Here is a 126882-nt window from a genome sequence, read left to right as displayed (position 1 = left end):
AGTTCCTTTACATGTTTGACCCAGCAAAACACCATCCAGCTGACTTTCCAAAGAACCCTTACGTTTCCACTTCACCCATGTTTCACCATGACCAGCTACCTCTTTGGCTTTTGAAACAGGGTTTTAAATAGCCTAAGCTGGCTTCTCTATACTGCCAAAGATGACTTTAAAATTCTGACTCCCCTGCCTCCACCTCTCAAGTTCTGGGATTATAGGTGTGTATCACTATGTTTGACCTAAAACTTTTATTTTCATAGTGCTGAGACTTGCACCTAGGACCTCGAAAATGCTAAGCAAATGCTCTACCATGGAACTATATACCCACCCCTGCCCTCACATTTTTTTTGAGGGGGGATGAGGATTGAATTTAGGGTCCCATGCTTGCTAGGCAGGTGCTCTTTCAACTGAGCTACATTTCCAACCCTCTTTTTCTTTTGAGACAAGGTCTCACTAAGTTGCCCACAATGGCCTTGAAACTCACTTTAAAACCCAGGTTGGTCTTGAGCTTATAGTCCTCCTGGCTAATCTTTCCAAGTGTTGGAGTTATAGTCACGAGTCACCATTTTTGGCTGTTTTGCTTGCTCTCACCATGTGCATGTTACTCTCTGTTACTTATTTAGGCTGAATAGCTACGTTTAAGATTATTATTTTTATGTGTGTATGTGTACACGTGTGTATGGAGGGCACTGGAGTCTCTGGAGCTACAGCAATTGCGAGCTGCCTGATGTGGTGCTGGAATGAATTTGAGTCCTCTGGAAGAACAGCAAGTGCTCTTAACCACTGAGCCATCTCCTCTCTAGTCTCACCTCCCCCACCTATTTTATGTGAGTTCTGGGGATTTAACTCAAGTCCTTATGCCTGGCAAGCATATAATCCATTGAGGTATCTCTCTCCAGCCCCCAGAGTACATATAATTTAACTTAAAAATTAGCATTTTAATAACTACATATATCTACCCTTAGTGCATATTCAATGTGTGATGATTTGTGATGTTAAATGTTGAGACAGCATATATACACATTTCTCTGTTTTACTATTGATATATAGGTCTCATTTCCCAGTCATTTAGAAAATCAATCACCCTGCTTAGGTATATGTTAATTTATTTATTCCACAACACCACACACCAATATTGGAGCAACTAAAAAGAAAACCATTCAAAGTAAAAGTTCACAATATATGAATGGGAACAGAAATTTAAACATAAATTCCAAAGGAAACAACCATGATAATACTTTATATTAAAAATGCCATTTCCTGTAACTAGTTAGAATTCATGAGGCCCTCTATGTATTTCTGTAATGCTTTTGTACTTTATGTGCACCAAACTCAAAAATTCTTAGCCATGGTTATGACTTCCATAGCAGCTTTCATATTCAAAGGTTATTTCCCTTATGCGGGGTTAACTGGAAGTCCAAAAATGGCTGGATTCATCACAGGACAGATACTGAGGACTTGTTCTTCATCATCTGGATGGGTATTTGCTGGCGAAAAGAATGGGCGAAATGGATCCGTGTCAGGAATGTCAAGGAATGTATAGATATGGGAGCCATCGCCAAGGTCCCAGAAAGAAACACTCTTCTCTAGCAGGTCAAGGAAAATACCCACTCTATGCAGCCGAGGGTTCACAATTAGCGGAGTTAAGGGATCAGTGCTGGCAGCATAGACCTCACTATCTCTCACACCCACGGTCCAGTAGCCATTTTTTTCTGACAAATAAGTAGCCTCCTTTCGATTAATGGTCTCTTTGCAAATGCCTATATCCCATTCTTTGCTGGTTCCCACCACTACCTCCCAGTAATGGCAGCCTGAAGTGAACCGGGAAGAGCCCAGGACGCAAGGAGAGGTTTGGAATCTTTCTGCACATCTCTTTCGCTTTTGCTTCTTAGGTGTATAGTAGACACTCATCAGGTCATCAGAGATAATGAGGTGGTTTTGGGCTGTGTCCACATCCAAGGTCATGTTCACTGTGTGAAGAAAATCCAATAGTTCAGCAAAGATAAGAAGCCAACATATTTACTGTTAAGGCTATTTATACCTCACTTTTATTTAATTCTACTCTTTTTTTAAAGTTACACTTTGTGGAAAATCTCAAGACCTTCCTAGTTCAGTAACATTTTATATAGAATAAAAGTGGTTGCCAAAAAATTGTTTCTCCAAACCACAGTAGAAAATTTCAACACCGTTGAGTATTTGTCATATGTGATGCTTAAGTTAATATCTGAAGGGCAGAGAAGATAACAGTACTTATTGTAGAGTAGCAAAATATTATTTTTTTTTGCAGTCACCTATTTTATCTCGTTGACCAGGTAATTGGATTCTTTAAAAAGTGATTTACATTGTTTATACATGTGTGTGTATATCACAATTATGTATATGGGGATCAGAAGACAGCTGGAAGGTTGATTCTCTCTTTCTACCATGTCCCGGGGAATCAAATTTGGGTTGTCAGGCTTGATACAAGACCTATTGACTGAGATACCTTGCCAGTCCTGGGAGTTGCATTCTAAGACATATTTATTTATTTATTCATTTATTTATTATTTATTTATTTTTTCTATTGGATATTTTATTTACATTTCTGTTGCGGTAAATTTTATATTAAAAAATTATCTGGTCTGGAGCCCTCAATTCACTGTTTCTACCTGAAAACTACCTCACAGGCAGTTGTGTTCTAGGATCAGCAGTCCCTCATTACAATTCGTTACTATAACCTATTTATCTGTTTGGCTCTCTTGACTCAGAGCAGCCTGCAATTTACTCCTCGCAACCTTAAAACCTTTTACATCTATTTATCTGTGTCTATTCACTTTTTTTTAATTTAATTTTTTTAATTTTTTAATTTAAATGACCTACTGGTCTGGCTACAATAACTTTTGTTTCACTGTTGAATTTTCGGAAGACCCTTCTTGGGCAGGAGTTTTACCGCAACACATTTCAGATGTTATCCCCTTTCTCCATTTCTCCCCCATCCAGGAACCCCCTATCCCATCCCCCCTCCTCCTGCTTCTATGAGGATGTGCCTCCACCCACCCACCCACCCACTCCCACCTCCCCGCCCTTGAATTCCCCCACACTAGGGCATCCAGCCTTCACAGGACCAAGGATCTCCACTCCTTCCTATGCCCAACAATGCCATTCTCCCATACATATACAGCTGGAGCCATGGGTCCCTCCCTATGTGCTCCCAGGCTGGTGGTTTAGACCCTGGGAGCTCTGATTGGTTGGTATTGTTGCTCTCCTCATGGGTCTGAAAATCCTTTCAGCTTCTTCAGTCTTCTCTCTAACTCCTCCATTGGGAACCCCATGGTCAGTTCAATGGTTAGCTGTGAGCATCTGCCTGTATATGTCAGGCTCTGGCAGATCTCTAAGGAGACAGCTATATCAGGCTCCTGTCAGCATGCACTTCCTGACATCCACATCAGCGTCTGCCTGAGTTGCGTTCTAAGACATGTTTATTTTTTAATACAGTTATAAAAAATAAAGTTGACTGGCACTTGAATTCAAGTGTCAGAACTCATACAGAAATGTTAGGTGTGGTGCTGAGTACACACTTGTAATCTAAGTGTTAGATAGATGGAGACAGGTAGATGTCTGTGCTTGCTGGCCAATTAACCAAGCCTAGCCAACCCCACAACCCCCCAACCCCCGCGCAAAAAAAAAAAACAAACAAAAAACAAAAAAACAAAAAACCCCAAAAAACCCACAGGGTGCATGGCAGCTAAGGAGTGCCAGCTGAGGTTGCCCTCTGGCCTCCACATGCATATTAACACATACAAACATACACATAGAAAACAAAGAGTTATTGCTTGGAGTCCTGAGTAGGGGCAGGTTACTTTTGGAGAAGTCAGGATACAGGAAAGAATTCCCACGCTCATGGATACGTATGGTGGAAGCTGGCTTGGAACTCATTATATAGTTCGGGGTAGCTGTGAATACACAGAGGTCCATCTGGTTCTGCCTCCAAAGTGCTGGGATTAAAAATATACATTTGGTGTATATGTTGGGTTCCTGGCAACAGATCAGATCGGAAATTGCATGGTGTCATGGTTTAAATCTTGAGTGTGTCCTCTAAGGAAACACATGGGTTCAGAGGGTCAGATAAACTTGGAAAGGAATAACTTGGTGGCCTTCAAAGTAGTCCTTAAATACCAGGACCTAGGAGAAGTACTGCTTGTCCCAACGAAGTGAGAGCGGAGCCAACATAAACCTCAGACCCTTTGACTAAAATCCAGTGTTCCACCTGGCTCTTGTCCTAGTTTTCATTATCTGCCAACTTGACATAATTGATGTAGGCTGGCCTCTATGTGGGCAGATGGTCCTGGGGTATATGAGGGAGCTGGTTAAACATGAGAAAGATCACTGTGCCAGAAAACACGTTAGCAAGCAGTGTTCTTCCTCCTCGATTTCTTTCCTTGACTTCTGTCAATGATGGGACTGTGACCTGGAAGTGTAAGCCAAACAAAGCCCTTCCTTCCCTAAGTTGCTTCTGGTTAGTGTTTTAACATAGCAGTAGACTGTTATGTTACTAGGAGAGCTTCCTAATTTACTTGGCTCAGTGGGGGAAACTGTACTGTTCACTAATTGGAGAAGGAGTTATTGAAAACAAAGAATATTCTGCAATGCATTTCAGTATCATAAATATAAGTTTGTATGGAGCAAGAACTAAATAATTGGGCAGGGATGTTGCCATATGTCTTTAATTCCAGCACTCAGAGGCAGAAGTGGGTAGATTTATTTGAGTTCCTGGGCAGCTAGGCCTACACTGTGAGACCCTGTCTCAACAACAAACCAAAACAAAGTTAATGACAGAAAGATAAGTTCCTTTCTTGCCCCCATAGCTGGTATTTTAGATGGAGCTAGGCAAAAAGGCACACCCATTGTATCAACACTTCATGCAGCTGCCAAGAACAAAGAGAATGAGAAAGGACTGTGGACATTCCAATAAGCCTGGGGTTCAGGACTCCTGTAAGTCTAGACTGGCCTTTTGACCTTAGCTCATTTTATATACCACTCATTTATCATTCATTTTATCAATTCATTCATATATCAATTCATTTTAGTTGCATACCTTTCTCTTAAGACATAACAGCAGTGTAGAATGAATGTGATATAGGAGACGGTGAGATGGCTCAGTAGGTAAAGGCCCTTTCCTTGAAAGCCTGGGTTTGATTCCCAGAACATACATACATACATACACACATAAAGATGGAAGGAGAGAACAGATGTCACAAAGTTATTCTCTTGAGTCCTCTGACCTCTACATGACCTTGAACGAACACACGCGCGCGCGCACACACACACACACACACACACACACACACACACACACACAACCAGACATTATTTTCTGCAGTACTGAAGTAGAAAGCACATGGTGTAGTCATTAGGTCCTGAGTCTGTCTGTAACTAGACCTAACTCTGTATGATCATCAGATGACTTCCACCACTCTACCTGGGGGCCCTGAGCATCTGGATGATTTAATTCATTACAGTGGTTGCCTATGCTCGCTGTATATCAGAATCACCTGGGAACTTTTGAGCACTTCAGATCCTGGGTCTCACTGTCAGACACAGGCCATATTCACCAGTGCTAACCAGCATGTGCACTGTGAATCAACAGTATCAGCCCTGCCTGGATTGTGTCGGGAAAACCTTGCACTACAGAATCAAAACCTGCCTCAAAGCAGGCTGTCAGGCAATTGCAACATTATCAAATTCGAAAAGTTATTTCCTGGGGTCATCAAAATAAAGTCAACGTGGATCCACAGTTTAGATTTTCTCATAAATATATCAAAAGCAATATGAGGGCTAGCTACATGGCTTAGTGAGTAAAAGCTTGCTCTGTAAGCTGCATGATCTGAGTTCGAGCCCACAGACCTTCAAGGAGGAATGAGAGAATTGACCCTTGCGAGTTGTCCTCTAACCTCCACATGCATATGCTGTGGCATGTGTGCACTCACACACACGAAAAACAAATGTAATTTAAAAAATTAAAAAAAAACAATATAAACAATTAGTGTTATGACAGTATATTTTACTTAAGATTATTCAAAGTATTATACTTTAATAATATAATATGTATTATATAATTATGTTATTTATAATTTATTTGTAATTATTATGTATACTATATAATATAATCAATCATTTTATATAATAACATATTATTATTTCAAGTGTTCAGTAGCTACCGGTAGCTACCATACTGGATAGTAGAGGACTCCGGCATGACCTAAATATTGTATGCCCTTAAAATTTTCAAGGAGGATGGGGCTGGAGAGATAGCTCAGTGGTAAGAACCACTTGCTGCTGTTGTGGAGGACCCAGATTTAGTTCTGACCACTCACACGGCAGCTCACAACCACCTGTAACTCCAGTTCCAGGGGATCCGACCCAGGTGTGCATGTGGTGAACACACAAACATATGTACATGCAGGCAAACGCTTATACACACAAAATAAACAAATAAAAACGCTCAAGGTTGGTGTAGTGTGATGGTGTATACCTAATCTCAGCACTGGGGAGGCAGTTTTCCCAGATATTCCTAATCTACACTTGGGGAATTGAGAGCCGCTGTGCTTTGGGAAGAATGGAATGTTGGGTTCCTGATTTTAGCTAATGTTCAGAATTTAACAGGGAGATGTTGGAAAGTTGGTTTCTCCAGAGCAGCTTATGGATTTGGAGATGTCTGAAGACTTCTTACCTTGAAATATCTTTATAGCTGGGTTCATTCTCAGAATAAAATTCAGTGCTGGTTCTAGTTTTTTGATATTGGTAACCACGATCTCTAACTGTTGAGCATGTGTGATGTCTTCTTTTAGCATGACATCAGAGCAAATGGGGCACAGTACACCATCCCCTTCAGGACTTTTCTCTAGTGAGTCAAGGCATCGGTGGCAGCAGGTGTATCCACAGGTCAAGTACACAGGTTTTTCCAGATAGCGAAAGCAGACAGAACAGGTAGTATTCTCTTTAAAGAGATGAGCCATGCTCAGTGCCTGAGGGGAAAAACATACACGACACTGGAATTGTCTTGAGCTGAATGACTGTTAGATCTTGGGAAATTGTCATCTTTGCATGAGATTACACAGGACTATCACAGTCATTAGTAACAGGTTATAAAAACAAGAACAAAACACTGATCTGACTTATAACCTTGAACTTCTGATAATTGAAAAGCTAGCTGAACAGATACGATTCTTCCCTGACCTTTCAGTTGAGGGGGTGAGAGGGTCTTTACCTCGATTGTGGCAGTCATTAACCCACGTGGGACTGTGGAGTACCTGAAAAGGGGTGTATCTGTCTTTATTTAATATCTTAATATTTATTTTTGTGTGTGTATGTGTGGGGAGGTGTGTGGGCCATGGTGCATGTATGGTGGTCAAATGACAGCTTCTAGAGTCAGCTCTCTCTCTCTCCCATGTGGGGCCTGGAGATTGAACTCAGGTTGTTAGACTCGGTGGCAAGCGCCTTTACTCACTGAACCATCTCACTGGTCCAGTGGGGCTTTTCTGAATTGCAATGTGCCGTGAGTATAAAATACGTACTCAGTTTGAAGGATGAGGAAAAAGAACACAAACTGTTTTCATTAACATTGTCTTACTAATTACATGGTGTGGAATATAGATTAAGATCTATTTTTATTAATTTTAGTTATGTATACTTATAGGTGTCTACATGTGGGTATGTGCACATGAATGCTGCTGGTGCCCAGGGAGGCCAGAGGTGTTGGAGCTCCTGGAGCTGCAGTTACAAATAGTTGCAAGTTGCCATGTAGGTGGGTGTCGAATGTGGTGCCTCTGTATGAGAGAGCTCGTGCTCTTAACCCTGAGCCATCTCCGTCTCTCCAGCTCCTTAATTTTTAATATTGAAATAAATTGAGGTAAATTATTTCATTTTACTCTCCTTACCTTGATAATTAGAAAGTTTCTCATTACATATGTGGGCCATGATCTATTTCTATTGGACATTGCTGACCTTGTCCCAGGAACGTATCAACTCCCTCATCCCACATCATGGATACTGAATGAGCCCATGGGAATAATACGTCTTCTACCTCATTTAGTTGGTCAAGCCTTGGTTGGACTCAAGAGAATGAAGACCATTACTTCTCCAGGCTGGGTGTTGAAAATCTCTGTTCCACCTTGTACTGCTTAAGCGAGGAGCCCTGTGTCCCTATACTGGCTGGCATGGGCTAACTTCAGACAATACTTGCAGAGTAATAAGTCTTTCCTCTGTCCCTAGCAGAGGGCTGAGAAGTGAAGAAGATACTGCCCAATTGTGCTCACCTCTCGTCTGCTGGTCTCTCTTCTGGCCCCCAGCTGAATTCTAGAGTGGTACCCACCTCCATGAGGTATTTATTGGTGATACCACTTCCTATCTTACTCCCCTCCTGTCTCTTCTTAATCCAATCAGATTTAAAGTTTGGCTTAAGTAAGATTATTATACAGTGCAATCCATTTTACTTAAAAATGGTCAGGCATGTTCTCTCATCAGTTATATGGCTGATGGGTGATTGGGATTTGAGGACAAGAATACAAAAACTGGGAGATGGAGGGGCCTGATGGGTGGAAAAGGTTTAGATTACATTCAGTTGGCCATTTAATCATTTCCACAATAATCACTTGCTGGTGTGTGCTGAGCACTTAAAAAAAAAAAAAAACCCAATACAATCACATCCATTTTAAATAATGTTTTTCCATCTGTTTGTTTGTTTATCGAGTATGAATGTGTGTCACTGCATGCGCGTGGAGTTTGGAGGACGGTGTTTGGGAAGTGGTCCTTTCTATCGTGTGAAGCTCAGCTTCAGGCTTGATGGCAGTCTTGGTTGTATAGCTCAGTCTGCTTCTCAACTTCAGATCCTCTTGTGTCAGCCTCCCCAGTGTTGCCATTTCAGGTATTTGCCACCAAGCCCAGCCTGAAGCATAATTTCTTGTTCTTAGTGCTGGTGACAAACACCAGGTCTCGTGCACGTGAGACAAGTGTTCTACTACTGAGCTACACCTTTGACTTTTGACCTTTTGTCTGGGACTGAGCTGATGGTTAGGAGGCTGTAGGCAGCTTCAGGATCCAGGGTGTTCATGAAAGAGCAATACAGGCTTAGTGGATTGGGTCTTTTTAGCTCCATGATTCAATCTGGTACAGGAGGGCAAGACTGGATTACAAATGTCTGCTTTACTCCATAATTCCTGTGTCACTAAGTCACAAGCAGAGCCAACAGAAAGCGTTCTATTGGGAACCGTTTTGGTGGCATATGCCCAAGATTCGAGATCCCACCCAGCACTTGGGAGGTGAGGGCTAGAGGATCAGGAGTTCAAGGTTATCCTTGGTTATGTAGGGAGTTTGAGGCCATCCTGGGCTACATGAGACCCTACTTCAGAAAAATAAAGCCAACCAACTCACTAGTCAATTGACTAGCCAAACAAAACACAATGACAGGGGCCAGTAAGTTTCTGAATAGTTAGGGTTTCCGAGGAGTGGGGTGTCTGAAGACAGTAAGGGCACTCTTCTGCTCTTCTGTAAGATTGCTTTATACATGTTTGTCTGAATCCTCTTTTCCATTTTTTTTCTAATAAACCAACAAATAGTTATCCCCCCAAAGTTATATGAATCACCTGAGAAAAGTTTTTTTTTCAACTGTAGGGAGAGATTGCAGGATCCTCGAGTTTTAGCACGGCCCAAATAGCCTCCAGCTTGAGGTGCAGTGGGGGCAGGCAGCTGGAGGCTGCAGGGTGTGTTCAAGGTCACCTTGAAGTCTGAGGAGCTTGACTCCTTAACACAAGGCAGCTGTGTCCCATGGTAAATAGAGACAGAATGGTTTGGTTTTTTTTTTCCCCAGGTGATTTCTTTCCCCCTCAACAGTGTAGAGAGGGCATGGCTGTAATGATTCGTCCTCTGCACAGTCAATCATTGCAGATCTAGCCTGGTGCTACTCAGCTGAACCTTGATACTGGGAACTCTCGGCGTAGCTGCGGAATGGGCCTGATGTGTGGATGTTTTCCCGGGATATTAAAGACAATAATAATAAAGGGCACAGAGAATCCTTCTCATGGGGTCCCATTCTGCAGTGAACTCTTGGCATTAAAGGCAGAAAGATTTACCCCCATTTCAGGTACAGGGCTTTCTCAAGATAGGCTGAGCAGATGGGATAGCTGAGTTGAGCGCCCTCAATGTCAGGGTGACTCATTTCCCAAGATGAAGCCCTAAGAACCGGATGAAAACCGACAACTTGAACCTCCACAGAGTAATTGTGTCCAAGCTGTCCCCAGAACAAGGTGCTAAGAGCAGAACAGATAAGTGGGTGGGTGGTTCTCTTTGGAGATTTGGAATCAACAAAAGACGCAACTTCTTGGGCTCTCCCAGGTCCTTCAGCTTTGGAGAAAGGGCTTCTATACATTGGCCAGGCTGATCTTGACTTTCTGTGCCCAAGTCATCCTTTGCCCCGGCTCTCGAGGTAGGGCTACCTCCGTGCACCTTGCACCCTGCTTACGAGTAAACTTTGATGGGAGGAAGGTGCGGGGTCCACCCATGGGGATATTTCATCTCTGGTAGTGGACTTAGCCTGGGACTGACCTCTGCTGTGGGCAAGTGTCTTAGGGTCAATATGAAGGAGAAATGGGGCCCGGATGAATCTGAACCTTTCTTCCAGGTTAGCTAGAACTTCCGAGCTGTTCTCTGTCCTTCCCGTTACTGTGAGATTTGACAGAGTCATGTAGCTTAGACTTGACTCGGATATGTAGCTGAGAATGACTTTGAATTTCTCATCCCCCTGCCTGTGTCTCCCGAGTGCTGGGATTATTGGCATGCAGTTAAAAAAAAGTTACTTTGAGATTTTATTTACTTTTATTTTATGTCTATGAGTGTTTTGCTTGCATGAATGCCTGGGCAGCATCTGCACATAGTGCCTGCTGAGGCCTGCAGAGGGCTTCAGATCTCCTGGTTCTGGACCTACAGACTGTTATGAATTGCCATGTGGGTGCTGGGAATGACACTTAGGTCTGGAAGTGAAGTCGCTTTTTTTGTTTGTTTGTTTGTTTGTCTTTTTAAAGATAGGGTTTCTCTGTGTAGCCCTGGCTATCCAGGCAGTCATTCTTTAGACCAGGCTGGCCTCCAACTCAGCTATCTGCCTGGCTCTGCCTTCTGAGTGCTGGGATTAAAGGTGTGCCCCACCATTGCTCAGCACTCTTGACCACTGAACATTTATTTTTCCAGTCCCCACACATAGGTTTGTTGTTTTGTTTTACTGTAGGTCTCTGAGCTACCCAGTCTCTGATTCTTGGGCATCCAGGTAGCGTAGAGCTTTGTCTCCCTCTCATGGAGTGGGCTTCAAGTTAAACCAGGCGCGGCCTGGCCACTCCCACAGGTTCTGCTCCTCCATTGCCCTAGCGCATCTTTTGGGCAGGACCGATTATAGGTTGAAGGTTTTGTGACTGAGTTGCTGTCCAGGTTTCTCTTTTCATAGTTTGTAGAGTATCTTCTCCAGTCAAAGAGGCCATAAGATAGAGATGAAGGCTCCAGCTTGACCTCTATGTTTGAATGAGCTGTGTGGACGTTGTCCTTGGCAATAGTGCCCCAGTATCAGTTTTCAGAGAGTCACCTTCTGCTCTAGCATCAGCCTGGGTTGTTTAGGGATCTTCATTGGATCCCTCCCCCCCCCCCCACATGCTCTCCCCCACCTCCAACAGCTCAACCTAGTGGACCCAGTCCCACTACTAGAAGCCTTGTCTGGCCACAGAACATGGCAAGTTAAGACTGTGTCCTCCATTACCCTGAGTCCTTACTAGGTCATCCTCAGAGATTCCAGGAAGTTTCCACTGCACTAGGTCAGCTCCCATACTTCCTAGTTCTGTCTCTCCCCACTCTCTCTCCCAATACCCCCATCTTATCCTTCTCACTCCCATCCCCCATGCCCCAGGCCACCCACAAAATTTATTCTATTTCTCCTTCCCAGAATGATCCATGTATCCCCAGAATCCTCCTCTGTATCAAACCTCTCTGGATCTGTGGATTGTAGCTTGATTACCATTTATTTAACAGCTTAATATCCATTTATAAGTGAGTGCATGCCATGTCTGTCTTTCTGAGTTAGTACCTCATTCAAGATGATTTTTTTCTAGTTGCATCCATTTGTCTGAAAGTTTTGTGATGTCATTTTGTGTTATTACAGCTGAGTAATACTCCATTATATAAACACAACACATTTTATCTTTACCTCATTTGTCTTCAGTTGATAGACATCTAGAATGTTTCCAGTTTCTGGATATTATAAGTAAAGCTGTAATGGACATGGTTAATAAGCAAGTGTCTCTGTGGTAGGATGGAGTGTCCTTTGGGTGTATGCCTAAGATGATGTAAGAGGGTCTTGAGGTGAATTGATTCCTAACCTTCTGAGGAACCGCCATATTGACTTACAGTGGCTGTGCAGGCTTGTATTCCAACCAGCAGTGGAAGAGTGCTCCCTATCCCCTTACTCTACATCCTCCCCAGAATGAGCTGCCACTTGCGTTTTGGACCTTAGCCATTCTGAGAGGTGTAAGATGGAATCTCAGAGTTGTTTTGATTACTATTTCCCTGATAGCTAAGATGTTGAACATTTGTTAAGTGTTTCTCGGCCACTGGAGCGTCCCCTATTGAGAACTCTCTGTTTAGATCTGTACTACTGCTTTTTCATTAGATTCTTAGTTTTTTATTGTATCTAGTTTCTTGAGTTCTTTATATATTTTGGATATTAGACCTCTATCAGATGTGGCATTGGTAAAAGTCTTTTCCTATTCTGTAGGCCGTCTCTTTGTCCATATACGCGGTGTCCTTTACGACGCTTTTCAGTTTCATGAGGTCCCATTGTACTGTCAGCCTTAGTGCTTGTGCTATTGATGTTTGGTTAAAGAAGTTGTCTCTTGTGCCGATGTGTGCACAAGATCCCCTACTTTCTCTTGTATAAGGTTCAGTATGTCTGGCTTTATGTTGAGATCTTTCATCTACTTGGACTTGAGCTTTGTGCAGGGTGACAAATATGAATCTATTTGCATTCTTCTACATGTGGACACACAGTATGACCAGTATCATTTGCTAAAGATGATTTATGTTTTTTCACTCTGTATTTCTAGCTTCTTTATTAAAAAAAAAATCAGATAGCCATAGGTGTGTGGATTTATAACTGGGTCTTCAGTTTGATTCCATTGATTACTGTGTCTGTTTTTATGCCAATACCATATAGTTTTTATTACTACAGCTCTGTAGCACAGGGATGGTGATACCTCTAGCAGGTTTGTTTGTTTGTTTGTTTGTTTGTTTGTTTGTTTTTACTGTTCAGGATAACAATATCCTGATAAAACACGGTATCCTGTGTTTTTTGTTTTTCCACATGAAGTTGAGAATTGTCCCTTAAAGGTCTATAAAGAATTGTGTTGGAATTTTAATGAGGATTGCATTGAATCTGCAGATTGCTTTTGGTAGGATGTTTTTACTATGTTAATCCTACTGACCCATGATCATAGGAGATCTTTCCATTTTCTGATATCTTCTTCAATTTCTTTCTCCAAAGACTTGAAGTTTTTGTCATACAGGTCTTTCCCTGGCTTAGTTAGAGTTACTCTAAGATATTTTACATTATCTGAGGCTATTGTAAAAGGTGTTTTCCCCCCCTAATTTCTTTCTCAGTCTATTTGCTCTTTGTAGCGGCTGGTGACTTTTAAAAGTTAATCTTGTATCTAGTTGCTTTGTTCCAAGGATGTATCAGCTGTAGGACTTCCCTTGTGGAATTTTAAGGTCACTTATATATATATTATCATATCATCTGCAAATATCAACTCTTTAACTTTTTAAAAAATAATTTATTATCCCCTTGATTTCGTTTTGTTGTCTTATTGCTCTAGCTAAAACTTCAAGTACAACATTGAATAGATATGGAGAGAGTGGGCAGCTTGTCTCGCTCCTTATTTTAATGGAATTACTTTGAATTTATCTCCTTTTAATTTGATGTTTACTATCAGCTTGCTCTATATTGCCTTTGTTATGTTTAGGTATGTCTCTTGTATCCCTAGTCTCTCAAGGACTTTTATGAAGAGGTGTTGGATTTTGTCAGAGGTCTTTTCTGCATCTAAAGAGATGATCATGGGTTTTCCCCCCTTTTAGCTTGTTATTCGGTAAATTACATTTACTGATTTTCTTTTCTTTTTAAAAGATTATTTGAAATACAACTTTATTGTAATTCCAAATGAAAAGAATGGGAATGACAGTTACAAACAAGATTTCACCACTGAATACTGTGATGCGACTGCAGCAGTCTTATCTTTGAAATCCAGGAAGGAAACAACTCTGTTTCAAAGGGCTAAATACGCAAGTCCAAAAAAAAAAAAAAAAAAAAATGAAGGTGTGTTTTAACTGCCACATTCACTCCGAAGCCCATTCATCTCCTTCAGCATCCCAATGAAGTACACGATCTCCTTTAGCTAATAAGGTGGCACACGCGCTGCACCGCTGACATCACAGGACAGTTGCCTATAAAAATAGACTTCTGACGCAGGGCTCCAGTTTCACTTTCTCACAGGTCATCTTCCTCATCTGGGAGAGCAGTCGTCTGCGCAACCTCTAAATCATGCTCATACTGTGCTGCCAAAGCTGGGTCCATGACCACCTCAGGTGGGGCAAGAGCAGGCATGGCGACAAACTCCAAGTTAGGATCTCCAATGAGCTTTCTGGCAAGCCAGAAGAAAGGCTTTTCAAAGTTGTAGTTACTTTTGGCAGAAATGTCATAGTATTGAAGATTCTTCTTTCGGTGGAAAAGAATAGGTTTTGCCTTCACTTTCATGTCTTTAATATCCACTTTGTTGCCACACAATACAATGGGGATGTTTTCACACACGCGCACCAGATCTTTATGCCAGCTAGGCACGTTCTTGTAAGTAACTCTTGATGTTACATCAAACATTATAATGGCACACTGGGCTTGGATGTAGTAGCCATCGCGCAGGCCCCCGAACTTCTCCTGGCCCGCTGTGTCCCACACATTGAACTTGATGGGTCCTCTGTTGGTATGGAAGACTAGTGTGTGCACCTCCACCCCCAGGGTGGCTACATACTCCTTCTCAAATTCTCCGGTCAAATGGCGCTTCATGAACGTCGTCTTTCCGGTGCCGCCGTCGCCCACCAGGACGAGCTTGAACTGGACCTGAGGCTCTCCCTGGGCGGCCATCGCGGCCATCCTGCGGGAGGGAGCGGCTGCTGCACGTGCGCCCCACAAAGGCAGCGGCCAGGAAGAGCGCGTGGGAAGGCATGAGACCGTGGGGGATGGGAAGCCACTGCTGCCCCGTGCCTACCTGAAGGACAACTAACCCTTGTGTCGTGTCCCGCGCTCGGCGGGGGCCTCTCAGCTACCTTCCAGGACTGATTTTTATTTACTGAACCATCCCTGTATTTCTTGGATGAAGCTTACTTAATCATGGGTGGATGATCTTTTTAATGAGCTCTTGGATCCAGTTTGCAAGTATTTCTGTATCTATGTTCAAAAGGGAAATTGCTCTGAAATCTTTCTTTGTGGAGATTAGGCATCAGGGTTTGTGGTTTAGGTATTAGTGTAACTATGGCTAAATAAAATGAATTGGGTTTCCTCTGTTTCTATTTTGCGCAATAATTTGAGGAATATTAGCATTAACTCTTCTTTGAAATCTGGTAGAATTCTTTGCTAAAACTGTCTAGCCCTGAGTGGTTTTGGTTGGGAGACTTTTTTTTTTTTTTTTTTTTTCTTCTTCTTCCGAGACAGGGTTTCTCTGTGTAGCCCTGGCTGTCCTCGAACTCACTCTGTAGACCAGGCTGGCCTCAAACTCAGAAATCCGCCTGCCTCTGCCTCCCAAGTGCTGGGATTAAAGGCGTGCGCCACCACCGCCCGGCCAGTTGGGAGACTTTTAATGGCTGCTTCTATTTCACTATTAGTTATAGGTCTATTTAAAAAATTTTTTTATCTGATCTTGATTTATCTTTGGTAAGTACTACCTATTGAGAAAATTATCTATTTCTTTTAGATTTTCCAATTTGGTGTTTTTAAAAGTATTTTTGTATGACTCCCTGGATTCCCTCAGTATCTGATGTTATGTCCCCCCTTTTTATTTCTGATTTTATTAATTTGGATATATTCTCTTTGGCAATGCCAAACATCCTGAAGGTTCTGGTTGACAAAGCTCCAGTGCTTGGACAACCTGGACTGACCCACCACTGCTCTTGGTGGAAATTTACTACATAACTTTTGTTATACTTATGTTTCTTACTGTTAGAGGCCGCTCTCCAAAAGCTAGAGCTGGCATAACAAAGACCTAGCTAGTATAAACAAGAATGAAATGAAAGTTCTCCAGAAAAAAAAAAACAGTTATGAAGAAAATTGAGTCTTTGCTAAGAACTTATTACTTAAATAAACATTTAGGTCATTAGAGAGTGTTGTTAGTAAGCATGAGACAGAGGGCTTAAGAAGAGTTATTAAAGAAGAAAAACTTAAGGAAATTCTAGAAGCTGACAAACTGCAATTTTATGCCCAACTTTGGAAACAAGGAACTTGTATGTATAGGAAGAGATTTTGATCATACAGTTAATGACAAGCCTTGGTACCTTCCTGATTGCAAAAATGAGCAGTTCTGGAAACCCTGATGTTCTTCTGTAATAGAGATAGGAATCATACTGAATCAAGGATTCATGACAGAGACACGGAGGAAGGCATCCTGGCTCAGTGAGTTGTCCTGAACAGCAGATTTGTTAGATCAGAACTTTTCTGGTAAACTCCCTTTGCTTAAGCAAGGGGCTACACATTTTTTTTTTTAGAATCAAAAAAAGAATGGTGGTCTTATGCTAAATATGAAAGAAATATGGAGGTAGGAAAGGAAGAATTAAATAATAGCCAGAGACTGAACTCTTGTAGAAAGCCAAGTGGCTAGATAGTAGGAAATAACTTTTGATCTATTAATCTTTTGCCAAACTGAAATAGAATCAAATTCAAATAGAGTCATCCTGTCTCACATTTCTGTAACCAACCACTGTAGGAAGCTGACCTGACAGACCTGACGGCTGGAAGGCACCGCAGGTCTGTCATGTCAGCTTGAAAAGCGGGCCGATTCAAAGCTGCTAAAAGCGGCGGAACTGCCGCCACTTCAAAGCAGCTACCTGTTTTTTCTTACGGTGCAGCCGCCGACTCAAGGTGGCTGCCCGTTTTTTCTCTCGGCGCCACAGACTAAAAGCGGCTGTGGCTGCCAGCCGAGAGAAGCAGCGCCGCAGCCTCAAAAGTGGCTGACGGGCTGACGTTCGCCCGTCAGCCGCTGAGGCGACTATCCAAGATGGCGGCTAACTCAAGGCTTTCAGGGAAAACCATCAGTGCACTGCGCATGCGCAGTGCATTTAGGAACTTGACTCCAGCCCCTCCCAAACGGGGCATGCAAATAAGGTACAACTAGGGTACCACGAACCTGGCCAATCACCCCGCCCGGGCGGGGTATGCTAATGAGTATGCTAATGAGTCATTGCAAATTGACCAATCGGACACCTCCATGTGCTTTGCCACGCCCAGGGCTGGGGGTATATAAGTAGCCCATTCTGAGCATTCCAGTTAGTCTCTCCCAGAAACGTAAAAGAGCGCTTCCAATAAAGGCTGTTGAGAAGAATCCGGTTTGTCGCGTCTTCCTTGCTGGACAAGCGGGGCGCGACAAACCACAAGGCTTTACAATACCAATCTTAAGGAAAAAGATATTGAGTTTAAAGAAAATTGACTTATCATGATATTAATTTTTAGCTCTCATAAAATTGGTATTTGCTTGCTTTGTTTCTCTTTCAATATTCTTATGTAATCAAGGAAGACTTTAGTAGTAAATGTATTTTAAAAAGCTGTGTAATAAATGAATAAAATTTCTGAAGAAATGATTTTTATGTATAAATAAAGAGTGAAAGAAATATAGCTGTCAGGGATGGTGATTCCCCCAGAAGTTCTTTTATTGTTGAGAATTGTTTTTGTTTTCTTGAGTTTTTTGTTATTCCAGATGAAGTTGAGAATTGCTCTTTCTATTTCTTTGAAGAATTGAGATGAAATTTTGTGGGAATTGTATTGAATCTGTAGACTGCATTTGGTAAGATGGCCATTTTTACTATCTTAATTCTGCCAATCCAGGACCAAGTTATCATTGAGGAGAGCATTGATGAGTTATGAAGTGTCATCTCCATCTCATTTGCTTTTTGATTAAGAGTCTATTATTATTAGATATTAAAATGGCTTGGCTACTCCATCTTGTTTCTTGGGTCCATTTTCTTGGAAATCCTCCTTCCAGACCTTTACTTTTAGGTAGTGTCTGGCTTTGTTGCTGGGGTGTGTTTCTTGTGTATAGCAGAATGATGGATCCTGTTTAGGTATCCATTCTGTTAGACTAAGTCTTTTTATTGGGGAATTGAGTCATTTGATGTTGAGAGAGATTAGTGAGCATGATTGTTAATTTATCTTTTTTGATGTTGGAGGTGAAAGTGTCATTTAAAATACCAAACACTGAAGACAGCTTAGTAACACCATTAAATATTCTATTCAGTAAATATGTGTTGAACATGGTATTTATGTACCATGTGGTGGATCACTGCTGTTCTCCTACTGCTGGGCAAGCTGAGGAGGAAGATTGCTATATAATCACTGGTAGCTCTGACGCTATAGAGTGAGCTTCAGTACAAATTGTGATACAGCCAGGCGGTGGTGGCGCACGCCTTTAATCCCAGTACTTGGGAGGCAGAGGCAGGCAGATTTCTGAGTTTGAGGCCAGCCTGGTCTACAGAGTGAGTTCCAGGACAGCCAGGGCTACACAGAGAAACCCTGTCTCGAAAAAACAAAAACAAACAAACAAACAAAAAACAAATTGTGATCTTGTCTTAACCCTCTCCTCTAACACCAGGCAAAGAATATCCATAATCATCTTAGAAAGTCAATTGTCTTACTGTTGAAATATGAGAGGTTTTTAGTCTACAGAGAAAATATGCACAAAGGGTTCTTCTTTCCTCATAACCTCTATCCACTACCATTTGAGATGTCTAAAAAACCCCAACCTTATTATGTGAGTTGTTTCTACATATTTTATCTTTTATAAATAAGGCTAATAACTCAATTGTATTAGCACATAATTGTCTTTTGGAAGACCTAAATTATATTGTATAAAACTCAGATGTATACTTCTCCTAGACCTGTATGTGGTTTCTTTGTTAAAGAGACCATGTTTTCACCTCTTCATTGCTCCACCTCTATTTTCCCTAAATCCTGGCATGTTGGCTAAGGAAAAATATTGTTCAATGTATTGTTTCTCATTCATAATGGTGAACTTCTTTTTTTTTTTTTTTTTTTTTAAATCAGCCAAAGAAATTTTTTTCTGATGAATGTTTATTTGTAAATGTTTGTAGATTAATAGGCAGCCTACAGGATGAGAAAATATTTTCACAAACTCCACATCCAACTGAGGGCCCATATCCAAAATATGTAAAGAACTCAAGAAACTAGATATTTAAAAATCAAATAATCCAATTTAAAATGAGGTACAGATTCAAAAAGAGAATTCTCAATACGGGAAATCTCAACTGGAGGAGAAACACTTGAGAAATGTTCAATATCCTTAGCCATCTGAAAAATACAAATTAAAATTACTTAAATTCCATTTTGTACCTCTCACCATAGCTAAGATCAATATCAAAAGTGATATTTCATGCTGGCAAGGATGTGGAACAAGAATACTCATTCCTCCACTGATGGTGGGAATTCAAACTTGTAAAGCCACAGTAGAAAGCAAGATGATGTTGCTACAGAAAACTGGGAATCAATCTACCTCAAAACCCACCTATACCACTCCTGGGAATATACCCAAAGCTCTATGCTATCACATGATAAACTACGTTCATACTACTCAGAAGTTGGAAAAAACTAGATGTTACTCAACTGAAGAGTGGATAAAAAAATGTGGTACATTTATACAATGGAGTGTGAATTAGATGTTTAAAAAAAAAGAAAGTTTCAGGTAAGTGGATGGAACTAGAAAAAAATTCATCCTAAGTCAGGCTATCCCAACCCAGAAAAATAAGCATGGAATGTTATCTCATATGAGTAAATATTAGCTGCTCAATAAAAGAGAATCACACTAGAATCCATAGAACTTAAGAGGTTAGGAAAAGGGGGATGCATGGATCTTCCTGGGAAGGGGAAATAGAACAGATTTTTGTAGTTGAATTACAGGCAAGTCTGGATGCAAACATGGGGAATCAAATGGGGGAAAGATGAGTGGAAAGGGGGGGGGGAAATATGGGAGAGAAGTGGAACTGGGACAGTTGGGGAGTGATGTGGAAACCTAGTACAATGGAAAGTTCCTGGAATCTATGAGAGTGACTCTAGTGAGGACTTCAGGTAATGCACGGCTCAGAGTGTTCTGACAATATTCTGTAACCAGACAAGGCTTCCAGTGGTGAAACAGGGGCACCTGCCCAGCCACAAAACCTTCCACTTACACCCTGCCTGTCTTCAAGTTTTGCTGCAGCAATGGTGGCTCAGAGCTTATGGATGTGGGCAACCAATGACTGATCTATCTTGAGGCCCACACTATAAAAAGTAGCCCATGTCTGATACAGCCTGAATGCCCAGAAAATGGAAGCTGGATAGCCTGTACTGTACATTACTGGCAGAAACGTCTAATGAAAACATTACTAATGATATTCTGTTGTACTTATAAATCAGTGCCCAGTCCAGATATTCTCAGACAGTTTTTCTCCAGCATCTGCTGGGAGCAGAGGCAGAGGCAGAGGCAGAGGCAGAGGCAGAGGCAGAGGCAGAGGCAGAGGCAGAGGCAGAGGCAGAGGCAGAGGCAGAGGCAGAGGCAGAGGCAGAGGCAGAGGCAGAGGCAGAGGCAGAGGCAGAGGCAGAGGCAGAGGCAGAGGCAGAGGCAGAGGCAGAGGCAGAGGCAGAGGCAGAGGCAGAGGCAGAGGCAGAGGCAGAGGCAGAGGCAGAGGCAGAGGCAGAGGCAGAGGCAGAGGCAGAGGCAGAGGCAGAGGCAGAGGCAGAGGCAGAGGCAGAGGCAGAGGCAGAGGCAGAGGCAGAGGCAGAGGCAGAGGCAGAGGCAGAGGCAGAGGCAGAGGCAGAGGCAGAGGCAGAGGCAGAGGCAGAGGCAGAGGCAGAGGCAGAGGCAGAGGCAGAGGCAGAGGCAGAGGCAGAGGCAGAGGCAGAGGCAGAGGCAGAGGCAGAGGCAGAGGCAGAGGCAGAGGCAGAGGCAGAGGCAGAGGCAGAGGCAGAGGCAGAGGCAGAGGCAGAGGCAGAGGCAGAGGCAGAGGCAGAGGCAGAGGCAGAGGCAGAGGCAGAGGCAGAGGCAGAGGCAGAGGCAGAGGCAGAGGCAGAGGCAGAGGCAGAGGCAGAGGCAGAGGCAGAGGCAGAGGCAGAGGCAGAGGCAGAGGCAGAGGCAGAGGCAGAGGCAGAGGCAGAGGCAGAGGCAGAGGCAGAGGCAGAGGCAGAGGCAGAGGCAGAGGCAGAGGCAGAGGCAGAGGCAGAGGCAGAGGCAGAGGCAGAGGCAGAGGCAGAGGCAGAGGCAGAGGCAGAGGCAGAGGCAGAGGCAGAGGCAGAGGCAGAGGCAGAGGCAGAGGCAGAGGCAGAGGCAGAGGCAGAGGCAGAGGCAGAGGCAGAGGCAGAGGCAGAGGCAGAGGCAGAGGCAGAGGCAGAGGCAGAGGCAGAGGCAGAGGCAGAGGCAGAGGCAGAGGCAGAGGCAGAGGCAGAGGCAGAGGCAGAGGCAGAGGCAGAGGCAGAGGCAGAGGCAGAGGCAGAGGCAGAGGCAGAGGCAGAGGCAGAGGCAGAGGCAGAGGCAGAGGCAGAGGCAGAGGCAGAGGCAGAGGCAGAGGCAGAGGCAGAGGCAGAGGCAGAGGCAGAGGCAGAGGCAGAGGCAGAGGCAGAGGCAGAGGCAGAGGCAGAGGCAGAGGCAGAGGCAGAGGCAGAGGCAGAGGCAGAGGCAGAGGCAGAGGCAGAGGCAGAGGCAGAGGCAGAGGCAGAGGCAGAGGCAGAGGCAGAGGCAGAGGCAGAGGCAGAGGCAGAGGCAGAGGCAGAGGCAGAGGCAGAGGCAGAGGCAGAGGCAGAGGCAGAGGCAGAGGCAGAGGCATAGAGCCTGACATTAGATGGAGCTTGAGGAACCCTGAGGAAGAGTGGGAGGAAGAACCATAGAAACCAAAATGGTTAACAACACCAAGAGAATATGGCCCATAAAATCAACTAAGCAAGGCTTATAGGGGCTCACAGATGAAGTGGCGATTTTGGAGCCTGCATGGGATGACCTAGGCCTTCTGCATATATGTTATTGATGTTTAGCTTAGGATTTTTGTGGAGCTCCTAACATAGGAAGTGAGGCTGTCTCCGATTCCTTTGACTCTTCTGGGGACCATTTTTCTCCTATTGGACTACCTCATCCAGTCTTGATATGAATAACTTGTGAAATAGTTCAGTAGCTAAGATCAGTTTCTATTTTTGTACAAGAACCAAATTCTATTCCCAGCACCCACTTGGCAGCTAACAATTATCTATAACTACAGATTCAGAGGGCCTGATGCCCTTTTATGGCTTCCATGGGCACTGCACACATGTGGTACACTGACACACAGCGTGTCACACATACACATAAATAAAAATAAATAGGCACAGGTTTCTTCTGGTCTGAGCCAGTTCCCTGAGCATACCATGGGTGCTACCTCCTCACCCAGTTCTACAACACCCAGAGGAAGCTCGATTCCCAGGTGCTCTAACATGCCCAGGATCATAGGATCTCAGGCGCTTGGTCACACCAGGATTTCAAGATTTCAGAGGCAGCTTGACTCCCAGGAGCTCTGACACACACAGAATCTCAGGACCACAGGATCCCAGAATCACAGGATCACAGAGACAGCTAGACTCTGAGGAGTTCTAACACAACCAGAAAAATTCCAACAAAAGAAAAAAAAAGAAAAATAATGAAATTAACAATAATTATGATTCAAACGAACCTAACAGATACCCACAGAACAATTCATCCAAACACAAAATAATGTCCCTTTAGCACCTTACAGGACTTTCTCCAAAACTGACCAGGTACTGGGTCACAAAGCAAGCCTCAAGGGATAAAAGAAAATTGAAATAACCCCATGCATCAGATCTCCATGTATTAAACTTGGACACGAACAACAGCAGAAACAACAGAAAGCCTGGAAACTAACGGAAATGGAACAATTTCCATTCTTCCCACTGGCCACTGGGACAACAACAACAACAGCAAAAGAAATTAAAAAGTTTCTAGAATTCAATGAAAAGGCACAACATACCCAAATTTGACACAACGAAAGCAGTGCTAAGAGGAAAGTTCATAGCACTAAGCACCTTCATAAAGAAACTGGAGGGGCTCAGTGGTTAGAGCACTGACTGCTCTTCCAGATGTTCTGAGTTCAATTCCCAGCAATCACATGGTGGCTCACAACCATCTGTGATGGGATCTAACGCCCTCTTCTGGTGTCTGAAGTGAGCAACAGTGTATTCACATACCTAAAGAAACTGGAGAGATTTCATACGAGCAGCTTAACAGCACACCTGAAAGCTTTAGAAAAAAAAAGATACAAACACACCCAAGAGCAGGAAATGGCAGGAAATAAATGAATTAGAAACAAAGAGAATGAGTGAGAGAATCAACAAAACCCAGAGCTGGTGCTTTGAGGAAATCAACAAGATAGACAAGCCCTTAGTCAAACTAAGTAAAAGGCAGAAAGACAATGTCCAAACGAGCAAAATCAGAAATGAAAAGGGAGACATAACAACAGACACTGAGAAAAATCCAAAGAATCATTTGGTTTTTCTTCAAAAGTCTGTACTCCACAAAGTTGGAAAATTTAAGTGAAATGAGTTGTATTCTCGATATATTCCACTTATCAAAGTTAAGTGAAGATCAGGTAACAAACTAAGCTGTCCTATAACCCCTAAAGAAATAGAAGCAGTTACTACGATTCTCTCCCCCCGCCAAACGCCTAGAGCCAGATGATTTTAGTGCAGAATTATATTAGTCTTTCTTTCTTTTTTTTACTATTTATTTTTATATTAGTCTTTCAAAGAAGAGTTAGTAACAATACTCCTCAAAATATCCCACAAAAAGAAACAGAAGGAACATTTCCAAACTCATTATACAAGGCCACAGTTACTCTGATACCTAAAGTACACAAAGACTCAAAAAGATATAGGATTTCAGACTAATTTCTCTTGGGAACATTGATGCAAGAATACCCAATAAAATATTCCTAAGTTAAGTCCAAAAAGTCATCAAAGAAATCATCCACTATGATTAAGTAGGCTTCATCTTGGAGATACAGGGATGGCTCAATATTTGAAAATCCATCAATGTAATCCACCATACAAACAAACTGAAAGAAAAAAAAAACCACAGGATCATCTCATTAAATGCCGAGAAAGCCATTTACGAAATCACACCTTTATGTTAAAAATTTTCGAGAGTTAGGAATCCAAGGAACATACCGAATAAAAGAAACACACAGCCAGCCAATAATCAACATCAAATAAACGAGAAATGAAAGCAATAACACTAAAATCGGGGAAAAATAAGGCTGCCCCTTCTTTCCCCTTCTATTCAATGTAGTACTTGAAGTTCTAGCTGGAGCAATAAGAGAACAAAAGGAAATCAAGAGGATACAAATTGGATAGGAAGAAGTCAAAGTATCACCATTCACAGATGATATGAATATATATATATATATATATCTCCCCAGAAATTATATCAGAGAACTCCTATAGCTGATAAACAGCTTCAGCCAAGTGGCTGAATACAAAAGTATCTCAAAGAAATAAATGTATCTCCTTTATACAACTGATAAACAGGCTTGTTCATGCAGGCACGTTAGCAGAATCTTGGCCAGTGTGAGTCCAGGAGAAGGAGCCTTCTCTGGAGATGGTTTTCAGCGAAACAGGCATCTTTATTGGGAGTGGTGTGGTCTACATAACCCTTGGGACATTGGTAGGGTTTTTTTTTTTGGGGGGGGGGGTGAGTGTACATCATTGGCAGAGGCTGAGTTTCTGGGAATGCTTCATTTGCATGAAGAGAATTCCTGGTGTTAGCTGGATATATTCTTATGTGGAGATATGAAGTTTAACATGAATCCTGGCTACCAGGCTACATGACTACCTCAAGGGTAGCAGAGCTGGGGAGATGTGCTATGTGTGTGGGTAGATTCTGTCCTAGAGCAAGGCAGGTGTCGGGTTGAGATGTTTCAGGGTTTGGACATATTTTGACTTTACTCTGTAAATGGCTCCCACATTCACATGGATACCCAGACCATCAATGAAGAGCAGAGAACAAGAACCCTTAGATCCCTAAAGATCAACAGTAAGGGAGAAATGGTGGGGAAGCTTAGAGCCAGAAGTTCTTTGACATGCCTCAACCAGAGATGAGAGTCTACGAAAGAAATGTGAAAGAAAGAACAAATACAATCCAGGATATATAAGCTCACAAATGTGACCACCAGCATCAGGATGGTGTGGGCTGCTCTGGTCTCAGCATGGCCTCTGTCGTTCTGATTACTGTTATGTATGTAGTGCATTTTCTGGTGGTGTCTGTTTAGGTGAATCACCATGGAGACACTGGTCCAGACCATGATGCCAATGAACATGATGTCATGGGAAAACCGCAAGAATCTGATGCCTACACTGAACCCAGAGGTGGAGCAGACCCACATGCCTTTAGAATCAGTGTCATTATGTGATTTCTGTGGACCGCTGACCTTTATTGGTATGTAAGCACTGTTTAAGACACTGAACAACCAGCAACTGTAACAAGAATAACTTAGAACCTTGGGGGATCTTTCCCTGAACAGGACCCTAGCCCAGTTACCAGAAACAAGAGTGACAAACTGGTAGGTGCTCAGGGCACAGGTGGAACACATGTTTGTGCCTCGAGCCACCTCATGAAAGAAGTATCCAAGTTTACATGTGAGGTCAGTTGCCGGTTTCCTTGGAGCAAAACCCATCATATTGTATAAAAATGGCAAGGGAAGAAGAATGAAGGCGTTGGCCACAGCCAAGTTGGTTAAAATGACTTGTATAGGCCTCAGTTGGGAGTCAGTCAAGATTGGAGAGAAATTATGGAGAAACAGAAGGATGTTGCCCACAGTCCCTACCACAATCTGGCAAAGCAAAACAGTCTGAAGAGCAACTTCTTCTGTGGTTTTCAGGGTTTTATTTTGAGACAACATGGAGATGGCTTCACTGGACAATGGTGTAAGAATCAGGTTGGTTGAACAGTGTTTCTTCAAGAGTCTCCTCAATCATCTGAGATTTTCAACTGAGTTGGAACATTTTTTTTTCTTTTTTTTTTTGAGACAAGGTCTCTCTGTGTAAGCCAGGCTGTCCTGGAACTCACTCTGTAGACCAGGCTGGCCTCGAACTCAGAGATCCGCCTGTCTCTGCCTCCCAAGCGCTGGGATTAAAGGCGTGCGCCACCACCGCCCGGCAAGAACATTTTTTTCTTGAAAAAAATTTGCACTGCTTTGCCACACTAAAGGAGGTTTTTCTGGGAAACACAGAATGGACATTGATCCAGGATATCAACTTAACATGTTCCCTTCACTCATGATGGACCTGAGTGTGAGATGCAACTCTACCTCTCTTGTCCAACACTGTGACACTCATTTTAACATAGCATGGGCTCTGCATATGTGTACAGGAACATTTGTAGACAGGAGTGCATTTTCGCTTCATGAGAGTTAAACATCATTCCTCATGTTATAACAATGGGTTAAGAAACACAAATTTGTTGTTGGAGAGGTGATTCTGGATTTAACAATCTCCTCTCAGCTTTGTGGTACTTTATTCATGTATTTCCAGTCATACTCGCAAGCAAAACAGTAAGATGCATACCATAAATTAAGTATATCTTTAAAAATATAATAATTGGATGGAGAGACGGCTCTGAAGTTACGAGCAATGTCTTGTTCTTCCAGAGGGTGAGGTTCGTTACCACCACTCTTACGGTTGCTCAAAGCTGTAACTCCGATTCCAGAGCGCTGGGACCTTCACAGCCGTACAAGCAGGCAAAACGCCAGTGAACATAAAATATAAGTAAAGAGATTTTTAAAATTGTAAAACAAAATTAAGATCCATGCTTTATAAAAGAACATTTATGAGGAACTGGAAAGATGGTTCAGTGGTTAAGGGCACTGACTGCTTTTCCAGAGGTTCTGAGTTCAGTTCACAACCTCCACATTGTGGCTCACAACGGTCTGAAACGGGATCACATGCTCTCTTATGTTGTGTCACATACATTAAATAAATAAATAAATAAATTAATTAATATATCTTCATATAAAGCAGAGCGAATGAAATATGTCCTCCAAATGAATCCACACAGTGTTCATGTATTTTCACACACTAATCATCATAATGTTAGAATACAAATGTTATTTTAAAAATGTGCTTGTTTTCTGTTCCCACAGAAGAACCTTAATTTTACACATGTATCATGTATGTGGGAAAAATTCTGAGGGATGCTAGCATATCATTGATTCATAACTGCCTGAGTTTTATTTGTTTTTCTAAGGGCTCGGGTGCTGGACACAGAGCTGAGTGAACCACAATAAAAACCATTACCACCATCACCATTAAATACTTTGCACACACGAACTATTTGAATCTTTGTTTTATAAAGCTCATGTTTCATCTGCAATTTACTTTGTTTTTTTTTCCCACATAGGAACAATAAGACTCCATCCAAAAACTAAAAACCTGCCATCTCATGTATGGATGTCACATTAAAGAACATTTTGAAGTAAGTGCTGAACCATAAAATAGGCATTTTCTTTAGATTAATGAAATCATTGACATAGTTAGGTCATCCATAGAAAAAAAGACAAAATTATTCTAATAACTAATGTTCACTTCATAAGACCCATGGATTGTAGGAGGGACAAGAGAACTTTAAGCAGAAATCTAAACTTGTAGCTATCTCACCTGCTCAGTCCCAGCAAAGATGGGGTAGTTCACAGAGACATGGGCCAACTCCTGACAGTTACTGAAGAAACAGCTCCTACTTCCTCTCCCTTTGAAGAAAACCTCTGTGTATCCATTTCCTAAGACAAATTCAAAGAAATGCCTACCTCTCCCATGTTTTCCATGACGTTCCATGTACATCACTGAATGAGGCCAGATATCAGAGCTCATAAAGGTGTCTGGTCCTCACATCCCTCAGAGAGTCCATTCCTGTGTCACATGTGCTGTTATCGAACATGACTGTATGGGGATATTGGAATACTTTTAATGAAAGAAAAATTATTTATCCCAAGAGCAAATCACCATTTTCACTTTTTGTTAATTAATGATGATACCCAAGAGTTTGTTATATTGTAATGAGTAGTAAAGCAGAAGTGAGAAGAAGAAGTTTTCCTTGTTTCCTTAGGGAGGATTTAAGTTGTAAAGTGGTGTTCGAATCAGGTGTGGAGAGGTGCTCTTCAGGGTATATCAAGGGATATGTTAGGCAATATCTAGGGGGTGCATTACACCATATGCTTTCATCTTGCAAAATCCGGCTGACATCAAGTCCTTCCAGACAGACCATCACCATGCAATCTGGAATCCTTTATTTTCCCTTGTGTGGACAAGGGCACTTTAGTTTTACAAGAAAACAACTGAAGCCTGTGTTACCCCCCTGACCTCTTGGGTTATTCCAAGGTCGATTTGTTTCGAGGTAGATCATAATTTATTTTCTGAGTCCTTCATGGAGACTTATTAGTATATTAGACTGTACCACTTTTTTTTTTTTTTTTTGGTTTTTCGAGACAAGGTTTCTCTGTGTAACCCTGGCTGTCCTGGAACTCACTTTGTAGACAAGGCTGGCCTCAAACTCAGAAATCCACCTGCCTCTGCCTCCCAAATGCTGGGATTAAAGGCATGCGCCACCACTGCCCAGAGGTTGTATCACTTTTTATAGAAATTTACATGGAATGATTCAATTCTGTAAGTACATGCTAGGAAATGGGTTGAGGAATCATTTACTAATTTAGTGAATCACCCATATTCACTGCTGCTGTAGTTATAATAGCCAAGATAAAGAAACAGCTTAAATGTCCATATCCCATGTACAGGCAACATATTTTGGGATAGTCCCTGCTTCAGTTGCTCATGACCACATGAAGATTAAGCTGTATGTCTGCTACATTTGTGTAAGGCCCATCCTGTGTTTGTTCTTTGGTTGGTGGTTCAGTCTCTGATAGCAATAAGGGTCGAGGTTAGTTGACTCTGCTGGTCTTCCTGTGGAGTTCCTATTCTCTTAGAGGCTACAATTCTTCCTCCTCTTCTTCCATAAGAGTCCCCAAGCTCCATCCACTGTTTGGCTGTGGGTGCCTACATCTGTCTGAGTCAGCAGCTGGTTGGAGCCTCTCAGAGGCAGCCATGTTAGAATCCTTTCTGTAGACATAACAGAGTATCATTAATAGTTTCAGGGATTAGTGTTTGCCCATGGGATGAGTCTCAAGTTGGCCAGTTACTGGTTGGCCGTTCCCTCAGTCGCTGCTCTATCTCCCATCTCTGTATTTCTTGTAGACAGATTTTGGTACAAAAGTTTTGTCATTGGGTTGGTGATCCTATTATTCCACTGGGGTTCCTGCCTGTTTACAGAAGGTGGCCACTTTAGATTCCATATCCCCAATGCTGTAGGTCAAAGCTAAGGATCCCCATTGATTTTATGTCGCCTCCCTTATCTGTAATCGCTCTCGTCCTGGTGATGTCCCTGACCTCTACACCCTCATCAGTTGCAGAATTCCATTTATTTGTATGGCCATCTGGCTATCCCTCCTGTCCCTCTCCACATGTGGTCCTGAACCCCTCCCATTTCCCTCCACATTCCGTCTTGCACCCGGTTCCTTCCTTCCTCGGCTTCTTATGACTATTTTATTCCCTTTTGTAAATGAGATTCAAACATACTCGCACTGCCTTTCTTTCTGTATAGTTTCTTTGGGTCTGTGGAGTGTAGCATGGTATTTTATGGCTAATAGCCACCTTTTTCTTGGATATTTTATTTACTTACATTTCAAATGTTATCCCATTTTCCAGTTCCCTTCCAGAAACCCCCTACCCTATACCCACCTTTGCTTCAATTAGGGTGCTCCCCCACCGACCCACCCACTCCTGTCTTCCAGCCCTGGCATTCCCCTACACTGGGGCATCGGCCACTGTCAGGCCCAGGGGCTGCTCCTCCCACTGATGTCCAACAAGGCCATCTTCTGCCACATATGTGGCCGGAGCCATGGATCCCTACATGTGTACTATTTGGCAGGTGATCCAGACTCTTGAACGGTCTGGTCATTGACACTGTTGCTCTACCCACGGGGCTGCAAATTTCCTCAGCTCCTCCAGTTCCTTCTCCAACTCCTCCATTGTGGACTCTGTGCTCAGTCCAATGGTTGGCTGTGTGCATCTGAGCATCCACCTCTGTATTTGTCAGGCTCTGACAGAGCCTCTCAGGAGGCAGCTATATCAGGCTCCCAACAGCAAGCATTTCTCAGCATCTGCAATTGGGTCCAGTTTTGGAGTCTGGGTTATGGGATGAATTCTTAGGTGGGGCAGTCTCTGGATGGCCTTTCCTTCAGTCTCTGTTCCACATTTTGTCTCCATATGTCCTCCTGTGAGTATTTTGTGCCCCCTCCTAAGAAGCACTGAAACACCAACACTTTGGTCTTTCTTCTTCTTGAGCTTCATATGGTCTGTGAATTTTTATCTTGGGTATTCTGAGCTTTGGGGCTAATATCCACTTATCAGTGAGTAAATACCATGTGTGTTCTTTTGTGATTGGGTTACTGCACTCAGGATGATATTTTCAAGTTCCATCCATTTGCCTGTGGATTTCATGAAGTCATAGTTTTTAATAGCTGAGTAGTATTCTAGTGTGTGTGTGTGTGTGTGTGTGTGTATATATATATATATATATATATATATATATATATATATATATATATATATACATATATATATATTATCTGTATCCATTCTTCTGTTAAAGGACACCTGGGTTTTTCATCTTCTGGCTATTATAAATATGGCTGCTATGAACATAGTGGAGCATGTGTCCTTATTACATATTGGAGCATCTTCTGGGTATATGCCCAGGAGCGGTATAGCTGGGTCTTCAGGTAGTACTATATCCAATTTTCTGAGGAACCACCAGACTGATTTCCAGAGTGGTTGTACCAGCTTGCAATCCCACCAACAATGGAGAAGTGTTCCTTTTTTTCCACATCCTGGCCAGCATCTGCTATCACCTGAGTTTTTAAACTTAGCCATTCTGACTTGTGTGAGGTGGAATCTGAGAGTTGTTTTGATTTGCATTTCTCTGATGACAAAGGATGTTGAACATTTCTTAGGTGCTTCTCGGCCTTTCGAGTTTCCTTAGTTGAGAATTCACTGTTTAGCTCTGTACCCAGTTTTTAATCTTTTTTTTTTTTTTTGCTTTGTTTTTGTGTACCCAGTTTTTAATACGGTTATTTGGTTCTTTCAAGTCTAACTTCTTGAGTTCTTTGTATATAGTTGATATTAGCCCTCTATCAGGTGTAGGATAGGTAAAGATCTTTTCCAAATATGTTGTTGGACATTTTGTCCTATTGACAGTGTCCTTTGCCTTACAGAAGCTTTGTAATTTATGAGGTCCCATTTTTTAATTGTTGATCTTAGAGCATAAGCCATTGGTGTTCTGTTCAGGAAATTTTCCTCTGTGTTCATGTGTTCGAGGCTCTTCCCCACTTTCTTTTATATTAGATTCAGTGTATCTGGATTTTTTTGGAGGTCCTTGATCCACATGGACTTGAGCTTTGTACAGGGAGATAAGAATGTTTCAATTTGCATTCTTCTACATGTTGACCACCAATTGAAATAGTGGCATTTGTTGAAAATGCTGTCTTTTTTCTACTGGATGGTTTTAACTTCTTTGTCAAAGTCCAAGTGACCATAGGTGTCTGGCTTCATTTCTGGGTCTTCAATTCTATTTCATTGATTCACCTGCATGTCACTGTGCCAATACCATGCAGTTTTTAATCACTATTGCTCTGTAACACAGCTCAAGGTCAGGAATGGTTATTCCCCCAGAAGTTCTTTATTATTGAGAAAAATTTTTACTATCTTTGTTTTTTTTTTTTTTTTTTGTTATTTCAAATGAATTTGAGAATTTCTGTTACTAACTCTATGAAGAATTGAGTTGAAATTTTGATGTGGATTGCACTGAATCTGTAGATTGCTTTTGGCAAGATAACCACTTTTACTATATTAATCCTGCCAATCCATGAGCATGGGAGATCTTTCCATCTTCTGAGATCTTCTTCGATTTCTTTCTTCAGAGACTTGAAGTTCTTGTCATACAGACCTTTCTCTTGTTTGGTTAGAGTCACACCAAGATATTTTATATTGTTTGTGACTGTTGTGAAGGGTGTTGTTTCCCTAATTTCTTTCTCAGTCCATTTATTTTTTGAGTATAGGAAGCCTACTAATTTGTTTGAGTTGATTTATATTCAGCCACTTTGCAATTTTTAGGTTACTTAAGTATGCTATCATATCATTTTTAAATAGTGATGTTTTGATTTCTTCTTTTCCATTTGCATCCTTTTGAATTCCTTTTTTTTTGTTAAATTTCTCTAGCTAGAACTTAAAGTACTATATTGACTACATAGGGAGAGAGTGGGCAGCCTTGTTTAGTCCCTGATTTTAGTGAGATTTCTTCAAGTTTCTCTCCATTCTGTTTGATGTTGGCTACTTGTTTGCTTTATATTGTTTTTACTATGTTTAGATATGGGCCTTGAAATTCTGATCTTTCCAAGACTTTTAACATGATGGGATGTTGAATTTTGTCAAATGCTTTCTCAGCATCTAGTGAGATGCTCGTGTGGTTTTTTCTTTGAGTTTGTTTATATAGTGGATTACGTTGATGGATTTCCATATATTGAACCATCCCTGTATCTCTGGGCTGAAGCCTACTTGATCGTGAATGATCATCTTGTTATGTTCTTGGATTCGGTTTGTGAGAATTTTATTGAGTAGTTTTGCATCAATGTTCATAGCAGAAATTGGTCTGAAGTTCTCTTTCTTGTTGAGTCTTTTTATGGTTTAGGTATAAGCATAATTGTGGCTTCATAAAACAAATTGGGTATTATTCTTTTTTATTTTGTGGATAAATTTGATGAGTATTGGTGTTATGTTTTTGAAGGACTGATAGAATTCTGCACTAAAAGCATCTGACCCTGATCGTTTTTTTGCTTGGGAGGCTTTTAGTGACTGCTTCTATTTCTTTAGGCATAATGGGACTGTTTAGATGGCTCATCTGATCCTGATTTAACTTTGGTACCTGTTATCTGTGTATAAAATTGTCCATTTCATCTATATTTTCCAGTTTTGCTGAGTATAGGTTTTTGTAGTAGGATCTGATGATTTTTTTGTATTTCCCCAGTTTCTGTTGTTATGTCTCCCTTTTCAGTTCTGATTCTGTTAATTTGGATACTGTCTCTGTGCCCTTTGGTTAGTCTAACTAAGGGGTTATGTATATTATTGATTTTCTCAAGAAACTGGATCCTGGTTTTGTGGATTCTTTGTATAGTTCTTTTTGTTTCTACTTGGTTGATTTCAGCCCTGCATTTGATTATTTCATTCCGTCTACTACTCTTGTCTGTATTTTCTTCTTTTTGTTCTAGAGCATTCAGATGAGCTGTCAAGCTGCTAGTGTATGCTCTCTCCAGTTTCCTTATGGAGGCACTCAAAGCTATGAGTTTTCCTCTTTTTTTCCTTCATGTCTTTCTCTTGTATTAGGACCCAAACTAAGATTTTGAGCACTATATTTGAATAACAGTAGGAGAGTAGGCACTATTGTCTTGCTTGCTCCAGAGTCTGCAGATATGTTCTCAATGCATATCCTCAAAACTACCCATTAAGCTCTGTCTGTGTATTTGTTGTGTTTACCCTGTATTGTGCCAAAAGATATTCTTTCTATTTCTAATTTCTTCAAAATTTATTCTTTATATAAAAGGATATTAAATCTTGATTAAAAGTTCTGCTTTTATTGAAATGGTCATGGTATTTCTGCTACTAGATCTATTTATGGAGTGTATTTTAGAGATCTGAGTGTGTTTAGTTAACATGGTCATGATGCATATTCTTAATATGTTGTTAAAATTTTTTGTATCTATACTTGGCCTGGAAATTGGTCTACCATTTTGTTGTTGCTGCTGCTGTTGTTGTGTCTGTATCTGCATTGAGTATCAGGATAATGATGGCTTTACAGATTGAGTTGGGAATATTCTTTTCTTTCAATTTTTGTGGAACAGTTTAATTATTAGTGTTAGCTCTTCTGTAAAATTTTGGTAGAATTTAGCAAACTCAGCATGTCATTGAAGGCATATTTTAAATTACTGCTTTAGTCACATTGTTTCTTGGAAACTGCTTAAGTTGCATGTATCTTCTTGGATTAATTTTGGTACACCATATGTGTTTATGGATTTTTAAAATTCTTTTATTTTTAAAAATTTTTTAAATCTATTTTTATATTTTATTTACATTTCAGATGCCAACCCCTTCCCCCATTTCCCCTCCCTAGAAAGCCCCTATCCCATGCCCCCTTTTCCTTTTTGCTTTTATACATTTTTTTAATTAATCAAAGGCTTTATACGTTTGGTAATGCTCAATCAGAAGTGTAACCCAATACCCAACCTAGATATATAAACTATCTTTGACTGGTGGAGACACATGAACATCTGCCTCCATGCCCCCCTCTCTTTCTCTCTCTTTCTCTCTCTCATCACCTAGCTTCACCCTTCCTGTTAAAATAAATTTTTTTCTCTCAAAATGCAATTAGAGCATAATTATTCCTAATTGTACCAGTGAGGTACAAGGTAGTCCTAATACCCAGTCCATCATTTTGTTGACTAACCAGAACCTCTGTCATCTCTCCTAACTAAAACACTTAGTTTTGAACCTGGCTTTTTTCTTGGCTTTAGAATGAATGTCAGCTGAAAACCATCCACTCAGATCTTTTCTCTCAAAGTAAATAGCCAGGATTGGCTATGAGACTATAGGTCTTCAACCCCGTCAGAAATCCAGAATGACTGAGTTAACTGAAATTATGGGAAGCACTAAGCATAGCTTCTAAAACTTAGCCAATTTATAGAGACCGCCGAACACCTGGAAAGTCCCTATACTACTGAACGTTGGAGCATCAAATCTTCAGCCTTCTGGCCCAGAATCATCTGACAGACCTTAGTGACGCAGAATTATTAAGGGCTGATTACTCTGTCTTAGCAGATATAATCAGTCGATTATTCTGCAAGTGTGTCCTTTTCTGGACAGTAATTTATCTGTAGATAGAAAGAGACAATACTTGCCTAGTGGCTGTCACTGCACAACTAGAGTAACTCCAAGGATGCTCAATTTCTTCTTAGAATCCACGACAGGAAACTGTCAGGAGCAGACAGGTCTCTAATCAAAATGAACATTAATATAGAAATATTTGTAACATCAATTCTATGGATTTTTGACGTTTTGAAAACCAACTATCCATGTAAGGTAACCTGGACTGTTGTCTGTTAACTCCTCTCAGCTATTTCTAAATAAAATATAGAAAACACCCTAACAATAAACTCAAAGCCCTGAATTTGCTATAGTCCCTTAACTCATAGGCTAACCGTCTCAAATCAGTTAAAAAAGTTAAAGATGGATTGGGTCTAAACCTTGTATTCCTAAATGTGTTATATAGGCACAATGCCCATGAGAGTATCAATATTCATCTCACTTTTATATCAATAAGAAGCTCATACCAATGAAAACCTTAAATTTGAAATCAAAGTAAATTTTGTACCATTTAAGAAATTATAACTTCATCTTGATATTAATTATACAGATTTCTACCAATAGGTTATGGCTATGCAATAAGTCCTAGCTAATTCTCCCTGTTCCAACAAAACCAATACTTGTCCCTAGAAAGACAGACCCATATTAACCACCTTAGTCCCCAAGCCCAGGGAATTGGGGCATTGACTCTTCTTTAACTTCTTCAAGCTGATTACGGGCGTTGAGATATTAGAAGAAAGAGGGGTGGGGGGGAAGAGTAAATTGATAAGCCTCTGATGCTGTGTCTTCACTGCATCCAGATGGAATTCCAGGACATTGGAGGTTTGGACAGGTCTGCTCAGTATGCTTGATGAGTAGATACACCAAGGCTGTGTATTCTGCAATATACAATTCTCAGAACAAGTTTTAGTATCAAGAAAAAAAATTTTCCCCTCTAGGGGGCTGACATTTTTTTTTAAGATGTTGGTTCTAACAACTTTTCTTCCCCCCCCTTTTAAAATTGGTTGTAATATTTACATTTCAAATTTTATCCCCTTATCCCATTCCCCCCACCACCCAGGAACCCCTTATCCAATCCCCCCACCTTGTGCTTCTATGAGGGTGTGATTTTCCAGTTTCTATGATGCTGTTTCCATTAATGTAAATTGCCTCCTAAATTTCTAAATCCTTCCCTTTGTGTTGTTAAATCTCCTATTTTTCTTTCTTTTCTTTCTTTTTTCTTTTTTCTCCTTTTCCCCCTTTTTCATCTTTTTTTTTAAAATTGGGTATTATATTTACCTTTCAGATTTTATCCCCTTACTCTACTTCCTCCCACTACCCAGAAACCTCCTATACCATCCCCCCCCTCATGCTTCTATGAGGCAGTGCCCGCACCTACCCCCAACTACCCCCTCCCCACCCTCACATGCCCCCCCCACTCTGTGTTCGTTTTTCATGGGACCAAGAAACTCCTCTCCCACCTATGCCCGACAAGGCCATCCTCCCCTACATATGCTGCTGGAATCATGGGTCCCTCCCTATGTGCTCCCAGGCTGGTGGTTTAGACCCTGGGGGGGGGGGCTCTGGTTGTTTGGTATTGTTGCTTTCCTCCTGGGGTCACAAACCCTTTCTGCTCCTTCAGTCTTCTCTCTAAGTTCTCCATTGGGAAACCCCTGATCATATCAGTGGTTAACTGTGAGCATCGTCCTCTGAGTGTGTTAGTCTTTGGCAGACCTCTAAGTAGACAGCTATATCATGTTCTTGATGGCATGCACTTCCAGCCATCCACATCAGTGTCTAGCTTAGGTGACTGTACATGGGATGAATACCCAGGTGGAATGGTCTCCTGATGGCCCCTCCTTCAGTTTCTGTCCCATATTTTGTTTCCATATTTGCTCCCTTGAGCATTTTTGTTACTCGTTCTAAGTAGAACTGAGGCATTCCCTCTTGGTCTTCCTTCTTCATGAGCTTCATGTGGTCTTCGGGTTGAGTCTTCACTATTCCAAGCTTTTGGGCTAACATCCACTTAACAGTGAGTAAATACCATGTGTGTTCTTTTGTGATTGGGTTAACTCACTCAAGATGATAATTTCTAGATCCATCCATTTACCTAAAAATTTCTCGAATTCATTATTTTTAATAGCTGAGTAATACTCCATTGTGTAAATGTACCACATTTTCTGTATTCATTCCTCTGTTGAGGGACATCTTGGTTCTTTCCAGCTTCTGGCTATTATAAATAAGGCTGCTATGAACATAGTGGAGCCTATGTCCTTATTATATGTTGGAACATCTTCTGGGTATATGCCCAGGAGTGCTATAGATGGATCCTCAGGTAAGGCTATGTCCAGTTTTCTGAGGAACCACCAGACTGATTTCCAGAGTGGTTGTACCAGTTTGCAATCCCACCAACAATGGAGGAGTGTTCCTCTTTCTCCGCATATGGATTCTTTTTATTTTCTTCTAGATTTTTCCAGTTTTTTAGGTTGTAAGTATTCTCTAATGACCTTTCAGATTTTACTGGAGTCTGTTGCAACAGCCCTCTAATTTTATTAGGTTGGTATTTTTTTTTTGTTAGTGTGATTAGGAAGGTTGCTGATCTTGATCATAGTTACAAAGAATCTACCCTTTGATTCTATATACTGGTTTTTAGTATCCATTTAATTAATTTAAAAAAATTTTATTGGATATTTTATTTACATTTCAGATGTTATCCCCTGTCCCCATTTCCCCACACCCCACCCAGGAACCCCCCTATCTCATCCCCCCTCCTTCTGCTTCTATGAAGACATGTCCCCACTCCCACCTCCTCACCCACGTATTCCCCCACACTAGGGATCCAGCCTTCATGGGACCAAGGACCTTCTCTCCCACTTATGCCTGACAAGGCCATCCTCCCTTACATATACAGCTGGAGCCATGGGTCCCTCCCTATGTGCTCCCAGGCTGGTGGTTTAGACACTAGGAGCTCTGGTTGGTTGGTATTGTTGCTCTCCCCATGGGTCTGTAAACCCTTTCAGCTCCTTCAGTCTTCTCTCTAACTTCTCCATTGGGAACCCCATGATCAGTTCAATGGTTAGCTGTGAGCATCCACCTCTGTATATTTCAGGCTCTGGCAGACCTCTAAGGAGATAGCTATAGCAGGCTCCTGTCAGCATGCACTTCCTGACATTCACATCAGCGTCTACCTTTGGTGACTGCACATGAGATGGATACCCAGGTTGAATAATTTCTGGACAGCCCCTCCTTCAGTTTCTGTCCCATGCTTTGTTTCCATATTTGCTCCCATGAGTATTTTGTTACTCCTTTTAAGAAGGACCAGAGCACCCACACTTTTGTCTTCCTTCTTCATGAGATTCATGTGGTCTGTGAGTTGCATCTTGGGTGTTTCAAGCTTTTGGGCTAAACTACAATTATCAGTGAGAGCATACCTTGTGTATTCTTTTGTGATTGGGTTACCTCACTCAGGATAATATTTTCTAGTTCCATCCATTTACCTAAGAATTTCTCAAATTCATTGTTTTTAATAGCTGAGTATATTCCATTGTGTACTTGCACTACATTTTCTGTATCCATTCCTCTGTTGAAGGACATCTGGGTTCTTACCAGCTTCTGGCTATTATAAATAAGGCTGCTATGAACATAGTGGAGCATATGTCCTTGTTATATGTTGAAGCATCAGGTGCTTTAGAGATGGCTCAGCAGTTAAGAGCACTGACTGCTCTTCCAGAGGTCCTGAGTTCAGTTCCCAGCAACCACATGGTGGCTCACAACCATTTGCAACGGGATCTGATACCCTCTCCTGGTGTGTCTGAAGACAGTGACAGTGTACTCATTGTATATATAAAATAAATAAACAAAATATGTTGAAGCATCTTCTGGGTATATGCCCAGGAGTGGTATAGCTGGGTCCTCAGATAATGCTATGTCCAGTTTTCTGAGGAACTGCAAGACTAATTTCCAGAGTAGTTGTACCAGTTTGCAATCTCATCAACAATGGAGGAGTGTTTCTCTTTCTCCACATCCTCACTAGGATCTGCTATCACCTGTTTTTGATCTTAGCCATTCTGACTGGTGTGAGGTGGTATCTCAGGGTTGTTTTGATTTGCATTTCCCCGATGACTAAGGATATTGAACATTTCTTAAGGTGCTTTTCAACCAGTCCAGTTTCTTCAGTTGAGAATTCTTTGTTTAGCTCTGTACCCCATTTTTTATTAGGATTATTTGGTTGTCTGGAGTCTAACTTCTTAAGTTCTTTGTATATATTGGATATTAGCCCTCTATCAGATGTAGGATTGGTAATGATCTTTCCCCAATCTGTTGGTTGCTGTTTTGTCCTATTGACAGTGTCCTTTGTCTTACAGAAGCTTTGCAATTTTATGAGGTCCCATTTGTCAATTCTTGATCTTAGAACATAAGCCATTGGTGTTCTGTTCAGGAACTTTTCCCCTGTGCCTAGGTATTCGAGGGTCTTCTCCACCTTCTCTTGTATTAGTTTCAGTGTATCTGGTTTTAGGTAGAGGTCTTTGATCCACTTGCACTTGAGCTTTGTACAAGGGGATAAGAATGGATTGATTTGCATTCTTCTACATGTTGACCTCCAGTTGAACCAGCACCATTTGTTGAAAATGCTGTCCTTTTTCCACTGGACAGTTTTAGCTCCTTTGTCAAAGATCAAGTGACCATAGGTGTGTGAGTTCATTTCTGGATCTTCAATTCTATTTCATTGATCTTCCTGCCTGTCTCTGTACCAATACCATGCAGGGTTTTTTTTTTTTTTTTTTTTTTTTTTTTTTTTTTTTTTTTTTTTCCACTATTGCTCTGTAGTACAGCTTGAGGTCAGGGATGGTGATTCCCCCAGAAGTTCTTTTATTGTTGAGAATAGTTCTCACTATCCTGGGTTTTTTGTTATTCCAAATGAATTTGCAAATTGCTCTTTCTATCTCTATGAAGAATTGATTTGTAATTTTGATGGGGATTGCATTGAATCTATAGATTGCCATTTTTACTATATCAATCTTGCCAATCCATGAGCATGGGAAACCTTTTCATCTTCCAAGATTTTCTTTAATTTCTTTCTTCAGAGACTTGAAGTTCTTGTCATACAGATCTTTCACTTGCTTCATTAGATTCACACTGTTTCATATGCCTTTGTTTTTTTAAATAGCTACATAGTATTCCATTGCGTAGATGTACCACCTTTTTTTTTTGTTTTTTTTATTAGATATTTTATTTACACTTCAGATGCCATCCCCTTTCCCCATTCCCCCCCTTAGAAAACCCCTATCCCATGCCCCCTTATCCTTTTTGCATTTATACATTTTTTAAAAATAATGTTAATCATAAGCGTTATAAGTTTGGAATTGTTCAATCAGAGGTGTAACCCACTGACGAACCTAGATATAACAACTATCTTTGACTGGTGGAGATACATGAATATCTGCCTCCCTGTCTCCCCCCTCTTTCTCTCTTTCATCACCTAGCTTCTCCTCTCCTTCTTCTTCTCCTCTTCTTACTCCTTTTCTTCCTCTCAGTACTCCTCCTACCTTAGCTCCTCCTACACATCACCCTTCCTGTTAAAATGAAACTTTTCTTTCAAAATACAATTAGAGCATAATTATGCCAATTTGTACCAGTGAGGTACAAGATAGTCCTAATACCCTGTCCATCCTTTTGTTGACTAACCAGCACCTCTGTCATCTATCCTAACTAAAACATTTAGTTCTGAACCTGGCTTTAGGATGAATGTCAGATGACGACCATCCACTCAAATCTTTTCTGTTATGGTAAATAGCTATAAGTTTTCAACCCCATCAGAAATCCAGAATGACTGAGTTAATTATAATTGTGGGAAGCACTAAGCATAGCTTCTAAAACTTAGCCAATTTATAGAGACCTCTGAACACCTGAAAAGCCCCTATACTACCGAACGTTGGAGTATCAAATCTTCAGCCTTCTGGCCCAGAATCATCTGACAGACTTTGGTGATGCAGGATTATTAAAGACTGATTACTCTGTCTAGGCAGATATAATCAGTCGACTATTCTGCATGTGTGTCCTTTTCTGGACAGTAATTTGTCTGTAGATGGAGAGAGGCAATTCTTGCCTAGTGGCTGTTACTGCACAACTGGAGTAACTCCAAGGATGCTCAATTTCTTCTTAGAATCCACGACAGGAAACTGTCAGGAGCAGACAGGTCTCTAATCAATATGAACATTAATATATAAATATTTGTAGCATCAGTTCTATGGACTTCTGATGTTTTGAAAACCAACTATCCATGTAAGGTAACCTGGACTGTTGTCTGTTCACTCCTCTCAGCTATTTCTAAATAAAATATGGAAAACACCCTAACAATAAACTCAAAAATATGAATTTGCTATAGTCCCTTAACTCATAGGTTAACCGTCCCAAATCAGTTAAAAAGGTTAAAAAAGGGCTGGGTCTAGGCATTGTATTCCTAAATGTGTTATACAGGCACAATGCCCATGAGCGTATCAATATTCATCTCATTTTTATATTAATAAGAGGCTCGTACCAATGAAAACCTTAAATTTGAAATCAAAGTAAATTTTGTACCATTTAAGAAATTATAACTTTATCTTGATATTAATTATACAGATTTCTACCAATAGGTTATGGCTATGCAATAAGTCCTAGCTAATCCACCCTGTTCCAACAAAACCACTACTTGTCCCTAGAAAGACAGACCCATATTAACCACCTTAGTCCCCAAGCCCAGGGAATAGGGGCGTTGACTCTTCTTTAACTTCTTCAAGCTGATTAAGGGCATTGAGATTTTAGAAGAGGGGTGGGGGGAAGAGTAAGTTGGTAAGCCTCTGATGCTGTGTCTTCACTGAATCCAGATGGAATTCCAGGACATCAGAGGTTTGGGCAGGTCTGCTCAGCATGCTTGATGAGTAGATACACCAAGGCTGTGTATTCTGCAATATACAATTCTCAGGACAAGTTTTAGTATCAAGAAAAAAAATTTTTCCACCCCCAGGGGGCTGACATTTTTTTTTAAAGATGTTGGTTCTGAAGACTTTTTTTTTCCTGCTTGTTAAAATTGGTTGTAGTATTTACGTTTCAGATTTTATCCCCTTAGCCTACTTCCTCCCACCACCCAGAAACCTCCTATCCCATCCCCCTCCTCATGCTTCTATGAGGCAGTGACCACACCTACCCCCCTCACTATCCCCTCCCCGCCCTCACATTCCCCCCCCCACTGTGTGTTCATTTTTTTTTTTATGGGACCAAGAAACTCCTCTCCCACCTATGTCCGACAAGGCCATCCTCCCCTACATATACCTCTGGAGTCTTGGGTCCCTCCCTATGTGTTCCCAGGCTGGTGGTTTAGACCCTGGGGGGCTCTGGTTGTTTGGTATTGTTGCTTTCCACCTGGGGTCAATAACCCTTTCTGCTCCTTCAGTCCTCTCACTAAGTTCTCCATTGGGAAACCCCTGATCATATCAGTGGTTAATTGTGAACATTGTCCTCTGAGTGTGCTAGTCTTTGGCTGACCTCTAAGGAGACAGCTATATCATGTTCCTCACATTATGCACTTCCAGCCATCCACAACAGTGTTTAGATTAGGTGGCTGTACATGGGGTGAATACCCAGGTGTAATGGTCTCCTGATGGCCCCTCCTTCAGTTTCTGTTCCATGTTTTGTTTCCCTATTTGCTCCCTTGAGCATTTTTGTTTCTCGTTCTAAGTAGAACTGAGGCATCCCCTCTTGGTCTTCCTTCTTCATGAGCTTCATGTGGTCTGTGGGTTGAGTCTTCGCTAATCCAAGCTTTTGGGCTAACATCCATGGAGATATGTTTGTGTAACTATCGTCTTTTGGGGTTTTTGGAAGATTACTTTCTTGCTTTTTCTAGGTTGTAGTTTCCCTCCTTGTGTTGGAGTTTTCCACCAATTATTCTTTGAAATGCTGGATTTGTGTTGAGATACTGTGTAAATTTGGATTTGTCATGGAATATTTTGGTTTCTCCATCAATAATGATTGACAGTTTTGCTGGGTATAGTAGTCTGGGCTGGCATTTGTGTTCTCTTAGGGTCTGTATGATATCTGTCCAGTATCTTCTGGCTTTTATAGTCTCTGGTGAGAAGTCTGGTGTAATTCTTATAGGTCTGCCTTTATATGTTAATTTGCCTTTTTCCCTTACTGCTTTTAGTATTTTTTCTTTGTTTTGTACATTTGATGTTTTGACTATTATATGGCAGGAAGTATTTCTTTTCTGGTCTAAACTATTTGGAGTTCTGTAAGCTTCTTGTATATTTATGGACATCTCTTTCTTTAGGTTAGGGAAGTTTTCCTCTATAATTTTGTTGAGGATATTTACTGGTCCTTTTAGTTGGGAGTCTTCCCCCTCATCTATACCTATTATCCTTAGGTTTGGCCTTCTCATTGTGTCTTGGATTTCTTGTATATTTTGGGTTAGTAGCTTTTTGTATTTTGCATTTTCTTTGACAGTTGTGTCAATGTTTTCCGTGGTATCTTCTGCACATGAGATTCTCTCTTCCATCTCTTGTATTCTGTTGGTGATACTTGTGTCTATGACTCCTGATCTTTTTTTAGGTTTTCTATCTCCAGGGTATTGTCCCTTTGTGATTTCTTTATTGTTTCTACTTCCACTTTTAGATCCTGCATGGTTCTGTTTAATTCCTTTTCCAGTTTGGTTGCATTTTCTTGCAATTCCTTAAGGGATTTTTGTGTTTCCTCTTTAAGGGTTTCTATCTGTCTACCAGTGCTCTCCTTAAGTTCTTTGAGAGTGTTATTTATGTCTTTCTTAAAGCCCTCTATCATCATCATGAGAAGTGATTTTAATTCTGAATCCTGCTTTTCTGGTGTGATGGGGTGTTCAGGGCTTGCTCTGATGGGGGAGCTGGGTTCTGATGATGCCATGTAACCTTGGTTTCTGTTGCTTACGTTCTTGCTCTTGCCTTTTGCCATCTGGTTAACTCTAGTGTTGCCTGTACTTGCTCTCCCTGACTGAAGCCTGTCTTTCTAGTTATCTAGCTTGTGTCTGATCTCCTAGGGGTCCAGATGTCTCTGTGATCTTTTCCAGCTGCACTGATTACAGTGGTATCTCTAAGATGCCTCAGGATATGGTGCCTCCAAGGTAGTAGTCCAGCTAGGTGTCTGCTGTTCTGGGTGCAGTGTCTCCTCTAGAATATCTCAGGATATGTTGTCTGAAGCTCTGAGTTCATTTGTTCTTCTGTGGCTCTGGATTGAGTGGACCTTCCAGTATGTCTCAGGTGGAATCCGGGGTCCACACAACAGCAGACCTGGCAGAGGTCTGATCCAGGCCTCAGATCTGAGAACTAGTTTCTAAGACACTGTCCAAGTTCGATTGCCTGGGATCCCTGCTTCCACTGGGTTCTTGGATGTTGGGGCCAGAGCTGCCACCCAAGATCTGCTCAGTGCTCTGGCCCAGACCAGAAGGAACCAGTGTTCCGGGCCGGGAGTGACTTCCTGGGTCCTTTTGGTTCCCAGTTACTCCCTGTTTAGGGCGGGCCCTGCTGTCTGCTTACCTAAGATACTGCCTGAGTTCGAGTGCCTGGGATCCCTGCTTCTTCTGGGTTCTTGGAGGTTGGGGACAGAGCTGCCACCCAAGATCTGCTCAGTGCTCTGGCCCAGACTGGAAGGAACCAGTGTTCCGGGCCGGGAGTGACTTGATGTACCATCTTTTAAAAATTCATTCTTCTAGGTTGTTTCTGGTTTCTGGCCATTAAGAAAAAACTGCTATGAACATAGTTGTGCAAGTTTCTTTGTGGCATGGTGGATTATATTTTAGGAATATGCCCAGAAGTGGTAAAGTTGGGTCTTGAGGAAGAACTATTCCCTATGTTTTGAGAAACTGCCTAAATTTATTTCCCAATTTGTTATATAAGGTTGCCCTTCAACCAGCTATGGACAAGCATTTTCTGTGCTTCAGATCTCGGACAGAATGTGTGAAAAAAAAATTTGAAAGCAGCATTGAAACAATAACAAAAAATTCATGGTCAGCAAAGACCACCAACAATTTGTTAAATTTAGTCATAATAAAATATTAAGTCCCTGCAGGGGCAGGGTGACCAAAAATAAAGGCATGCAAGGGCGTGCCCAGACAAGTCCAAACAAGCCCAAGTGGGTAATGGGCTATCTGGTGTTTACTTCTCTCTCCCTCCCTTTCTTGGAGGTCCGAGGTTCTGCAAGTTCTGCCAGTTCTGCAAGTTGCTGATATTTGAAATATCCAATCATTTGTAACCATGCCAAATTTTCCCGCTCTCCCCAACCCCTACCCATAAATATCCCAAGTTTCCTGGGTTCTGGGTCGGAACCTCTATCTCCTTTTTTTTTATTTTTGTTATTCCAAATGAATTTGCAAATTGCTCTTTCCATCTCTATGAAGAATTGATTTGGAATTTTGATGCGGATTGTGTTGAATCTGTAGATTGCTTTTGGCAAGATGGCCATTTTTACTAAGTTAATCCTGCTAATCTGGGAGCATGGGAGATCTTTCCATCTTCTGAGATCTTCTTCGATTCCTTTCTTCAGAGACTTGAAGTTCTTGTCATACAGATCTTTCACTTGCTTGGTTAGATTCACTCCAAGATATTTTATATTATTTGTGGCTATTGTGAACGGTGTCATTTCCTTAATTTCTTTCTCAGCCTGTTTATCCTTTGAATAGAGGAAGGCTACTGATTTGTTTGAGTTGTTTATATATTCAGCCACTTTGCTAATGGCATTTATCAGGTTTAGGAGTTCTCTGGTGGAAATTTTAGGGTCACTTAAGTATACTATCATATCATCTGCAAATAGTGAAATGTTGACTTTTTCCTTTCCTATTTGTATCCCTTTGACTTCCATTTGTTGTCTAATTGCTCTAGCTAGGACTTCCAGTACTATATTAAATAGGTAAGGTGAGAGTGGGCAGCCTTGCCTAGTCCCTGATCTTAGTGGGATTGCTTCAAGTTTCTCTCCATTTAGTTAGAAGTTGGCTACTGGCTTGCTGTATATTGCTTTTACTATGTTTAGGTATGTGCCTTGAATTCCTGATCTTTCCAAGACTTTTAACATGAAGGGATGTTGAATTTTGTCAAATGCTTTCTCAGCATCTAGTGAGATGACCATGTGGTTTTTTTGAGTTTATTTATGTAGTGGATTACATTGATGGATTTTTGAATATTGAACCATCCCTGCATTCCTGGGATAAAGCCTACTTGATCATGATGGATAATTGTTTTGATGTTTGTTGGATTCGGTTTTCGAGAATTTTATTGAGCATTTTTGCATCAATGTTCGTAAGAGAGATTGGTCTGTAGTTCTCTTTCTTTCTTGGGTCTTTCTGTGGTTTGGGTATGAGCATAATGGTAGCTTCATAGAATGAATTGGGTAGTGTTCCTTCTGTTTCTATTCGATGGAATAGCTTGAAGAGAATTGGTATTAGGTCTTCCTTGAAGGTCTGATCGAATTCTTCACTAAAACCATCTGGTCCTGGACTTTTTTTTGGTGGGGAGACTTTTAATGACTTCTATTTCTTTAGGGTTTATAGGACTGTTTAGATGGTTTATCTGCTCCTGATTTAAGTTTGTTATCTGGTACCTGTCTAGAAAATTGTCCATTTCACCCAGATTTTCCAATTTTGTTGAGTGTAAGCCTTTGTAGTAGGATCTGATGATTTTTAAAAATTTTCTCAATTTCTGTTGTTATGTCTCCCTTTTCAGTTCTGATTTTATTAATTTGGATACTGTCTTTGTGCCCTTTGGTTAGTTTGGCTAAGGGTTTATCTATCTTGTTGAATTTCTCAAAGAACCAGTTCCTTGTTTTGTTGATATTTCCTATAGTTCTTTCTGTTTCTACTTGGTTGATTTCAGCTCTGAGTTTGATTATTTCCTGCTGTCTACTCCTCTTGGGTATATTAGCTTCTTTTTGTTCTAACGCTTTCAGGTGTGTTAATGTATGCTCTCTCCAGTTTCTTTTTGTAGGCACTTAGAGCTATGAGTTTTCTTCTTATTACTGCTTTCATGGAGTCCCACAGGTTTTGTTATGATGTGTCCTCCTTTTCATTAAATTCTAAAAAGTCTTTAATTTCTTTCTTTACTTCTTCCTTGACTAAGTCATCATTGAGTAGAGCATTGTTCAGTTTCCACAAGTATGTGGGCTTTCCATTGTTTTTGTTGTTATTAAAGACCAGCCTTAGTCCATGGTAGTCTGATAAGGTACAAGGGATTATTTCAATCTTTTTGTATCTGTTGAGGCCTGTTTTGTGAACAATTATATGGTCTATTTTGGAGAAGGTACCATGAGGTGCTGAGAAGAAGGTATATTCTTTTGTTTTAGGATAAAATGTTCTATAGATGTCAGTTAAATCCATTTGGTTCATAACTTCTATTAGTTTCATTGTGTCTTGGTTTAGTTTCTGTTTCCATGATCTGTCCATTGCTGAGAGTGGGGTGTTGAAATCTCCCACTATTATTGTGTGAGGTGCAATGTATGCTTTAAGCTTTAGTAAGGTTTCTTTCGTGGGTTCCCTTGCATTTGGGGCATAGATGTTCAGAATTGAGAGTTCTTCTTGGTACACTTTTCCTTTGATGAGTATGTAGTGTCCTTCCTTATCTTTTTTGATTACTTCTAGTTGAAAATCAATTTTATTTGCTATTAGAATGGCTACTCCAGCTTGTTTTTTGGGGCCATTTGCTTGGAAGATTGTTTTCCATCCTTTTACTCTGAGATAGTGTCTGTCTTTGTCACAGAGGTGTGTTTCCTGTATGCAGCAAAATTCTGGGTCCTGTTTATGTATCCAGTCTGATAGTCTGAGTCTTTTTATTGGAGAATTGATTCCATTGATATTAAGAGATATTAAGAAAAAATGATTGTTGCTTCCTGTTATTTTTGTTATTAGAGGTGGAATTATGTTTGTGTAACTATCTTCTTTTGGGGTTGTTGGAAGACTACTTTCTTGCTTTTTCTTGGTTGTAGTTTACCTCCTTGTGTTGGAGTTTTCCATCCATTATTCTTTGAAGTCCTGGATTTATGGGAAGATATTGTGTAAATTTGGTTATGTCATGGAATATCTTGATTTCTCCATCAATAGTGATTGAGAATTTTGCTGGGTATAGTAGTCTGGGCTGGCATTTGTGATCTCTTAGGGTCTGAATGATATCAGTCCAGGATCTTCTGGCTTTTATAGTCTCTGGTGAGAAGTCTGGTGTAATTCTTATAGGTCTGCCTTTATATGTTAATTTGCCTTTTCCCCTTACTGCTTTTAGTATCTTCTCTTTGTTTTGTATATTTGATGTTTTGATTATTATATGGCAGGAAGTATTTCTTTTCTGGTCTAAACTATTTGGAGTTCTGTAAGCTTCTTGTATATTTATGGACATCTCTTTCTTTAGGTTAGGGAAGTTTTCCTCTATAATTTTGTTGAAGATATTTACTGGCCCTTTAAGTTGGGAGTCTTCACCCTCATCTATACCTATTATCCTTAGGTTTGGTCTTCTCATTGTGTCCTGGATTTCCTGGATGTTTTGGGTCAGGAGCTTTTTGCATTTCGCATTTTCTTTGACAGTTGTGTCAATGTTTTCCATGATATCTTCTGCACATGAGATTCTCTCTTCTATCTCTTGTATTCTGTTGGTGATGCTTTCGTCTATGACTCCTGATCTTTTTCCTAGGTTTTCTATCTCCAGGATAGTCTCCCTTTGAGATTTCTTTATTGTTTCTACTTCCAATTTTAGATTCTGGAAGGTTTTGTGTAATTCCTTCACCTGTTTGGTTGTGTTTTCTTGCATTTCTTTAAGGTCTTCTACCTGTTTACCTGTGTTCTCCTCAAATTCTTTGAAAGTGTTGTTTATGTCCTTTTTAAAGTCCTCTATTATCATCATGAGAAGTGATTTTAATTTTGAGTCCTGCCTTTCCGGTGTGATGTGGTGTTCAGGACTTGCTATAGTGGGAGAACTGGGTTCTGGTGATGCCAAGTAACTTTGGTTTCTGTTTTTTACATTCTTATGCTTGCCTTTTGCAATTTGGTTAGCTGTAATGCTACTTGCACTCACTGGTTCTGACTGGAATCTGCCTTTCCAGTTATCTTGGCTGTGTCAGAACTCCTCGGGGTCCAGATGTCTCTGTGATCCTGAACTCCAGCTGTTCTGGGTACAGTGGCTCCTCTAGGATATTTCAGGATATGGTGTCTCCACAGTGGTAGACTAGCTAGGTGTTTGCTGCTCTGAGTGTAGTCAGTCCTCTAGGATGCCTCAGGCTACGGTGTCCCCTGCTCTGCAGCTCTGCAGCTCTGCAGTCCGTGTCCTCTCTAAGATGCCTCCGGACTCAGTTTCCACAGGGGAGCAGATCATCTGGGTGACTGCTCCAGCCACCAGGATCTGGGTAAGGGGCGGAAGGGCCAGAAAATTCTTAAATTTCAGTCTACATGAGGGCTCCCCTAAAGCGCTCTTGGGCGCCGGACTGGGTGAGGCCGAGCTGCCCGAGGGGCGCTGTCTGGGCCCAAGGCGTCTTAGAGCCAGGGCGCGTGTGCCTGCTCCAGCAGCCGGCGGCCCAGGCGGCAGCGCAGTAGCTCCCGGTAGCACGGTGCGTATTCGTCCCAGCGCGGATCCCAGTAGCGCTTTATATACTCGCTCTTCACCCCACTGCCCGGGGACAAGGTGCAGCGCGCTGCCGACTGCCTGCTCGGCGCTGCCGCCTACCGGTCTGACCAGACTCAGAGGCACGGCCAGCCTCGCTGTTCAAACCCGGAGCCCCGCCCGGACGGAGGGCGGAGGCTGGCACTTGTTTTCTGTTGTCAGAGCAGAACATTAGTTTAAACTTGTATCATCTATGTGGGAAAAGTTCTGAGGAATCCTAGCATTTTCATTGATTCTTTAAAATTCGAAGTTCTTCTGTTTTCTAATTAATAGGGTGCTGGACACATATCTATTTTATCTCTAAGTTTTGTGAATCACAATAAAAAGATGAACGCAATCAGCATTAAGTGCTTCGTACACACAAATTAGTTGAATCTATTTTATAAAGCTCCTGTTTTGTCTGCAACTTACTTCATTTATTTTTTTTGTCCCATAGGAACAATGAGCCTCTGTATAACACAACTAAAGGTCTGTCAGTTCATATATAGCCACATATAGTCTCACATTAAAGTATATTTTCAGATGAGTTCTGAGTCATCAAATAGACATTAATCAAATAGGTGATGTAATTATGTAAGCCATGGGGAAAATTCTAATGACTAATATTTACTTTGGCAGACACTGTGGCTTATAGGAGGGAGAAGAGAACTTTAAGCAGAAATCTAAACTTGTAGACATCTCATCTGCTCAGTCCCAGCAAAGATGGGGTAGCTCACAGAGACATGGGCCAGCTCCTGAACAGTTATTGAAGAAACGGTTCTAACTTCCTCCCCCTTTGAAGAACACCTCTGTGTATCCATTTCCTAAGACAAAAAATGGACCACCTCTCTCATGTTTTCCATGAAGTGCCGTGTACATCACAGAATGAGGCAAGATATCAGAGCTCATAAAGGGACAGTGTCTGGCCCTGACATCCCTCAGAGTCCATTTCTGTGTCACCTGTGTTATTATTCAACATGGCTGTATGGGGATATTCAAATACTTTTAATGAAAGAAAAAGTATTTATTCCAAGAGCAAATCACCATTTTTACTTTCTGTGTACACTCCCTCACTTGTCCTTGTCCTGATGAAAGTTAGGGTTTCTTCACCAAGCTATCCTGTGCCCTTCCCCCAGGCCTGAGAAGGCCTGCAAGTCATTTACCACAATAGACCAAGCAACAGTAGGACCTAGGAGATGCATTGCATTACCAACCTTGGCGCCTTGGAGCCTGCTACCTGAGCTAAGAATAATGGACTGCCTGCTGAGCTAGCCTTGACAACCTTCCGGACTGCTAGCTCCTTGCCTGGTCCCTGGGCTGAACCGAGAAGAGACTCTGAGGGGTGGGGCTTCCCCTTTATATGTGAAAGCAAATTATTAAACTTGGAGCCTTGATCAGAGAACTTTGTCTTGGCTTCATCTCTTCCCACCCGTTTCTCTATTCTCAGCCTCTCTTACAGGTGAACCCGGTTCAATTGTTGCTGCTGGCAGCAACAGAATGGCGACTTGAACAGTGACCTGAGGACAAGAGATCAGCTGAGTTGTCTTGTGTAGAGCTCTACGGAAAATGGAAGAAGACGAGTATCCCACACACTTAGTAAGTAGCAAACGATTTTGATACTAGCGTTAGTTATAGTTAATTGTCAAAGGCCGTGTTTGCAGGAAGTGTGTTTGTCAGGGATAGGGTCTAGGAAATAGGCGTTGGCCCAGCATCGAATTTACCTAGGTGTTGACAACGAATTATGGGTCAGGAGAATTCAAAACGGGCATTTGCCCGCAGCTTACAAGAATTGCTCCAGGCAGGAGGATCAGGGTTTTCAAATAGTATGTTAGAAAAATTTTTGGCAGAAATAAATTCATACTGCCCATGGTTCCCACAGGAAGGAACCTTGAATAAGAAAACCTGGGAAACAGTTGGACAGGTTTCAGGAACTACGAAGGCAGATCCTAACACCCTTTGCCTTTGGGAGCTTGTAAAAGATGCTATTGATAATTGAATAGGGGGTGACAGTGAGTTGGGGAAAGGAGAGTATTTATAGGCCCAAGAGAGGCAGCCTTAGACGAGAGGAACTGGGTTTAAAAGAATTTGAAAAACAAAAAAGGGCAGAGCACTGAGCAGTATCCATAATTCTGCTTTCTTTGTTTGTCCCTTGGTGCACAAATGTTCACGTGTCTCATTGTGTTTTTGTCCACGTGTCTCATTGTGTGAATGATTGGTGGTCTGTCTATGTCTTGTGGTGTTCTATGTTTAATGTTCAAAAGATCGTTAAAATTGCTTGATTCAACACTTGGTCTAGTTTAACTTGGTTTTCAAAGGCAGTTTTAATATGCAGAGCAGCAGCTGATAAGTTTGCTTAACACCTGTAGCTAAGAGTCCAGCTGAGCTAGAAAAGCTGTTTTTAAAGGGACCAGCAGGTTTTTTGGATTCAATAAGGAAGCTAAGAGTTGTTTGTCGTGGAAAAATCTCTGTGACAAGGTGCTTTTATCTTGAAATTACAGCTAGAGAAAGCAAGAAATTTTGTTTGGTTTAAATATATAAGATGTGTTGTCACTTCTTTTTTGTTTCTGAATGGTTTTAAGGTATAAATATGGTCTATATGTCTTAGTTATAAATTATTGGCCTAAAGTTATTGGATATGATAAAAAAAAGTTTACAACCTTGGTAACAAAGGTTGGCTTAAGATTGGTAACTCAGGGTTAGAGTCATTCAGAAACCAGATGTATAAAGATTTAAGAACAATGTCTCTTTAGTGAGATATTAAAAGCTGCACTATCATGCATTCATATATAAGAATTGGCAGCAAAACTTTATAGCATAAAGGTAATCTACTTGGTGTTGATTTTAGAAAAAATAGATTGTTACATCGTTAAAGATTGGTTTTGTTTCTCAAAAATATGGTTATACTCTAATGTTGCAAAAGAGGCGTAAAAACAGTTTAACTGCCAATATTCCATTGGCTACAGTTGGTAGTTCTGCAGCTCAGGTGCCAAGCATTCCTTTTGTCCTGGGTCTTCATGACCGGATCCTAGAAATGGGTGAGGAATTTGTCTTTTGCCTTCCCTGTTTCTTGGAGGAAGGGTAAACTTTACAAGTCTGTGGGCCGAGAGTTATAATTATGCTGGAGACATTAAAATTATGCCTACTTCCTTCCATGAGTTATAACTGTACCTGCTGATAAAATATTGTTCAATTTGTTTTTATTCCTTTATATCCAAAGTTGTTAAAAATGAGATGTTTTTGATTCCTCTAATATATGTAACAATTATTAGAGGATAAGGTTGGCTTTTATCTGATATTCTCACTCAGCTAAAAAAGATTGGTTATTAAATTAATCCAAAATAAAGTTCAAATTTAAGATTTATACAGCCTAACTTGCCTACTCCAGCTGCCATTCCAGTAAATGCTTATAGAATTATTATATATATAAAAGATGTTTTTAATATCATTCCTTGACATTTCTGGTAAAGGTGGGAGGTTTGCAGTCAGTAAATTTATTCGTAATTTTTAAGAGCCCATGAAGTGATATCATTAGAAATGTTTGCTTCAAAAAATGGTTAATTGTATATATATATATATATATATATATATATATATATATATATATATATATTTTTTTTGATGCTAGAAATTAAGAGGTTAAATCTTTTACTGTATATTATTCATTATGTGATACTTTATTAGCAGATTTCTCTAAAGAAGTTTTTCCGCAAGCCTTTGCTCCAATATAACGAGCTTTAAAAATTTTTTGGAATACTTGTTGCTCCAAAAAGGATTCAAAGGCAGTATTTTTCAATATTTGAGACCTCAGTTATATCCTAAGCAGATTGTGGCACAGAAAATTCTAATAAAAATAGATAGTTGGGGCTAGAGAGATGGCTCAGTCATTAAAGGCTAGACTTATAGTTAAAAGTGTAAAAATTGAATTCCCAGCAACCACATGGTGGCTCACAACCATTTGTGGTGGGATCTAGAGCCATCTTCTGGCTTGTAAGTGTACATGCAAAAAGAAAATGGTTTCCTTTTAATCTTGATTTGTGTTTAGTGATTTTTAAAAGTTGTTAACAGATATTAATTGGCTAAAACCTCATCTTAAGCTTTCCATAGGAGGATATAAACCTCTGTTTGATATTTTCAAAAAAATACAAATCCTAGTTCCCCTTGACAATTAACTAATAAAGGAGAGATAGCTTTGCTGAAAATAGAGTAAGCTGTTAGTTATCAACAGATAGATTATATAGACTGATAAATTGTTGGCTGTTTGTGTTATTACTACTCATGTGTCCACAGCAGCCCTTTGACAAAAGAAACCATTAAGGTGGATTTATCTTTCTTCATCTACAAATAGAGTTTAAACATCCTATTATAAAATTATAATTGTGTTAATACAAGATTATATGATAAAATCCTAAAAACATTTTGGATAAAAGGTTTATTCCTTTATTCCAAATAGCAATTAAATTGGTTATTGAAAAATAATGATATTTGGCCTATTACATGACAAACATTTTAGACAAATTTGATAATCATATGTTACAGTTTTTCTCTATGCATGCTTTTATATTTCCTAAAATTTACTATTCATGCAGCCCATAGAAAAAAATGTTTGCTATATTTACTATATTTACAGATGCCTCATCTATTGAGAAGACAGTATATGTAATTAAATCATATGTGTATTTTCTTGAGTTTCCCCTGCTTCAATACAAATAATTAAATTGTGTGTTGTAGCCACTGTTTGAAATGCTAAAAAATCAAGCTTTCAATTTATATACTCATAGCCAGTATATGGCTCATGATTTATAATTGCTTAAAATTGTTTCTTTTTTAGATATAGCTAATTCTCAAATTTTATTTATAAAAATACAGCTTAATTTATGAAACATGTACTGTTTCTTAACTTTATAAGACATTCAAAAGCTCATTGGATTGTCTGAACCACAGGACAATGCCAGAGCAGATTTATATACTAGACATATTCTAGGCCTTTCAAAAATAATTGGCCATACAATCTTATTCTTTACAACATCAGAAGAGTAATAGCTTAAGACACAATTTGACATTTCTAGAAAGTGTGCAAGTTAAATTGCAAAAACTTGTCCTCAATATCTTCAATTTTTTCATAATGGTCTTAAGTCTTGAGGACTTATATATAATCAATTTTGACAAATAGATGTTACTCATTTTTGATTAAAAAATTAAAATATGTACATGTGACTTGACACCTTTTAGACCTTTTAGTTGCAACTACTTTAACAAGAGAGCAACTAAAAATAAAATTAGTTATTGCCTATATTATTTTCCTGTGCTTGGTGTTCCATATCAGACTAAGATAGATAATAGAACTGGCTATTACAGTTATTTGGCTACAGTCAAACATTTGAGATGTTTGTTGACAATTCAATATTACTGATATTTCCTTATTATCCTCAAGGACAAGAAATTGTGAAAGAGATTATGACACTTTAAAATAATATTTTCATAACTCTTTAAATATGGGAAAAGCAGCTATTGGTGCTTCTTCCCTGGTTTTACAAGTAATTCTAAAAAAATTGGCTTTTTTAAACTAGAAAGGGGGAATTATACCCCAATGTCACCAAAAGCACATCTTGCTTTTGTCTTGTTTTAAAGTTTCTGCAAACTGATGCTAAAGGTCAGTCTGCAGTGGATTGCCACTGGCATCCAGTTACTTCTAGCTCATTTGCCAGGGTCTTGTGGAGAGACCCCTTAACCTGGTACTTGGTGTGGTCCTGATTCTGTTTTAATTTGGGGTCGTGGGTCAGTCTACATTTTTCAGAAAAAGAAATCGGAGCCTGATGGCTGCCTGAAAGACTGGTCCTCAAGTGGACACAGATCTTGAGCCTAATAATTATAATTCTAATGATGAAGATGGCTCAAAATCTTTATCAACCAGCTTATTTAACTTGGTATATAGTCTCCACCCTTACTGGAGAGTAGGTAAATTTTTACTAAGCCACCCACCTGGTGGCTAGACTTGTGTCTGATCCCTGCTAATTAGCAGTTGGATTAGATACTGAAGCACTTCCACTTCCAACCTTATTTTCTACATTGCTTGGATAATCATGTTGCTTTTAACCTTTGAACCTTATATTTTAAGCAGATTGGTTGCCCTCATACAGGATCATTCTCAACAAGCTCAGCTATTCATCATGGCAGTTGCACATCGCTGTGAAGAATTGCATCTAGTGTATGCCCACAGGTCCTTTGGTCTGAATGTGGTCTTGGTCCAAAGAGTGTGCCAATGATGGCCGGTTAGTACAAAACTATAGCCAACATCAAATTAAATGGGTAGAAACTTGAAGCAAGCTCCTAAAATCAGGGATAAGGGTGCCCACTCTCTCTGTATCTGTTCAATATATCAAGCACTTGAAGTTGTAGCTAGAGGAATTAGACAAGAAAAGGAGATCAAGCTGATATAAATTGGCAAGGAAAAAGTCAAGGTATCAATATTTGTGGATGATATAATAGTATACTTAAGTGACCCCATCATTCAACCAAAGAACTCCTACAGCTGATCAACAACTTCAGCAAGGTGGCTGGATATAAAATTAACTCGGACATATTAGTAGCCTTCCTTTATACAAGTGAAAAATGAGTTGTGAAAGAAGTTAGGGAAAGAATATCTATTACAATAGCCAAAATAATAAAAATATCTTGGTGTAACTCTAACCAAGCAAGTGAAATATTTGTATGACAAGAACTTCAAGTCCCTGAAGAAAGAAATTGAAGAAGACCTCAGAAGATGAAAAGATCCCCATGTACATGGATTGGTAGAAATAACATAGTGTAAGTGGCCATCTTACCAAAAACAATCTACAGTTTCAATGCAATTCCCATTAAAATTCTAACACAACTCCTCAAAGACATGGAAAGAGCAATTATCAATTTCATATGGAAAATCTGACAACCAATCTACCAAACAAACCCAGGATAGCCGAAACAATTCTTAACAATAAAAGAACTTCTGGAGGAATCAAAATCCCTGACCTCAAGCTTGTACTACAGAATAATAGTGATTAAGAACCATATGGTATTGGTACAAAGACAGACAGATGATCAATGGAATAGAATTGAAGACCCAGAAATAAAACCACACACTTATGAACACTTGATCTTTGACAAAGGAGCTAAAAATATACAATGAAATAAGGAAAGCATTTTCAATAAATGGTGCCGGTCCAATTGGAAGCTGGTATGGAGAAAAATAAAAATAGATTCATATGTTTCACCTTGCATAAAGTTCATGTCCAAGTGGATCAAGAACCTCAATATAAAAGCAAATACCCTGAATCTAATAGAAGAGAAATTTGTAATATTGAATATTGCACAAGGGAAAATTTCCTGAACTGAACACCAATGACTCAGGCTGTAAGATTAACAATTGATAAATGGGACCTCTTGAAACTGAAAAGCTTTTTTTAAGGCAAAGGACACTGTCAATAGGACAAAACTGCAACCTACTGATTGGGAAAAGATCTTCATTAACACTGATGAACCCATGAAATTAGACTCCAACAAACTACATAACCCAATTGAAAATGAGGTACAGAGCTAAACAGAAAATTCCCAGTAAAGAAATCTGGAAAGGTCTAGAAGCCCTTAAAAAATTTTCAACATCCTTATTCATCGGGGGAAATGCAAATCAAACCGACCCCGAAATTCTACCTTACACCAATCAGAATGGTTAAGATGAACAACTCAGGTGACAGCACATGCTGGCGAGGCTGTGGAGAAAGGGGGACACTCCTCCATAGGTGGGAGGATAGGAAACTGATACAACCACTCTGGAAATCAATCTAGCGTTTCTTCAGAAAAGTGAGAATAGTTCTGAAGATCCAGCTATACCTCTCCTGGGCATATACCCAAAATATGCTCAATAATATCTCAAGGGCACATGTTCCGCTATGTTCATAGCAGTCTCATTTGTAATAGCCAGAAACTGGAAGCAACATAGATGATTCTAAACTGAAGAATGGACACTGAAAATGTGCTTTATTTACACAAAGCAATACTATTCAGCTCTCATATTTATTTTAAATCAATTTTATCATTCTCTCATACGTTCCATTCTGACCACATTATACACTCCTTGCACTCATTGCCCTCCCCACCTCCTTTCTCCCCCAGATCAACTTATCCTCTTTTTCCTTTAAAATAATACAAATGACAACAATCGTGCCTTCCAAGGATATCCACCTAACAACATCTTTCAAGATGCCTTAAGACTTGGCAACATTCCTCATATATCAGCTGGGTGTGGCAGCCTAGAATGAGGAAACGGGTCCCAAGAATAGGCAAAAGAATCAGAGGTTTACCTCACTCTATTATTCTCACAAGAACATCATGATGCACAACCATTACATATATGCAGAGGAACTAGGTCAGACCTACACAAGCTCCCAGATTGTTGCTTCAGTCTCTGCAAGCCCCCAAAAGCTCCATTTAATTATCGGTGGCCCATGTTTTCTTAGCATCCAGTTGCTGTCTGATGCCCCTTTGATGACATTGGGCTAGGCACTGATCTATGAGTATAGCAGGACATTCTCTGACTTTGGTATTTGTCCCTGACAGTTATTTATGTCTTTCCTACAGTAAAAATTAGGTGTACCAGTTGACAATTATGTCTCCAAACCTATGACTTTAGCCATCCATGTGGAGAAAAATGTGTTAACACCATTCAAGTAGTAACACGAATTATTTTGTTCAGACAGTGCTACTGCTAAAGACAAATAAAAATAAAGAACACAGAACTTTTTGAACTCACATGAGTAACTCAATGAGTTTGTAATTGTGAATTTTCTGCAATGATTCATTGAGAGTGGTAGGAGATGAGTGACAGGACTTTGTATAATGGATTGGCCACAATTGTAATCTCAACCTGGCCAAACAACTAGATCTGAAAAGCCACTTCCTCAGTGGTTTCAGGATTTTATTTTTTATGAGTAGAAACAAAGAGATGTCAGTACAGACTGGACTGATGACCAGGTGCAACAGTGCTGTCCTCAAGACTATGATTCATTATCTAAGTTTATCACTAGATTGGGGTATTTTCTATTCTTGCGGGAGACACCATTCAGCTCTAACAGAGGTGCATGGACATTAACTCAGAATGTAATTTTATGGTTTTTGTGGACCCCAAGGAAGGAAAACACTAGAGACTTTTATATTTTAAAACTGACCAGATAATTCAAAGGCTGTGTGAAGAGTATCCTGTCCACCTGAAGAGGCTACAAACTATTGGTGCCCCGAGAGAGATCTACAAGTCTGAGCTTCCTATCCACTCCTCAGCCTGGTCTGAATCCCAATCCTCTCTCTGTCCCTTTCTCTTCCTCTTCTGCCCTGAAATCCTGCTTTATCCTTCACACAGCCATTGACTTCTGCTGTCTTTATTGACCCAATCAAGAGGCAATTTTGGTAACATCTGCCTACAAGAAGGTATTAAAGGAGCTTGCAGCAGCGTTCAGACAGGCTTGCTGCAGTGGTCCGGGACACAGGCAGCACAGTCATATTTGAGTTAATATAGCACTCTATACCACCTATTCTCTTATTCTTGGTCACATAAGCAGTATTTGATTGGCCTTCAGTCAAATCAGACATTTTTTTGGTGACTCCCACATGCTCTGTGTCACCATTGTCCTAGCATGTTTGAAGGCAGGACAGATTGTAGATCAAAGGTTTGTGACTGGGTTGGGGGTTTTTATTTTCCTTTTGTTAATCTTAGAGTATCTTTCTCTATCAAGGACTAGGAGATGGATGAAGGTTCTATGTAGGCAATGTGTCCATGTTCACTGAGTTGTGAGGGTGCTGTCTTCAGCAAAGGGGCCTTGCTGTCAGTTTGTGGAGTGCAATCCCTCCTATTGGCAACAACTTGGATTGTTTGGGGGCAGAGACCTCTTTGGCCAACAACTCAATTATGTGTAATACAGTCCTGATACTGGAAACTTGATGACAAGAAGTGGCCAGATGGGATTTTGTTCCCCTCATTATTTGGAGACTTCATTGGCATCACCTTCATACATTTAAGGACATTTTCACAGCATTATGTTTCCATATCACCCCTCAGATGTCTCTCAACTCTAGCTACCTTCCTGCCTTACAGTCCTCAATCCTATCTCACTGCTCTTTCTTCACCTGATACGTTCATTCCTGTTCTTCCTTCTCCTGAGTCCACATGTAAAATCTATTTTATTTATTTCCCTTTCCCAGGGAAACCTATGTGTCTTTCCTAGTCCATTCCTCTCTATTTAACCTCCCAGGTAATTGGATAGTAGATTTGTTGTCATTAATTTAACAGTTAATCAGCATATAATGTATATTCACATATAAGTGAATGTATCTCACATTTATCTTTCTGGGTCTGTGTTACCTTATCAGGTTGCCTTTTTTTTTTTTTTTTTGACTTCCACCCATTTGGCTTCAAATTTCTTGTGTGTGTGTGTGTGTGTGTGTGTGTGTGTGTGTGTTTTAACAGCAGTGTAATACTTCACTGTATAAATGTATTATATTCTCTTTATCTAATTTTCTATAGAAGGGCATCTAGGTTTGTGCCAGTTTCTGGCTATTATGAATAGAGAAGCACTGAATATGGTAGATCAAGTGTCCGTGGCAGGATGAGGTGTACTTTGTATACATGCTCAAGTGTGGTATATCTGTAATTTGCAGGAGATTAATTCCCATCTCTCATAAATTGCCAAACTCATTTCCATATTGGCAATACAACTTTGCATTCACACCATCAATAGATTAGAGTTCCTCTATTAGGCATCGTCACCTACATGAGCGGTCACGCTTGTTATTTATTTTACCCATTGTGACATCTGTAAAATAAAATCGCAAAACAGTTTTGATTCACGTGTTCCTGATTGATAGAGATTAAAAAATTTTTTTATTAATTATTTTTCAGCCACTGAGTCTCCTCCATTGATAATTCTGTTTATATCTGTATTCCATGTTTTTTTTTTGGGTCATGTGGTTTTGATGTCTGGTTTCTTGAGCTCTTTATATATTAGATTGGAAGATCACTATTAGATATGGAGTCGGTGAAAAGTTTCTTCCTATTCTGTAGGTAGCCGATTTATCTGATTAATGGTGTCCTTTTGCCTTAGAGAAGTTTTTAATTTCATGAGACTCCATTAATAAATTGTTGGTCTTAGTGCCCACACTAATAGTGTTCTCCTCAGCTATTCTTCTCCAGTTCCAGTGAGTTCAAGGCTATTCTACTCTTTTCTTCTGTCAAGTTCAGTATGACCCAAATAACATGGAATACAGTTATAAACAGAATTATCAATGGAGGAAATTCAAGTGGCTGAAAAATAATTAAGAAAATGTTTTTTTTTGAATCTTTACCAACAAGGAACATGTAAATCAAAACTATTTTGATATTTTATCTTACAAATGTCACAATGGGTAACATAAATAACATGATTGACTAAAGCCTTTGATGAATTTGTAGCTGAGTTTTCTGCAGGTTAATATATATATATATATATATATATATATATATATATATATATATATATATGTATGTATTTCCATACTACTGTATGCTGACCTCCAGTTTGACCTGCACTGTTTGTTGAAGATGCTTTCTTTTTTCCATGTATATTTCTGGCTTCTTTATAAAAAATCAGCTGTCCATAGATGTGTTGATTTGTATCTTGGTCTTCTGTTCAATTCCATTGATCAGTATGTCTCTTTTCATGCCAATACCATGGGGTTTTCATTACTATACCTCTGTAGTTTAAGAGAAATTTGTGGTTGGTGAGAGCTACAGGAGTTCTTTTATCATTCGGTATTGTTTTAGCTATTCTCAATTTTTTTTTTTGATTTTAAACAAGAAGTTGAATATTGTCTTTTCAAGCCAAGAAGAATTGCTCTGTGGTATTGGTAGGTACTCCATTGATTTGTATATTGCTTTTGGTAATATGTTTGTTACTATGTTAATACCATCATTATTACTATGTTAATCTTACTGATGCACAGACATGGATGATCTGCTAATATCTACTTCATTTTTTCTTCAAGGTTCCTAAGTTGTTATTGTACCAGTCTTTCACTTGGTTTAATAGAATTGCACCAGAACATATGTGAGGCTATTATAAAAGGTACAGTTTCTTTGATTACTTTCTCAACCTCCTTGTTATTTGTATATAGGAGGACTATTGATTTTTGTGAGTCAACTTTGTATTCATTTATTTTGTTGAAAGTGTTTATGAGCTATAGGAGATTTTAAGAGTTCCTGGTGCTCTCTCTCTCTCTCTCTCTCTCTCTCTCTCTCACCTCATCTGCAAATAATAACACTTTGACTTCTTCCTTTCTAAATTGTTCTCCCTGTTATGCCTTCAGTTATCTTATTGTTCAAAGACTTCAAGTACTGTACTGAATAGACATGGGGAAAGTGGATAACCTTGCATTGTTCCCAATTTTAGTGGATTTGCTTTTAGTTTCTTATTTTTTTTATTGGATTTTATATTTACATTTCAGATTTTATCCCCTTAACCCATTCCCCTCACCACCCAGGAACCTCCTATCCCATCCCCCCCTCCTCAAGCTTCTATGAGGATGTGCCCCCACCTATCCCCAACTCCCACCTTCCCACCCTCGAATTCCCCCCACCCCAACTCAGTGTTCAGCCTTCATGGGACCAAGGATCTCCTCTCCCACCTATGCCTGACAAGGCCATCCTCCCCTACATATACAGCTGGAGCCATGGGTTCCTCCCTATGTGCTCCCAGGCTGGTGGTTTAGACCTTGGGGAGCTCTGGTTGGTTGGTATAGTTACTCTCCTCATGGGGCCACAAACCCTTTCAGCTCCTTCAGTCTTTTCCTTCTCTAACCTCTCCATTGGGAAACCCTTGATCAGATCAGTGGTTAGTTGTGAGCATCTGCCTTTGAATGTGTCAGACTCTGGCAGACTTCGAAGGAGACAGCTATATCAGGCTCTTGTCAGCATGCACTTCCTGACATCCACATTAGTGTCTATCTTTGGTGACTGCACATGGGATGGATGGTCTCCAGATGGCCCCTCCTTCAGTTTCTGTCCCACACTTTGTCTCCATATTTGCTCCCTTGAGTATTTTTGTTATTCCTTCTAATTAGGATGGAGGCATCCACACTTGGTATTCCTTCTTTATGAGCTTCATGTGGTCTGTGAGTTGACTCTTGGCTATTTCAAACTTTTGGGCTAACATCCACTTATCAGTGAGTAAATACCACGTGTGTTCTTTTGTGATTGGATTAATTCACTCAGGATGATATTTTCTGTTGAGAACCACACTAGTCCCATGTTCGGGTGCCAAAAATGTCACGGCCCGAGCAAAATGTTGAGGCCCGGGCTGCCCTGCGTTTGGCGGCCACTGTATCCAGGCCCAAGCTGCTGCTCCGGTCCAAGGGTCGGGTTTCAGCAAGAGAGAGAGAGAGTGAGGACTGATTCGAAGAATGGAGACCAGACAGAGTGTGTTTCAGTCCCGTTTATTCTTCAATCTCTCTTCCTCTAAGTGTCTCCCTAATGTCTCGAGTTCCTAGTTCCTAGTTCCTAGTTGTACTCCTGTTGTTCTCTTCCGAGTGTCTAATGTCTACTCCTACTCCTAGTGTCTGAATCTCTGTTACTCCAAATTGTTCTCTCTAGAGCCAAGTGTCTTCTACCTAATGTCAAGTAATCTGTTGCTTTCTCTGTCTGCCTCTAGCCTTTTATATGTCTCACTTCTAAGCCACGCCTCTAAGTTACACCTTTAATCATGCCCTTAGGTCTTGTCTTTAAATCTGATCTCTAGGTCACACTCTTAAGTCACACACCTTTAATCTCACACACCCAAGGTATCTAAACCAAGATTATCAGAGTGTGCTCAGCTGTTGTAGGCTATTGTAATCCAAGTCTCATGTCAGGGTATATGGCTCAAGATGGCTGCAAAGCTGATAGCTGCTTTCTGCTAAAAGTTGGCCCCCAACAATTTTCTAGTTCTATCCATTTACTTAAGAATTTCTCGAATTCATTATTTTTAATAGCTGAGTAAGTAAATGTACCACGTTTTTTTGTATCAATTCCTCTGTTGAAGGCCACCTGGGTTCTTTCCAGCTTTTGGCTATTATAAATAAGGCTGCTATGAACATAGTGGAGCATATGTCCTTTTCAACCAAAAGTAATCAAAAAAGATAAGGAAGGACACTACATACTCATCAAAGGAAAAATGTACCAAGAAGAACTCTCAATTCTGAACATCTATGCTCCAAATGCAAGGGCACCCACATTCATAAAAGATACTTTACTAAAGCTCAAAGCATACATTGCACCTCACACTATAATAGTGGGAGATTTCAACACCTCACTCTCAGCAATGGACAGATCATGGAAACAAAAACTAAACAGAGACACAATGAAACCAACAGAAATTATGAACCAATTGGACCATATAATTGGTCACAAAACAGGCCTCAACAGATACAAAAAGATTGAAATAATCCCTTGTACCCTATCAGACCACCATGGACTAAGGGTGGTCTTTAATAATGACAAAAAACAATGGAAAACTCACATGCACGTGGAAACTGAACAATTCTCTACTCAATGATGACCTGGTCAAGGAAGAAATAAAGAAATTAAAAACTTTTTAGAATTTAATGAAAAGGAGGACACCTCATACCAAAACTTGTGGGACTCCATGAAAGTAGTACTAAGAGGAAAACTCATAGCTCTAAGTGCTTACAAAAAGAAACTGGAGAGAGCATACACTAACAACTTGACAGCACACCTGAAAGTGTTAGAACAAAAAGAAGCAAATAGACCCAAGAGGAGTAGACGGCAGGAAATAATCAAACTCAGAGCTGAAATCAACCAAGTAGAAACAAAATATCAGCAAAACCAGGAGCTGGTTCTTTGAGAAAATCAACAAGATAGATAAACCCTTAGCCAGACTAACCAAAGGGCACAGAGACAGTATCCAAATTAAAATCAAAACTGAAAAGGGAGACATAACAACAGAAACTGAGGAAATAAAAAAAATCGTCATATCCTACTACAAAGGCTACTCAACAAAATTTGAAAATCTGGATGAAATGGACAATTTTCTAGACAGATATCAAGTATCAAAATTAAATCAGGAGCAGATAAACCATTTAAATAGTCCCATAACCCCTAAAGAAATAAAAGCAGTCATTAAAAGTCTTCCCACCAAAAAAAGTCTGGACCAGATGGTTTTAGTGCAGAATTCTATCAGACCTTCCAGGAAGACCTAATACCCATTCTCTTCAAACTATTCCACAGAATAAAAACAGAAGGAACACTACCCAGTTCATTAGGTATAATTACGCTCATACCTAAACCTCATGAAGACCCAACAAATAAAGAGACCAATCTCTCTTATGAATATTGATGCAAAAATATTCAATAAAATTCCTGCAGACTGAACCCAAGAACACATCAAAACAATCATCCACCACGATCAAGTAGGCTTTATCACAGGAATGAAGGGATGGTTCAATATTTGGAAATCCATCAATGTAATCTGCTACATAAATAAACTCAAAAAAAAAAAAAACCCATATGATCATCTCACTAGATGCTGAGAAAGCATTTGACAAAATTCAATATCCCTTCCTGCTAAAAGTCTTGGAAAGATCAGGAATTCAAGGCCCATACCTAAACATAGTAAAAGCAATATACAGCAAGCCAGTCCTACTTCTTATGTAAGGAGTTTTACAAAATCCTAAGCTAAACATCAATAACATATATTCAGAAGTCCTAGGTCAGACCCACATAGACTCCATGATTGTCACTTCACTCTGTGGTCCCCTATAAACCTTGCTTAATTGATTTTATGTTACATGTCCTCTTGCTGTCCTTAACCACTCTGATTCTTCCTCCCCTTCTTTCTTAGGGTTCCCCAAGCCCCATCTAATATTCGGCTTTGTGCCTCTGCCTCAGCTTCCAGTAGATACTGGAAAAATACTGTCTGATTAAAGAATATCATTAGTAATATTTTATTAGACTGTTGTTGTTTTTTTGCCAGTACTGTTTAACTCTCTGGGTTATCCAGCTTCCAATTCCTGGGCACCTAGGCAGTTTCAGACATGGGCTCATTTTCATGGTGTGGACTTCAAGATAAATCAGTTGTTGGTTGCCCACATCCACAAGTTTTGAGCCACCTTTGTTGCAGCAAAACTTGAAGACAGGACAGGTTGTAGGAGGAAGGTTTTGTGGCTGGGCTGGTGCCTCAGTTACACCACTGGAAGCCTTGTGTGGTTACAGAATATTGTCAGAACACACTCTGAGCCGTGCATTACCTGAAGTCTTCATTAGAGTCACTCTCATAGATTCCAGGAACCTTCCATTGTACTAGGTTTCTACATCAGTCCCAAGGTGCCCCAATTCCATTCATTTCTCTCCCATATTTTATTCTATCTATCTATCTATCTATCTATCTATCTATCTATCTATCTATCTATCTATCTATCTACCTTTGCAGTCATGTTTCTCCCATATGATTCCTCATCTTCCCCCCTCCCCCAGAACTGCCTATAATTTAACTGCAACATCTGTTATAGTTTCCCTTTCCAGGAAGATCCAGGCACCCCATTAAAGTCATTTTCTTAGTTAGCTTCTTCAAGTCTGTGAAGTCTACTGTGATTATCCTTTATTTAAGAGCTAATAGCCACTTAAGAGAATACATACCACATTTATTTTTTTCTGTGTTGGGTTAGCCTTACTCAGGATGATTATTTCGTAGTTCCATCAATTTGCCTGTGACTTTTATGTCTTTTTATAAACATTTGAGTGATTCTCCATTGCATCAATGTACCACATTTTCTTTATCTGTTCTTCAGTTGAGCAAAATCTAGTTTTTTTCCAGCTCCTGTATAGTATGAATAAGGCCACTATGAACATGGTGATATGAACATGTGATAGAATAGAGTCTTTGGTATATTCCCAGGAGTGGTATATCTGGGTTTTGAGGTAGATTGATTCTCAGTTTTCTGCGGATTCACCATATTGATTTTTATTATGACTGTACAACTTTGTTCTCCCTCCATCAGTGGAGGACCATTCCTGCTCTACATCCTCTGCAGGATGAAATATCACTTTTAAAATTGATTTTAGTCATTTTGAGGTTCAAAATGAAATTTAAGTAATTTTGATTTGTATTTCCCTGATGGCTAAGGAGGTTGAATATTTGTAAATTGTTTCTCAGCCTTTGGAGATTCTATTCAGAATTCTCTTTTTAGATCTGTACCCCATTTTAAATTGGATTATTTTGTTTTTAAACATATAGTTTCTTAAGTTTTTTTATATTTTGGATGTGGGCCCTCAGTTGGATGTGGAGTTTGTTAAAATCTATTCCCATTTGTAGACTGCCTATTAACCTACAAACCTTTAAGAATAACCATTCATTAGAAAAATCTTCTTAGGCTGATTCAAAAAATGTTTATTAGTATGTATGCAAAATACATTAAACAATATTTTTTTCTCTCTACATGACAGGATTTAGGGAAAATAGAGGTGGAGCCAAGAAGAGGTGAAAACATGGTCTCTTTAATGAAGATATTACATATTGTTCTATGAGGAATATACATCGGTGTTTTATACAATATAACTTAAATCTTCCAAAAGATAATGATGTGCTAATACAGTTGCATTATTAGCCTTACCTTTAAAAGATAAACTATGTAGAGACCATACAAATAGTAACAAGACTGGTTTTGATTATAGAGCTCAAAAGGTAGTGGATAGAGGTTATGAGGAATGTAGAACCCTTTGAGCGTATTTCCTTTCTAGACCGGAAACCTCTAGTATATCAAAAGTAAGACATTGACTTTCTAAGATTATTCTGAGTATTGTTTGCCTGGGGTTAGAGGAGAGGCTTGAGACACAACCACTGTATGACTATTTGTACTGCATCTAGTTCTATAGAGTCAGAGCTACCAATGATTGTATAGCAATCTTCCTCCTCAGCTTACTCAGTGGTGAGATTATATCTGTGATTCACCACATGTGATACATAAAGACAGATGTTCAACACATATTTACTGAGCAGAGAATTTAAGGGTATTATTAAGCTGTCTTCAGTGTTTGATATTATAAATGACACACTAACACCTCCAACATCAAAAAACAGGAATTAACAGTCATTGGTCACTAATATCTATCAATATCAAATGACTCAATTCCTCAATAAAATGGTATGGGCTAACAGAATGGATGGACAAACAGGATCCATCACTCTGCTAAATACAAGAAACATGCCTCAGCAACAAAGCCAGATACCACCTCAGAGTACAGGTCTGGAAAGAGATTTCCTAAGCAAATCGACCCAAGTAACAAGGTAGAGTAGCCTAGCCATTTTAATATCTAACTAAATTGACCTTGAGCACAAAGTAAGCCAAAGAGATTGGTACTTCATATTCATCAAAAGAAAACTTTACAAAGTTGCTATCACAATCTATGCCCCAAATGTAAGGGGACCCACATTCATTAAAGACACACTACTAAAGCTTCCATAACACATGAAATCCCACACAATAATGGTGGGAGACATCAACACCCTACTATCACAAATGGACATCAAGAAAGAAACTGAATAAGGAAGTAACAAAATTAAGAGAGATTATGATTCAAATGGACCTAACAGAACATTTCACAAAACACAAAATAATATAACTTCTTCTTAGCACCTCATAGAACTTTCCCCAATATTATCCATGTACTGAGTCACAATAAAATTCTAGAAGATAAAACATGTTTTAAATAACCACATGCATATTATCCAATCACCATCTATTAAACTTGGACTTCAACCACAGCAGAATCAACAGAAAGCTTGTAAACTAATAGAAACCAAACAATTGTCTATTCACTGGACACTTGGTCAAAGAAGAAAAAAGAAAGAAAATAAAGTTTCTAGAATTCAATGAAAATAAAGGCTCAACATTCTGAAAGTTGACTTAATGAAAGCAGTGCTAAGAAGGAATTTCATAGCACTAAGCACCATCATAAAGAAACTGGAGAGATCTCATACTACAATTTGATAGCACACTTGAAAGCTTTAGGAAAAGAGATAGAAACATACCCACAAGTAGTAGATGGCAGGAAATAACCAAGCTCACTACTCAAATCAATGATTTTGAAGCAAAAAGAATGGCTGATAGAATTAAAAAACCAAGAACTGTTTTTTTTTTTGAGAAAATCAACAAGATTTTCAAGCCCTTAGCCAACTGAAATAAAAGGGAAAAAGACAATATTCAAATAAACAAAATCAGAAACAAAAAGAGGGACATAACAACAGACACAGAAAATCCAAAGAATCATTTGGTCCTACTTCAAAAGTCTGTACTCCACAAAATTAGAAAATCTAAGTAAAATGGGTGGTTGGCCTGATAGACTCCACTTATCAAAGATGAATGAAGATCAGGTAAATGAACTAAAACGTCCTATAACCCTTAAGGATATAGAAGCAATCATTACAAGTTGTCCAATAAAATAAAAACTCAAATCCAGATAGATGGTTTTAGGTAGAACTATATCAGGTTTTCTATTAAGCACTAATTAAAAGTAATCCTAAACTATCCCACAAATAGAGACAGAGGAAACATTGTGAAACTCATTCTACAAGGCCACAGTCACTCTGATACCAAAACCACACAAAGACTCAACAAAGAAGTAGAATTTCAGGAAATAGAATTTAAACCAATTCCTCTTATGAATAGTGATGCAAAAATACCCAATAAAATACTCACAAATCAAGTCCAAGGACTCATCAAAGACATCATTCATCATGATCAATTAGGCTTCTTCTTGGAGATGCAGAGATGGCTCAATATATAAAAATCCATCAGTGTTATCCATGATATAAACAATCTGAAAAAAATTTACAGTATTGTCTCATTAGAAGCTGAGAAAGCCTTTGACAAAATTGAACATCCCTTTATGTTAAAAGTTTTAGAGAGTTCAGGAATAAAAGGTACATAGCAAAACATAATAAAGGCAGTATACTGCAAACTGTAGTCAACTTTAAAGTAAATGGGGAGAAAATTAAAGCAATACACTAAAATAAGGGAAAAGAGAAGGCTGCCCATGCTTTCCTTTTCTATTCAATATAATAGTTGAAGTTCTAGCTAGAGCTGTAAGAGAACAAAAAGGAAATCAGTGGGATACAAATTGGAAAAGAAGAAATCAAATATCACTATTCACAGATGATATGGTAGTATATATGAAAGACAACAGAAATTATACCTGAGAACTCCTACAGCTGATAAACAACTTCAGAAAAGTGGCTGGATAGAAAAGAATCTCAAAGAATAAGTAGCCCACTTTTATACAACTGAGAAACATGTTTATTCGTGCAGGCATATTAGCATACTCTCAGCCAGAGTGAGTTTAGGAGAAACAGCCATCTCTGGAGATAGTTTTCAGTGAAACAGACATCTTTATTGAGGGTGGCATGGTCTATATAACCCTTGGGGAGTAGGTAGGGGTTTTGGAGATGAGTGTACACCATTGACAGAGGCTGAGGTGGTTGGAATGCTTCATTTGCATGAGGAGGAATTCCTGGTGATAGCTGAACAAGTTCTTACAAGGAGATATGAAGTTTACCCTGAATTGTGGACACTAGGAGACATGACTACCTCAAGGGTGGCAGAGCTGCGTATGGGATATGTCTATGGGTAGATTCATCCTTAGAGCAAGGCAGGATCAGTACTACTCATGCGTGTGTCAGGTTGAGGGTTTTCAGGATTTGGAAATGTTTTGACCTTATTGTTACTCTGTAATGGCTCCACAGACATGTGGATTTTCAAACCATAAATGAAGAGCAGAGAACAAGGACCCTTAGGATCCCTAAAGATCAACAGTAAGGGTGATATGGTAGGGAAACTTAGAGCCAGAAGTTCTTTGACATGCCTCAACCAGAGACGTGAGTCCACAAAAGAAATATGAACTAAATTACAAATACAATCTAGAACATAAAGCCACACAAATGTGACCACCAGCATCAGTATGGTGTGGGCTGCTCTGGTCTCAGCATGGCCTCTGTCATTCTGATTGGGGTTATGTATGTAGTGCATTTTCTGGTGGTGTCTGTTCAGTTGAATCACCATGGAGACACTGGTCCAGACCATGATGCCAATGAACATGATGTCATGGGAAAACCGCAAGAATCTGATGCCTACACTGAACCCAGAGGTGGAGCAGACCCACATCTTTTTAGAATCAGTGTCATTATGTGATTTCTGTGGACCACTGACCTTTATTGGTATGTAAGCACTGTTTAAGACACTGAACAACCAGCAACTGTAGCAAGAATAACTTAGAACCTTGGGGGATCTTTCCCTGAACACGACCCTAGCCCAGTTACCAGAAACAAGAGTGACAAACTGGTAGGTGCTCAGGGCACAGGTGGAACACATGTTTGTGCCTCGAGCCACCTCATGAAAGAAGTATCCAAGTTTACATGTGAGGTCAGTTACAGGTTTCCTTGGAACAAAACCCATCATATTGTATGAAAATGGCAAATGCAGAAGAATGAAGGCGTTGGCCACAGCCAAGTTGGTTAGAATGACTTGTATGGGCCTCAGTTGGGAGCCAGTCAGAATTGGAGAGAAATTATGGAGAAACAGAAGGATGTTACCCACAGTCCCAACCCCAATCTGGCAAAGCAAAACAGTCTGAAGAGCAACTTCTTCTGTGGTTTTCAGGGTTTTATTTTGAGACAACATGGAGATGACTTCACTGGACAATGGTGTAAGAATCAGGTTGGTTGAACAGTGTTTCTTCAAGAGTCTCCTCAATCATCTGAGATTTTCAACTAATTTGGAGTGTTTTTTTTTTTTTTTCTTGAAAAAAAGTTGGCACTGATGTGTCACCCTACAGAAGATTTTTCTGGAAAATGCAGAATGAAAATTGATCCAGAATATCATTTTTACACTTATTGTCCTTTCCCTTCACTCATGATGGAACTGAGTGTGAGATGCAACTCTACCTCTCTTGTCCAACACTATGACACTCGTTTTAACATAGCATGGGCTCTGCATACGTGTACAGGAACGTTTGTAGACAGGAGTGCATTTTTGATTCATGAAAATTAGAAATTAGTCCTAATGATATAACAATGTTTTGAGAAATACAAATTATTTGTTGGAGCAACAATTCTGGTTCTAATGACCTCTACTCTGTTTCGTAGCACTCTATTCATGTATTTCCAATCATACACACAAGCAAAACAGTAAGATGCATAAAATAAAGTAAGTATATCTTTAAAACTATAATGAAGGAATGAAGAGATGTCTCAGCAATTACGAGTACTATCTTGCTCTTCCAGAAGATACAGGTTCAATACCACCACTCTTATGACTGCTCAGAATTGAGTGTCACCCCAGTTTCAGGGGATTTGGACCTTCACATTCAAAAGTTCAGGCAAAACCCTAGTGCACATAAAATATAAAAAAAATCTTCAAAATTGTAACACAATATGAAGGTGTTTACCCACCTACCCCCAGCCCCCCTCCCCCCTCAGATTACCCTTCCCCCTCAGTGCTCAGCCTTCAGGGTACCAATGACCTTGTCTCCCACCTATGCCCAGCAAGGCCATCCTTCCCTACATCATATACAGCTGGAGTCATGTGTCTTTCCATATGTGCTCCTAGGCTGGTGGTTTAGACACTGGGGAGCTCTGGCTGGTTGGTATTGTTGCTCTTCTCATGGGGCCACCAGCCCTTAAGGTTCCTTCAGTTTACTCTCTAACTCCTCCATTGGGAACCTTTGATCAGATTAATGGATAGCTGCGAGTATCTGTCTCTGGGTATGTCCGACTCTGGGGGACCTCTAAGGAGACAGCCTTATCAGGCTGCTGTCAGCTTTCCCTTCCTGACATCCGTATCAGCATCTATTTTTGGTGACTGCCCATGGAATAAATACCCAGATGGAATGGTCTCCCTACAACCCCCCTTCAGATTCTGTCCCACACTTTGTGTCCATATTTGCTCCCTTGGGTATTTAGTTACTCCTTCTAAGAAAGACCTAGGCATCCTCACTTGTTCTTTCTTCTTCATGAGCTTCATGTTGTCTGGTAGTTGAATCTTTGTTGTTTCAAATTTTTGGGCTAATCTCCGCTTATCAGTGAGTAAATATTTAAATCCATGCTTTATAAAGGATGTGAATGAGAACATGGGATGATGGCTGAGTGATTAAGGGCACTGACTGCTTTTCCAGAGGTCCTGAGCTCAATTTCTCAGCAAGTACATGGTGGCTCACAACTGTCTGAAATAGGATCTGGTGCTCTCTTCTGGTGTGTCTGAAGTGAGCAACAGTGTAGTCACATACATTAAATCAATAAAATATAAATTAATAAATCTTTATAAAAAAGAGTAAATGCAATATGGCCTTTACACTACTCATCATAATGATAGAATACAAAATATTATTTTAAAAATATGCTACTGTTCTGTTCATACAGAAGAACCTTGATTTATACATCTATTGTCTATGTGTGGAACAATTTTGAGGGAATCCTGGCATAACGTTGATTTATAACTGTCTGATTTAAATTTTTTTGGAAGGGATCAGGTGCTGGACACATATCTGAGTCTTCTCTTCTCCTTCTTTTGTAAAACAAAGGGGTCCTTGGTCCCATGAAGGCTGGATGGCCCAGTGTGGGGGAATTCGAGTGTGGGGAAGTATGAGTAGGTGGGTGGTTGGGGGCACATCCTCATAGAAGCAGGAGGAGGGGAATGGGATAAGGGGTTTCTGGGTGGAGGGGAAATGGGGAAAGAGGATAACATCTTAAATATAAATGAAGTATTCAATTAAAAATTAAAAAATAAATAAAGCTCATACTTCCTCTCCAATTCCTCTATTTTTTTCTGCATAAAAGCAATAAGCCTCCAGTGCACAACTAAAAACCTGTCATCTCATGTACAGATGTCACATTAAAGAACATTTTGCAATAAGTGTTGAGCCATGAAATAGACATTTTCTTTAGACTAACGAAATCATTGACATAATTAGGTAAGCCATGGAGAGAAAGACAGAACCATTCTAATAACTCATGTTCACTTTGGAAGACACCTTGGATTGTAGGAGGGACAAGAGAACTGAAGAAGAAATCTAAACTTGCAGATATCTCACCTGCTCAGTCCCAGCAAAGAAGGCGTAGCTCACAGATGTGCAGGCCAGCTCCTGACAGTTACTGAAGAAACAGCTCTGACTTTTTCTCCCAGTGAAGAACTTCTTGGTGTATCTATTTCCTAAGACAAATTCAAAGAAATGCCCACCTCTCCCATGTTTTCCATGAAGTGCCAGGTACATCACTGAATGAGGCCAGATATCAGAGCTCATAAAGGGACAGGATCTGGCCCTGACATCCCTCAGAGAGTCCATTCCTGTGTCATCTGTGCTGTTATTGAACATGGCTGTATGGGGATATTCAAATACTTTTAATGATAGAAAAAGTATTTATCCCAAGAGGAAATCACCATTTTTACTTTCTGTTAATTAATGATGATGCCCAAGAGTTTGTTGTATTGTAATGAGTAGTAGGGCAGAAATGAGAAGAAGAAGTTTTTCTTATTTCCTTAGGGAGGATTTAAATTGTAAAGTGGTGTTCGCATCAGGTGTGGAGAGGTGCTCTTCAGGATAGATCAAGGGATATGTTAGGTAATATCTAGGGGGTGCATTATACCATATGTTTTGGTCTTGTAAAATCCAGCTGACATCAAGTCCTTCCAGACAGACCCTCACCATGCAATCTGTAATCTTGTATTTTCCCTTGTGTGGACAAGTGCTTTTTAGTCTGAAAATCAACGGATGTCTTTGTTCCCCCCATGACTCTTTGGGTTACTCCAAGGTTGATTTGTTTCAAGGTAGATCATGACTTATTTTCTGAGCCCTTCATGGAGACTTATTATTATATTAGATTGTACCAGATTTTATAGAAGTTTACATGGAATGATTCAATCCTGTAAGTACATGCAGAAAAATAGATTGAGAAATCATTTACTAATATAGAGAATCACCCATATCCATTGATGCTGTATTCATAATAGCCATGATACAGAAACAGTTTAAATGTCCAACAGGTGCTGAGTGGATAATGATCACATGGTATATCTATACCATGGGACAATATTCATCAATAAGAAAAATAAAATTATGAAATTTGTATATACATGAATCGTTGAGAAGCAAGCATTCTCCATATGGTAACCACAACTTGAGACAAACATTGCTTATTTTCTTAGTTTATAGACATTAGCTTTGAATCTTGAGTTATGTGTGTTAAACTTGGGATACTTATATAAAAGTAAGGGACATAGGATTAATGGTCTTTTGCTAGAGCACATTCATTTAAAGGATTAAAGATAATAATGGAATGAGATGAGTTAAATTATTGTTTGGGAGGAGGAGAGAATATGGAAAAGTTAATAACACTAAATATCAATTCAAAAGGATTTATGGATATAATATTTACATTTCAGATTTTATCCCCTTACCCCATTACCCCCACCACCAGGAACCTCCTATCCCATCCCCCTTCCTCCTGCTTCTATGAGGATGTGCTCCCACCTACCGCCCACCACTCCCAACTCCCCACCCTCAAATTCCCCCCAACTCAGTGTTTAGCCTTCATGAGACCAAGGATCTCCTCTCCCACCTATGACTGACACGGCTGTCCTCCTCTACATGTACAGATGGAGTCATGGGTTCCTTCCTATGTGCTCCCAAGCTGGAAGTTTAGACCCTGGGGAGCTCTGGTTGGTTGGTATTGTTGCTGTCCTCATGGGGCCACAAACCCTTTCAGCTCCTTCGGGAGAGAGAGAGAGAGAGGGAGTGAGGGAGAGAGAGAGAGAGAGAGAGAGAGAGAGAGAGAGAGAGAGAGAGAGAGAGAACCATTCAGAATTGGATATTTTGATGTTGAGATGTTGTGAACATTAACTTCAATTGTCAACTTGATAAAATTTAGGTTCACCATAGGAGAAATAAAACCTCTCTGTCTAACAGGGCACAATACAAATTACAGAAAGATCTTTCACTTACTTGGTTAGATTCACTCCAAGGTATTTTATATTATTTTTGATTATTGTGAAGGGTGTCATTTCCCTAATTTCTTTCTCAGCCTGTTTCTCTTTTGAGTATAGGAAGGTTACTGATTTGTTTGAGTTGATTTTATAACCAGCCATTTTACTGAAGTCGTTTATCAGGTTTAGGAGTTCTCTGGTGGAAGTTTAGGTTCACTTAAGTATACTATCATATCACCTGCAAATAGTGAAATTTTGACTTCTTCCTTTCCTATTTGTATCCCTTTGACTTCCTTTTGTTGTCTAATTGCTCTGGCTAGGACTTCCAGTACTATACTGAATAGGTAGGGTGAGAGTGGGCAGCCTTGCCTAGTCCCTGATCTTAGTGGGGTTGCTTCAAGTTTCTCTCCATTTAGTTTGATGTTGGCTACTGGCTTGCTGTATATTGCTTTTACTATGTTTAGGTCTGGGCCAGTTTCTAAAGGCTTTTCAAGATGACCAAAGTATCTGACCCTACTTCCCTGTCCTAACCAATGTATTCCATGGTATCTTCTGCACACGAGATTCTCTCTTCTATCTCTTTTATTCTGTTGGTGATGCTTGCATCTATGACTCCTGGCCTTTTTCTTAGGTTTTCTATCTCCAGGGTAGTCTCCCTTTGAGATTTCTTTATTGTTTCTACTTCCATTTTTAGATCCTGGATGGTTTTGTTTCATTCCTTCATCTGTTTGTTTCTGTTTTCTTGCAGTTCTTTAAGGGATTTTCATGTTTTCTCTTTAAGCAGTTCTACCTGTTTACATGTGTTCTCCTGTACTTCTTTAAGAGCGTTATTTGTGTCCTTCTTAAAGTCTTCTATCATCATAATGAGAAGTGATTTTAAATTTGAATCCTGCTTTTCCAGTGTGATGGGGTGTCCAGGGCTTGCTATGGTGGGAGAACTGGTTTCTGATGATGTTAGGTAACTTTGGTTTCTGTTGCTTTTGTTGTTAGGTTTGCCTTTCACCATCTGGTTATCTCTAGTGCTACCTGCACTCACTGTGTCTGACTGGAGCCTGTCTTTCCAGTTATCTTGCTTGTGTCAGAACTCCTCAGAGTCCAGCTTTCTCTGTTATCCCGTGAGCCTAAGCTCCTGGGTAGAAGAGTTCCTGGGACTCAGGCTGCTTCTTGGATCCTGCAATTCCTCTGCTCTGAGTGCAGTGGTTCCTTTATGATAGGTCAGGATAAGGTATATTAACAGGAGCAAACCAGCTAGGTGTCTGCCCCAGAGGGATTTTCCAGTGTTGACAGTAGAATTTGAACCAAATGAAAAAGTTAAAGTAGTTTATTGAGAATTTCAGTGGCAACCTACAGAGGCAAAAGATTTATAAAGATTTAATGAAGCACTAATGGCATATGGCTTACATTCACCATACGTAAAACTGATATGTAATAACTAGACCACACAAAATCATATAATTCCAAAAGGTCAGAGAGATTTACAAAGATCACCCAGAGTTGAAACACATCTTTCACTGAATTCATACAAAGATTAATTACAGCTGTAAATAGAGCACTATAAAACTCAAATACTAGAATACTTTTAATTGAAGCTTAAACTTTTGAGAATGTTAATTCTGAATACAATAATACAAGGCTATTAGAATTTTTTCTGTTCACAAATTTATTTCATTTCTACTGAGTATGTGCTCAGAAATGGTATTTCTGGGTTGAATAGTGTCTTCACATTCACTTTTTGAGGCATTTTTGTTTTTATTTATTTACTTATTGATTGATTGGTTGATTGATTTATATGCCAAACCCTGTAACACCTTCGAATCATCACCTCACAGAATCCAACCCCTATCTTCACTCCCATTCTCCTCTTAGAGTGTGGGAAGCCAACTGAGTATCACCCAAACCTCATGCATCAGGGATTTGCAGGGTAAGGTGTATTCTTTCCAATTATGGCCAGACAAGGAAGCCCTATGTGTTCAGGGTCTCGCTTGAGCCCATGTATGTATGTCATTTATTTGATGGCTCAGTCTCTGAAAGCTGCTACAGTAGAGTTTAGTTGACACTGATGGTCTTTCTGTGTAGATTCTATCTTATTCAGAGCCTTCAAAACTTCCCCCAACTCTTCCATAAGATTCACTGACCTACATCCAGTCTTCAGCTGCAGGTATCTGCATGTTTCAGGCAGTTGCTGGGTAGAGCCTTTCAGATGACTGTTATGGTAGTTGGCAAGCATAACAGAGTATCATTAATATTGTCAGGGATTGGCACTTACCCATGTTGATTTCCCGCCCCCTAGAAGTTCTTTTATTGTTGAGAATAGTCAAAACAATGACTTCATGAAAATTTCAGACAAGTGGAAGGAACTAGAAAAAATTATCTTGAGAGGGGTAACCCAGACACAAAAGAACACACATGGTATGTACTCCCTGATGAGTGGAGTTAGCCCAAAGGCTCAGAATACCAATGATACAACCTTCAAAGCATATGGAGCTTAAGAAGAAAGAAGACCAAAATGTGGATGCTTCAGTCTTACATAGTAGGGGGAACAAAGTAATCTCAGTGAGTAGAGAAAGAGTGGGACCTGGGAATAAGGGGGGATGAGGAGGACAGGATCAGATATAAGAAGGGGCAGGAAGGAAGTACAGAGGGTCAAGAAAATAAATAGAAATATGTAGCAGTGAGGGATGGGCAACTGTTTGTAACTACCAGAAAGTCCCAGAAGCCAGGGAAGCAAGAGGCTCTCAGAACTAAATAAAAATGACTTTAGCCAAAAACCCAACAAAGGGAATATAGAACCTGTAGAGACCACCTCCAGTAGATAAGCAAGGCCCCTGTTGAGGAATGGGGCCACCCACCCATCTCAAATTGGTAAGCCGAGAATTGTTCCTGTTCAAAGGAAAGACAGGGACAAAAAATGGAGCAGAGACTCAAGGAACGGCCATCCAGAGACCACCCCACTTTGGGATCCATTTCATTTGCAGACACCAAACACCCAAAATATTGCTGATGCCAAGAAGGGCTTGCTGATAGGATCCTGGTATGGCTGTTCCCTGAGAGGCTCTGCAAGCACCACACTAATGCAAATACAAATACTCATAGTCAACAATTGAACTGAGCCCTGGGACACCAATGGAAAAGCTAGGGGAAAGACCACTGGAGATGAAGGGGATTGAAACTCCATAGGAAGAATAATATTAAATAACTGAACACCCAGTGCTCCCAGGGACTAAACCATAAATCAAAGAGTATACATGGAGGGATCCATAGCTCCAGATACATATGTAGCAGAGGATGGCTTTATTTGGCATTAATGGGAATGGAGGTCCTTGGTCATTTGGAGGCTTGGTACCCCAGTGTAGGGTAATGCTAAAATGGTGAGGCAGGAATGGGAAAGTGGCTGGAAGTGCATTCTCATAGATGCAAAGATTAAGGGGATGAGAGAGAACGGGGTGGAGAGAAACTGGAAAGGAGGATGTCATTTGAAATGTAAAGAAAAAAAATGATTAATAAAAAGAAAATGTTCAAATTCCATAGTCATTGGGGAAATGCAAATAACCATCTCTGAATTTCATCTGACATTTGTCAGAATGGCTAAGATCAAAAACTCGAGTGACAGCACATGCTATCCAAGACCTGGAGCATGGAAAATACTCATCCATATCTGGTTGGAGGGCAGGCTTGTATGACGAATTAGAAAATCAATTTGGCAGTTTCTCAGAACATCAGAAATAATTCTTCCTCAAGACCCAACTATACTCCTGGGAATATTCCTAAAAGATATTCCACCATGCCACAAAGAAACTTGCTTAACTATGTCCATAGCAGTTTTTTTTGTAATGGCCAGAAACTGGAAACAACCTAGATGAATAGATTTAAAAAAATGTGGTACATCTATACAATGGAATACTATATGGCTATTTAAAAAAACAAGACATCATGCATTTTGCAGGCAAATTGATGAATCTTGAGTATATCAATTTGAATGAGGTAACCCAGTCCCAAAATGACATGCATGGGATGTACTCACTAGTAAGTGGATATTAGCCATAAAACACTAGTACTGTGCTACACTCCTCAGAACCAAAGAAGCTAAACAGGAAGGAAGGCAAAAGTGAGTGTGTTTGAATTTCATTTAAAAGGGGGAATAAAATCTCCATGAGAGGCAGATGGAAGAAGGGAACTGGGTGCAAGAGGGTATATGAAGGGGAATGGGAGGAGTTCGGGATCAGATGTAGAGAGTGACAGGAGAGATGGCCAGATGTCCATAGAATTGAATGGAAATCTGCAACTGATGAGGGTGGGGAGATATGGGGCATCACCAGGAAGAGACAAAGATCACAGATAAGGGGGGTGACATAGAATCAATGGAGTTGTCTGTACTTGTGACCCACAGCACTGGGGATATGTATGGAACCTGAAGTGGCCACCTTCTGTAGCCAGGCAAGAATGCCAGCGGAGTAATAGGATCATCAACACAATGACAAAATCTTTGTACCAAAATTTCTCCTGTCTACAGGAAATGCAGGGATGGGAGATAGAGCAGAGTCTGATGGCCAACCAATAACTGGCCAACTTGCAACTCATCCCATGGGAAAGCACTAATGCCTGAAACTACCAATGATACTCTGTTTGTTTATAGACAGGAGTCTAACATGGCTGCCTCTGTGAGGCTCTAACCAGCATTTGACCCAGACAGATATAGACATCCACAGCCAAACAGTGGTTGGAGCTTAGGGACACTTAGGGAAGCAGAGGAAGAAGGATTGCAGCCTCTATGGGGATGGGAATTCCATAGGAAGATCAACAGGGTCAACTATCCTGGATCCTTATTGCTCTCAGAGACTAAACCATCAAACCCCCCCCCCCCCCAAAAAAAACCATGCACAGGCAGTATCTGTGCCTCTTCACACATATCTAACAGATGTGTACCTTAAACTTCATGTGGTCATGAACAACTGAAGTGGAAGCTATCCCAAAAGCTGTTGCTTGTACATGGGATATGTTCTTTTAGCTTGGCTGCCTTGTCTGGCCTCAGTGAGGGAGGATGCACCTACGCTCACAGACACTTGATGTACCAAGGTGAGGAGATACCCAAGGGAGGACTCCACCTGCTCAAAGGGAAGGGAAGTATGTACAGGGTGGTGGAAAGAATTGTAGGATAGGTTAATCAAAATGGGGCAGTGAATGGAATGTAAACTGAATAAGTTAATAATAATAATAATTAATGATAATAGTACTAGTAATAACAATAAATCTTAGGGTATCCTATTGATACTGAAGAGTTTTTCCCCTACGTAATCACAAGTCCCAAGGAGAACCCAGCCTTTGACCCCACTAATCCAGTCCATAGAGATATTGGTACATTGAGCAGGATTTTGATTGTCCTTTAATCTAGGAAGCTGAGATCTATATATGAGAAATGTGGGAATGAACATTAGAATGAAAGATTTATAATGTCACACTGAATAAACAGACATCATACAGGACTCACTAGTAGTTCTATGGTGATGATAGATTACAAATTATATCTACTCGCTTGCTCTCCTCACCTCTCTCTCTCTCTCTCTGTCGTGTGTGTGTGCATGTGTGTGTATGTCTGTGTGTAAGACAGAGAAATAAAATACAGTTTCTAAAATTCTACAATAATATGTTTCCATGAAGCCTTTTGAATTGATATTTAGTGTTATTAACTTTCCCATATTCTCTCCTCCATCCCTAACCATAATTTAACTCATCTCATTCCATTATTATCTTTAATTGTTTAAATAAATGTTCTCTATCAAAAGACTATTAATCCTACTCTCTTACTTTTATATAAGTATCCCAAGTTTGACACACATAACTCAAGATTCGAAGCTAATGTCTATAAACTAAGAAAAATAAGCAATATTTGTCTCAAGTTGTGGCTACCATATGGAGAATGCTTGCTTCTCAATGATCCATGGGTACACAATTTTCATAATTTTATTTTGCTTAGCAGATAAATGTTGTCCCATGGTATAGATATACCACGTGATCATTATCCACTCAGCACCTGTTGGACATTTAAACTGTTTCTGTATCATGGCTATTATGAATACAGCAGCAATGAATATGGGTGATTCTCTATATTAGTAAATGATTTCTCAATCTATTTTTCTGCATGTACTTACAGGATTGAATCATTCCATGTAAAGTTCTATAAAATCTGGTACAATCTAATACAATAATAAGTCTCCATGAAGGGCTCAGAAAATAAGTCATGATCGACCTTGAAACAAATCAACCTTGGAGTAACCCAAAGAGTCATGGGGGAAACAAAGACTTTGGTTGATTTTCAGACTAAAAAGCACTTGTCCACACAAGGGAAAATACAAGATTCCAGATTGCATGGTGAGGGTCTGTCTGGAAGGACTTGATGTCAGCTGGATTTTACAAGACCAAAACATATGGTATAATGCACCCCCTAGATATTACCTAACATATCCCTTGATCTATCCTGAAGAGCACCTCTCCACACCTGATGCGAACACCACTTTACAACTTAAATCCTCCCTAAGGAAATAAGAAAAACTTCTTCTTCTCACTTCTGCCCTACTACTCATTACAATACAACAAACTCTTGGGCATCATCATTAATTAACAGAAAGTAAAAACGGTAATTTCCTCTTGGGATAAATACTTTTTCTATCATTAAAAGTATTTGAATATCCCCATACAGCCATGTTCAATAACAGCACAGATGACACAGGAATGGACTCTCTGAGGGATGTCAGGGCCAGATCCTGTCCCTTTATGAGCTCTGATATCTGGCCTCATTCAGTGATGTACCTGGCACTTCATGGAAAACATGGGAGAGGTGGGCATTTCTTTGAATTTGTCTTAGGAAATAGATACACCAAGAAGTTCTTCACTGGGAGAAAAAGTCAGAGCTGTTTCTTCAGTAACTGTCAGGAGCTGGCCTGCACATCTGTGAGCTACACCATCTTTGCTGGGACTGAGCAGGTGAGATATCTGCAAGTTTAGATTTCTTCTTCAGTTCTCTTGTCCCTCCTACAATCCAAGGTGTCTTCCAAAGTGAACATGAATTATTAGAATGGTTCTGTCTTTCTCTCCATGGCTTACCTAATTATGTCAATGATTTCGTTAGTCTAAAGAAAATGTCTATTTCATGGCTTAGCACTTATTGCAAAATGTTCTTTAATGTGACATCTGTACATGAGATGACAGGTTTTTAGTTGTGCACTGGAGGCTTATTGCTTTTATGCAGAAAAAAATAGAGGAATTGGAGAGGAAGTATGAGCTTTATTTATTTTTAAATAAATAATGTTATCCTCTTTCCCTATTTCCCCTCCACCCAGAAACCCCTTATCCCATTCCCCTCCTCCTGCTTCTATGAGGATGTGCCCCCAACCACCCACCCACTGACATCTCTCCACACTTGAATTCCCCCACACTGGGCCATCCAGCCTTCACCTGACCAAGGACCCCTATGTTTCACAAAAGAAGGCAAAGACTCAGATATGTGTCCAGCACCTGATCCCTTCCAAAAAAATTTAAATCAGACAGTTATGAATCAATGTTATGCCAGGATTCCCTCAAAATTGTTCCACACATAGACAATAGATGTATGAATCAAGGTTCTTCTGTATAAACAGAATAGTAGCATATTTTTAAAATAATATTTTGTATTCTATCATTATGATGAGTAGTGTGAAAGACATATTGCATATACTCTTTCTTATAAACATTTATTAATTTATTTTTATTGATTTAATGTATGTGACTACACTGTTGCTCACTTCAGACACACCAGAAGATAGCACTTGATCCCATTTCAGACAGTTGTGAGCCACCATGTAATTGCTGAGAAATTGAGCTCAGGACCTCTGGAAAAGCAGTCAGTGCCCTTAATCACTCAGCCATCATTCCATGTCCTCATTCACATTCTTTACAAAGCATGAATTTAAATATTATGTTACAATTTTGAAGACTTCTTTTGTATTTTATGTGCACTAGGGTTTTGCCTGAACTGATGGCTATGAAGGTCCAAATCCCCTGAAACTGGGGTGACACACAATTCTGAGCAGTCATAAGAGTGGTGGTATTGAACCTGTATCCTCTGGAAGAGCAAGATAGTACTCGTAATTGCTGAGACATCTTTCTATTCCTTTATTATATTTTTAAAGATATACTTACTTTATTTTATGCATCTTACTGTTTTGCTTGTGTGTATGATAGGAAATACATGAATAAAGTGCCACGAAACTGAGTAGAGGTCATTAGAACCAGAATCATCTCCCCAACAAATAATTTGTATTTCTTAACGTATTGTTATATCATGAGGAATGATGTTTAGTTCTCATGAATCAAAAATGCACTCCTGTCTACAGACGTTCCTGTACACACATGCAGACCCCATGCTATGTTAAAATGAGTGTCACAGTGTTGGACAAGAGAGGTAGAGTTGCATCTCACACTCAGTTCCATCATGAGTGAAGGGAAAGGAAAATAAGTGTAAAAATGATATTTTGGATCAATTTTCATTCTGCATTTTCCAGAAAAATCTTCTGTAGGGTGACACATCAGTGCCAACTTTTTTCAAGAAAAAAAAAAAACACTCCAAATTAGTTGAAAATCTCAGATGATTGAGGAGACTCTTGAAGAAACACTGTTCAACCAACCTGATTCTTACACCATTGTCCAGTGAAGTCATCTCCATGCTGTCTCAAAATAAAACCCTGAAAACCACAGAAGAAGTTGCTCTTCAGACTGTTTTGCTTTGCCAGATTGTGGTTGGGACTGTGGGCAACATCCTTCTGTTTCTCCATAATTTCTCTCCAATCTTGACTGACTCCCAACTGAGGCCTATACAAGTCATTCTAACCAACTTGGCTGTGGCCAATGCATTCATTCTTCTTCCCATGCCATTTTTATACAATATGATTGGTTTTGTTCCAAGGAAACCTGCAACTGACCTCACATGTAAACTTGCATACTTCTTTCATGCAGTGGCTCGAGGCATAAACATGTGTTCCACCTGTGCCCTGAGCACCTACCAGTTTGTCACTCTTGTTTCTGGGAACTGGGCTAGGGTCGTGTTCAGGGAAATATCCCCCAAGGTTCTAAGTTATTCTTGCTACAGTTGCTGGTTGTTCAGTGTCTTAAACAGTGCTTACATACCAATAAAGGTCAGTGGTCCACAGAAATCACATAATGACACTGATTCTAAAAACATGTGGGTCTGCTCCACCTCTGGGTTCAGTGTAGGCATCAGATTCTTGCAGTTTTCCCATGACATCATGTTCATTGGCATCATGGTCTGGACCAGTGTCTCCATGGTGATTCAACTAAACAGACACCACCAGAAAATGCACTACATACATAACCCCAATCAGAATGACAGAGGCCACGCTGAGACCAGAGCAGCCCACACCATACTGATGCTGGTGGTCACATTTGTGTGGATTTATATCCTAGATTGTATTTGTAATTTAGTTCATATTTCTTTTGTGGACTCACATCTCTGGTTGAGGCATGTCAAAGAACTTCTGGCTCTAAGTTTCCCTACCATATCACCCTTACTGTTGATCTTTAGGGATCCTAAGGGTCCTTGTTCTCTGCTCTTCATTTATGGTTTGAAAATCCACATGACTGAGGAGCCATTACAGAGTAACAATAAGGTCAAAACATTTCCAAAGTCTGAAAACCCTCAACCTGACACAAGCATGAGTAGTACTGATCCTGCCTTGCTCTAAGGATGAATCTACCCATAGACATATCCCATACGCAGCTCTGCCACCCTTGAGGTAGTCATGTCTCCTAGTGTCCACGATTCAGGGTAAACTTCATATCTCCTTGTAAGAACTTGTTCAGCTATCACCAGGAATTCCTCCTCATGCAAATGAAGCATTCCAACCACCTCAGCTTCTGCCAATGGTGTACACTCATCTCCAAAACCCCTACCTACTCCCCAAGGGTCATATAGACCATGCCACCCTCAATAAAGATGTCTGTTTCACTGAAAACTATCTCCAGAGATGGCTGTTTCTCCTGAACTCACTCTGGCTGAGAGTATGCTAATATGCTTGCAAAATAAACATGTTTCTCAGTTGTATAAAAGTGGGCTACTTATTCTTTGAGATTCTTTTCTATCCAGCCACTTTTCTGAAGTTGTTTATCAGCTGTAGGAGTTCTCAGGTATAATTTCTGTGGTCTTTCATATATACTACCATATCATCTGTGAATAGTGATATTTGATTTCTTCTTTTCCAATTTGTATCCCACTGATTTCCTTTTGTTTTCTTACAGCTCTAGCTAGAACTTCAACTATTATATTGAATAGAAAAGGAAAGCATGGGCAGCCTTCTCTTTTCCCTTATTTTAGTGTATTGCTTTAATTTTCTCCCCATTTACTTTAAAGTTGACTACAGTGTGCAGTATACTGCCTTTGTTATGTTTTGGCATGTACCTTTTATTCCTGAACTCTCTAAAACTTTTAACATAAAGGGATGTTCAATTTTGTCAAAGGCTTTCTTGGCCTCTAATGAGACAATCCTGTAATTTTTTCTTTCAGTTTTTTTTTATATCATGGATAACATTGATGAATTTTCATATATTGAGCTATCTCTGCATCTCCAAGAAGAAGCCTAATTGATCATAATGAATGATGTCTTTGATGAATCCTTGGACTTGATTTGTGAGTATTTTATTGGGTATTTTTGCATCACTATTCATAAGAGGAATTAGTTTAAATTCTATTTCCTGAAATTTTACTTCTTTGTTGAGTCTTTGTGTGGTTTAGGTATCAGAGTGACTGTGGCCTTGTAGTATGAGTTTCACAATGTTTCCTCTGTCTCTATTTGTGGGATAGTTTATGATTACTTTTAATTAGCGCTTAATAGAAAATCTGATATAGTTTTATCTAAAACCATCTATCTGGCTTTGAGTTTTTATTTTATTGAGCGACTTGTAATGATTGCTTCTATATCCTTAAGGGTTATAGGACGTTTTAGTTCGTTTACCTGATCTTCATTCATCTTTGATAAGTGGAGTCTATCAGGCCAACCATCCATTTTACTTAGATTTTCTAATTTTGTGGTGTACAGACTTTTGAAGTAGGACCAAATGATTCTTTGGATTTTCTGTGTCTGTTGTTATGTCCCTCTTTTTGTTTCTGATTTTGTTTATTTGAATATTGTCTTTTTGCCTTTTATTTCAATTGGCTAAGGGCTTGAAAATCTTGTTGATTGTCTAAAAAGAAAAAACAGTTCTTGGTTTTTAAATTCTATCAGCCATTCTTTTTGCTTCAAGATCATTGATTTGAGTAGTGAGCTTGGTTATTTCCTGCCATCTACTACTTGTGGGTATGTTTCTATCTCTTTTCCTAAAGCTTTCAAGTGTGCTATCAAATTGTAGTATGAGATCTCTCCAGTTTCTTTATGATGGTGCTTAGTGCTGTGAAATTCCTTCTTAGCACTGCTTTCATTGAGTCAACTTTCAGAATGTTGAGCCTTTATTTTCATTGAATTCTAGAAACTTTATTTTCTTTCTTTTTTCTTCTTTGACCAAGTGTCTAGTGAATAGACAATTGTTTGGTTTCTATTAGTTTACAAGCTTTCTGTTGTTTCTGCAGTGGTTGAAGTCCAAGTTTAATAGATGGTGATTGGATAATATGCATGTGGTTATTTAAAACATGTTTTATCTTCTAGAATTTTATTGTGACTCAGTACATGGATAATATTGGGGAAAGTTCTATGAGGTGCTAAGAAGAAGTTATATTATTTTGTGTTTTGTGAAATGTTCTGTTAGGTCCATTTGAATCATAATCTCTCTTAATTTTGTTACTTCCTTATTCAGTTTCTTTCTTGATGTCCATTTGTGATAGTAGGGTGTTGATGTCTCCCACCATTATTGTGTGGGATTTCATGTGTTATGGAAGCTTTAGTAGTGTGTCTTTAATGAATGTTGGTCCCCTTACATTTGGGGCATAGATTGTGATAGCAACTTTGTAAAGTTTTCTTTTGATGAATATGAAGTACCAATCTCTTTGGCTTACTTTGTGCTCAAGGTCAATTTAGTTAGATATTAAAATGGCTAGGCTACTCTACCTTGTTACTTGGGTCCATTTGCTTAGAAAATCTCTTTCCAGACCTGTACTCTGAGGTGGTATCTGGCTTTGTTGCTGAGGCATGTTTCTTGTATTTAGCAGAGTGATGGATCCTGTTTGTCCATCCATTCTGTTAGCCCATACCATTTTATTGGGGACTTGAGTCACTGATATTGATAGATATTAGTGACCAATGACTGTTAATTCCTGTTTTTTGATGTTGGAGGTGTTAGTGTGTCATTTATAGTACAGAACACTGAAGACAGCTTATTAATGCCCTTAAGTGCTCTACTCAGTAAATATATGTTGAACATCTGTCTTTATGTATCACATATGGTGAATCACAGATATAATCTCACCACTGAGTAAGCTGAGGAGGAAGATTGCTATACAATCATTGGTAGCTTTGACTCTATAGAGCTAGATGCAGTACAAATAGTCATACAGTGATTTTGTCTCAAGCCTCTCCTCTAACCCCAGGCAAAGAATACTCAGAATCATCTTAGAAAGTCAATGTCTTACTTTTGATATACTAGAGGTTTCCAGTCTAAGAGGAAATATGCTCAGAGTGTTCTACATTCCTCATAACCTCTATACACTACCACTACCATTTGAGCTCTATAATCAAAACCAGTCTTGTTACTAGTTGAATGGTTTCTACATAGTTTATCTTTTAGAGGTAAGGCTAATAACACAACTATTATCACATCATTATCTTTTGGAAGATTTAAGTTATATTGTGTAAAACACAGATGTATATTTCTCATAAAACAATATGTAATATCTTCTTTAAGGAGACCATGTTTTCATCCCTTCTTTGCTCCACCTCTATTTTCCCTAAATCCTGGCATGTTAGAAAAGAAAAAAATATTGTTTAATGTATTTTGCATACATACTAATAAACATTGTTTGAATCAGCCTAAGAAATTTTTCTGATGAATGCTTATTCTTTTGTTTTTTTGTTTTTTTGTTTTTGTTTGTTTTTCGAGACAGGTTTTTTTCTGTGTAGCCCTGGCTATCCTGGAACTCACTCTGTAGACCAGGCTGGCCTCGAACTCAGAAATCTGCCTGCCTCTGCCTCCCAAATGCTGGGATTAAAGGCGTGTGCCATCACCGCCTGGCGATGAATGCTTATTCTTAAAGGTCTGTAGGTTAATAGGCAGCCTACAGAATAGGAATAGATTTTAACAAATTCCACATCCAACTGAGGGCCTATATCCAAAATATGGAAAGAATCCAAGAAACTAGATATTTTAAAACCAAATAATCAAGTTTAAAATGGGGTACAGATTTAAAAAGAGAATTCTGAATAGAGGAAACTCAAATGGATGAGAAACTATTTACAAATGTTCAACCTCCTTAGCCATCAGGTAAATACAAATCAAAATTCCTTAAATTCCATTTTGAACCTCAAAATTACTAAAATCAACTTAAAACTAATATTTCATCCTGGAAAGTATATAAATCAAGAATGTTCCTCCACTGATATTGGGAGCATGAAGTTGTATAGCCATAATAGAAATAGATATGGTGGATCCACAGAAAACTGAGAATCAATCTACCTGAAAACCCAGCTATACCAGTTCTGGGAGTACACCAAAGACTTTATTCTATCACATGATAAACTATGTTAATAGTGGCCTTATTCATACTATACAGGAGATGGAAAAAACTAGATTTTGCTCAACTAAAGAATAGATAAAGAAAATGTGCTGTATTGATACAATGAAGAATTACTTAAGTGTTTATAAAAAGACATAAAAGTTACAGGCAAATTGATGGAAATAGAAAATAATCATTCTGAGTAAGGCCAACCCAACCCAGAAAAAAATATGGTATATATTCTCTTAAGTGAATATTAGCTTTTAAATAAAGGATAATTACAGTAGACTTCACAGACTTGAAGAGGCTAACTAAGAGAAAGACCTTAATGGGGTGTATGGGTCTTCCTCAAAAGGGAAAATATAACAGATGTTGCAGTTAAATTATAGGCAGTTCTGGGGGGAAAACATGAGGAATCATATGGAAGAAACATGACTGGAAAGGAAAAGAGATAGATAGATAGATAGATAGATAGATAGATAAGAGAGAGAATAAAATATGGGGGAGTAATGAATGGAATTGTGGGCACTTGAAGAGTGAAGTGGAACCTAGTACAGTGGAAAGTTCCTGGAATCTATGAGAGTGACTCTAGTGAGGACTTCATGACTCAGAGTGTGTTCTGACAATTTCTGTAACCAGACAAGCCTTCCAGTGGTGCAACTGGGGCACCAGTCCAGCCACAAAACCTTCCTTCTACACCCTGTACTTTCTTCAAGTTTTGTTGCAACAAAGATGGCTCAAAACTTATGGATGTGGGCAACCAATGACTGATCTATCTTGACATCCACACCACAAAAAGGAGCCCATATCTGACACTGCCTAGATGCCCAGAAATTGGGAGCTGGATAGCTTGGAGAGCTACACACTACTGGCAACCCCCCCCCAACAATAGTCTAGTGAAAACATTACTAATGATATTCTGTCCTCAGAAAGTATTTTTCCAGTATTTACTGATAGCAGAGGCAGAGGAACAAAGTCGAAGATTAAATGGGGCTTGGGGAACCCTGAGGAAGAGAGGGAGGAAGAACAAGAGTGGTCAAGAACACCAATAGAACATGTAACATAAAATCATATAAAATCACATAAAATCACAGAGTGAAGTGATAATCATGGAGTCTATGTGGGTCTGACCTAGGACTTGTGCATATATGTTATTGATGTTTAGCTTAGGATGTTTGTGAAACTCCTAACATAAGAAGTGTGTCTGTCTCTAATACCTTTGCCTACTTTTCCTCCTACTGGACTACCTCTTTCAGCCTTGATATTTATAAGTTGTGAAATGTTTGGTAGCTAACATCAATTTCTATTCATGTACAAGAAACAAATTCTGTTCCCAGCATCCACTTTGGCAGTTAGCAACTAACTATAACTACAGATTCAGAGGGCCTAATGGTCTTTTATGGCTTTTATGGGCACTACACACATGTGGTACACTGACACACAGCATATCACATATACACATAAAATAAAAATAAATAGAACTTGTTTTGGATCTGGCACTTGAGATTTTACTTTTAGTCTTTAAAATGCAGAGCGAAGGTCCTTGTTTTATATCTTACCTATTAGTTTTTTCTCAATTCTTCTGCCATTTTTCATGACTTTTTTTCTATTGCTTTAAATCTTCAGTCTTTTCGATATTTAATATTTAAGATAATTGTGATAAAACATGTGAAAATTAGTATTTGGTTTTGCATTGTAATATGGGCTCAAAAAACTTATGTTTTAGTTAGAATACTGTTGGACCCTTCATATACTATTTAAACTTGATCAATCACACAATATTGTGTTAGCTTAGTAGCTGGACATCAACATACAAACAAGGGTAGAATCCAGGCCTTATGTGATAATAGGTAGCACACATGCTGAGCCACTTTCTCTCTTGACAACATAGAAGTTTTTACTTGGAAACAATATTTTTCTAACAAAGGTTGTTTAACAATTCATCCCTACTGGTTAGAGTTCATTTCTCCACTAGATCCATGTCAATAGCTTGTGACTTCTACAGTGAAAACTAATATTATTACATTTGGAAAAATAACTATTTCTATCTATGGTAGGTTTGATGTGCTTGTCCCAGGGATTGGCACTACTAGAAGCTGTGGCCCTATTGGAGTACTCGTGGGCTTGTTGGGGGAAGTGTGTCATCGACACTGAAATCCTCCTCCTACATGGCAGCCAGTCTTCTCCTAGCAGCTTTCAGATGAAGAGGTAAAACTCTCAGCTCCTCCTGTGCCAGGATCAAGGAATATGTTAGATAATATCCAGGGGGTGCATTACACCATATACTTTCATCTTGCAAAACCTGGCTGACACCAAGTCCTTTCAGACAGACCATCACCTTGCAATCTGGAATCTTGTATTTTTCCTTGTATGGACAAGTGGGTTTTTTATTCTATATTTTATTATTTTATTTATTTATATTTCAGATGTTTTCCCCTTTCCCCATTCCCTCCCCACCCCCTCTTAAACCCATATTCCATCCTGCCTCCTCATTTTTTGCTTTTATGCTATTTAAATTACATGCAAGTATTAAGGTCAGTTTCAGATTGAGGAGCTAGCAACACAATAGATGCAAATAATCAAGAAACTAGCAAGACAATAATCCCAGATAGTCAAAGAACAACAGGACAATAAACAAAGTCTCATGACTATTCCCATGATAACTATTTCTAAGAGCTTATCAGGATGACCAAAATATCTGTTACTACTTCCCTGTCCTAGACCAAATCAGTTTCATTCCTGAAGGATACTTCTTTGTTTTAGCTTAAGACTTAGACTCCTGCCTGTAATTACTTCTTTGTTCTAGCCTAATATTTAGATTCCTGCCTGAAATTACTTCTTTGTTCTAACCTAATGTCAGACTCCTTCTAAGCAGCTCATTTCCTTGTCCTTGGCCCATGTCAGATACTGCCAGGAAGCCACAAAAGCTCTCCACATCTCCCTCTTCTTTATTGCATAAACCAGACTGAGCCTGTCTTAGGTTGATCTGACAAGAACGCCTTTCTTACCTTTCCTGGAATTTGCATTATCAAAAGCAATTCACTTCTGTCTTAGGTTGGTAAGGCTCTGTGCAGAATCATACCCATCCTTGGCTTGCCAGCCTGTTAAATTAATAACTCTGTCTGGGGGTCCATTTTAGTTTCAAGTCATGTACTTTGGCTGCCAACATTTTGATGTAGTTAGAGACAAGCTTTAACACGATGTGCAGGAATAAAACTATTCCCAGGACAAAAGGGCTATAATGGTCACGCTATATATGCCATTTCTGAGGTGTGACCAAAATGGAAATACTGACCTCAAGCCATGAATAATTTTATCAGCAATATCTGCAGCATCAAAGGTCATCAGAGAAGCATTCTTTAAATTCATAATCTCACTAAGCAAGGTTAAAACATCTAGAGAGGTGTTAGAATTATGTCAAATACCCTACAAGTGTCTTTAAACTTTTTTTAAATTATAATGGCTGTCATTGTACATTTTAGAAGTAACACCACTCCAATGGTGTCTGTCACAACATTTGAGATGGCTCCTAACTCTTTAACCCTGAACCTCTGTCCAATAATTTGACTAGGATGTTGAACATCAATACATTATTCCAAACACCTATATAAATCCTTTGTATACTCAACACATTAGTACCAATTTTTGCTAAATGATTAACAAAAGTAGCTGTCTTAACTTGTTGTGTCAAAGCTGTTGCAGAAGCAGTGGTGCTAGCAATTAATGGAATTAAAGCTGTTATACCAGGAATAATCAAGGCCTCTACCCTCTTACTTCTGCTTTAAGCCTAACTAACTTCTTGCAGCACTTGCAAGCTTTTTTCAGGAAATTGAGGTTTTCTAATACTCAGAGCAGTAAGATAAAACCTGGTTGATAGGTCCCTGTAACAGAAATTCCAGGTTTCAACACACTACACAATTAGAAAGTATAAAGTCAATGCAACTTACAATAAATATGTAGAAGAGACAAAAATGATTTTAACTTGACAATTAAAAGAGTCTTAACACATGCACTAACACTTGTTTGAAATCCAGATTCTGTCCCAACTTTATCTCTTGCTATCATTACATCATAGAGAACTGCAGCTAATTTCCAAATATGTCTCTGAAAATGTCCAGATACCACCTTCCAAATGAAGACTGTTATTTCCAATATTGAATTGATTTCTAGGCCAGTACATGATTGAAACCTACTTGCTGGTCACCTTTAAGAAAAATACAAGAGATATTGTATAAATTTGATTTTGTCAGGGAATATTTTGGTTTCTCCATCTATAGTGATTGAGAGTTTTGCTGGGTATAGTAGTCTGGGCTGGCATTTGTGTTTTCCTAGGGTCTGTATGATATAGGTCTAAGTTCTTATGGCTTTTATAGTGTCCGGTGAGAAGTCTGGTGTAATTCTTATAGGTCTGCCTTTATATGTTACTTTGCCTTTTTCCCTTACTGCTTTTAGTATTTTTTCTTTGTTTTGTGCATTTGATGATTTGATTATTATGTGATGGGAGGAATTTCTTTTCTGGTCTAGTCTATTTGGAGTTCTGTTGACTTCTTGTATGTTTATAGACATCTCTTTCTTACGTTAGGAAAAATTTCAGCTATAATTTTGTTGAAGATATTTACTGGTCCTTTAAGTTGGGAATCTTCACTCTCATCTATACCTATTATCCTTAGGTTTGGCCTTCTCATTGTGTCCTGGATGTCCTGAATGTTTTGGGTTAGGAGCCTTTTGCATTTTGCATTTTCTTTGACAGTTGTGTCAATGTTTTCTATGGTATCATCTGTACATGAGATTCTCTCTTCTATCTCTTGTATTCTGTTGGTGATGCTTGCGTCTATGACTCCTGATCTCTTTCCTAGGTTTTTTATCTCCACGGTAGTCTCCCTTTGAGATTTCTTTATTGTTTCTACTTCCATTTTTAGATCCTGGATGGTTTTGTTTAATTCCTTCACCTGTTTGGTTGTGTTTTCTTGCAATTCTTTAAGGGATTTTTGTGTTTCCTCTTTAAGGGCTTCTACATGTTTACCTGTGTTCTCCTGTACTTCTTTGAAAGAGATATTTATGTCCTTCTTAAAGTCTTCTATCATCATCATGAAAAGTGATTTTAATACTAAATCCTGCTACAGTGAGTGCATACCATGTGTGTTCTTTTGTGATTGGGTTTCCTCACTCAGGATGATATTTTCCAGTTCCATTCATTTGCCTAAGAATTTCATGAATTCATTGTTTTTAATAGCTGAATACTACACCATTGGGTAAATGTACCACATTTTCTGTATTCACTCCTCTGTTCAAGGACATCTGGGTTCTTTCTAGCTTCTGGCTATTATAAATAAGGCTGCTATCAACACAGAGGAGCTTGTGTCCTTGTTATATGTTGGAGCATCTTTTGGGTATATGCCCAGGAGTAATACAGCTGGGTCCTCAAGTAATACTATGTGCAATTTTCTGAGTAACTGCCAGAGTGTTTTCCATAGTGATTGTAACAGCTTACAATCCCAGCAACAATGGAGGAATGTTCCTTTTTCTCCACATCCTCACCAGCATCTACTATCACCTGCATTTTTGATCTTAGCCATTCTGACTGGTGTGAGGTGGAATCTCAGAATTGTTTTGATCTGCATTTCCCTAATGACTAGGGATGTTGAACACTTCTGTAGGTGCTTTTTGACCATTCAAGTATTTTCAGTTGAGAATTCTTTGTTTAGCTCTCTTCCACATTCTTTAATCATGTTCTATGATTGTCTTGAGTCTAATTTCTTGAGTTGTTTACAAACATTGGATATTACCCCTCTATCAGATACAGAATTAGGAAAGATATTTTTCCAATCTGTTGGTGGCTGCTTTGTCCTATTGACAGTGTCATTTGCTTTACAAAAGATCCCATTTTTCAATTCTTGATCTTAGAGCATACGCCATTGGTGTTCTGTTCAGGAACTTTTCTCCTGTGCCCATGTGTTCGAGATTTTCCCCATTTTATCTTCTATTAGTTTCAGAGTATCTGGTTTTATGTGGAGGTCCTTGATCTACTTGGACTTGAGCTTTGTAGAAGGAGATAAGAATCCATCAATTTGCATTCTGCTACATGCTGACCTCCAGTTGAGCCGGCACCATTTGTTGAAAATGTTGGGTTTTTTTCCACTGGATAATTTTAGCTTGTCAAATATCAAGTGACCATAGGTATGTGGGCTCATTTCTGGGTCTTCAATTCTATTCCATTGATCTTCCTACCTGTCTCTGTACCAATACCATGCAGTTTTTATCACTATTGCTATGCAGTACAGCTTTAGATCTGAGATCGTGATTCCCCCTGAAGTTCTTCTATTGTTGAGAATATTTTTCACTATCCTGTTTTTTTGTTATTCCAAAGGAATTTGCAAATTGCTTTTCTTATATCTATTAAGAATTAAATCGGAATTTTGATGGGGATTTTATTGAATCTGTAGGTTGCTCTTAGCAAAATGGCCATTTTCACTATATTAATCCTGCTAATCCATGAGCATAAGAGAACTTTCCATATTCTGAGATCTTCAATTTCTTTCTTCAGAGACTTGAAGTTCTTGTCATACATATCTTCTACTTGCTTAGTTAGATTCACACCAAGGTATATTCAAACCACCACAGACATTAAACCACATAGAGCACTGTAGAGCTGATGATGAAAATAAAGGACTAGAGAAACTCTGGAGGGATTCAATAACTATCATATCAAATGTGCCACATGCAATCTAAGAAAGCAGATAAGCAACTTTCTCAATAACATACTGTAGCTAGGGTTACAGATGCCAAGTTGGAATAGATGAAACAGGAAACACATATTGCCAATAAAGATAAAAATAAGGAGATACCAAAAAAAAAAAAAAAATCCATAACCAGCTCTTTCCTTGCCAAAAGCCAGAAGTGCCTGTGGGCCCCTGCACAGTATCCCTTTATCCGAGATCATTGATTCCAGAAGTGGTTGGATTCTTCAAGATCAGATTTGGTTTCTAAAAGACTCTGGGTTACCACTCTATAGAGATGAGAGGGGCAGAATAACGGTAATGTCCAAGAAAATGAAATGACTTACATCAAAGAGAGCAAAATCTCTGATCTTGGAGACTCAACTTTCATTGACCAATTACATGGTCAAGGAATTATAACTCAAGAAGAACCATCCCTGGAAAGATGGGCTGCTCATAACTCACTCTAAATAGATGGACAGAATAATTATCTGCTTGATAAAATACTTTGAGTTTTCTTCCCACATTCTCACCCCCTAGCACAGGCTCTTACAGAGTTTAGCCAAGCTGTTCTTAAATATACTCTTTCTGTTTCTACTTTAAGCATGCTTGTACTTACACTGGACAATGTTTAAACTCTCTCCATGCCCTGTTCTCCACCATGAAGGCTGTCTGCCCTCATATGAATAAATGCCATGCTAGATTAATTCAAATATATGGCTCTTTTCCATTGCTTGTTTGTTCCCCTTCTTTGAAAAGCTCTTTACACCTACAGCATATCTCACTTGGCGTGTTTTTCTTTTTTCTTTCTTTCTTTCTTTCTTTCTTTCTTTCTTTCTTTCTTTCCTTCTTCTTCTTCTTCTTCTTCTTCTTCTTCTTCTTCTTCTTCTTCTTCTTCTTCTTCTTCTTCTTCTTCTTCTTCTTCTTCTTTTTGGTTTTTCAAGACAGGGATTCTCTGTGTAGCCCTGGCTGTCCTGGAACTGACTCTGTAGACCAGGCTGGCCTCGAACTCAGAAATCCGTCTGCCTCTGCCTCCCAAGTGCTGGGATTAAAGGCATGCACCAGTGTGTTTTTCTTTTAATCTCTAATAAAATCACTTTGGCTTCCATATCATCCATATTTAAATACTTTGTTATATGAAACTAGGAACCCCAAGAAGTAGCCTCAAATTTTCATTTTATACTCTACTTACCATGATGATACCACAAAAATTTGAATAACTAGGTTATAAACACATATGAATGCACTCACATAAACTAATAAATGTAATTTTATAAATAAAGCATTACTGGATCTACATTAGAGGTTTCTGAAACTCTCTGTCTTAACAGGTGGTTCCCATTGTCTTCTCTTTCATTGTTCTTTTATGATGTTGAAGAGAGGACCAGTGTGTGACTCAATAAACCAAGCCAATCTTCCCAGGACACACTGTTGCCATGACATCGTACTTTGTACTGCTATTGAAATTATAGATATTCAGGTCTTGAATTACAGATATTCATGCACATATCATCAGAACTGTTTGGCGGAGGATCCTCACACATTCCCTAGAGATGCTAGAAGACAAACAGCCAGACATTTACCATCTTAGAATATCTGGTAATTTTATCCTATAAATTCATTTTACCATAATTAGCATCAACCAATCTCTTCACCTAAACAGATGTTCTTTAGACTATCTCATATCACACACCTCAAGTCTTACTAATTTATTTATTGAGTATGTTTCTCTCTCTCTCTCTCTCTCTTTCTCCCTCTCTCTCTCTCTGGGTGTGTGTGTGTTTAGATGCATGTACCATTGAAAAACTAGAGGAACTCAATTCCTTACTTGTACCATGTAAATCAAAGAAATAACTGAAGTTCTCAGATTTTATATAATATTGTAGTTTGGCGTATTTTAGTTTTTTTCTTTTAATTTGTTTTATTGGATATTATATTTATTTACATTTCAGATGTCATCTTTTTTCCCCATTTCCTCTCCCTAGAACCCCCTATCAAACCCCCTCCTCATTTTTGGTTTATACCATTTGAATTACATGCAAGTATTCAGGTCAGTTCTAGGTTAAGGGACTAGCAATACAATAGATGCAAATAGTCAAGGAACAAGCAAAACAATAAACACAAATAGTCAAAGAATCAGCAAGGCAATAAACAAAATTCTGGGTTTTGTTTAATGTTGTGGTACTGCACTGATTTTCAAGTTACCCTGAGTAACCCCTACTCTAAGGGACAAATCCACCTTTGACCTAACTAACACAGTCCACAGAGATATTTAAGCACTGAACAGGATTTTGAATGTCCTCTGACCATGGCAAATAAGATGTATATTTGAGAGAAATGGGAATGGACACTGAGATGAAAAAAATCTATAATGTCACAGTGCCTGGTTAGAAACCATACAGGTCTTAGTAGGAATTAGGTGATGAGTGAGGAGATACAAAATCATATACCACATCCCTCTATCTATCTATCTATCTATCTATCTATCTATCTATCTATCTATCTATCTACCTCTATCACTGTTTTTCTCTAACACATGTACACACATGCAAGCATTTCCAAAATTCTAAAGTAATAGTTTCTCTGATGCCTTTATAATGGGCTTTTAGTATTACTAACTCAATCCACGTTCTCTCCTCTACACTGTCTTTCATCCCCTCACCATAATTTCACTCTCCACGTTCCATTAGCCTCTTTAATCCTCTATCAAAAGATCCTTAACCTTAACCTTAAGTTGTTTATTTAACTCCTGATCTTTATATAAGTAGTATAAATGGAACACACATCACTTAAGATTTAAAGATAATATGTACAAACTAGGGAAATGGGCAATGTTTGTCTTAAGTTGTGAGTTACCATATGCAGAATGATTGTTTCTCAGCCATTCGTTTATGTACAAACTTCATAATGAATAGTCTCACATGTAATAAATGTTCCCCATTATTGTTATTTATTCATCACCTAATGGACAGTTTAGCATCTATCTCATGGCTACTAAGACTACAGCCATAATGAACATGGATGGGTCTCTATATTAGTTAATGATTGCACAATGCATATCCTTGCCTGGATATACACTATTAATACTTTACCTGTAAAAATCTATAGAAAGAAGCACAGTCAGTTATACTTCTCATAAGTAACTGTAGTGTCTAAGACCATGAGTCATGATCTACCTCAAAACAAATAGATGTTGAAATAACACAAGGACTAATGAGGGAAAATGCAGGCTTTATGTGGGAAGCGGCTCCACTCTCGCCATTACAAGGTAGCGCTTGGCATAGGCATTGCTTGAGAGAAAAGACAACTCCATATATGGAGTTGTATGCGCTGAGAGGTGTGGTTACCCAATCACCTTACCTCGTGTCATTGAGAGTGGCCAATTAGTAGTGACACCGTGGCAGTCACTGATTGGAACAAGGAAAAGGTTTTAAGGGGATGCACGGGGAGGAGAAGGAGAGAAAGGAAGCGCGCTGTACAGGGATAGCTGAATAAACCGCTTGAAGAAGAACACGGTTGCCGTTGCCTTATTCCGCTGGTCGGACATGGGTAGCGACAGCTTTAGATGCTGATTTGTCAGACTAAGATGTTTTTGTCCACACATGGGAAAATACAAGACTCCACATCAAATTTAGTGTAAGGCACCCCCTGAAAATACACCTAACACATCCCTCAATCTCCCCCAGAGTGCACATCTCCACACCCAATGACAACAGCAATTCAGAACTTTAATCTCTCAAAGAAAACAAGGAAAACTTGTTTCAACTTCAGCTACTTATTAAGATCTAACAAACACTTGGGCATCATCATTAATTACCAGAAAGTGAAAATATTGATTCTTCTCCATAAGCAATTGTTTTTTCTCTTTCATTAGAAGCAGTCCAACATCCCCATACAGACATGGTCAATAACACCACCGATGACACACGAATGGATTCTCTGAGGGATATAAGAAGCAGTCACTGTCCCTTTATGAGGTCTGATATCTGACCTCATTCAGTGACCTGCACATCACCTCATGAAAAATATAGGTCAAGTTGGTATTTCTTTGGATCTGTCTTAGGAAATAGCTACACAGAGAAGTTCTTCAAAGGAAGTGGAATTCAGAGCTGTGTTTCTGGAGTAGTGGTTCAGGAGCAGACCTGCATCTGGCTGGGTACCACCATTCTTGCTATGGGTAGGTAAGATTTCTACAACTGTAGATTTTTGCTTAAAGTTATTTTTTCCCATCTCCAATCCACAGGTTTTTTTTTATGAAGCCAAAATTAATCATAGGAATGGTTTCATTTTTGTCTTCAAAGTTTATCTAATTACATAAACAAATTCAACAATTTAAATAAATTTTGATTTCATGGTTCAAGACTCATCTGAAAACCTTCCTTAATGTGACACCTATATGTGAGAGGACAGGATTTTAGTTGTAGATTGAGGCTTATTCCCATGGAAAACAAAATAGACCAAGTAACTTGCAGATTAACATGAACTTTCAAAATCTGAGTTTCAAAAGATCCATGAGTTCAAAGACTTTAATCATGGTCTTATTGTTTTATTGTGGTGAAAAAAGCTGCAGATGAGGCACAGAAGTTTCCAGTAACTGATACCTTAGAAAAACATACTGGGTATTAGGACTATCTTGAACCTCACTGATACAAATCGGCATAATTATGCTCTAATTGTATTTAGAGGGAAAGGTTTTATTTTAACAGGAAGGGTGATATGTAGGAGGAGCTAAGGGGGAAGGAGTCCCAAGAGGAAGAGAAGGAGTAAGGAGAGGAGAAGAAGAAGGAGAGGAGAAGCTAGGTGATGAGAGTGAGAAAGAGAGAGAAAGAGGAGGGGGCATGGAGGCAGATGTTCACGTGTCTCCACCAGTCAAAGATAGTTGATATATCTAGGTTGGGTATTGGGTTACACTTCTGATTGAGCAATACCAAACTTATAAAGATTAACATTAAAAAATGTATAAAAGCAAAAAGGAAGAGGGGACATGGGATAGGGGTTTTCTAGGGAGGGGAAATGGGGAAAGGGGATGGCATCTGAAATGTAAATAAAATATCAAAAAAAAAAAGGAAAACAAAGGAAAAGATTTTGTTGTATAACAATTAAATAAAACACACACACACACACACACACACACACACACACACACACACACAAAAGAAAAACATAAAATTCAGTAATGTATTGTGTGGGACCATGAAAGGATAGCTTGGTTTCTGGTGGAGCACTGGCTAGAGATGGCTGGAGACCCTGCAACGGACGGCATACATTTCACCACACTCCCAGACTCCAGGCTCCTGACACACAGCCAAAGACCTCCATTGATCAGCACCTTTCTCGTTGTGTAGGGCAACGCCCCTCCACAGGTAGAGGACATGACTACAGGCCTCAGGGCCTCAACAGATCTCCATATTAATGAGATACCTAAAGGCAGGGGGGATAGCCAATTAAGCATTCCTTCCCAAACCCTCCTCCCTCCTCCCTCTTTATTTAACTCAGGTCTGTCATAATGTGGCCATGGGTTGCAGCCAGATTCATTTACTTTCTGCCATGACAATAAACCCTTTAAAACCATGGACTTCCTTGTATCATTGGGGCCCCACCATGGGGAATTGTGGAGAAGGCCTTTAACTAATGAGCCTCTGTGATCTAATTTCCTGCTGAGGACTTCTCTAAGTTCCTGCCATTGAAGCTGCCAATTCAACCAAGCTAGCCAATCCAAGCCTTTATCCAGCCAAGAGAGAGCCATACCAAGATTCTCAACCCATGGGGTGCAGTCGGGGGCTTTCTTCCCCCTTGTTCCTCTTGGCTGTGGGCCAGTCCAGTCTGCATGCCTTATGTCTCTGTTCTTCTTCAGCTTCCAGTGGCATCTGGGGGGCCCAAAGACTGAGACCATCGGCTTCTGGGTCAGCTGTTGGCCTGGAGACCCTCTCTCAGAAGCCTTTCACCCGAAGGACCTCAAACTGAGGTTTCCCCATGCCCAGGCAGAGTCCCACAGAATCTGCTAGGCACCACATGGAGTGAACTCAGTCAAATTCCCACACTTCTGCTCCCTGGAGCTTCGGGAACCACAACCCCGCCCAACAGGACCCACTCCCGCCCACACACGAGCTAACTGCCTCATAGTATTGCATCAATGATATGCTTGTGTTCCTTGGATTTGTTTCCACATAGTTGATATATGTTTAAGTCAAGGTTCTTCTTTATGCACAGAACACTAGTGCATATTTCTGAAATATGTCATATTCAGTCACTATGATATGTAGCATAAGACATAGTAAAATTAGATAGATTATTTTGGGGAGACATGCTTCATTCATATTCTTTTATAAAGTATTAATTTTTAATTTGTATTACATTTTAATAATTTATTGATTTTCTAATCATATTACATTGGACTTTTGACTACATGTGTGACTTTGAAGGTGCCAAATTCCCTGGTACTGGAGCTACAGACAGTTATAATCTGCCACCTGGATGCTGGAAATAGAACTCAGGTCCCTCTGGAAGAATAGCAGGTGCCATTTCTCCAGGCCTAAACTATATTTTTAAGGATGTACTTATTTTATTTCATGTATATGATTGTTTTTCTTGCATGTGTGACTGGGAATATATGAATGCAGTGTCACAAACACGGGGGGGGGGATTAGATTCAGAACCATCTCTCCAACAACTAATTTGTATTTCTTAATACACTGTTATAACACGAAGAAAGATGTTGAATACCAATGAAGCAAAAGTGCACTCCTGTCTATAAATGTTCATGAACAAATATTCAGAGCCCATCCTGTGATAAAATTTGACCAACAAAGATGGAGATGGATCATACACACATTTTCTTCATGAAGGAAAAGAAAGTAAAAATAAGTGTAAAATTGGTATTCTAGATCAATGTCCATAAAGTGTTTTCCAGACATAATTCCTGCAGTGTGCAAAAAAGACTCCAAATCAGCTGAAAAGCTTAGACAGTTGAGGAGACCATGGAAGACAGGATTGTCAAACTTGATCATTACTCCAGTGTCCAGTGAAGCCATCTCCATGCTGTCTCAGAAGAAAACCATGAAGGAAGTGACTACATATATTTTTGCTTTGCCAGGTTGGGATTGGGACTGTGGCAAACATCTTTCTGTTCACAATCTGTGTAGTTTTGATGATCTGTCAACAGAAACCCATACAGGTCATAGTAATAAACTTAGCTGTGACCAGTCCATTCAATCTCCTCCTCTTGGCATTTCCAAACATTACAGTATTTGCTCCAAGAAAGGCCCCCAGGGACCTCTCATGTAAACTTTGGTACTTCATTTGCCTAGTGGCTAGAAACACAAAGTTGTCTTACACCTGTGTCTTGAGCACCTACCAGTTTGTCATGCTAATTCCTGGTAACTGGAGCGAGTGATGCTCAGAGGAAAAGCTCCCAAGAGAGTTATTCTTGTTACAGTTGCTGGATTTTCAGTGTCTTAAATAATGCCTACATTCCAATGGAAGTGAGTGGTCCACGGAAAACACACAATGACAGTGATTTTAAAGACAAAAGGGTCTGCTATACCTCTGGTTTCACTGGAGGCATGAGCTTCTTTTTTTTTTTTTTCTTCCACAAAATGCTTTATTTCTCTAAATGCTGGTTCTTATAAATAACTTTGGCAACATTAAAATAACTTTCATTTGGTAAAACAAGCAACCAACTTCACAGAGTGACAAAATAGTAATCTTGACACATTTTTAATACACGTGTAAACAAAACAAAGTGACATTGCTTTAAAAATAGATAGAGCTGTCGATATAAAACAGAAAGCCTCCAGAGACTCAGCTTACTCTACTTCTTTGTGTTAGAGGCACAGAAATGACTTAACCTAGCTCACTTCTAAGATAGCCAAAGCTCTTGCTAAGGGTTTCTTCCTCAAGTTCTCTGACTAGGAAACTCAGCTAGATTGTGGAGAGCAGGAGCTGCAGGGAGAGGTAAGTTGCTTTCCAAGAGAAGAGGTAAATGGATCTTCAGGAGCAGGGGACATTTCTAGTCACTCTAAAAATCTCCATAAGCTTAAATAACCACAAGTGAGGTAGCAGCCATGCAGGCTTAGGGAAAGAAAGCACTGGGAGAGCAGCCTGTGCAGCCTCTGCATCAGGGGGAAACAGAAACTGACTGAGGACTGGCAAGGTCAGTGGGTCACAACAGTATAGTAGCAGGAGAGCTGGTTTGGGCAGTGGCAAGGGGGAGAAGAAGCAGGTAGGCAGGAGCCAGAGCCCTGGGTCTCCCTCAGCAGTAAACAACCGTCTGTACCCCTGAGGAGCATGCTTTAGTGAAACAGAAAACTACAGCTGGAGACATCAACACAGGTCAAAGAGGATTCTTACTTTTACCATAGACAGTACGTAAGCCTGCAAACTCGTCTCATAAACAACAGATTTTCTACCAGAATAAGTGGGACAAATACACTTTCTACACTTAAAGGAAAGGTACAGGGTAAAGAGTGTGATGTGAAAAAAAACAAAACAGAAAACAAAAACAAAAAAAGCAAAAAACAAAAACAACCAAAACCAAAACTAAACCAAACCAAACCAAAAAAAAAATCACTGAAAAGTCCCATCAAAATAGCCAAGAGGCAGATCACAGTCAATGATCAAGCACAGAGTGAACAAAAGATACTCTTTTTTTTTTTTTTTTTTTTTGGTTTTTCGAGACAAGGTTTCTCTGTATAGCCCTGGCTGTCCTGGAACTGACTCTGTAGACCAGGCTGGCCTCGAACTCAGAAATTCGCCTGTCTCTGCCTCCCAAGTGCTGGGATTAAAGGCGTGCGCCACCACCGCCCAGCCCAAAGGATACTCTTGTCTCATCAGTCTTTTTTGTTTTGTTTTGTTTTGTTGTTTTTGTTTTTCGAGACAGGGATTCTCTGTATAGCCCGGGCTGTCCTGGAACTCACTCTGTAGACCAGGCTGGCCTCGAACTCAGAAATCCGCCTGCCTCTGCCTCCCAAGTGCTGGGATTAAAGGCGTGCGCCACCACTGCCTGGCTCCATCAGTCTTAAGAGCCAGGACAAGGTCTGGGGATAACCTCTTCCCAGTTTTTTTCATGGAATCTAGGGAAACTTCACTAAACTGAGGAAGGACAAATGGAACATTGACATCTCAGGAACCTGTCCCCACGGCCTCCTTTGTTGTTAAGGGACAGGGTCTTGCTGTGTAATTTGGAACTCTCTGAAGAGCCCAGGCTGAGTCTGAACTCCAGATCTTCCTGCCCCAGCCTTCCAAGAACTCTTATTACCAGTGGGTGCTACCACACCCAGCAAGATAAGGTACCTTTAAAGAAAGGAAAAGGACACTCAAGAGTTTTGAGACCAGTGTCTATTACCAGCGTGCACCCAGACTCCTTGAGGGATGAGCAGCAGCAGCTGGTGGAGGGACAAGAGAAGGACGACAGGCCAGGCTCAAGGACACAGCCCTGGAGATTTACAGAAAGGGCCAATGCTACTGAAGTTGTTGAAGTCCTCAGAGGATGCTCTACAGTTCAACGTAAAGTTGCTCCTCCACAGGCTAGTGACCAGCTAAGTAGTATGAGGGACAGGAGAAGGCAGGTCTTCATTTAGGACATTATCTTGCACACTAAAGTGCTTCAAGTAAGACACAAGCAATATTAGTGTGATCAACCCGGAGATTATACAGACTTTATAACCACTTAAACATGAGACAAGACACAAATTGTGACTAGGGATCTAGTTCAGTGGCACATGTAAGGCCCTGGGTTTAATCCCTAGCACCAAGCGGGGAAAAAGCACCAGGGCATCAAATTGTAAGCTTCACATATTCAATCACACAAAACACACACACATGGACTGGAAAGCGAAAACCCCGTAGAGGGTTTGAATCCTAGTCACCCAGGTCTGGTTTTTGTGCTATGTCCAATATCATTAGGCAAGTTCCTATTACAGTTTGAACTAAGTTCAGCCCAGGCCACAGACTGGACAGATGCCATTTTTCCAAACCTTTTCAGTTTTAACTCAGGTTCTATACACTTCATACGACAAATGACAAGCCTTCTTTCCTCGGGAAGGGACAACCTGCTTTACTGCTGTGGCCCAGGAGGACATGGCCAGTTCTTCAAACACAGCTAGCCAAAAGGGAACTGAGAGTGGATAACTCTAGCTTCCCTAAGCATCAAGCAGAACAAAGTCCGTGGTCATCGGCTCCGTGTCTGTCTTCTAACTACTGTCACTGTTTCGAGTGACGCTGAGAATACACAGCTGTGCTTTAATGATTGCAGGGGCCTTTTGGTAACACGGGCATTTTACAGAAATGGCTTGGCCTCCCTGGATACTCTTTTAGGTAAAGACATTCAGGCAGGATTCCTTTGGCTTCAAGGCTGAGAAGGAAGTGTGTCTGTCCACTTACCCATGCTATACCACTTAAGATGGCTCTCTCCCTCCTATATTAAGCATTAACTGCCTGTAGATCTTCAGGGAGAGGTGGGGCCTTGTGAGCCCACCAAACTTCAAACCTTCACATAAAAGAGCTCTCAAACTTTAATAAATTGGTTTAAATTCACGGGGATACAGACACCAACACCTTCCTTGTGTTAAGTCAAACACTTAATATGAAAACCAGATGTATTTTAAATAACACTCACTGTTCACTCAGAAAATGCTGTAGCTGGGGACTGGGGTGGTGGAGTACTTGCTTATTGTGTGTGAAGCCTTGGATCCAACTCCATCGCTAAATGAGAACAAAAGACACCCTCAAAAAACCAGACAAAACCCTGCATTATCGCAAAATCAAGGGGAAAAAGATGTGTTCATCAGTTCCTCATTTTGGGTACCAGCGATTAACTGGTGCATGGGTTTGTACGTCTCTCTGAAGGGTTTGGATTCTGACTTAGGCTAGAATTAACCGGGTTTTTGTGAGAGTCTGCATGAGATCTGGGGTAGGACGGCTCCCAGTCGGTGGTGCTCACAGTGACTGATGCTACTCTCACAGATTCTGACTCAACGGGCTTCACTGACACCGGGATCACGATCTTTGTCTCAGGAGGCAGCCCTTCCAGCTGCTTAGGCTTCTGAAACACCTGGTGGCACTGGGTCTTACGCTCTATTTTCTCCCTGAAGGTTAAAAACTGTAGCCGGCAGTTGGAGCACTGGTGGCCACTTCATTCCCAGTGGCCCCTGTAATGGGCACACGTATGGCATCTTAGTTTTGAAGATCTTAAGACAAAACAGACAAAGCAGGTTCTTAGTGTTTACGTGGCACTTTGTAAAATGTGTTTCCACATCCGCGAAGACAGAGGACCTGTACACAGACCTGGCAAACATAGGGCATTTCCCCAGGCTCATGATTGTCCTTCATGTGCTGTAAAAGGGCTTGCTCTGTCTCAAATGACAATTCACAGATTTTGCAGACCACAGAAGGGTCTGGTGCCGTGTGCATACGGTTGATGCGGCACTCCAGCTGGAAAGGGGAAGCAAACTGGCGGTGGCAGCGGAGACAGGTGGTGTGGCTCTCCCAGGCGTCATCACTGCCCCGCCTCTCGAGCTCCAAATGATGCTTCGTGTGGTTCATAAATTTAACATTTTTTAGAGCTTTCAAGCAGCTGGGACATTTAAAGGTTGTGTGAGTCTTCTGCTCTGGCTTCCCATCCCCTTTATACTGTCCATAATAAAAGTCACTAACAGGGTCAAACTTCCTTTCTTGGGATCAAAAGTCTCTTGACTTGAAGGACTTGAAAAGTCCGCTTCCATCAATCCACTGTCCTGGCAAGGGTGGGCAGAGCCCTCTGAAAGAGATGCCCCATTCACAAAACGGTTCAGTGAGTTGGGAGCATCAAAGGAAGGTGTCCTCTGTTGCGCACTCGAGGTATGGAAAGTACCTGAAGGGGGCAAAGTTGAAGGAAGGTCTTCTACAATCTCAATACTACGTTCAGGCCTCTGTGGGTTTATGGAAAAATGGCACTTTGAGACATACAAACTTTCATTCAAATCTCCTCCTGAAAGCGCTGCCTTCACTGGACTACTCTCTGAACTTGAGAGTGTAACCAGAGGTGAGCAGCACTTTGAAGAGCTACTAGGCACAGCTTGTGGTGAATTACTTTCATAATCACACTCGGACAAAGGCTCAATAATAAATAATAGGACTATCTGTTGATCTTGATTCAACTGGAGACGCCGGCAAGACAATCACTGCCTCTGATGTGGGGGCGGCAGGTCGTGAGGGCTGAAATCTTTGAGTAGTGGTCTCTCTAAGCCGGTTATGCGTTCTTTTTAACCGTGAACCTGGGGTGACTCTGTTCAAAATGTTCGCGTTGGCTGGTTGGGAAGTTGAAGTTACTCCCACAAAGATCAGCTCAGCATCTTCGTCGGCATCTTCATCGTGGACTTGCATGGGTTCTTGTGAACTCTGCTGTGGTTCTGGATCTTGTTCATCATCTAACAGGAATGGCTGCTCCATTTCTAATGTGGTTCCTGACATGTGTGGCCACTTCCTCCACACATACTGCCACCGCAGACATACACTGTAACTTTTAAAACAGTCCAAGGGCTGCAAGTCACATCTTTTTTTGAATGGGTCTCACGCTGTGGTCCTCCCTCCTCCTCCCTAGTGGTAGAGATTCCAGGCAGGCATTGGCGAGCCCTGTAGTGGGGTCTGCAGTCTCCAGGACTTTAGGCGAGCTAAGCGCCACAGGGGCCCTCGGGGATGGGAAAGGCATTTAAGGGGAGCAGGCCCAGCCCCAGGTGGGGAGCTCGTGGGAGAGGGGGGCGCATGTGTGTGCCCGGGGTTGCCCGGAGAGGGTCCCCGGGCTCCCCGGCCTACCCATGCTTGCTTTCCGGGGACGTGCAGGCGGCCCTCACCCTGCGTCTCCTCTCGATCGCCTCCACAGAGGTCACCAGCACCACACCCCTGTCCTTATCTCCCCGCCGCCAGGAGGCGCTGTGCTGGAAGCCCTGCACCACGACCTGGGGGGAGGGAGGGGGGCACGCTCCAACGGCAAAGCCCCGGCCTTGCAAAGAGGCATGAGCTTCTTAAGGTTTGCCTATGACGCAGTATTCATCAGCATAATGATCTGAACCAATGTTTTCATGGTGATTCTCCTGAACAGACATCACCACATGTAGCTGCCTGCAGCTATGGGAACCGGGTTCACCTGAGAGGAAGGCTGGGAATGAAAGGGGAATGGAGGGTGAGAAAAGCATGGGGCCAAGACAATGTATTCAGATCAAGGCCCGAAGTTTAATATTTTGCTTTCACATATAAAGGGTAAGCCCCACCCCCCAGAGTCTCTTCTCAGTTCAGCCCAGGAGCTGGGTAAGGAGATAGTAGCTCGAAGGCGTCAAGGCATGCTCAGTAGGCGGTCCATTCTTCTTCGCTCCTGTAGTGGACTGCAGGGGCCAAGGCTGGCAATGCAATGCATCCCATGTCCTGTTGTTTGGTCTACTGTGGTAAATGACTCGAAGGCCTGCTGGGTCCTGGGGGAAGGGCACAACCACAGACTGCAACACATTCACTCCTCCAATCAGGACCACAGAGCCTATGCTGACACCAGAGCAGCCCACACCATCCTGATGCTGGTGGTCACATTTTGTGAGCTTTTAAATTCTAGACTGTAGTTGTACTTTCTTTCACATTTCTTTTGTGAACTGTCATCTCTTGTTGAGGCATATCAAGGAAATCTTAACTGCAAACTTCTCCTCCGTTTCTCCCTTCCTGTTGATCTTTAGGGATCCTAAGAATCCTTGTTCTCTACTATTCAGAAGCTAAAATTACCATCTAAATGACAAACACAAATGTCAGCTTTGCTATCAGCCATCAATAGTCTATTCGATAAAAATATGTTCAACATCATCCTTTATGAACCTGTAGAGTGAAAAATTATAAAGGCCATTTTATGAAATATGTGTAGATTTCTTTGCCCTTAGACCTAGGCAGAAAAGTGCAGATTCTAGAATGAGGAACTGAAAATAAGATTTCAGGCCTTCATACCCCAGGACACTTGCTGGATGAATTACATTCCTCAAGCCTCAAGCAATAGGCCCACCTATGGGTGGAAGAGGCCCAAGGCAGGAAGACACATTCCTGACCATAAAAAATACAAGCCGTCTAGGTGGGGCTGTGACTGGAGGAAGTGAGAAGAAATGTTTTGTAATGACGGTATAGGGGACAGTGACTTGGTAAGACCACATTTTTGAGAAGAATGAGTGTGCAGAGTGATTTTCACATGACTCTAGATCATTTGGGCTAGATTCCTCTAAAATGTTCCACTGTTCTTGGTTACCCCTCCCTCCCTTGGTCTTCCCAGTGCTATGTTCAAAATTTGTAATGAAGACCTCCAAACTCCGGAGACCCTTCCTCTAGTCTCAGGAAATCACGACCACCCAAAGATCACAAGAAACCATACCTGGATGCAATCAGCAGAGGTTTATTAGGGGAGAAACCTGGCAGCCAGCGATCTCACCACGCACTCGTGCAGGAGTGGGGTTCGACCCCAACATCCAGTCTGTGGAGGGTTTTAAAGGGAGAAACCACAAACCAGGGGAGTGGGGAGGGGGTGAAGGGTTGCCAAGGATACATAAAATAAGAATAGCGAAACATTCCAAAGAAACCCATCCTGAATGGTTAGGGTCATGTGGAAATCACCCTGCATTCTTCTCAAAAATGTGGTTTTTATCATGTCATTGTGTCCTATCCTGCCATTACCAACTATTTCAGATTAACTATCTTCTGGCTATAGCCCCACCTAGATGGCAGCATCTTTATCTGTAGTCAGGAATGTGTCTTCCTGCCTTGGGCCTCTCCCACCCATAGGTGGGCCTATTGTTTGAGGCTTGATTCAGGGGCAGTGTCCTTCACCTGGAATATGTCCTGGGGCAGTGAAAATCTTACATTCAGTTCCTCGTTCTGGAATCTGCACTTCTGCCTAGGTCTAAGGGCAAAGAAAAAGTCTACATATTTCATAAAATGGCCTTTATAATTTTTCACTCTACAGTAAAACAACCAATCATGTGTAACCGCGCGAAAATGCAACCAATCATGTATAACTGCGTGAAAATGCCTTCCTTTCCCCACCCCATGGTATAAAAGACCCCTTAGCCCGCCATTCGAGGCCAAACCTTGCTCTTGGAGCTAGAGAGCTTGTGGTTTGACTGCCAGCTAACTTCCCTAATAAAGCCTCTGCTGATTGCATCCAGGTATGGTTTCTTGTGATCTTTGGGTGGTCGTGATTTCCTGAGATTTGAAGAAGGGTCTCCCGAGTATGGGGGTCTTCAAACCAAGCTTGGCGGCTCATGACTTCAATCTCAGCAGCGTGCAGATTGAAGTGAGTAGATTGCCATGCAAAGTATAGTATCTCTCACTATAGCAGAATATACCTGTGAGGCAGAGAACCTGTCTCACAGCTCCCTGCTACCTGATAAAATAAACAGGGACATTAAAAGAAATCACCAAAAATTCTAATTAATTTAGGAAATATTGTTTTATTTTAGATGTGTAGATGAAATACACTCTAAATTTAATCTTTTGTTTTTACTAATGTGAATGTCCAAACAAAATCATTTTTAATTGAAGAGTTTCCAAAAATGTTACCTCAAATCCATGAGGTTAACATCCCATATGTAGTTTGCAATTGGCCAACATAAATTTTAGTTGAAAATTAGGGATTTGTGCTTGTCCTAGAGCAGCATAAGATACCTGAACGAGAAATGATACTTTATCCTCCTTTTTAATGTCTTATTTTTACAAATAATCCCCTCACATGCTAGCATATGGACTAGGAAAATTATTGTGCAGGGAAAGCTAGATTATCACATCCAGGCTCATTTAATTTGCCTAAGAAAGTCTTTCTTCAGGTTACAATGTAAATGAAAGCATAAAAGTTTAATTTCTTGTGCTTATCACATGAGATTTTACTTTTCATCATTGAAAATCAAGACTATGATTCTAATTTTCTGTTATACCTATTTAACTTCTTTTTTTTTAGTCTACCATTCTCCTGATGGTATTTTTATTGTTTTATTTAGCAAACATTAGATTCTATGATATTAAAATTTTAATTGATGGCATTTTGGTTTTTTTTTTTCATATTTTAGGTGAGAAAAATGACATTATTTTAGACTGTAGCCAGAGAAGTTCATGGGATAAATATGTGCCTTTACATCTCCTGCTGCTCCTCTAAATATAATCTCACAGTCTCATCCCCAGATCTGCAGCATCACACATGCTGCAACCTTCCTTTTCTCTACTGGCCCTATCTTCAGTGGGTCACACACATCTCTCCCTCCTAACCAGCCCCTGACCCCTTATAACGTGTTCCAAACTCCTACTCTAGCATGCAATTTTTGGAAGTCCATAGACCATTCGTATGAAATAATCAGGAAGCTCACTGTTGATATCCAGCCCCCCTCCATTCCACCAAGTAGATTTGTCACCAAGTCTCATCCTCAACTCTGTATCAGAACACCTGCTGCAGATTCACTACACTCCTGTACCTATCTTCAGTGATTCACACAGATACTTCTCTTCAAAATTACTTTCTCTGAATCTTTGCTTTGTATCAGCCTCCAACTCCAGGAGGCACTCTGAAGATCCAGATGGGGCAACCAAAACCAAGGAACTAAACACCCACCCAATGAAGGTAAGATCAGATAGCAATACCTAGAATTACAATCTTCTCAGTGCCAGATACCAAGGTGACAGCTTAAAAACAAAATCCATAACTGCAAGGACAGTGTTTCCAATAGAACTTAGATACCCTTTCAGACCAGGTCACAAATATTCCAACACAATTGAACCACAAATAAAAGAACTTGAAAGACATTTAGTGAACATTGTAGAGGTCCTATAAAAAAATAATTAAATCCCTTAAAGAAGTCTACAAAAAACATAAACAAACATAGAAAAGAAATGACTAAATCTGTTCACGATCTGAAAGTGAAAATAAAACCAATAAAGAAAATCCAAAAAGAGGGAAATCTATAAATAAAATGCACAGAAGTGGAACAGGACCTACAGAGGCAAGGCTTGCCAACAGAATTCAAGGACTGGGAGAGAGAACAGCAGTCTTTTAACACCATAAAGGAAAAGAATACATTTGGCAAAGAAAATGTTAAATCTAAATAAATCCTGTAACAAAATATCTAGGAAATGTGGCATACTATTAAAACACCAAATATAAAAATTATAAAAATGGAGTAAGTTGACAAATGCAAGTCCAAAGGCCCCTGTTTCAGGACATTTGATCACACTGAACTCTGGGATTGGATTCCTTCCCACCAACCACCCATCCCTGGAAACCCCTATCCCACCCCCTCTCTCCTGCTTCTATGATTGTGTTCTGCCACCCACCCACCCACCTACCTACTCCAGCCTCCCTGCCCTTGAATTCCCCTACACTGGAGATTGAGCCTTCATAGGACCAAGGACCTCTCCTCCCATTGATGCCCTAGAGTTCCCAGGGGGAAAACACCAACCAAGGAGTCCACATGGAGGGGATCATGGCTCCAGCTGGGATTGTGTTTCTAATTGCGGTGTGGCTCAGCCTTTAGCACACACATGTAATCCCTCTGGCTGTAATACAGACATGCTCTTAGATCACACCTTTAGTACCTAACAATGAAGTTAAATTTAGTTTGTAGAAGAAAGCAGTCATGCTTGAGTGCAATGTGTAATTGAGTGGCAAGCAAAGTGACAAATCAGAGAAAGATCTGACAGATTAGGATATGCCCAACTCTTATGAGAAAAGACAAGAACAGGAATCTACTTGAGGGACAGTGCAGAGAAGAAGAAGAGGCAGTTATGCTGGGATGGTTTTACCGAAAGAGGTTTCAGAGAGAGAACAAGATAGACACAGACACAGGTGAAGATAAAATGAGCCAGAGACCAGAAAACTAAGATTATATTGCCACAGTTAGTACCAGATCAAGCAGAGCAATTTAGGAAAGGCTGAGAGAGAAGCAAGTTTGAATCAGTTACTGTGGAGGGGAGTTTGAGCTGGAACAGATGAGTTGAATCAGTCAGCCAGAAATAAGAAAAAATAAAACAGGGGGAAGTTATTCAGCAGTAAGTCACAGAAACTGAAAACCTTCAAGGCCTAGATTAGATTGTATGGAGGCTAGAAGCTTGAAGGACTAGGCCTATGTTAGCAGATAGAGGCAGTAATCCCCCAGAATGACAATTACTTCTAGAATAATAAAAGATTCCTTTACAGGCCTTGAAAGTGTTGTCCAAAAATTACAGAAGAAAAGTTTTATATCCTAAAGAACAGAATCCTTATCAAGGTACAATAAACATATAGAACACCAAATAAACTGAACCAGAGAAGAAATTTTTCTCCATACATGATAATCAAAAATTAAACATACAAAACAAAGAAAGAATATTTAAAAGATTCAAGAGGAAAAGGCCAAATAACATATGAAGGCAGATTGTTGCAGTACACGACTTGCCTCACAAACCACACAAATATGGGTATTGCTTATTGAAGGAATACTCTAAGACTGATCATTCCGGACAGTAGCGCAGAATTCAGGGGCTGAGGGTATGGCCTTGAACATCCTTCTCTGTCAACTTATAAAGCCTAAAACCTTGTAAAGCACAGTGACCACATACACAGGTTCAGGAAGTGCTGCCCAGTAGTCAGCTCTAACTCAAGATATTTTAGACATAACAGTTCATATTGACCTTTAATTTGATGCATCCTACATAAAGCTTTGGGAAATTTCTTAATATTAACAAACTTCAGATCATGCAGAACAAAACAGAGTATTGGTCAGTATGACCTGGCTCTGAGTCAAGTTATTTTTCTGTGTCAATAACTACCAGTCATATTACTGCAACAATATGAAATAGCTGGCAGGCATGGAACAAAATGGCTACAGCTATGCTGGGTGTGAGGGAAGCCTGCAACACAGACCTATTAGAATTACACTTAACTTCTCATTAGAGACTAAAATCTGGAAGGGCCTTGCCATATTTACTAAAGACTCTGAGATGCAAGCCCAGACTACTATACCCAACAAAACCTTCATTGGCAATACTAGAGAACATGAGTCATTCTATGATTAAAAAAAACCAATTTAAACAATATCTAGATACACATCCAGGCCTACAGATGGTGTTGAAAGGTAATGTCCACTTTAAAGTGGGTCTTTTAGGTTTTAAGTACATGCAAGAAAGCAAAAGAAATAATCTCAGACTAGCATAATCAAAATTGTGGTAAATAATAGAAGATGAAAAAAACAATAATATTCCCATTATAATAACTGTGAGACACTTCATAGAATACTAAAGAATGATATGACATACATGACTTGCGGTGGCCCACACTCTATGGTTGGATTCTCTCAGCAGCAGCAACCATGAGCACACAAACAAGAGTGCAACTCCATACAAAATCTGAATATAATATGCAATGTAATAGGCCTCTTCTCTGGTGACAAGATGACTATGGATATATAAATTCAGAAATTCTGGCACACTTGGCCATAGCTTGTCATCACTATATTCAGATTGCAATCTGCTACCAAGTATACACCCCTGAGTTCCTTCTATAATCACTGATAATGCAGGAAAAGTCACCATTTCCAGACTACATCCTCTTTTTTACTTTTATTTATTCACTCTACATCTAAATTGCTGCTGTCTCATGGGCATCCCCACCTGCAATCCATTGCCCATCCTTTCCCCTTCTCTTCTGAGAGGGTGAAGGGCCCTATCAAGTATCTGCAGGGCTAGGTGTATCCTCTTTCTCTGAAGCCGGAAAAGGCAGCAGAGACAGAACATATCCCATAGAAAAGAAACAAATTTTGGGATTACCCCTGCTCCAGTTGTTCAGGACCCACTTAAACACAAAGCTGAACATCTTCTACATATGTGCAGAGAGCCTAGGTCCAGCCTGTGTATGCACTTTGGTTGGAAGTTCAGTCTTTGTAGGCACCAAGAGTCCAGGTTAGTTGATTTTGTTAGTCTTCCTGTGGAGGTCCTCTTTCCATCAGGGCCCTCAATCCTTCCACAACGCTTCCATAAGAAGTCCCAAGCTCTGTCCTCCATTTCGCTGTGGGTTTCTATATCTGTCTGAAAGAGTTGCTGGATGGAGCCTCTCACAGGGAAGCCACATTAGACTTCTACCTTCAGGCATAACAGAGTATCATTAATAGTGTCAGATTGCTGCTTGCCCATGGGCCAGTTATTGATTGGCTATTCCCTCAGTCTTGGCTCTATCCCCAGTGCCTGCATTTCTTCAAGACAGGATAAATTTAGGGTCAAAGGTTTTGTGGGTGGGTTGGTGTCCCTATCATTCCACTGGGGTTCCTGCCTGACTACAACTCTTGGTCTCTTCAGGTTCTATTTCCTCAATTGTGTGAGTTACAGCTAAGGTCACCCCCTTGGATACTTGGCCCCTCCCCTGTAATATTCTCAAGATGCCCCCACCTTCCCACCCCACCAGTTGCAGATTTTCATTCTTCTCATGGATGATGTCTGGCAAGCTCTCCTGTACCTTCCTACTTCTGATCCTGAGCCACCCCCATCTTGGGGGTCCAGGTTTTCCTCCTCCTCAGCTTTTTCCATCCTTTCCCTAATTCAGCCATGGGGGGGGCGCGGTCAGCAGCTTCTCTCTGTTGGTTGGTACAAATATCTGCATCTGACTCTTTCAGCTGCTTCTTGAGTCTTCCAGAGTGCAGTCATGATAGGTCCCTCTTTGAGAGCACTCCATTGCCTCAGTAATAGTGTCAGGCCTTAGGACCTCCCCTTGAGCTGGATCCCACTCTGGGCCTGTCACTGAACCTTCTTTTCCTCAGGATCCTCTCCATTTCTATTCCTGCAATTCTTTCAGACAGAACAAATATGTGTTAGAGTTTTGATTGTGGGATGACAACCCCATCCCTCACTTGATGCTACAGGTGTGCTCTATAAGTTCCCTCTCCCTACTGTCAGGCATTACATCTAAGGACCTTCCCTTTGAGTCCTGAGAATCTCTCACCTCCAAGGGCTTTGGTGCATTCTGGAGGGTACCCCCAACCTCCTACCTCCCGAGGTAGCCTGTTTCCATTCTTTCTGCTGGCCCTCAGAGCTTCAGTCTTTTTCCCTCACCCAATACCCGATCAGGTTCTTCTCTCCCCACTACCCCCTGTTCACTTTCTGTCCCAGGTCTCTCCCTCCCTCCACACTTGTGATTGCTTTCTTCTCTCTCCTAAGTTGGACTGAGTAGTCCTCATTTGGACCCTTTGGCTTGCTGACCTTTTTTAGTGCTCTGGACTGTATCTTGGGTATTCTGTACTTTTCTCTCTCTTTTTGGTCTAATATCCATGTATTAATGAGTATATGTTGGGAGCCGACAGAAGGCGGCTATCATCCTTGCAGCCATCTTGAGCCATATACTCTGACAAGAGATTTGATTACAAAAGCCTACAATGATAACATCTTGTTTTAGATACCCAGGATCTTCCCTTGGGGGTGTGAGACTTAGAGATCAGATTTAGAGCCAAGACTTAAGGGCGTGACTTAAGGTGTGATTCAGAGATAAGACCTAAGGGCGTGACTTAAGGGTGTGACTTAGAGTTGTGGTTTAGAAGTGAGACATATAAAAGGCGAGAGGCAGACAGAAGAGTTGAGTACAACTTGGAGTAGGTATTAGACATGAGGTAGAAGACACTTGGACTAGAGAACTAGGAATAATTAATATTATTATCAGGTATTAGGCACTTGGCACTTGGAAGAAGTAACTTGGAGGCACTAGGGACTAGGAACTCAAGACTTGGGACTTGGACTAGAGAGACTGAAGAATAAACGGGATCGAATCACACTCTGTCTGGTCTCCATTCTTCACGTTCATCCTCACTCTCTCTCTTGCTGAACCCCGACCCACAGACCGGAGCTGCGTGGGGCAGTGCGGGCTAACAAGTTAGTTCCCAAGGCTTTAGGCAGTGTGGGTCCCAACACTGATAGAGCAGTCCGAGACATTTTGGCCCCCAAGCCTGGGGTAGCTCGGGCTGCAACAAGTATATACCATGCATATCCTTTTGGGTCTGAGTTACCTCACTCAGGATGATATTTTTTAGTACCGCATTTTTTTTTTTTTTTAAATTTCAATCAGTCCCCTTTATTTTCTTTTTTTGTGGGGGGGATATTTTATTTACATTTCAGATGTGATCCACTTTCCCCATTTCCCCCCCCCCCAGGAGCCCCCTATCCCATCCCACCTCCTCCTGCTTCTATGAGGATGTGCCCCCTCCCACCCATCTACTCCCACCTCCCCACCCACGAATTCCCCCACACTGGGACATGCAGCCTTCATTGGACCAAGGACCTCCTCTTCCACCAATGCCCACAATGCCATTCTTCCATACATATACATCTGGAGCCATGAGTCCCTTCCTATGTGCTCCCAGGCTGGTGGTTTAGCCACTGGGAGCTCTGGTTGGTTGATATTGTTGCTCTCTCCATGGGGCCACAAAACCTTTCAGTTTCTTCAGTCTTCTCTCTCACTCCTCCATTGGGAACCCCATGATAAGTTCAATGGTTAGCTGTGAGCATCCACCTCTGTGTATGTCAGACTTTGACAGACCTCTAAGGAGACAGCTATATCAGGCTCCTGTCAGCATGCACTTCCTGACATCCACATCAGTGTCTACCTTTGGTGACTGCACATGGGATGGATACCCAGGTGAAACAGTCTCCAGATGACTTCTCCTTCAGTTTCTGTCACACTTTGTCTCAATATTTGCTCCCATGAGTATTTTGTTACTCCTAGGAAGGACCAAAGCACCCACACGTGGTTTTTCTTCTTCATGAGCTTCACTTGCTCTGTGAGTTGTATCCTGGGTATTGTGAGCTTTAGGGCTAATATCCAATTATCAGTGATTGTATACCATGTGTTTTGTTTGTTTGTTTGTTTGTTTTTTGGGTTTTTTTTTTGTTTGTTTTTTTGATTGGCTTACGTCACTCAGGGTGATATTTTCTAGTTCCATCCAATTGCCTGAGAATTTTTCAAATTCATTGATTTAATAGCTGAGTTATATTCCGTTGTGTAAATTTACTGCATACACATCCTTCACTTGCTTGGTTCGAATTACACCAAGTTAGTTCATATTATTTGGGGCTATTATAAACACTGTTTCCATGAACTTGCTATCCATCTTTTTATCATTTGAATAAAGTAGGGCCAGTAACTGACACCTCAAATTTTACATTTATACATTTAAATTTATATACACAGGGATGTTCTTCAAAGGGAGAGGAAGTCAGAGCTATTTCTTCAATATGTTCAGGAGCTGGCCCATGTCTCTGTGAGCAAACACATCTTTGCTGGGACTGAGCAGGTGAGATATCTGCAAGTTTAGTTTTCTGCTTAAATTTTCTTTTCCCTTCTATAAGCCACAGTGTCTGCCAAAGTAAATATTAGTCATTAGAATTTTTCCCCATAATTTATATAATTTCATCACCTATTTGATTAATGTCTATTTGATGACTCAGAACTCATCTGAAAATGTACTTTAATGTGAGACTATATGTGAGTGACTATATATGCACTGACAGACCTTTAGTTGTTATACAGAAGCTCATTGTTCATATGGGACAAAAAATAAATGAAGTAAGTTGCAAACAAAACATGAGCTTTATAAAACTAACATTCAACTAATTTGTGTGTACAAGGAAGTTAATGCTGATTGTGTTCATCTTTTTATTGTGATTCACAAAAGTTGGAGATGAAATAGATATGTGTCCAGCACCCTATTAATTAGAAAACAGAAGAACCTCAAAAATGAAAGAATCAATGATATGCCAGGATCCCTCAGAATTTTTCCCACATAGATGATACATGTTTGAACTAAGGTTCTTCTGTGTCAACAAAAAACAAGTGCCCTTTTCACAACTATTTTGTATTCTATCACTATGGTGAGTAGTATAAAAATATATGACAACTATCAATTAATGTGGGGAAAACATATTTCATTCACATTTTTTATAAAGCCTGGATTTAAATGTGTATTCTAATTTTAAAGATGTATTTACTTTTATTTCATGAGCACTGGTGTTTTGTCTGCATGTATGAATGTGAAGGTTGGAAATCCCTGGAATTAGAGTTACACACTTGTGAGCAGCCATGTGGGTGGTGGAAGTTGAACCCAGGTCATCTGGAACGGCATTCAGTGCTCGTAAATACTAAGCTAGCGCTCTAGTCTATTATTACATTTTTAAAGATATACTTATTTTATGCATATCACTGTTTTGCTTTTGAGTTTGACTAGAAATACATGGATAAAGTGCCATAAAGCTAAGTAGAAGTCATTAAATTCAGAATCATCTCTCCAACAAAAAAAATTTATATTTCTTAACACCTGAGGAATGATGTCTAATTCTCATGAAGCAAAAATGCACTACTGTCTCCAAACGTTCATGTATACATGGGCAGAGCAGATGTGCCCATGCTGTGTTAAAATGTGTGTCATACTGTTGAACAACAGAAATACAGTTGCATCACACACACACACACACACACACACACACACACAGAGTGAGTGCAAGGGAGGGAGAGAGAGACAGAGACAGAGAGAGACAGAGAGACAGAGAGAGTTCCATCATGAGTGAAATGAAAGGATACCATGTATAAAGTTGACATTCTGGATCAATGTCTACTCAGTGTTTTCCAGGAAAAGCTCCTGTAAAGTGACAAAACAGTGCCAACTTTTTCAAGAAAAAGGCTCTAAATCAATTGAAAATCTCAGATAATTGAGAAGACTCTTGAAAACAGCACTGTCCAACCTGATCCTTAGGCAAATGCCCTATGAAGCTGTATCCATGTTGTCTCAGAAAAAAAAAAAAAAACCCTGAAAACCACAGAAGAAGTTGCTCTTCAGATCCTGTTGCTTTGTCAGGTTGGGGTTGGGACTGTGGGCAACATGCTTCTGTTTCTCTATAACTTCTCTCCCATCTTGACTGACTCCCAACTGAGTCCCATACATGTTATTCTAACCAACTGGGCTCTGGCCAATGCATTCATTCTCCTTCTATTATCATTTCCATACCATGTTGTGCCCTTCCCCCAGGCCTGAGCAGGCCTGCGAGCCTTTTTACCACAATAGACCAAGCAACAGTAGGACCTGAGATGCATTGCATTACCAGCCTTGGGCCTTGGAGCCTGCTACCTGAGCTAAGAAGAATGGACTGCCTGCTGAGCTAGCCTTGACACCTTCTGGACTGCTACCTCCTTACCCAGCCCCTGGGCTGAACCGAGAAGAGACTCTGGGGGGTGGGGCTTCCCCTTTATATGTGAAAGCAAATTATTAACCTTCCGGCCTTGATCAGAATACTTTGTCTTGGGCCCATGTTTCTCTCACCCTCCATTCCCGTTAATTCCCAGGCTTCCTCTCAGGAGAACCCAGTTTCCCGTGGCTGCAGGCAGCTACACCATGTGACACTTTTTGTTCCAAGGAAGCCCCCAGCTAACATCAGATGTAAACTTGGGTACTTCTTTCATGGGGTGGCTCGAGGCACAAACATGAACTCCACTTGTGCGCTGAGCACCTACTGAAGACCCCCATACTTGGGAGACCCTTCCTCAAGTCTCAGGATATCACGACCACCCAAAGATCACAAGAAACCATACCTGGATGCAATCAGCAGAGGTTTATTAGGGAAAAGAGCTGGCAGCCAGCGGTCTGACCACATACTTGTGCAGGAGTAGGGTCCGACCCCAACATCCAGTCCGTGGAGCGTTTTAAAGAGAAAAACCACAAACCCAGGGAGTGGGGTGGGGGTGAGGGGTTGCCAAGGATACATAACATAAGAATAGCGAAACATTCCAAAGAAACCCACCCTGAAAGGTTAATAGCCATGGAAATTACTCAGTACAATCATTTTTCTAAAAAATGTAGTTTTACCAAGTCACTGTCCCCTATACCGTCATTACAAAATATTTCTCACTTCCTCCAGTCACAGCCCCACCTAGATGGCTTGTATTCTTTATGGTCAGGAATGCCTTCCTGCCTTGGGCCTCTTCCACCCATAGGTGGGCCTATTGCTTGAGGCTTGAGGAATGTAATTCATCCAGCAAGTGTCCTGGTGGTATGAAGGCCTGAAATCTTATTTTCAGTTTCTCATTCTGGAATCTGCACTTTTCTGCTCAGGTCTAAGGTGAAAAATCTACACATATTTCATAAAATGGCCTTTATAATTTTTCACTCTACACTACCAGTTTCTCACTCTTGTTCCTAGTAACTGGGCTAGGGTTATGTTCAGAGAAATGTCCCCCAGGTTGTGAGTTATTCTTGTTACAGTTGCTGGTTGTTGAGTATCTTAAATAATTTTTACATCCCAGTGAAAGTCACTGGTCCACAGGACACGCACAATGACACTGATTCTAAAGGCTGCTCCAACTGTGAGTTGAGTTTAGGCATGAGCTTCTTGAGGTTTTCCCAAGACATTATGTTCACTAGCATTGGTTTGGATCCATGTCTCCATGGTGATTCACCTGATCAGACCCCACCACAGACTTCAGCACACACACTCCCACAATCAGAAGAGGCCATGCTGAGACCAGAGCATCCCACACCATCCTGATGCTGGTGGTCACATTTGTGAGCTTTTATCTTCTGGACTGAATTTGTACCTTCTCTCACATTCTTTTGTGGACTCTCATCTCTGGTTGAGGCATGCCAAAGATTTCTGGCTACAAGCTTCCCTGCCATTTCTCTGTTACTGTTGATCCATCCTAAGGGTCCTTGTTCTCTGCTTTTCTTTGTTGAGCCAGAAATCCAGGTGACTTGGAGAGCCATTTCAGAGCAACAGTCAGTTTAAAATGTGTTCAAATGCTGAAAATCTCATTCTGAGACCTGCATGAATAAGACTGTTCCTGCCTTACTCTAAGCCTGGAACTGCCCATGCACATAACCTGTACATATACAACCTCTGCCACCCTTGAAGTACACAGGTATGCTGGTAGCCAGTTTTCAGGCTAAACTTCTAATATCCTTATAAGGACGCATCACACAAGCACCAGGAATTCCTCTTCATGCAAATGAAGAATTTCCAGCATCTCAGCCCCTACCAATGATGTACACACATACCAAATGACACTACCCTCATGGCAAGGTCTATGTAGCCCTTGTTAACCCCCAATGAATACATCTGTCTCACTGAAAGCCATGCCCAGAAATGGCTGTTTCTCCTACACTTGGAAGGTCAAGACTCTGCTAACACTCCTGCCCATTTATGCATCATTCCTTTCAGTCTGGTCTGATATATAATGGTGCCTGGATACCAGAAGGATGCAGGCAGACTCAGACTGGCAGATGGCAAAGAATGAGGATTGAATAAGACCTCTGGATCACACAGGATAGGGTGAGTGCACCCCTAGTCTTTGGCATCATCCCAATGGCCTTAAGCTTCCTCACTCTGAGGGCTAGCACTCTCTTTACTTCTTTTCTTCTTCATTCACACCATCAAATTGCACTCAGACACAGTAAAAAGACAACTGAAACCTTCTGGCATGACTGTCCCTGGTGTGGGTAGGTCTCCAGACCTCTGCCTGAACTCTGACAGCCCACCCCAGGCATTAGCAAAATCCTTGTATCATTTTCTCCTTAAGAAAGAAAACACTGATACACAGAAGTCAATAACTACTGATAACATGGTTGCCAGAATTATTAAACCTGTGGTCAGGCTGATGTTCTAAGACAGTGCACAAACCCCTATCAGCTGCAAGGCTACAGGATCATTCAAGTTGTTTCCTTTCCTTTTCTATAATTGAAAACATCTTATCAGCCTCACTTGATAGTCTTGGCTGGGACAAACACCTAGAGGAACAACTGAACCTTGAGCACCAGAGGAACCACTGCATTCAGAGCAGCAGGATTGCATGATCCCAGAGGCAGCGTGAGTCCCAAGAGCTCTTCCACCCAGGAGTTCAGGATCACAGGATCACACAGAAAGCTGGACTCTGAGGAGTTCTGACACAAGCAAGATAACTGGAAACACAGGCTTCAGTCAGAGACAGTGAGTGCAGGTAGTCCTAAAGATAACCAGATGGTGAAAGGCAAGCACAAGAACATACGCGGCAGAAACCAAAATTACCTGGCATCATCAGAATCCAGTTCTCCCACAATAGCAAATCTTGGACACCCCATCACACTAGAAGAAGCAGGATTCAGATTTAAAATCACTTCTCATGATCATGATAGAGGACTTTAAGGACATAAATACTCCCTTAAAGAAATACAGAGGAACACAGGTAAACAGGTAGAAGCCCTTAAAGAGGAAACACAAAAATCCCTTAAAGAATTGCAAGAATACACAAACAGGTGAAGGAATTAAACAAAATTATCCAGGATCTAAAAATGAAAGTAGAACCAATGAAGAAATCTCAAAGGGAGACTAACCTGGAGATAGAAAACCGTGGAAAACATTGACACAACTGTCCAAGAAAATGAAAAATGCAAACAGTTCCTAACCCAAAGCATCCAGGAAATCCAGGACACAACGAGAAGAACAAACCTAAAGATAATAGGTATAGGTGAGAGTGAAGATTTCCAACTTAAAGGGCCAGTAATATCATCAACAAAATTATAGAGGAGAATTTTTCTAACTTTCTTTTCCTAAAGAAAGAGAAGCCCATGAACATCAAAGAAGCCTACAGAACTCCAAATAGACTAGACCAGAAAAGAAATTCCTCCCATCACATAATAATCAAAACATCAAAATGTCAAGTAACATATAAACGTAGACCTATAAGAATTACACCAGATTTTTCACCAGAGACTAAAAGCCAGAAGATCCTGGACTGATATCATACAGACCCTAAAAGAACACAAATGCCAGGTCAGACTATTATACTAAGCAAAACTCTCAATCATTATAGATGGAGAAACCAAGATATTCCATGAATATCCAAGAAATAAGCTGGAGTAGCAATTATAATATCAAATAAAATCAACTTTCAACCAGAGGTTATCAAAAAAGATAAAAAGGAACACTTCATACTTATCAAAGAAAGAAATCTACAAAGATGAACTCTCAATTCTGAAATCTGTGGTCCAAATACAAGGGCATCCACATTCATAAAAGAAACTTTACTAAAGCTCAAAGCACACATTTCACCTCACACAATAATAGTGGGGGATTTCAACACCCCACTTTGATCAACGAACCGATCATGGAAACAGAAACTAAACAGAGACACAGTGAAATCAACAGAAGTTATGAACCAAATGGATTTAACAGAAATCTATAAAACATTTCATCGTAAACAAAAGAAGAGGATGGCCTTGTCAGGCATAGGTGGGGAGGAGGTCTCAGTCCTATGAAGGCTGAATGCCCCAGTGTGGGAGAATTAGAGGGTCAGGAAGTGGGAGGTGGGTTGCAAGTCCATTTAATTTGATATTAGAATGGCTACTCCAGGTTGTTTCTTGACACCATTTGCTTGGAAAATTGTTTCCATCATTTTACTCTGAGGTAGTGTCTGTCTTTGTCACTGAGGTGCATTTCCAGTATGCAGCAAAATTCTGGATCCTGTTTAAATATTCAGTCTGTTAGTCTATGTCTTTTTATTTGGGAATTGAGTCAATTGATATTAAGAGATATTAAGGAAAAATGATTGTTGCTTCTTGTTATTTTTGTTATTAGAGGTGGAATTATGTTTGTGTAGCTATCTTCTTTTGGGTTGGTTATATAGTATTTGTGGCTATTGTGAAGGGTGTCATTTCTTGAATTTCATTCTCAGCCTGTTTATTCTTTGAGTACAGGAAGGCAACTGATTTGTTTGAGTTGATTTTATATCCAGTCACTTTGCTGAAGTTGTTTATCAGGTTTAGGAGTTCTCTGGTGGAAGTTTTGGGGTCATTTTTTGTGTACTTAAGTATACTATCATATCATCTGCAAATAGTGATATTTTGACTTCTTCCTTTCCTATTTGTAACCCTTTGACTTCTTTTAGTTGTTCAATTACTCTGGCTAGAATTTTCAGTATTATATTGAGTAGGTAGTGAAAGAGTGGGCAGCCTGGTATAGTCACTGATTTTAGTGGGAATGCTTCAAGTTTCTCTCCATTTAGTGATGTTAGCTAGTGGCTTGCTGTATATTGCTTTTACTATGTTTAGGTGTGGGCCTTGAGTTTCTGAATCTTTCCAAGAATTTTACCATGAAGGGATGCTGAATTTTGTAAAATGCTTTTTCAGCATCTAGTGAGATGGTCATGTGGTTTTTTTTTCTTTGAGTGTATTTATGTAGTGGATTACATTAATGGATTTCCAAATATTGAACCATCCCTGTATTCCTGGGATAAAGCCTACTTGATCATGATGGATGATTGTTTTGATGTGTTCTTGGATTTGGTTAGCAACAATTATATTGAGAATTTTTGCATTGATATTCATAAGAGAGATTGGTCTGAAGTTTTCTTTCTTTGTGTGGTTCAGTTATGAGCATCATTGTGGCTTCATAGAACGAATTGGGTAGTGTTCCTTCTGTTTCTATTTTGCAGAATAGTTTGAAAACAATTGGTAGTTCTTCCTTGAATGTCTGAAAGAATTTTACCCTAAAACCATCTGGTTCAAGCAGAGAGAG

At 40.2% G+C, this 126882-nt stretch overlaps 5 protein-coding genes and 3 pseudogenes across 5 annotated transcripts; 3 read left to right on the top strand and 5 right to left on the bottom strand.

The window, feature by feature from the left end:
• Positions 1-1130: 1130 nt before the first annotated feature.
• Positions 1131-7104, bottom strand: LOC143440654 (ret finger protein-like 4A). Its single transcript, XM_076927441.1, has 2 exons — positions 6707-7104; positions 1131-1967 (listed from the first exon to the last, which is right to left on the bottom strand). The coding sequence occupies exons 1-2, from the start codon at positions 6990-6992 to the stop codon at positions 1393-1395; spliced, it is 861 nt and encodes a 286-aa protein (XP_076783556.1). The 5' UTR covers positions 6993-7104; the 3' UTR covers positions 1131-1392.
• Positions 7105-12187: 5083 nt separating this feature from the next.
• Positions 12188-15733, bottom strand: LOC143440807 (GTP-binding nuclear protein Ran, testis-specific isoform). The gene has a single exon (XM_076927609.1). It carries the CDS (start codon positions 15203-15205, stop codon positions 14546-14548), a length of 660 nt encoding a protein of 219 aa, XP_076783724.1. The 5' UTR covers positions 15206-15733; the 3' UTR covers positions 12188-14545.
• Positions 15734-25305: 9572 nt separating this feature from the next.
• LOC143440653 (vomeronasal type-1 receptor 4-like) lies at positions 25306-26238 on the bottom strand. The gene has a single exon (XM_076927440.1). The coding sequence runs from the start codon at positions 26236-26238 to the stop codon at positions 25306-25308; it is 933 nt and encodes a 310-aa protein (XP_076783555.1).
• A 23597-nt stretch (positions 26239-49835) lies between these two features.
• On the bottom strand, positions 49836-72341 carry LOC143440590 (vomeronasal type-1 receptor 4-like). The gene is made up of 2 exons (XM_076927402.1): positions 70699-72341; positions 49836-50021 (listed from the first exon to the last, which is right to left on the bottom strand). The coding sequence occupies exons 1-2, from the start codon at positions 71659-71661 to the stop codon at positions 49836-49838; spliced, it is 1149 nt and encodes a 382-aa protein (XP_076783517.1). The 5' UTR covers positions 71662-72341.
• Positions 72342-84620: 12279 nt separating this feature from the next.
• Positions 84621-85688, top strand: LOC143440589 (vomeronasal type-1 receptor 4-like). Its single transcript, XM_076927401.1, has one exon. It carries the CDS (start codon positions 84651-84653, stop codon positions 85686-85688), a length of 1038 nt encoding a protein of 345 aa, XP_076783516.1. The 5' UTR covers positions 84621-84650.
• A 17756-nt stretch (positions 85689-103444) lies between these two features.
• LOC143440588 (vomeronasal type-1 receptor 4-like) lies at positions 103445-110091 on the top strand (annotated as a pseudogene).
• Positions 107168-108783, bottom strand: LOC143440533 (zinc finger protein 280B-like; annotated as a pseudogene).
• A 1492-nt stretch (positions 110092-111583) lies between the features above and the next one.
• Positions 111584-123120, top strand: LOC143440587 (vomeronasal type-1 receptor 4-like; annotated as a pseudogene).
• Positions 123121-126882: the final 3762 nt, after the last annotated feature.

The sequence above is a fragment of the Arvicanthis niloticus genome, chromosome 30 (genome assembly GCF_011762505.2).
Source record: "Arvicanthis niloticus isolate mArvNil1 chromosome 30, mArvNil1.pat.X, whole genome shotgun sequence".
NCBI classification, from domain to species: Eukaryota; Metazoa; Chordata; class Mammalia; order Rodentia; family Muridae; genus Arvicanthis; species Arvicanthis niloticus.
The sequence above is the reverse complement of the archived record's forward strand: the minus strand, read 5'-3'. Positions and strand labels throughout refer to the sequence as shown.

Bases quoted from the DNA above. Each gene is read 5' to 3' on its own strand.
- LOC143440654 (XM_076927441.1), bottom strand. From the start codon at position 6,992: ATGGCTCATCTCTTTAAAGAGAATACTACCTGTTCTGTCTGCTTTCGC. The intron at 1,968-6,706 runs GTAAGAAGTCTT...TTCTTCACACAG, and splicing joins AGCTATAAAGATATTTCAAG to TGAACATGACCTTGGATGTG.
- LOC143440807 (XM_076927609.1), bottom strand. From the start codon at position 15,205: ATGGCCGCGATGGCCGCCCAGGGAGAGCCTCAGGTCCAGTTCAAGCTC.
- LOC143440653 (XM_076927440.1), bottom strand. From the start codon at position 26,238: ATGTTGTCTCAAAATAAAACCCTGAAAACCACAGAAGAAGTTGCTCTT.
- LOC143440590 (XM_076927402.1), bottom strand. From the start codon at position 71,661: ATGTTGTCTCAAAATAAAACCCTGAAAACCACAGAAGAAGTTGCTCTT. The intron at 50,022-70,698 runs GTCAAAACATTT...TCAGACCGGTAG, and splicing joins CATTACAGAGTAACAATAAG to GCGGCAGCGCCGAGCAGGCA.
- LOC143440589 (XM_076927401.1), top strand. From the start codon at position 84,651: ATGCTGTCTCAAAATAAAACCCTGAAAACCACAGAAGAAGTTGCTCTT.